The 139,983-nt window shown below is 49.4% G+C and overlaps 4 protein-coding genes across 23 annotated transcripts; 3 read left to right on the top strand and 1 right to left on the bottom strand.

Moving 5' to 3' along the window:
- Nucleotides 1-8,520: 8,520 nt before the first annotated feature.
- NFE2 (nuclear factor, erythroid 2) lies at nt 8,521-15,931 on the top strand. 2 transcript variants are annotated; one of them, XM_082636097.1, is made up of 3 exons: nt 8,521-8,715; nt 13,316-13,484; nt 14,631-15,930. In XM_082636097.1, exons 2-3 carry the CDS (start codon nt 13,371-13,373, stop codon nt 15,630-15,632), a joined length of 1,116 nt encoding a protein of 371 aa, XP_082492223.1. In that variant the 5' UTR covers nt 8,521-8,715; nt 13,316-13,370; the 3' UTR covers nt 15,633-15,930. The 2 variants fall into 2 exon arrangements, with proteins under 2 accessions (XP_082492223.1, XP_082492224.1); XM_082636098.1 differs by lacking the exon at nt 8,521-8,715 and adding an exon at nt 12,541-13,106 and having other exon boundaries at nt 14,631-15,931.
- A 2,480-nt stretch (nt 15,932-18,411) lies between these two features.
- Nucleotides 18,412-24,920, bottom strand: HNRNPA1 (heterogeneous nuclear ribonucleoprotein A1). 5 transcript variants are annotated; one of them, XR_014295351.1, is made up of 12 exons: nt 24,782-24,920; nt 24,104-24,220; nt 23,689-23,835; nt 23,332-23,542; nt 23,142-23,234; nt 22,963-23,055; nt 22,634-22,708; nt 22,277-22,426; nt 21,579-21,734; nt 21,249-21,314; nt 18,774-18,844; nt 18,412-18,554 (listed from the first exon to the last, which is right to left on the bottom strand). XR_014295351.1 is itself a non-coding variant. In XM_082636427.1 (11 exons), the coding sequence occupies exons 1-10, from the start codon at nt 24,794-24,796 to the stop codon at nt 21,259-21,261; spliced, it is 1,113 nt and encodes a 370-aa protein (XP_082492553.1). In that variant the 5' UTR covers nt 24,797-24,920; the 3' UTR covers nt 18,412-18,844; nt 21,249-21,258. The 5 variants fall into 5 exon arrangements, 4 of the variants coding, with proteins under 4 accessions (XP_082492553.1, XP_082492552.1, XP_082492555.1 ...); XM_082636427.1 differs by having other exon boundaries at nt 18,412-18,844; XM_082636426.1 differs by lacking the exons at nt 18,412-18,554; nt 18,774-18,844 and adding an exon at nt 20,678-21,014.
- A 361-nt stretch (nt 24,921-25,281) lies between these two features.
- CBX5 (chromobox 5) lies at nt 25,282-60,959 on the top strand. Of its 8 annotated transcripts, XM_082636209.1 has the most exons (7): nt 25,282-25,613; nt 29,347-29,457; nt 29,758-29,859; nt 42,607-42,785; nt 47,665-47,851; nt 50,887-50,987; nt 52,645-60,959. In XM_082636209.1, exons 4-7 carry the CDS (start codon nt 42,649-42,651, stop codon nt 52,793-52,795), a joined length of 576 nt encoding a protein of 191 aa, XP_082492335.1. In that variant the 5' UTR covers nt 25,282-25,613; nt 29,347-29,457; nt 29,758-29,859; nt 42,607-42,648; the 3' UTR covers nt 52,796-60,959. The 8 variants fall into 8 exon arrangements, with proteins under 8 accessions (XP_082492335.1, XP_082492333.1, XP_082492338.1 ...); XM_082636207.1 differs by lacking the exon at nt 29,347-29,457; XM_082636210.1 differs by lacking the exons at nt 25,282-25,613; nt 29,347-29,457; nt 29,758-29,859 and adding exons at nt 40,707-40,778; nt 40,919-41,019.
- Nucleotides 60,960-95,392: 34,433 nt separating this feature from the next.
- SMUG1 (single-strand-selective monofunctional uracil-DNA glycosylase 1) lies at nt 95,393-101,571 on the top strand. Of its 8 annotated transcripts, none has more exons than XM_082636199.1 (4): nt 95,393-95,433; nt 96,091-96,166; nt 98,787-99,085; nt 100,123-101,571. In XM_082636199.1, exons 2-4 carry the CDS (start codon nt 96,097-96,099, stop codon nt 100,648-100,650), a joined length of 897 nt encoding a protein of 298 aa, XP_082492325.1. In that variant the 5' UTR covers nt 95,393-95,433; nt 96,091-96,096; the 3' UTR covers nt 100,651-101,571. The 8 variants fall into 8 exon arrangements, with proteins under 8 accessions (XP_082492325.1, XP_082492331.1, XP_082492327.1 ...); XM_082636201.1 differs by having other exon boundaries at nt 95,415-95,433; nt 96,755-99,085; XM_082636202.1 differs by lacking the exon at nt 95,393-95,433 and adding an exon at nt 96,755-97,025 and having other exon boundaries at nt 95,444-96,166.
- Nucleotides 101,572-139,983: the final 38,412 nt, after the last annotated feature.

Raw genomic sequence — 139,983 nt, 5'->3', positions numbered from 1 at the left:
ATATAGCTGCTGTTTTCATCCAACGGAATGGGTGGGGAGTTCTACCTGGATAACTCTTAAGACTGGCACCTTGTGATTCAGCCGTACCTCTGAATTATTTTATCATTCTTCCTCATGACCGAATCCATGCAGTCGGCGGCACTTTGCCGTGGTGCAGAATTGAATGTTAGCTATGCACTCAGAGGAATCTAATTTCCTCAGCTCTTCACAGAGCTGAGAGGGTATGGCTTAGGAACAGGGATACTTCTTTCATCTTAATAAGGTAGAAGGTCAAGCATGTAGATGCAAGTAAGCTGGTAGATTTGGTATTGGAAAGATAGGGCAGTCTCATCTAATTGCATCTATTTTATCCATGAAATATGGGCAAGGTCATCTAATGAGAGGGAAGTAGAGGGGGTGTTGGAGATTTTAGAAGAGGGAAAGTGTGAAATAGTTATTGAGCAGAGTAGAAAAAAGAATCTACTAGGGAACTATAGAATTATTTGGCAATGTTGAGTTTGGGGGGCATAAATTTGAAGTATACTAGTCAGCAAGGTTCTGAGATTTCCTCCATCAATATTTAGCTGCCCAGGTATAGATGTGGAGAAGCTGAATTGTTGGACTTAACCAGAAATGTTTTGTTTTGTTTTGTTTTGCTTTCCAGGAAAGTTCAGTGGAGACGGAGGGGGCAAGGATGTTTACAGTGTCTACAAGTTTATAGTTCTGGATATGAAGGGGAGTGGATGGATTATTTTTAAAATAAAATTAAAAATAGTACAAATGGTTTAGAGGTCCTTGAGGCAGGAAGGTATTAGGTTGGGAGGAGGGTTGTTAGGGTATGAGAAGGAAAGGCAGATGGTAAACAGAGAATGGGTTTTTTTGGCCATGCCTCACAGCTTGCAGGATCTTAGTTCAAACCCAGACCCTGGCAGTGAAAGTGCCGAGTCCTAAACACTGGACCACAAGGGAATACGTACTTTCAGTTTCAGAGGATTTTATCTGGATTGAATTGCTCCAGCTCACTCTTCTTTTCCAACCCTTGGTTTTCCCTTCTTCCTTCTTTCCATCTCTCCCCCCACCAGAGAGAGAGAAGCAATGAAGTCTGCTTTTCATTTCCTGTCTGGACTACTGAGAGGCTGGCTCTCCACCAATCCTCAGACGGATCTCTCTTTTTCTCTCTCTCCATTCTGGAAAAGGGAAGCTGATATTTGGGGGATGATGCGGCCCAGGAGCCCTTGACCTCCCTCCCCTTGGGTGTCTCATTCTCTGGCAAATGATCTCTTTGGGGAAAACAAGGCCAGAGATAGCAGCAACCAGGCTAGGAACGTGGTTTCAGCTGCAACCAGAAAGAGCACAGACAAGAACCAGGGAGAGTGGGAGGACCTGGTGTGGAGACAGCCTTCAGGGGAAGAACTTTCAACACCAGAGAATTTGGGAAGTGACCCAGGGACACTGAGCAAATTAGACAACCTTCATCCTGGCTCTCCATCACCATACATGAGACTTGGGGAATCAAAGGGACCTGGGCTCACACAGTGAAGACAATCCCAGGATGCTCCCTTCTTGTTGGTTTGGCCCAGATGGTCACTCCAAGAGACTGAAAGCACCTCAGGAAAGCCCTCTGAGTCTTCCCAGGGGAGGCCAGACCAACCTGCCCCAGGGTCCTTGGAAGGAGAGGACTATCTGAGAACTTTGATAGGTAACTAGACTCCTGGCAGGGAGTGGGCCCTGAGCCTGGTCACCATGACATACCCTACTGTCCCAGGAAAGTGTGGGAAACTTGCCCTCCACCCAAACCTCCTTTTTTTTGTGTGTGTGTGGTACGCGGGCCTCTCACTGTTGTGGCCTCTCCCGTTGCGGAGCACAGGCTCCGGACGCGCAGGCTCAGCGGCCATGGCTCACGGGCCCAGCCGCTCTGCGGCATGTGGGATCTTCCCGGACCGGGGCACGAACCCGTGTCCCCTGCATTGGCAGGCGGACTCTCAACCACCGCGCCACCAGGGAAGCCCCACCCAAACCTCCTTTTATACCCCCTGGACTTCCAGACTCTGTAACTGATCAAACCTTTATAGACTTTTCCCCCACAGCTATGTATTTACACATATTGTTTCTTCTTCCCATAATTCTGTCCCCCATTTTTCTCCCTAGAAAATTCAGATTCTTCTTTTTTCAAGGCTAGTTGAAAGGTTACCTCCTCCCTGAGGCCTTCATTGAGAAAGTTAGTTGCTCCTTTTTTTCTGTTTCCCCGAATGTAACTTATCCATTCTCATATCACATCACATGTTTATACATGTGTCTGCCCAAAGGCAAGGCTCACTCTTTCTTTTTTCAATATTATTTATTTGAACCAATTTAGCACTTTATTCATTTTAGTTGGTGTGGCATTTATTTTACTTATTTATTTTCCCTATTATTGTTATTATTATTTGGCTGCGTCGGGTCTTAGTGGCGGCATACGGGATCTTTGTTGAGGCATGCGGGGTCTTTTCCTTACAGCAAGCGGTCCGCTCAGGTTTCTCCCGAGGTGTGGTGCGGGCTCCAAAGTGCACGGGCTCTGTATTTTGAACCGCGTGGGCCCTCTCGTTGAGGCACGCAAGCTCTGTAGTTGTGGCACGTGGGCTTAGCTGCTCCCGCCCCGGCGTGTGGGATCTTAGTTCCCCAACCAGGGATCGAACCCGTGTCCCTTGCATTGGAAGGCGGATTCTTAACCACTGGACCAGCAGGGAGTCCCAAAGCTCACTCTTTAGTCATCTCAGTATCCTCCAAATTTAGCAATCTGTTAAATACTCTATAAATATTTGTTGAGTGAGTGACAGTATATTGTACTCAGAACTAGACACCTTGAGGTATATATAAAAAAGACAAAACATAAAATGCAACCCCTCACAAGAAATTTACCTATTAGCTAACAATAAGTTAATTTAATATATTTAATATTTATTTGATAATAATAGATGTACCATATACGTGCCATTTAATAGTGCTTACTATATCCCAGACACTGAATCGCTAAATTAAACATACATACCCAGTTGTTAACTTCTCACAATAACATGTAAGGTAAGTATTGTTATTATCCCTAAATTACAGATGGGTAAAATTAGGCTCAGAGAGATTAAAGAATTTGCTTGAGATCTCAAAGTGACTGTCAGAGCCAAGATTTGAATGCAGGCATTTCTGATTCTAAAACTTGTGTTCTTCTCCATTAAACTATGATGCTCGTGATAAGTTTTGTATAATACTGTTTTGTCATCACTATTACAAGATGATGTAACAAAACACAAAATCATATGGTTCAATTGGAAAAGAAAAAATTTTTTTTATAAATTTATTTATACATTTTATTTTATTTATTTGGCTGCATTGGGTCTTCATTGCTGCGTGCAGGCTTTCTCTAGTTGCAGCGAGCGGGGGCCACTCTCCGTTATGGTGTGCAGGCTTCTCACTGAGGTGTCTTCTCCTGTTGCGGAGCATGGGCTCTAGGCGCGTGGGCTTCAGTAGTTGTGGCACGTGGGCTCAGTAGTTGTGGTTCATGGGCTCTAGAGCACAGGCTCAGTAGTTGTGGTGCACGGGCTTAGTTGCTCTGGGGCATGTGGGATCTTCCCAGACCAGGGATCGAACCCGTGTCCCCTGCATTGGCAGGCAGATTCTTAACCACTGTGCCACCAGGGAAGTCCCAGAAAAGAAAATATTTAAATGAGGTTATTAATTCTCTGGTACATATAATAATTGCAAAAGGAGTTAGACAAGAGAAATATGTGTAAGTGTTGAGGTAGCCAGAGAAAATGTTGTGGAGACAGAACTTGAACTGAGCTGTGTCTTGGAGAGTAGCTCAGAGGAAGGGATCCAACATTAATGTCCTTTGTGTATAAGCACTATATGTACATTGTCTCATCTGATCCCTAACAAGAAGCTCTGTTCTCCCCAGTTACCAAGGGGAAACCGAGGCTCAAGGAAGCTATATAATTTGCCCAAGTCCACACTGCTAAGTGTGAGCTGAGACTCAAACCCAGATCTCTTTTCCACTCTGTACTGACCCTGGTTGGTAAAAAGGGCCAAGGAGAGCATTCTGGTGCAGGGGAGCAGGAAGAGCAAAGACAGGAGGCTGGAATGAGCAGGATGCCTGTTTAAAGGAGGAAATAAATAGTCAGGCATCAAGCCTTCCACCCTCTAAGGAGCAGAGGGTGGGACTTCCTAGGCAGCTCCGCCCACTGCAGAGGATTGCAACAGGGTTGGGTGAGGGTGGGGGTTTTGGGGTTCCTGGAAGGTGACTGAAGCCCATAAGGCTGGCACTATGCCCATGGTGTGGCTACAACTGGCCCCGCCCAATAGTGCTGGGGTGGGAGAGCCATGGCCCCAGAGCTAGTTCCTGGAAGTGTACCACCCCTTCCCCCCAAACACTGCTGCATCCTGGTCCTGGTTCTCTCCCAGAACCAGGCTGCCTACTGGCTTCAGTTCTGGCTCAGGTATCTCTCCACCAGAGTCTGGCTTCCAGATAGACTGTTCTCAGTTCCCAAGCCCCTGAGGCACTCTGGCCTCCAGGTTTCTAAGCTTCTATCTCCTAATAATAACAGACTCACTTTCTTATTGATCTCTTTTTAGCTTCCCCAAAACTCCTTTTATCTTCTCTAAAACTCCATTATCTCCATTTTCCCCGGTGAGGAAGGAAAGCTCAGAAAGGTTGAGTTGCCCAAAGGCACGTAACCCGTGAATGCAGGGACTCAAGTCCAGGTTTTCAGGTTTTAAGGTTCAAGATCTGATCCTCCCTCGTTCTATTCTACACCATGCAACCTACTCCTCTCTCTAGATTTAGAATTAAGCTCCAGGGGTTATTTCTTCTGGACTATTCTGGACTCATTTATCAGCCTTCATCTGTTTTTTTTTTTTTTTTTTGCTGTACGCGGGCCTCTCACTGTTGTGGCCTCTCCTGTTGCGGAGCACAGGCTCCGGACGCACAGGCCCAGCGGCCATGGCTCACGGGCCCAGCCGCTCCGCGGCATATGGGATCCTCCCAGACCGGGGCACGAACCCGCATCCCCTGCATCGGCAGGCGGACTCTCAACCACTGTGCCACCAGGGAGGCCCCCTTCATCTGTTTTGGATTCAGTGCAGGGCTCTGCTAGCAGGGCATAACTCACAGTTGCCCAGGTCTGGGAACCTCAGTCCTACCCAACTATCTGGACCCTTTTGGCCTGAGAGTGGGGCTCAGTGTCCTCAACTCCTGAGTCAATCCTCTAAGAATTCTTATCTGTGGAAAGGAACCTCTTCAAAGACTTTTTTATCCTATCCTCACCCAAACCAGAACACAAGGAAAAACCAGTGGATGGCTTAGGAGATCTGTCTCCACCATCTGGGCTTCAGTTTATATCTCCCTTTTCTTACTTTAGTAAGAGGGGCCTCACTATTCCCTGGTCCCAGACCCCCTCCAACACCTCCCCCAGCCATCCGGGGTAACCGCCGGGCTCTGCAGCCTAGGATAACGCTCAGCCCTCCCTTGCACCCTGTGGCTGCCTCCCTTTCCGTCTGTTGAGAGAGGAAGCCAGGGGGTGGCGGGTGCAACCCTGCAGGGCACTGATAAAAGGGCCAGCCCTGCCCCCGCCCCCTGGGGCCACTGCGGTCAGCCCAGCAGGCAAGCAGGCCAGGCAGCCAGCTCCCTCTGGGACCTGGGGCCCTCGCCAGGTTCCACCTCTACCCACCCCGCCCTACTCGGGAAGCTGGTTGCATAACCCAGCGGGGTGTTTAGCAACACTGCGGCTTGCCCTGCTGCTGCTGGTGGTGTGTGCACACGCGCTGGGGTGAGGGTGGGGTGGATTGATGGGGGGCGACGACAAGTCAGCCTTTTGGGGGTGCGTGAGCAGCATAGATGGAGAATGGTATAACAGTAAAGATATGTGGTCACGTTTTTCTCCATATTGTGTCTCTGCCACATTTGCTGAAGCAGGAGAATCTTAGGTATCCCATCTTAGGGATAGGAAAATCTTAGGTATCCTGGCTTGCCCAGCCGCAGACACTATCCAACCCATTCAGGCTCCTAATCCCCTGTTCATCTTACATCAAGCGAAAGAGATTTAAGATAGAAGGAGGTTGACTCTGGACCTCAGGGATCTGAGAGGAGGGAGCTAAAGGAATCATCCGCACCCCTGAGGGCTATAAAGAGCGTTCTGGAGGCAGGACAGAGCCTGGGAACCGCAGTAACAGCCTCTTCCTATGGGAGGGGAGTGGAGTGAGGTGGGAGACACACCCGGGCCCGTCACCTAAATGAGGGCTGTCTGTTCACTTAGCTCAGCCTGCACGACCATGCCTGTCCCCGCAAACAAGTAAACTGCTTCAAACACATCTATGACCCGCGCATGGGATGAAATACAACCTCCCTAGTTTAACTTTCAAGACTTTACTATCTAGCCCCAGTCAAATTTCCCAGGCTTACCTTTTACTACTTCCTACCTCACACCCCATCCTAGGAAACCCCAAAATACTCCTCTGTGTTTGATGCCTCTATGTCTTCACACCTTTGTTTGGAATACCCTTCTCCCCTTCTTTTCCTGGTGAACCCTGAGTCATTCTCCACAGCCCAGCTCAATTGTCATCTCCTCGTGAAGCCGGCTCTGAATTTCACCAGCAGCAGTTCAGCTCCATAGCACTTTATATAGACCTTTACTACTGGAATTCCCTGCCTAGACTGTTAATGAAGACACAGACTATGTCTTATTCATCTTTGTGTTCCTGGAGTAGGAAACATGGTAGATACACAATAAATATTTGTTGAATGAATGAATGAATGAGTAGACACTCAGTAAATATCCATTCATTCATTGAACAACTTGTGTTATCCATAGTTGTATCTGCAATGCCACAAATAGCGTCCTGAACTGGTAGCTTTCATTCAGTAAATGTTTGTGGACTAGCTGTAACCCGATATCATTACTGAATCAGTCACAAGTGTGACTGTCTCCACCCCTCATCCCCTCTGAGGGGCCCAAATAAGTATATAAATGAGAAAGCTATCTGAATGCTCATGTATGTGACCCAGATTCATACCCAGGTCATCAAGAGATTCTGAACCCACTTGTAACATGCAATGAAGCCAGGGGTCACCTCCTGCCCTACACAGATCATACCTGTAGAATTATGATCTCCTGGGATGGGGATGGAATTCAAAACACTGAACCATGGGTTTGGCATGGGTGTTGATCAAACCCACACACACAAGCTGCAAGGAGGCTGCAAAGAGGCGGGTATCACATTGCCTCTTGAGTTGCTTGGTTGGGTTATTGGGTTGTGGGGGTGGTGCTGAGAGAGAACTGGGGCGGCCGACGTAGTGGTGGAATGGTGGGGACACTTGGAAGACTCCCAGAAGCTATTCTTCACCAACGGGGACAGAATATTTTCATTATTTTAATAGTGCACGCAACCCTATATGAGAATGCTGGCTGAATGCCTGCTCTGCCTTAGGGTGGCACCTGCCTGCCTCCCCAGTCTTTAACTGTTTCCAATTTAACTTGAACATCATAAGAAGAAAAAATAGAAAAAAAAGTGTAAGCTGCAGCTATAAGGAGTGAAGCTAGACATAGGAAGGACTTTTCTTAGATCTGAAAACCACTAAAAGCTAGGAGGAAGCAAGGCTTTTCTCCTAGTCTCTGCAGAGAGATCTGTTTGGCCTGGGACTTGGGTTGTGAGTTTGAGGCAAGTGGATGAATGAGTGACTTCTGGGGTGTACTTACTGGCCTGCCCCAGAGCTGCTGTGGGTGCTGGGGGATGGACCTGATATCCTACACACGTGTCCTGGTCTGCCCAGTGTATGTGGCTGCCATGTGGCTGGGGTGCCTTGCCTGGAAGAAAGGACAGAGGGCATCTAGGGTCCCCTTTAAGGGAGGTGAATAATGTCCCTGCCGGGAGCCTCCCCCACCCCCAACTCCCCTCACACACTGACAACAAACCTGTCCAAGAAAGAGGCCTTTGTCCTAGGACATCTGAGGCTGCAGGGGGAGGGGAGAAGGCTACAGGTGAAAGGACACATCAAAGCAGCCAGCCCCTCCTCCCCCCAAAAGCTCCCCTACCCCTTGCCCAGAACCCAGGCTTTCCTGAAATAAAAGCAGTGCCCTGAATGCCCACCTTCCTAACAGCTGGGATGCTAGACATCTGGTCCTTTTCTTCAGCTGCCCTCCACCTTGCCAGGACTCAGTTTCCCTGTCCCTGAGAGTCAAGGGGGCAAAGGGAAGGAGGTTACAACTTGTATAAAGTCTAGAGGTCACTCTGCCACGGATCATCAGGTTGGAATCCATCAGATGCAAGGGAGAAACGCAAAGCTGGCTGGACTCCTGGGCTCAAAAGGAGGGCTGGGAGAGGCTTGGAGCCATGTGTGCCCCCGCTGGCTGGGAGCAAGGTGGGGGTGGGGTGTGGGCAGAAACCACACCGGGCTCAAGTTTCCTCTCTTGGCCAGAAGGGGCAGGAGGAGAGGAGGGCCACGGGGAAAGGGGAGGGTTGGAGGAAGGACGGAGAACTCAGGCTGAGGGCTTCAGAGAGAAGGCTGGTGTGCCGGCCCCTGAGGTCCCCTCACTCGGGCCCGAGCCTACACACTGGGCGCTCAGCGATGGCCTGGGGGCAGGGCACGGCCCTCCCCGGTTCTCAGAGGTAGCAGGGATCCTCACCCAGAAGGTGTCAGCCCAGGCCCAGCCTCCCCAGAGACAGCACCCGGAGCCACATCTCTCTCCTCACCCTGCTTGGACCCTGCCACAGGTGCCTGAGGGGCAGGGTGGGAGGAGGATTCCAGGGGGATCCAGGGGCAAGCTGGGGAGGTGAAGGAGGCAGCGGGGGAAAATAAGCAACTTGCCGTGCATTCCTAGGAGATCTCAGACCTTTCCAGGCTGCCCCTGGTTTAGGAATTTGACATCTTTGGGAAGATGTCTTCTCTGGGAGAAGACCTAGATGGCTTTTTGAGCCCTCTGGGATTCTTGGGGTGAAAGGCTATGGATGGGGACCAGACAGTGGTCCCCTGAGGCACGCCTGAGGGGCTGGGGAGTGACACTGAGTAACCCTTCAGCAGGCTGGCTGCCCAGGGCAGCCAATAGATTCTCAGGTATATGGTACCATCCTTTTCCCTACTCCATTCTATCCCGCTGCCCTGTCCAGCCATCTGGGAGGTTTGGGGAAAGCTGAGAAATCCGAGACAGTGGATGCGTGGATTGCTGGGAAGGGTCGCTGCAGCAGGATGGGCTGCTAGGGGTAGGGGGTGCTGAGTTCTTACCTCCCTTTGCCCGTTCGCTTCTCTGGGCCTAGGGCAGTAGGGATCAGCTGGAACTGGAAGGGAGAGGAAGGCATCCCACCCCAGCATAGTTTCTTTTGACTGGAAATCTTGGCAGCTTGGGAGGTAGAGGGCTGGGAAACAGTGGAAGAGAAGAGGTCAAGTATCACATCTGCTGGGGCTGAGATTCTCTAGTCACTGGCCCCCAAAGGACTGGAGTTGGGGGTCTAGTGACCAAGTAACAGGATGGCAGAAACTTGTCCCTGTCTCCCTTGTTCCATGAACCTGTTTGAGTCATGTATGCCCCCAGGAGACTGAATCTTACTGTGATCAAAACTAGCCCCCCTACCCCGCTCACTCTCCCTCCCCACCTCTCTCCCCTTTTCCCTCCATGCTATTTCTTTCTCTCACTTCTGTGTGCCTCTCCCTCCTTGAGGATTCTTCCGAATCTTTCTAAATAGGCTGCTCATCTGCCACATCACACCCCAAGTTTTATTGATTCCTCCCCATCCTCTCCCTGCCTCTATTGACACCTGGAGAGGAGGGGTTGTCTAATAAGCCTCAGTACACGGTCCCAGACAAACAACAACAACAGTGTCCCAGAGGCAAGCCCTTTCTCTGTCTCTCCCCCTTGTCAAGGTGTTAGAGCCCTGGGCTGCAGATGAGGCCAAATATCTTCCTTTCCCCAGCATCCCTCCCCAAATGGTCCTCATTCTGTATACTGAAACATAAAGCTCCATGTCATTCTGTGTGTACTCAGGATTGTGATAAGATCTTTCTGGGTAATCCCATCAGGATGAGAGTAAAGAGGGTGGGTTATAGTCCCTGGAAATGATGTCCATCCTACCTGATGTGCAATGCTGGGGAGCAAGATGCCTGTGTGACCTCAAAGTGTGGGCTAAACTGGAAAGTGGGAACCATCTGTTGTAAAAGAAAAGGGACACAGGGAGGCATGTTCCACTTTCTCAGTACCTCTTCAGCTTCTGTACCCTCTGTGATGTTCTATCTGATCCAATTCCGACTATACCCTCCTTCCTGAGCTATACCTCTGGCTGCCTGCCCCCTGGCCCGTCTTCAGGAAGGTAGACTCCTAAGACCTGTTGAAGGTAGACTTCTTGACCTTGCTTGTTGTATAGACCACCACCCATCTCTGAGTGTCTAGGGAAAAACAGACTATGCCTTTTTTTGGCCTGGTGCAAACTTGCCACTGCACCAGAGAGCTGGTTGGATTTGATCCTTAGGTTCTCCTTAACTGCTTCTTTCCTAACCTCCCGCCTCCCCCAGCAGCCCTCTGGATTCTCATTTCCCTGTCCCAGGGTGAGGGGAAGATTAAATTTCTGGTCTTTATGAGGAGGGGCTGATATCTAGTCTCAGAGACTAGGGCAGCCTAGAACCCAGCCTTGCCTGGGTCAAGGGTGTGAAGCTAGGAGAAGTCTGGAGATTACTTGCCAGGCGCTCTTCTGGCTTTGCATTCTTTTAAGTCCATATGGTTGGACCAGTTCAGTAGTTTTCAAAGTAGAGTGGGCCTCTGGCATTAAAAACATCAGGCCACTTGTTAAAATGCTGATTGCTGGGTACCTGCGACTATGAATTCAATTCAATAGGTCCAGGGTGGCTTTCAGAATTCTGTATTTTCACAAGCACCCCAGGTGAATGCAGGCCACAATAAAGTTTGTGACTGCCTGAGCCAGATGCAATCTATTGTAAGGAGGTTCTCCAAGTCTGTCCCAATTTAATAAGAGAGTCTGAATAAGAAGCGATTTGCCCCAGATCATGCATCTGGAAGGCCAGAGAACCTGGTCTCCTGCCTCCTAGGGCAGGATCTTTGTACTGCACCTAAGAGTCAGATCCGGGAAACTATGAGGGGCAAAATGGGATGTGTGTGTGTGTGTGTGTGTGTGTGTGTGTGTGTGTGTGTGTGTGTGTGTGTGAAGGACTGTGAGGCAAGAGTCATTGTCCCTGCCCCCTAAACCCCTTCTCCATTCACTTTGTCTTTGGGCAATTTCCGCCAGAACCTGGGTGGGGGAAGGTGGGGTTCCGGTGTTGAAATGGCATCCTGGACAGACATAAACACCCCACCCTCTGCCCACTTGCCAAGGGCCTGTGCCTATACCAACTCCCAGCTCTGGGGATGGCAATATAACAAGGGTTAGGGTTAGGGTTAGGGGGCAGGGGCTAGGGGAGATCCTCCTTCGAAAGGACAATTTAAAGTTCTCACCAATTTTGTGGTGAGTCAAAGAGTGGATCCCATATTAAATAGCTGTGATAGGCCAACCTTGTGGTGATCTAAGGTCATCCAGTCCTATGCTCTGTCCTTCTATAAGTCTCCCTCACCCACCCAGCCTGCCTGCCTTCACTTACATGGCAAAGGTAAGGTGTGGTGTCTGGCCCTAAGAGATCAGGAGGTCCTTGCCACATCTACTTGAAGTCTCATGCCAAAGGCAGGGAGAACAGATGAGGGTGAGATGGGTGTCAGGGAATAGGGAGGTGGGATGAGGAGAGAGGTTGACAGAGAGGAGAAGATGAAGGTGGGATGAGGGGTTGCTGAGAATGTTGAGCTATCCAAGTAGAGAGGGACCTCCAGGATCAACTTGTCTCATTCCCTGGTTTTACAAATGAGGAAACAGAGGCTCAGAGAAATGTGATGGCTTGCCCAACATCATGCTGCTGCTCTGTGGCAGAGCTGCAGCTGGAGCCCAGATCCAAAGAAAAGGGGATGGAGGGAAGTGTGTATTCAAGCCTCTAAAGAACTATTCCTTAGAAGAGAAAAGAGATTGAGATTCAGGACTTCCCTGGTGGCGCAGTGGTTAAGAATCCACCTGCCAATGCAGGGGACGTGGGTTCGAGCCCTGGTCAGGGAAGATCCCACATGCTGCGGAGCAACTAAGCCCGTGAGCCACAGCTACTGAAGCCCGTGCGCCTAGAGCCCATGCTCTGCAACAAGAGAAGCCACTGCAGTGAGAAGCCCGTGCACTGCCAACGAAGAGTAGCCCCCGCTCGCCACAACTAAAGAAAGCGTGTGCGCAGCAACGAAGACCCAGTGCAGCCAAGAATAAATTAAAAAAAAAAAGAAGAGTCTGAGATTCCACAGAAAGAGTTGATTGATGTCGACCGCCAATAGAGTCTCATCTTATGGAGACATGGAAGCAGGATTGGGAAGGCGCCTGGAAGGTGGGATAGGCTAGTAGAGTCAGCAACTCTACGTACCAGACCTGACTCTGCTATTTATCAGCTTGAGTCTCAACTTCTGAATGGAACTTACAGGATCTTTGTGGAAATCAATCTCATAAACGAGTGCTTATAAACTACCAGCCCGGTTCTCGACAAATGCCAAATAAGTCTTTGCTGTGGTTATTCCATGACCTTAGGAGAGAAAAGACCCCTGGTTGTGTGGAGTGGGGTATAGCCAAGATGACCCTCTGGGACACAGGGCAGAGGTCCAGTGTCTCCAGAGACCATTCCTCCTCTGCTGCCTGCTGCTGATAAAACTCTTATCTGGCCCAGGCAGGGGAGCCCAGGGCCAGGATAGGAGGAGAGGGCAGGGCTGCTATCAGTCACCAGGCCTGGGCCATATCTTAGAGAAGGGGAGGGGCTGTCTGCTTGTCTCTTCCCACAACACACTCCTTGGGGATCCCCAAACACTCGCTCTCATCTTGGAAAGAAAAGACTGAGATCCTAAAAGTGAGGGCAGAGGAGGAGAGCAGGAGTGATCCCTGATGTTGCTGCAGGAAACAGGAAAAATAAAAAACACTGGATGATGTGACTTTTGCTCTGGCCAGTGATACAGTTTTGAGGAGTAAGAAGTAGGGGAAAGTGAAGGCATCTTGTCTGAAAAGAAGATAAAAACCTACTGTGCTCCCAAAGGAACTGCCTACAGCCATAGCAGGTGAGATAGAGACAACACGGCAGAAAAAGGCTTTCTAGCTTAAGGAGTTTGTCCGATGATGAGTACAGCATGAATGGGGGTAGGGTAGGGCGGGGAATGAGGCATCTCCTTCCCTCAGGTGAAGCTGGAGGGAGCCTCTCCATGGAGGAGGACAAAATTTCTGACCTGTGGCAGGAGAGGCCCTAACTCCTGTTTCTCCTTTGACACAGATTGCTGGGACCATTTGGGCTTTCGGGACCTTGGACCAGGCCCTGGCCCAGTAGGATGCCCCCGTGTCCTCCCCAGCAGAGCAGGAACAGGGTGACACAGTTGCCCACTCTGGAGCTGGGTGAGATGGAATTGACTTGGCAAGAGATCATGTCTATCACTGAGCTGCAGGTGAGTGGGGTTAGGGGGCAGGGCTGGGGGGAGGGAGAAGCAGAGAAACAGTGGGTCTGGCTGGGACTGAGGCCGGGGGCTGGAGCAAGCAGAGCCCAGGGTCTCAAGATGGAAATGTTCCAGGCACTGTAAAAGGAAGGGCTGGAGTCAGAGGGCGATCTGGATGGAAGATCAGAGCATTGAGGGGGAGGGAGTGTGGATGAGCAGGAGTTAGGAGTGGTGGGGAAGGAAGGATCTGATTGGGGGTGTAAGCTCTCTTGGCAGTCACTCTGCTTACGTCTCTCTGCCCCACCTCCTGTACCGCCTTCCCTTCCTCACCTTCTTCTGTTCTGACCTCCTCCAATCCTGCCCATCTTCTTCCCTCATTTCCTCCCCCTGCCCTAAGCAGCAGGGTGGGGGGTGGGGGGGCCTTTCCCTCAGGTAGCAGAGCTGTAGTTCTGACCTTGGGAAGGGGGGTCAGACTATGCCAGGGTCCTCTCCTCCTGCTAGTTGGACAAAGGGGTGTCTGTTGGCCTAACAATGATGCCTTTGTCCCCAGCTGGGCTGGAGCAGGGTGGCTCCCCGACGTGGGTTGGGGGCCCTTTTCCAGCACGTTCTCTCCTCCTCTCTGCACCTGGGCAGGGACGGAGGGACTGAAGGGGAGAGGGCAGAGCTTGTGCCGGCTCCCCAAGGTAACTCTCAGCCCCAGACCTGGCTCTGTGCCCACCCCCTTTTCTTCCCTGCCACCATGCCTGGGCCCTACAGCAGCTCCCTCTGCTGGGCACCCAGGGCATGGCCAGGGTCTGAACTTGACCCTTTGACCCTAGATAGGGGCAGCAGGAAGAGGGTTCGGAGGGTCATCATGGAGACACTCCTTGTCTTCCTGAAGGAAATAAAGGGACATGAGCCATTTCAATACAGTAAGAACTTCTCCTGAAGAGGAGGGGATTCCATAATTGTTGCGTGACTTCCCTTCTCGTTTAAGCCGCTTTCCTCGTGAACAAACTGTATCACAACTTTGCCAGAAGCTTTCAATGATACTCAGCACCATTCTCTTCCCTTGTGATTATCTCACTGGGTCTTTCAGCGGGACTCAGTTTGGTTCTGAGAGCTGGTTTCTTCTCTTCCTCAGCCTGTCTCCAAACCTTTTGGTGTCTTTTCTTGCAGGGCCTAAACGCTCCAAGTGAGCCATCCTTCGAGCCCCCGGCCCCATACCCTGGGCCCCCGCCACCTCCAAGTTACTGCCCCTGCTCAATCCACCCGGAGGCTGGCTTTCCCCTTTCTTCACCACCTTATGAGCTCCCAGCACCCACATCTCATGTCCCAGACCCCCCATACTCCTATGGCAACATGACCGTACCAGCCTCCAAGCCACTGACCCTCTCGGGCCTGCTCAGTGAGCCCCTCCCAGACCCCTTGGCTCTCCTGGACATTGGGTTGTCAGCGGGGCCATCCAAGCCCCAAGAAGACCCAGAATCCGACTCAGGATTATCCCTCAACTATAGTGACGCTGAATCTCTTGAGCTGGAGGGGACGGAGGCTGGTCGGCGTCGCAGCGAGTACGTAGAGATGTACCCAGTGGAGTACCCCTACTCACTAATGCCCAACTCCTTGGCCCACCCCAACTATGCCTTGCCACCTGCCGAGAACCCCTTAGCCTTAGAGCCCTCCTCGGGCCCCGTGCGGGCCAAGCCCACTGCACGGGGGGAGGCGGGGAGTCGGGACGAGCGTCGGGCCCTGGCCATGAAGATCCCCTTCCCTACGGACAAGATCGTCAACTTGCCAGTAGATGACTTCAACGAGCTGTTGGCACGGTACCCGCTGACGGAGAGCCAGCTGGCACTAGTCCGGGACATCCGAAGGCGGGGCAAGAACAAGGTGGCCGCCCAGAACTGTCGCAAGAGAAAGCTGGAGACCATCGTGCAGCTGGAGCGGGAACTGGAGCGGCTGGGCAGTGAGCGGGAGCGGCTCCTCCGGGCCCGAGGCGAGGCCGACCGGACCCTGGAGGTCATGCGCCAACAGCTGACGGAGCTGTATCGTGACATTTTCCAGCACCTGCGGGATGAGGCAGGCAACAGCTACTCCCCTGAAGAGTATGCATTGCACCAGGCTGCTGATGGGGCCATCTTCCTGGTGCCCCGGGGGACCAAGATGGAGGCCACAGACTGAGCTGGCCGGAGGGGTGGGACTGGTGATGGAGGTTTCCTTCATTCTCTTCTGATAAAGGTACTCCCCAACCGTGAGGCCCAGAAGGAGCTGAGTTCTGTAGACCAGGAGGGACCACAATGGGAAACCTGGCATTTGGAAGGTCCAAGGTGTGTTCAGTGAGGCTTGTCTGGAGGCGAGGATGTGAGGGGAGGGCTGGAATCTCTCTTCCGTGATTCAGTTTCCCAGGTCTCCAATCTCTTGTTTGAGCTTTGGTTTATAAAGCACTCTACAGAAATAGCTTTCCGCTGTGTCTTCCTTCTCGAGGGAGGGTGATGAAGGGGGTGCCCCTCAGAGCTTACTGCCTGTTGGTGGCAGGGAGGTAGTTCTGCTGAGCTTGCTTCTTTCTCCTACGGCTCTGTATGAGGACGGGACACATGTCGACACTTGGGCCTGAGCAGTGTGATATCTACCACCTTCACTCCCCTTCTCAGAGCCAGGGGCCATGGATGATTTGAGGAACCGCACCTTCTCGGGTGGCCCCCTATTTATAGAGCTGGGATTGCTGCCAGAGCCAGCCAGACCCTCTGTGAGAGGTCCCTGAGTGCTAGGCCACTCCTTTTTCAAAGTTGGGGGCACTGGAAATCCTAGAAAGCCCACAGGCCGTTTTCCCCTCCTCATGCCTGCTTCTACGGGACTCCTTCAGCCTGGGTCCTGGTATGCCAGAGCTCTCTCAGAAGACTGAGTGAGCTGCTCTTGATTGGAACGAATTTGATTGGACACCCAAGTTTCAGGGGATTTCACACCCAGGTCTGGGTACCAAGTCTGCTCCACAGTGGAGCACAGTATGCATTTCAGTGAAATCTTCCATCTCCCTGGTTACATTAGACAGATGTTACCCAATTCTTGTTTTGGTGCCTCCGCCCCCCTTTCTAGATCCATGAAGATCTAGGGCCTTTTCTTTTTTCGCGGGCCTCTCACTGTTGTGGCCTTTCCCGTTGCGGAGCACAGGCTCTGGACGCCCAGGCTCAGCGGCCATGGCTCACGGGCCTAGCCGCTCCGCGGCATGTGGGATCTTCCCGGACCGGGGCACGAACCCGTGTCCCCTGCATCAGCAGGCGGACTCTCAACCACTGCGCCACCAGGGAAACCCTAGGGCCTTTTATTAGTATATTTTTTCTTAGTTTCAGAATTCTTAGCCACACGGATCAAAGTCCAATCAAACCTCCTCCAAACACCTTCATCTCCTTGCTTGGAATTGGGGTGGTTCCCACTCTTCCCAACCACTAATTATATAAATTACCTCTGGCGTATTTTGCTTCTTTACACTTCTATTCAATTTTACTAGCTCCATTTCAATAGAGAAACCTCACTTCCAAGTTCTGATATTTATTACAGTTGTGAGACAAAAAAGCAGACGTAAGTGATCAAAGTGGAATCTTCATGCCTACAGATTCAGAAAAAAAGTGGTCTCTAGGGAATGAAAGCTTCCTATTTCTAATAGATCTGAAGACAGTCCAACCAGTCAACTTTCCAAAAACCTGAACATGTAGGATCAAGTAGTAATGAGATTAGTTGTGAAGTAGTGAGATTAGTTTAGTTGTTCCATTTGATTAGTTTGCTTAAAGGATTTCAGAATAAAGTTTTTCATTCTAACCAAACTCACAAAGATGGTTAATTCAGAGGCAAATTTAAACATTCATTCATTCAACCAATATTTACTAGGCACCCAATAAGCTTAGGTATCGTTCTAGGCATTGGAGATAGTGAACAGGAGACACTCCTCATGGAGTACACTGTAGCGGGGAAGACCCTCAGATACACATATTTGTAACAGTACCTAAGGCCAAAGACGCAAGGGTGGTTACAAGAATTTGAACAAGGTAATTATCTTCCTACAAGTTATTTCCTCATTTAAAAAACAGGGAATTTACTTTTTAGCAAACTAGTAGCCTCAGTTGTTCTATCCCTCCAAACCACTGTTGTATCAATCAGAGAAGCCTCATTCAGTAAATGGAGATTCTTACTTGTAATTCTGGTAGTAAAATAACTGACCTATGGTTTCACACACTTCATTCCCTTTCATCAAGGATGGAAATTGAGGCTAGATAATGACCTTTCCTAAGGATGGTAGAAAAAATATAAGCACTTCCTAGAGTTCAACTATTGCTTTAAAATATTTTTAGGTTCATTACCTTTGAGAACTTCCTTTACCTTCTTACCCTTGGCTCAATATTTTTGAAGCCTGAAATAGCTGACCAATTAAATATTTATTCACCAAAGATGAGATCCACTATGCCCCTCAGGAACGGAACAGATGAGACTCAAATTCAACAGCATCTGCCGGCCTTTACTACACCTTGATTTTCCCTTGCCAGGAGAGCTACAAAAAAGACCCACTCAAGTGGAGCAGTAGCGAACAGCTCACTCCTAACCGGGTCAAGATTTACTCCTGCAGCGAAAGAAAACCAGTTCCTCTGATTTCGCTAAACCATGGATGCTGATGGGACAAACTTTAATAAAAAATAGTAATACACAGTATTAGAATCACATAAAACCAACCCAGTACTTCCTCCATCTGAATTAACACGCGGCTGCTTAAAACATTTATAACGCAGTTTTCTTTCAACAGCTTACAGTGACTACAGGGAAAAACACTGGTAAGGAATGAGGGTAAAATTCTTCTGGTTTACCATTAACTCCTTGTACTTCCCGTTCTCAAACTTGGTCTAGTAAAAGAATATGCATTATCTCAAGTTATTTACCATAAACATCATGAAGACACAGAAAACAAGAATCAAAACCAAGTTAAACGCATTTTATTTTTAAAAAGTCCATTCACAAAATTGAATGATTAATTCAAGCTGCACAGCAGCTAATGACTACTGCATGGCAGTGAAAATGAAGTGCACAGTGGCTCAGATAAAGGTCCTCATAAGGATGGTCCTGCAAAAAAGAAGAAAGTATATACATAAGCAGGTGAAAGATTCTACAATTACATCCATTCTCTTTACTGAGAATCCAATTGCTTTAATAGCTTTTTGCTGGCTACAGTCTGTTAGATCAGATAATAGAACAAATTATGAGATCTTACTTTAAGTTCTGAGGCACAGCTTGGCATTTTACTTTAGGAATACTAAGCACTGTTACTTTATAAAAACCTACCTTTTAGCCATGAGCTTGAACTGGAATTTTGTTTTTTAAGAGTTGCTAAGCCTGTAGTAGCACACTCCTCCCTAGAAAAGTAAACAGCCTTTAGAACTAGCTTTTCTCAGAGACAAGTTCCATCTCAGGCTAAACCCTCCCACCCCCCCCACTAATGGTCCACCCACCCTCCCACCAGCATTCTGGGGAAGATTCTAATACATTACTTTGAGCCATTGTTTTAAGTTAATAGGTCAAAAGAAGATAGGAAATATAGAAATTAAAGGGTGAAAATGTATCACTGTAGAATTAATTAAAGTGCTTGCTTCCTTCAGTTGGGAGCCACCAAGAGCAGGGTGTCAACTTAAAGCAATTCATTTCCAGAAAAACCAAGTTCAGCTTAACTGGACTAGTTTTGGCTCAATATATTAAAGAAAATATAAGAGAAAGCTGGATTTTAGAGAGCTATATGGATGTAAGTAAAATCTGTTCTTACCTACCAGCATAGCAATAAAACCTTTTCTCCTGGTTCTGACTGCTAGTCCTAAGAGTCAGGTGTGCCTTACTCTTGTCTGCCTCCTTCCTTGCGATGGTCACTGAAACTTCACTCCCTCCTAGCTTTCATGGAGCGTGCCGTGGCCTGCCCCTGGCTTATCTGTACTCCACATACCACAAGTGTCTACTCTCAGCTGTAGAGTGTCTGACCTCGGAGCCATTCGCGCTATACTTGCTAGCAGTTCCTAGTAGCTGAACATCTCTCCTGGATCTTTAAAGGCATTGTCACGAATCCTGAGGTATCTGCAAACTCCCTCAATAGTTAAGGTTCCACCTGCCATTGCAAACTCAGCCAGTATCAAGCCCATGGAACTATTACCCACGCTTTCCCACCCACCTCCACCTCCCACCCAACCCCACCCAACCCCCTCCCCAAACTTCCAAGTAACACACCCATGGGATGGAATACAGTCCTAGTGATAAACAAATCTCTATTCTACTAAGTACAATGGCACTGAAATTGAGGGTACCAAAGGGAGGGCTCAAAGGAAGCTATGTACAAATAACAATGATTGGATATTAAGTAAACTGTTATAAAGGTTTAGAAATCATTTTCTATACAATCAGCATTTTAGAATGTTTGTGTCATCTTGTGCCGTATTTAAAGGAAAACTGCAGTTAGCATGAATTAAAGTAGATAATATGGCTCCTCACCATAACAAATTTTTATCTCCATACAGATAATTATTACTAGTGTTGTCAATCCATAAACCTATATAAAGACCCACCCAACCAGAACAAAAACTGCAGTTTTCCTTTAATGTAAACCTGTTTTTGTGTTAAGAGTAAATTCCTTACTGGTACTGGTCAGTTTAAAAAGGTCTCTCCAAAACTTCTAATTTGTGGATTTATGGGGTGGCATTAGCCAGCATCTGGTTTCTATTCTCTGGCAGAGTTTTGAACTTGAATTGTGATAGAAGCATTCAACATTATCAGGGGTAGCGGGTAGGGAAGGTCCAAAGCTCTGCCAGTCCCAAATCCATACAGTTGTCATTCCATTCAAGAGGGTATTAAATTGTTTATTTATTACACATGATAATGGATGATACACAAGCTTCATTCCCATCTATATCTGGTACCATAATCCAATTTAGATATATTGCATAGGATATGCCAACAATCATATATTAATAATCAAAAAACTCCATCACTTGGCTTGGGTGACCCTTTTCACGGTGAACTCCAGGTCACAACGCAGTAACTGTCAGTTCAACTACACCAAGGTTTCGGAAGACAGTAGCTTCTCCACCAAAGCAGGTTGTAAATAAATTTTGAATGGAACCTGGCATCACCCTGAAGGAACTCTAACTTCACACTGTTGGGGTAGTTTACCAAAATGGCTTCAGAGTAGACTAACTTTACACAGCACATTTAAAAAAAAGACACATTTATTCAGCGTCATGATCAGACTATTACATTTAGCAATCAACAGCATGGGTGCAAAAAAAAAAAAAAATCTACATTAAAACCCTTTTGTTGGAATGCTTTACACTTTCCACAGAACAGAAACTAAAATAACCTGTTATACAATTAGTCACAAATACAGTCCTCGAGTTTTGCCCATACACATGAGTATTGTCTAAAACATGTCTTCTTTGTAGCAGCTAGGCCCTGCCACCACTGTGCTTGGCTGAGTTCACAAATCTGTTGTAACCTGTAGCTTCCCTGTCACTTCTCTGGCTCTCCTCTCCTGCTAAGCTTTGTTTCCTGTTGAACAATATGGAATAAAGTTGTTAATCTAAACATATTAAGACTCAAGGCTACAATCCAATAGCAAGTTGTTTCCCACAAATTTTGCTGATCTGAATATTAACTTTATATCCACAATTTTACTGTAATTATAATGTTAACTATGTTTCACTGCTCAGCTACATTAGGGTTACTGTGTTCATTATCAATTACAAGAAAATTAAGTGAAAACCAAAAAAGGTGTTCACTTACCTGGCAGTAATCAAAACCTTCTGCCACTGCCATAGCTACTGCTGCTGCTGGAACCACCATAGCCACCTAAGAACAAATTTGTTCCCTTAGGCTTTAGAAGTATGAATAGTAACGGTAATGCTTTTATATGTGGGGCTTTCATATTTGTATTATATAAGTTCAAATTCACAAGTTTGGGCTCACATGATTTTCCTAACTGAACTACAAGTTACCAGTCACTTATCAAGATTTTAAACTGTCAGCTTTTTTCCTGCACCTGCATTGCCTAAAGGTCTAATATTTTCCTCAACGGTACTAGTTTAGCCCTCCCACACCACATATACACCATACCTTGGTTTCGGGGTTTGGCAAAGTATTGGCCTCCACCACCATAGGGGCCAGAACTTCTGCCTCCAAAGTTTCCTCCTTTCATGGGTCCAAAATTGGAAGATTGATTGTTGTAACTGCCAAAATCATTGTAGCTTCCACCACCTCCAAAATTGCTTCCTAAGAATGGAAAAGAAGGCCTTTATCTGTTACTCGGGGAAAATGATCAATTCTGGTGTTCTAAGTAAAAAAGTTGCTTGATCTGCCTTGCTCCCAAAACTGGTGGCTCCAATGTTTATCTTTGTATTTTATCCTTTCTGGGCAAGGCATTCAGTTGAATAATCCAATAATCTAAAGAAATTTACCCAACTCACCACCGTATAGCAAACAATATATTCTCTTGCCTTGAAGACCTTTACCCATCCAGGGGCACAGCAAACACATGCTGGATACATCAACTAAGTGCCTAAGACCCCAAGAGTTAAGACACTAAATCCTGCTAGAATCTAATCTAATTCCAACTGAAGACACCACTATCCACTTATCCATCTATCTATTTTGGGAGTGAGGCGGCCCCAGCTTAAAGCTAGGAGGAGGTAGCATTGCAAGCCCGTTAAGAAAGTACCATGCAGCGTAACACACAAGCATCAAGTCCCCATATGGATAAACTCTAAAAGGCTAATCTAGCTATTGCACCAGTACTTGGATCACTGGATACCTACCACTACCACCGCCAAAGCCGCCTCCGCCTCCTCCGTTGTTATAGCTGTCACTCCCGCCATAGCCACTGCCCTGGTTTCCATAACCCTGTCCACCACTTCCATAGCCTCTGCTTCCTCCAGAGTAACCAGGGCCGCCTCCTCCATAACCACCTACAAGAATACAATTCTTCTCAATAAGACAAAAGTATTCAACAGTCAAATTTTGTGCTAGCGTGACAGCTAAAGGCCTGCTCACAACATGCTATGAGGTCAGAATTGAGCTTATCATGCACTAGAGTTTTAGTCTATTAGCCTATTCTAAAGGTTGCCAAAACTTATATAATCTGTGGTTCCTTAAATGAAACAAACAAAACTTACCATCATTACCAAATCCATTATAGCCATCCCCACTGCCACCATATCCACCACCACCACGGCTGCCACCAAAGCCACCTGGAGAAAAGCAGAATTAAAACAAACAAACAAAAACCAGGTTTGAAGTATGTGGATCGCATACAAGTCACCCCCTTCTAAGTCTAAATTTTAGGAAGCATTAAATCAGTAAATTATTTCCGTATGCAAGACTAACTACCGGTTAGTGAGAAGCTAGAACTACATCTGGATTAAAATGTAACTTTGGATAAGACATCTGGGGGTAATTATAATTTTACCATTAACTCTCATTAGTAAACTATAACCACACAAACCTCGACCACTGAAGTTTCCTCCACGACCAAAGTTGTCATTCCCACCAAAACCACCTCCACGACCACCACCAAAGTTTCCAGAACCACTTCGACCTGAAGAGACAAGTTTTAAGTGTTAGGCTATACAAATTGGAATTACTCAAAATTATGTTTAAGGTTTAATTAAGTAACAAACTGACCTCTTTGGCTGGATGAGGCACTAGCCATCTCTTGCTTAGATAGGGCTTTCCTTACTTCACAGTTGTGGCCATTCACAGTGTGGTATTTCTGAACTGAAAAAATATGAAGATAAAGAAAACACCAACTCAGCATTTAGAATACAGCATGGATTTCAGAACCCTTAGCAAATGCCAGCTACCTGATACTTACTGACAATCTTGTCTACAGAGTCATGGTCATCAAAGGTTACGAAAGCAAAGCCTCTCTTTTTGCCACTGCCTCGATCAGTCATGATTTCAATCACTTCAATTTTCCCATACTGTTCAAAATAATCTCTTAGATGATGTTCTTCAGTGTCTTCTTTAATGCCACCAACAAAAATCTTTTTCACAGTTAAGTGGGCACCAGGTCTTTGAGAATCCTAACACGAAAAAAATTAGGTTAACTTATATTAACAAAACCTATCCCCAAGTTAAGAATTTTAAGTTTGCTACACCCCCAAATGTTAAGTCCCCCTAGTGGCACACTTCCAAATGACTAAAGGAAGGGGGGGGAAAGATCACTTACTTCTCTTGAGACGGCCCTCTTTGGTTCCACAACTCTTCCATCCACCTTGTGTGGCCTTGCATTCATGGCCGCATCCACCTCCTCCACAGTGGCATATGTGACAAACCCGAAGCCTCTGGAGCGTTTGGTGTTTGGATCCCTCATTACCTTTAATGTTTAATACGTGGTAAGACCCCAGAAGCTATTGTCTTTTCTACCTTAAGGCAACAGGAGACTTTATACCAACCCTTTGTCTGAAGCCCTTCAATTTCCCACTAACCATCTAAAGTTAATCTATTAATTGGGAATTTTTTAATCAGTTAAAGCCACACCTTACTTAAAACTATAATCCCATTAGCATTCAGACGGTAAGTACAGCAAGCTAAGCCAAAGAAATCAACGAGTTCTACGGTCCTTTGTCTCTTTCAAGTCTTACCACACAATCTGTGAGCGTTCCCCACTGCTCAAAATGGCTCCTCAGACTCTCATCGGTTGTTTCAAAGCTCAAACCTCCGATGAAGAGCTTCCGCAGCTGTTCGGGCTCTTTGGGTGACTATGAGTAGGGGGAAAAAAAGCGGTAAGTAGGGCTATAACGCAAAAACACCTTCCAGTTACAAGAACCAAAACTAAAACTAGATAGCAACGTACGAAACATTTATTGTTCCTTCTGGTCGCAGCAAGCCACGTGCTTCTCCGCACTGGGGGAGGCGGTATGTTGGGTGCTGGGTGGGCCGGGAGGCGCCGAGCGCATGCGTCCCTCACTCCCTTCGACGCACGCGCAACAAAAGGACTAGGAGGGAGGAGTACATCGCCAATATCGACTATAAATGCTCTTTAAGAAAGTCGCCCGCTGAGACAAGGTAAAAAAAACAGATTGAATGTGCTTAAGAGTTTTGCAAGGTGGACCGAGCCTGCGTGATAGCTAAGGGTTGCAGGACGGCAGCCTCATGGCGAAGAGGACAAAATGGCGACCTCAACTTAGGGAGGGGTAGGCCCTGGCAGCGACCGAAGAACTGCTGAACCGGCTGGGGCAAGCAGCCAAACCAGGCCGAACCCTACTGAACTAAGGAAGGCGCGAGAAAGAAAATTTAGCTGGAGAGAGCGTCCTACTCACCTCTGACTTAGACATGACGGCAGTGGAGGGGGGCGGGGGAGACGTTAACGATGCTTACTCGGCGGCGTCCACGAGCAGAAAGGAGTAATCCACCGAACGTATCTGCCAGCCTACCTTCGGCCTCGCTCTTTTATCCCGCCTCCTCGCTTTCAGCATTGGTAGACTCCGCCCCTGAGTAGCTCTGATTGGATATTTGAAATTGCTCCCCCTTACTATTGGTCTCTGATACTGCAGTGCGGTGTAACGTCATCCGTTTGGGCGTTCTACGCAGTCTCCACCCCTCGGGGGGGGTGTCTATGGGGTCCCGAGTAATATTATTCGTAAGTAGTCTGATTGGCTAGTCAGCCAATCATTCATGTTTGAATACACTTAGGGTATTTAGATAACTTTTTAATTCTCTACGCTACGAATTTTATCTTCAGCTCATCTGGCAAACCATGATTAATACTATGTATCAGAAACGTAGTTACCATGTAACAATTTTTTTTTTTGGCAGCGACTGCCTGCTGAGCGCATGTGTAGTAAAATGGCGAGTTTACGCAGGCGCGTTAAGAAGTTCCGCCTGGCGCTTGGAACACGTGAAATGGCGGGCAGGAGACAGCGGCGAACCTAAGGCGCCTGCGTAGTGGCGGGAGTTGGGCCCCTTTTTGCGCAGGCGTAATGGGCGGGGAAAGGGTCCAGTTCCAGGATTGGTCGCGCAGGCGCAGAGAAGGATCCGTTTTGGCGGGCGGTTGGCGTTGCGCAGAACGCGGCGGCAGCGGCGGCCTGTGGTCCGGCCTCACCACCGAGGAACAGGGGAGACGTTAGCGTGAGTGATCGGTCTCGATCCCGGGTAAGTGGCGGACAGTCTTGCCTATGCATACGAGGTCTTGAACCGACTCCAGTTGGCCCCGTTATTGTGTGAAATGAATGGACCGCGGGGTGGGGGCTAGTGAAGGGGGAGCGGTGGGTCCACCCAACCAATGGAAGAACAGGGGCGGGATGCTTTATCCCCGTAGTTTCTGTGGCGCTTTGCAGCCGAAGAGTTTGACTGGCGAGTGAATAGGCCAATTGGGTCCTCCTTTAGCTGCCGACTGACCGGTCCTTGGGCCATCGGTATGTAGGAGGCGGGCTTTCTCATCCTGAGCAGCGGCTCACTGAGCCAATGAGCACGAAGCGCGCGGTAGGTTGGGCTCCTCCAAGAGGCAGCGGTTTGACTCCAATGGGGGATGCGGCAGTCGGGCGGTTAAATGGATGGACCAAATCTGGAGCCAGTAGGCGGACAGCTTACGGAAAGCGCTCGGGCTGGCCGTCCAATCAGCGCTCCAAAAGAGGGAGGTCTTTGATTTGGGGATGCAAGGATGGGGAGTCACTGCCTGCGATGGCGCGAGGGGGTGGGTATTTTATTCACAATGACTTGAACGAATCCTTTGGGTCTCTAGGCCACACACTTCTCTGGTAGGGAACCTGTAAGTTCACTCCTGTATTTCTCGAGTTTGGCTTTATTTCCCTATGTAGGTACATCCCACCATCCTGCAATGTTTAGGTTTTGGGGGGTGCGGGCAACAAGGGAGGTCTTTTGACTTTGAGAACTCGCTTCTTAAGGAAGACGGACTTGAAATGTTAGAGCGAATAGGATAAATCTCTTTGTATTGTTGTGGAAAGGTACCCAAGAAAAATTAACATAATTGTAATAATGCATATTTTCACGGACAAAGAGATTTGTAAATCCATAGAAAAAGTTTGGAAAGCTACATACCAAAGCGTGTTACCTCTAGGGATACAGTGGGATGGAGACAGGTCCGATTTCAAATGTTTAAATCTTTTCAGGGATAATAATTTGTGATTCAAATTAAATTTAAAAGCCAATTGTTTTTGTGTTTTCAGTTATAAGCAAGTACTTCTCAACACCTCCTTACACCTCAAAAAAGTTCTATTTTTCCGTTAAGAACTAAGGTGATCCTCTGTTTAAAAATACAAATTTTAAAAAAGGAGCTTTTTTTGAGTATTTAGTATTGATACCTGCTAGGCATTATGCTAAATGCTTTGCAAGTATCATCCATGTCCCCAGTGCCTTTATCTTAGGCTCTTCTCTGTGGAACTTTTCTCTCCATATATATCTCTTTCTTTACACCATTACAGATCTCCTAAGCCCTTTCTGCTGTTCCATTGAGGATATCTGGATTTGGATAAAAAGGAAGTTGCTTAAGGAGGATGATACTTAGGGTGTTGGAGACAGGAGGACTCATCCATCACCTGGGTTTTTTTTTTGCCTTTTGATTATATTTCCCTTCAAAGTATTTTATATGCAGTTCATATCCCATTAGTAATGCCCATTCGTATCAGTCGAGTGTATTTTAGTAAAACAAATTTTCATTGCATATTGGCTGTATCAGAGTCTATACTGCTCTAATATTTACTGATTTATTTAGTGTCAAGGGGAAAATGTTTAAATACTGTAATAAGTTCAAATACATATGAAGTTCTCTTATGAGTAGAGACCTTCCTGACATTGTACAAAAGGAAGATGATTTTAGATGAGCTTATCATGAAGGAGAGATTTTCACGTTCTCTGGTACTTGCAAAAGGAAAACCTATTTTGTATTTGCTTCTAAACTATTCATAGGTATGCTAATAATGCAGCTACTTAGTTTATAAGAACTAAAGTGAAATAGATTAAGGGTATCTGTCCCTAATTTATTTAGGTTTGAAAGGAATACAATCTTGATCTACTACAGGGTTTCTCAAGCTCAGCACTATTGATATTTTGAGCCTGATAAATGCATTTCACCTCCCCCCATACCCCCACTTGTGACAATCAAAATGTCACCAAATGTCCTGGGAGGGAGAGGTGCAAAATCTCCACTTGAAAACCATTGACTGAAATGACAGATGGTAGAGTTGATTATCTTGTCAAAATCTTTTATTTTGCCAATTGGAATTTAGAGGGAGAAGATGGGTGAAGTGTTTAGGAAGTGTCCTTTAGTAAATGGATCACTAAATCCTCATGATTATCTCTTCAGATATAGCTGATCATTGTTTGATTGGATAAAAGGAAAATTTCATTAAGGTTTTTACCATTTCTTGCAATTTTTTTTTTTTTTTTTTGCGGTACGGTGGCCTCTCATTGTTGTGGCCTCTCCCCTTGCGGAGCACAGGCTCCGGACGCGCAGGCTCAGCGGCCATGGCTCACGGGCCCAGCCGCTCCGCGGCATGTGGGATCTTCCCGGACCGGGGCACGAACCCGTGTCCCCTGCATCGGCAGGCGGACTCGCAACCACTGCGCCACCAGAGAAGCCCCCATTTCTTGCAATTTGAACGTTGATTGCATCTTGTGTTTGTTTGGCTTCCTAAAATAATGGCAAATATGTTTTTGAAGAAGGTAGACTTTGCTTCAGATGCTTATTACATTCTCATTTGACTTAATCCTGTTTCCTTTAAAGTTTCATTATGCAAATAAATGTGCAAAGCACTCTGACATTTTCCTTTTTTAAAAATAAATTTATTTATTTAATTTATTTATTTGTGTCTGTGTGGGGTCTTTGTTGCTGCACGCGGGCTTTCTCTAGTTGCGGCGAGCGGAGGCTACTCTTCGTTGCGGTGCGTGGGCTTCTCATTGTGGTGGCTTTTCTTGTTGCGGATCACGGGCTCTAGGCACGCGGGCTTCAGTAGTTGTGGCACGCAGGCTCAGTAGTTGTGGCTCACGGGCTTTAGAGCACAGGCTCAGTAGTTGTGGCGCACAGGCTTAGTTGCTCTGGGCATGTGGAATCTTCCCGGACCAGGGATCGAACCCGTGTCCCCTGCATCGGCAGGCGGATTCTCAACCACTGCGCCACCAGGGAAGCCCCTCTCTGACATTTTCTCATCTATAGTACTCTATTTCATTTTCTTAGAAACACAGGTCGATTTCTGCTGATCTGATTTTTCAGCTGTACACTGGGGGAAAAGAAATACTGACTGAAAAATAGGTAACCAAATCATGCCACCCTAGATTACTCTTGAGTAGATTCATCTCATTTCCAGCGCCAGCTACTTGGCTGTAATTAGTGATCCCTTATTTGATGTTTTTAATGGTATATTATAATGGTATATTTTAATTTGAAGAATTTCAGGACTTGAAGCTAGACTTTTTTTGGTTTACTGTGGTGTGCAAATAAAAGTTGTTTGTTTTATTGTAAATTCTCTTACAGTGTCACAGTTAATAGATTTGATAAACATTTCTTTCTGGTGGGTAATTTTTCATTGAAATTCTGAGACTATCACATTGAAAATCCTAAGTTTAGACTTATTTCTTGCCTTTGGAGAACCTGGTTTGGCTGTTAATTTGTTCCTTTCTGTTAACAATATAAAATGCTGAGCCTTTGTTACAAAAACTAAATTTCAGGCACTTGCACTTAGAATTTAGAAGCATATTATTGCATCCAAACATGAAATGATTATTCACTAAAAGGGAAAATAACACATCTTCACTGGTCTGTCTGAAATACAGTAAGTAGAAGTCTGGGCAGGAGGTGAGCAAGATGATAACTGAGGAAAGAGAAAGAAAGAACATACCTCTGAAGTGACTGGATTTTTATATTATCTAGGGAAGTTCTGGTGATTTTCACTGACCTTGACAGTACCTCTGGGAAAAGAGAGAAAGGTATCAGGGTACAAAGGTTCCTGAGGAAGACTACTGTTTTTTTGCTTTTATCAAGGTATTTTATTTAACCACATAGCATGATTTATATATCTTATTGAAATAGCCCATTTAACATCTCCTGGTAAAGCATTTTTTCTTGTCCTTTTACTTGGTCTATTTTTATTTCCGTTTGCCTTACGTGAAATTGGGCCTGAATGCTCTGGATGTTGATTTAAAAAGCAATAAATTACAGTGTGAGATATCACAACTGACATAGTATGGCTGATATTTACACATTGTCATCTTTGGACTTGGACTCTGGGCAGTTGTCTTTTTTTCGCTGACATAAACTTTGATTTTCCTTCCCTCCTTGTAGAGGATGGCTTTAGCTGATCGTCGTACTAATGGGAAGGAGTCCAGGTCATCCTGAGAAGAGTTGGCTTGTGCAGAGTCCAGGACGCAGATTTGTTGGATTTCTGTAAGCCACTCGAAGCCACGTGTTCATTTCTGATGACAGCTTTACACTTGTGTTGGCAGAACACCCACAGTGACAACCGTTGCCCGTGTTTAGTCTGTTCGGGAGCTCTCCAGCTAGCATGTTTGGGGGAAGACCTACACTGTTCTTGTTAGAAGCTGTGTCAATAGTAGATCTTTCTGAATTTATCTTCTCAGATCTGCCATAATTTTAGATAAATTGCATCCTGTGATCGCCTCAACTTGCCCTTTGAAATGAAAGATGAAAGGGTTTAGGCATTCTTTGGGTCATTTAAAGCACAATTCTTTTTTGCATCAGTAATTGGTTTTACATATGTCCGGTTTATGATTTTTAAAATTTTATTTCCCCTGTGTCTCGGTTTCCTGTGGCTGCAATTACCACAAACCTGGTGGCTTCAAACAACAGGGATTTATTCTCTCACAATTCTGGAGGCCAGAAGTCTGCAATCAAGGTGTTGAGCCCATTCTGGAGGCCCTAGGGGAGAGTCCCTTTCTTGCCTTTCCAGCTTCTGGTGGTTGTCAGTTTTCCTTGGCTTATGGCCTCATCTCTCCCTGCTCTGTCTTCATGTTGCCTTCTCTGCGTGTCTGTCTCAGAACTCCTGCCGCTCTTAAAAAAATACATGTGATTGCACTTAAGGCCCACTGATAATCCAGGATAAATTTCTCCTTTCACATCTTTAAATCACATCTTTTGCCATGTAAAGTAATATTCACAGGTTTAAGGGATTAGGTCATGGATAACTTTTGGAGGGCCATCATTCAGACTGTTATACCCTGGTTCTCTAACCCCTATCCAAATAAATTTTACCTAATTCAAAAAAGGAAAGGTTATTTTTAAAAATGAGGGGCAGCTATGGGGCGGGGGAAGGCTCAGGAGACCCAAGTGAGCCATTTGCCCTCTTCAGTCCTTAGTTTCTTTTTTTTTTTTTTTTGGCTGTGTTGGGTCTTTGTTGCTGCACACGGGCTTTCTCTAGTTGTGGCGAGCGGGGGCTACTCTGTTGCGGTGCGTGGGCTTCTCATTGCGGTGGCTTCTCGTTCCAGTGCGCAGGTTTCAGTAGTTGTGGCGCATGGGCTTAGACGCTCTGTGGCATGTGGGATCTTCCCGGACCAGGGATCAAACCCGTGTCTCCTGCACTGGCAGGTGGATTCTTAACCACTGTGCGACCAGGGAAGTCCCAGTCCTTAGTTTCTTATATGGAAGAAATTGGATAGGTGAGAACTAATAGCCTTCTGGACCTAAGACTTTTATGAAGTGACTCCTAAATTGTCTTGGAGTTTATTTGTGAAGTTAATTTTAAATGCAAATCAATAACTCATTCTTATATTTTGGGCCAATGTAGTCCACTGGTGGTTTTGCCTAGGACTTGAGGGACAGAAGACTTTGTTGGCTGCTTGTCAACTTCTCAGGATGTTAACACAGGATAACAAACTGTACTTGTTAATTGTGTGTGATTTTCTAAAAAGAATGTAATGGACTAGCTGGGCCACTTTTCACTCATTCTAATGAGGCTGTGGACTGTGTAGTCTGGATTTCCTATCCAGTAAGAATAGTTCATCAAATTTAAACACTTATAATCAATTATACCTCAATTTAAAATTATTTTTAACGAGAGGGGAGTAAGCAGAATTTTAAGAAAAGAAAATAGCACTGACAGATTTTTCTAACTGAAAATAGGTCATGGACCTAGTTTTAAAATTTTTCACATGCAGTCTTTTTTTTTTTTTTTTAACCAACTGGCATGCCGGATCTTAGTTTCCTGACCAGGGAACGAACCCGTGCCCCCTGCAGTGGAAGTGCGGATTCTTAACCATTGGACCACCAGGGAAGTCCCAACATGCAGTCTTATTCTTCAGACTTACTAAGTGCCTGTTCCATTGTGTTTCATTGCTAGGAAGGACACCAGAAAGCATAGGATTGAGATGGTGTCATTGAAAGGACTACTTTAAGATCAAGTTTCATAGCACACTCATTATTTATTTCTTCCATGGAGAGGAGGAACCAGATTGAATTCAAGTATTTCTCTGATTGTAATCTACAATTCTTAGAATAAAGCAAGTTCATATCTGAGCCAGCAGGCATAATTATGTTGGAATAAAATGCCCTCTGCTAAAGAGGTCAGCCAATAGGCTGGGAAATCTATCTTAAGTTTGGTTTCTGAGGCAAATCCTTGAACTCCTTGTGCCTTGTTTCTCATCCCTAAATCAGTTAAGACTCACTTACTACCTCACAGGGAGTTGTGGAGGGTAATATACTGCTAATTTGTTCAGTATTTCACAACAATAAATTATATCTAGGAATCTGATGAAACATAGGCAAACCTCATATGTGTAGTTGGAGACAAGCATAGGTGAAACTTACAAATAGTTCAGCAAATTCATTAAAGTTATTTTTAACATCCAACATTTGACCTTCTGTTTCCTGTATATTCTCTAAAGTGTTTTCTTGTTCTTTTTCCGAAACAGACATGAGGTAGGTAAGGCAAGTAGCTAACACTAGGTTAGATGATAAAAGGATCAACTCATTAAGAGGATACAATAATTCTAAATTTTACACAACTAATAATAAGTGTCAAAGTACAAGAAAGAAAAAAACAATAGAACTAAATAATAGACATCTGCAATTATGCTGGAGACTTCAACACCCTCTTAATTAAAAAAAAACAATAGAACTGAAATAGTAGATATCTACAATTATATTGAAGATTTCAACACCCTTTTTCAGTAATTAATAGAACAAGTAGACAGAAAGTCAGTACGGAATAGACTTGAACAACACTATCAACCAGTCTGATGTAATTGACATTCATAGGATATTCCATCCAACAGTAGCAGAATTCACATTTTTTTCAAGTGCAGGGGAACATTTACCAAGACAGACCATCTTCTGTCATAAAACAAATCTCAAAATTAAAAGGATTTGATCATACAAAGTATGTTTTCTGGCCATAATGGAATTAAATTAGAAATCAGTAACTGAAAGGCCTCTGGAAGATCCCCAAATATTTGAAACTAAACACACTTCTAAGTAACCCATGGATCAAAGAAGAGATCACACACACAAAATTAGAAAATATTTTGAACTGAATAAAAATGATAACGTCAAAATTTGTGGGATATAGCCAAGGCAGTGCTTAGAGGAAAATTTATATTATTAAATGCTTTAATTAAAAAGGCAGAAAGATCTAGAGTCTGTTTCTATCTTAAGAACCTAGAAAAAGAAGGGATAAGAGTGATGGTGTTTAAGGGTACAGACTTGTAACAAGTAGTAAATAACCCTAAAGACCTAATGCATGGTATAGTGAATATGGACAATAATATTGTACTGCAATTATGTAACATAAATATCACTACATTGTCCACCATATTACAATACACAAATGTATCCAAGTAACACACTGTACACCTTAAACTTACAGTGTTACATGTCAAATTTATTCAATTAAAAAAAGAAAAAGCAAATTAAACCCAAAGTAAGCAGAAGAAATAGTGAAGGTAAAAGCAGTAAGTAGTTGATGAAGTATAAGACAAAACTAGTAGAGAAAAATCAATGAAACTGAAAGTTGGTTTTTTGAGATGATAAAATTAACGAGCAAGTCTGATCAGGGGGAAAATGTCACAAATTACTAATATCAGGAATAAGAGAAGGGCTATCACTACTGATCCTACAGACAGTGAAAGGGTAATAAGGGAGTATTATGAACAATTATGCCAATACATTCAATGTCTAAGGTAAAATGAATGGCTTCCTTGAAAGACAAACTACCAAAGCTCACTTCAGAAAAAATTCAGAACCTCACTAGCCCTATATGTATCAAGGATAAAGAAAACTCCAGGTCTAGATGGCTTCACAGGTGAATTTTCCCAACTTCTACGGAAGAAATAATATCAAATTCTACACAAACTGTTCCGGAAAATAGAAGAGGAGGAAACACCAACGTGTTCATTATTTTTAACTTCATCTACTATTAACTTCCCTGCTTTGTATATATGTATATATTAAAAATAATAAATTTATTTATTTATTTATGGCTGTGTTGGGTCTTCGTTGCTGCTCACGGGCTTTCTCTAGTTGTGGCGAGCAGGGGCTACTCTTCGTTGCGGTGCACGGGCTTCTCCCTGCGGTGGCTTCTCTTGTTGCGGAGCACGGGTTCTAGGGTGCACGGGTTCTAGGGTGCACGGGCTTCAGTAGTTGTGGCTCGCGGGCTCTAGAGCGCACGCTCAGTAGTTGTGGTTCATGGGCTTAGTTGCTCCGCAGCATGTGGGATCTTCCCGGAGCAGGGCTCGAACCTGTGTCCCCTGCATTGGTAGGCAGATTCTTAACCACTGCGCCACCAGGGAAGCCCCTGCTTTATATTTTAAAAAGTGTTTAGTTTTTTTACCCCCACAGCAGACCTATGAGATAAGTAGGGCAAATAGCTAACACCCTTAAGGTTAAGTGAACTGTCCAGTTCAACCTTTCAGTGATCTGGTTGGGATAGGACCCACATCTCCTTATTTCTAGTCCTGATATTGCCACTGTTAACTAGTTACCCCTTTAGTAGCTTTTTTGTAATAACCTTTGGGGATGGTGCTAACCAGTGCTGACTTAACTAAGGAGAATCTTAAAACCTTAGTCCTTAAGTTGACGACTGGGCTAGACTCACTGCTTATGCAATGCTTGACACCTACTTGGCCCTCAATAAATGTCCCATAACCAATTTTAGAGCAAGGATCAGTATAACTGTATCATCCTTTTGGCATAGGATCTGAATTGGGATGATGGTTGGAAGCTAGACAAAAAGAGAGTCAGGGCTTCCCTGGTGGCGCAGTGGTTGAGAGTCCGCCTGCCGATGCAGGGGACACGGGTTTGTGCCCTGGTCCGGGAAGATCCCACATGCCGCGGAGCGGCTGGGCCCGTGAGCCATGGCCGCTGAGCCTGCGCGTCCAGAGCCTGTGCTCCGCAACAGGAGAGGCCACAACAGTGAGAGGCCCGCGTACCGCAAAAAAAAAAAAAAAAAGAAAAAAGAAACATCTTATTTGGCATAAGCAATGTGTCAGAGTGCTCAGTGGAAGAGCTGGGTGGTCTGAGATTGGCCATCCCTTTAACTTTATCTGATGGCCTTTCTTTGCATTTAACTATCAAGATATCTGAAGTGTAGAGCACACTTTTATGATACTGTGGCATAGTAACTCACACTTAAATGTCAATAGAGACGCTTGCAGAGACGTACAAGGTTCAATAATTTCTGGTGTAGGTTTGTTTCTCCTGTCACCACCCATTATATATATATTTTTTACAGCTTTTAAATTGCCACAGAGAGAAATTGGTCAGGATCATAATAGATGGCCAAGGAGCTGCCAAGGATACCATTGTATGGGATGGGAAAAAGTTCAATACTGGCTTGATTTTATTTATCTAAATTGTAGGCTATGACTTCAATATAATTCATGTTGCTAATACACCAAGGTAATGGCAGAGCACAAAACTAAGCCGTATGTTGAAGGAATGCTCTCTTTTACTCCTGAAGTTTTACAGTCTGAGATATCTTTCTTATTCCAATTATATAAAAACTCCTTTTTTTGTCCGGATGTATTAATCAGGTTTTAGCATATTGATTTAAAGTCTAATACCATCTCAGCAGTTAGAGATTTTAGTTTGGTTATGCAGATTAGTTTTTATGACTCTTGAATGTCTTTGCCAAACTAAGACTATGTTAGAATGTAAATTGTTTGGCATAGTAGAAGCTCTTCCTTCAAATAGAGGATTTGTTGAAATGACCTGAAGGGGCCCGTGTAACCCTTAAGCTGCTGATGGCCAAAATCTGTACAAGCTAGATAAGCGTGAGTCTTAATTTTATGGCTGTTTAGAAACTGCTTTATGACCATAATTTTATTTGGTGGTGGATACTTCAGTTCTCTTTTAACCCCTCCATATTTTGTGAACATGAATTGCCAAAGTGGTATGTAAAAAGCTAAGATTCGTGGTGATCTACTCAAATGTTGCTCTTACTCATTTTTCTTAAGATTTGTGATGAACTTGCTAGGTTCTTCATGGAAGGTGACAAAACCTACTAGTTCATGCTTCACATTTAAGTAATAGAGAGGAGTGGGTGTGAGATGAACACTCACTAGAGACTGGGGGGCTTTGAGATGAATTCAGTACATTCCAAGGACAGAGTTGTTGGAAGCACCATCTGGAAGACATTTGCCCATAGTGATACAAATTCTACTTTCTCATGAATCTTGGAACAATTGACTATCTAACCTCTTGCCCAGCAATGGGTTTAGGTGTGCCCGAACTAAATTTAGAGAAGATGGACACTTGGGAGAAGAAATTCGGTAGATTTGAATAAAGGAAAAAGAAAAATCTCATGTAAAATTATTGTTTTGTGGAATTGTGATCTGGTAACGGGTTATCAACAATTTGTGTGTTAGTGGTAAATATACCAATGAACCAGACTTAACGCTTTGAGCAGTTCTGAGAATTGCTATAGTACACATTCATTTATATTTTTTAACGGCATTCAGAGCTTGGAGGACAGTACAGTCAAATGAAATTTATAAGGCACCCTTTATCTCCATTTATAATGTAGATGTTTTAATCTAAAAGAACAAAAGGCTCTTTACTCCCTTGCTCGCTGGAGCAGGCGGCTTAGATAATCAACAAATAGGATACTTTGCCCCCAGAATAATTCTGTGACTGGTTGAAGCAGTGCCTTGGCCTGATTTTTGAAGGATCATGAACTGGAGCTCGTGCTAGCCAAGGGAGAGAGCGTTTCCTCTTTCCACACTCCTGTCTATTAATAAAGTTTGTGTTCTCTGTATGTGGCTTGTTAATGACAGGGGTGTTAATGACCACAGTTAATCTTCCTCCTCAACTCTTTCCTAATCCAGTCTCTTAAATAGACATTTAGAAAGCTTTTAACTCCTCTTGAGTTGGGTGCTCATAGGCTTTTGGTGGAGGTGGAGTGATAGTTATCAGCCCATTTAACAAAACCTGAGACAGCCAGGACAGCTGTAATGTGCATCCCTATGCTGTGTTTTTGTTAAAATGTCACATGGCTTATACTTTGGAAATCATAAATCTAGTGGAAGAAAACATCTTTATAGAGGGTATTTTAGTTTTATGCTGTGTGTGTTACAAACCTGAAACCATTGGTACTTCTAGGTCTATAAAGAGGAAAGAACACAAACCAGATTAAAATGGTTCTGTAAATTTGGTTGCCTTTCATCTGTTTTATTTGCTGCAATAAGGCTATAAAGAGGATGCCTTGAAGACAGTGCTGTAGCTGACAGTTTAATCTTCACATAAGCCACCAGCTTTCCCCAAGGGACTTAGGGGAGAAATGGGAGTTTCTCAAGCCTAGACCAACTGAAGTCACCCATCAGTGGCATATTAATACATGTGATAGGGACCTTTGCATATGCCCTCGCCCTTTCCTACTCTTTAGAATGACTTGCTTCATAGAAGATTTTGCCTTTTTAGTGGGCTTATAAAATTTATATTGAAACTCTAAAATAAAGAGCTCATTGATTATGCATTTTGACATTTGGTTTGACTAATGTCAGTTTAGTAGGTAGTTCAGTGAGGCAGCTTGGCAGTTGGTTTCATTACTTTTTAAACAATACAAATAAAACTTAGAGAAAAACGTAGAATATATATAATACATATATATGCTTTTGCTCGTAAGTCGTGATGAAAATACAGTGTGCTACACCGAGATCTAAGAAAAGCCACCAGGACAGTTGACGTTGAAAAGTAGTGACTGGAGGGACTAGAGCAGAGCCTGAACTAGACAGAGCAGACACATACCAGAGATCTCATGTGGGTGGTTCTGTTTCCAGGATTGATTGGTTGATGCAAACAGCTAATCATTACATCTGTTGTTCTTCTGGATTGCTCCAGCTTTCAGTAATGCCCTCTCTGTAATTTCTGGGCACTGGCAGTTTTTACCTTTTTTTTTTTTCTTTTACCCGTATAATGTGTGGGGCTTTTTTTGTCCCTCTCTTTCTGCTTCACCTCCTCACCTCTTCCCCACCCCCCTTTTTTTTTCTGGAAGATTCATGTGTTAAAGAAGTTTCCTGTCATCGACTTGGAATGTGGGTTCTGACTGTGCCTGACCGCAGAGCTCTTTGATGTTTGTCCAAGGCTGAATTTTCACCAGATCCCTGGTTTAGGTGTTTTTCCCCCAGCACTCAGAGGCCTGTAAGGTGAATTTGCCTTGCATCGTTGATATGAAGGGTTGGTGGGCCTGCTCTTTCTCGTGATCTGATGGGCCATTAAATTGCTGGACTCTGTGGTTGTTGATGCCTTTACCAGAGAGTTCCTGTGTATGTTCAAGAAAAGGCTGAGTGAGAGCTGTTATGTCTGAAAGACTCTAGAAACTTGAGAAGCTCACCCCTTCCCGTGGAGATTTCCATAAGGATAATAAGGTTGTGCTCAGAGGCTCAGCCTCTCTTTCTCTGTCTTGGTATCGGGATTCTACCTTAATCAAGCCATCGTCCTGCCAGCCATGTCTCATTTCTCACACTGGAATGTGCTCCCTCCTTCCAAGCTCAGTGTGAACCACCAGTCTTGATGCTTTATCTGGTCCAGGCTCTAGCCCTTAAATTGTCCGTCTGACTCTGTGTTTCATTTGACCCTAATACACTGGGTCGCAGTGTCTAAAAGAGAATTACGTCCCCTCCAGTGTCTGAGTGCATTTCTCATTTACTGCTGCTCCTGAGCCGATCTGTAACTTCAAGGTTAAGATAAGACACATTCCATCAGAACTATGTCGTCATCCTTGCCAGCTTCTGATCTGTGACTTTCCAGAAGATTTACAAGACAATTGCATGCCATTCTTTACAGAATATTATGGTTGGACTCTGACTCCTGGCATAAGGCCCAATTTGATTTGTCAGCTGTTAAGAAACCCATTTCCCAAAGAGAAAGGGATCTTAGCCATGTGCCTTTTAGGCAGTTCTTAAGAGTGGGAAGGAGGGAATTGATCTGACCCTTTATTTCCTGATGTTTTAAGGAGAAGGATGGACACCTGAATGTTTTTGTCCCTTTCCTCCTCGAATTCCCTTGTTTCGCCTTAAAGGTTTCACTAAAATGTTAGCATTCCTGTCCTTTATCCCTTTACAGAATTGCTGTTAAGTCTTTTCATTCTGCCATCTCCAATGCTTTCCTGAATTTTAAAGAGTAAGAATTTTGCCCTTGAGAGAAAGGTTTATTAGTTTACCAGCACCTGGTTAACAAAGACACAGTTCCTCCTTTCTTGCTCTCTAACATGTTGAACTGCAGGAGTTACTGCATGTGATATGGTTTAATGGCTTAGGAATTTGGAAGGTCACATATTTCCTGCTGCTGTTGTATTAGGCCCTGTAATATTTTTACAAAAGCTTCTCGTTGGGGGACTTAACAGCCCTTTGGTTTCAACATAAACTCACTCTTTCCCTAGGTGGTAGGCAGTGGGGATTTATTTGGCCCACTTTAGTGATTCTGGGGTTAGAGCTAAAATTTATTTACTCAAGATCACACATGGCAAGTTAATCACAGAATCAAAACCCTGATCTAATTCCTTTGGCATTGTTTTCATATCCCTTAACTACAAAAAGTTTTAAAAAGTTAGGAAGAATCGAGAAAGGCAGTTTTTACTCAGATTTCCTGATGGGTCTATTCAAGGTTGAAGAAATCCTCGTAGTTGAAAACTGTCCACTTTGCCCTCATACCCTACAGTTTCTTCTGTTTGATAACCAAAATAATAACCAGTCTTGATGCTTTATCTGGTCCAGGCTCTAGCCCTTAAACTGTAAAAGAATCACCATTCTTTTTTTTCCTCGGTCGGGTTCTTTGCTTTCGATTGTCCCTTCTTCTTAATCTCTGACTGGCAGCAGCCTCTATCTCTAAAAGACCCATATCTGTAAAGCAGAGAGCAGAGTTTTGGAGCTCTCTAAAATGTTCTTAGGGCCAGGAGAAAGGAATTCATGGGACTGCAAGTCTTAATTCTCTTTTCTTTATTTATTTCAGTCTTCCTTTTCTCAAGTATTAGGGATTCTTAATATACAAAATTTTAAATTACTATACTGTATAATTAATGTTCCAGGTAGGTAATTATTTTAAAATTTGTTTTATAACATTACAAGAACAACTAATGAGAAGTGGTTTTAATAGTAATGGTTGTGACTGGACTGCTCCCTCCCTTCTCTTTTTTAAAACTACTTAAGAATTAAATTTTTTTTCTATCTATAATTTCAGCTGAAAGGTTCTTTGGTAGTGCTTCAAGTCCCTACATTCTGTTTCTGTATCCAGTGATTCCCCCCAAAGGGAAAGTTGTATAGCATCTTTGAAATCCTTCCCTTCCCCCTCTCCGGTTAGTCCCTGCACCCCACCCCCACCCCAGCAATCTTAATTAACTGTTCAGTGACAGATGGTAGAAAAGGCCTCGTCTAAAGTGCTTCTGGTGGGCTGGATTAGGGGGTGGGTAGTTTGTACTGATCTTGTAGAAGGCGCTAGCCTTTCCCCGCCCCCCGCCCCCCTCCAGTTGCGCTATAATCCTGTTAGATCTTAAAATGCTATTGATTAATTCCCAGTGCTCTTAGAGGAATAAGTACAAGTTTTGGGTTTAAAATCCAAGCGCCAATTCCCTAGAGCTCTGAATGCCTTAGCCTTGAGGCCAAGGGAGGTACCTTCCAACTTCTCCACCCAGTCTTCACTGAAAAGAAAAGTTAAGCCTTTTAACTTTTCCGTTTGCCTCTCCCCCCCTCCCTTAGTCTAGTAAGGCTGCCAGTTGCCATGGCAACGGACTGGGACAGCTGCGCAGTGGCGCCTAGGCAGCTGGGTGGGGGCGGGGGAGCTGCCAGCCCGCCAAGCCCCAGACCTGGGAGGGGAGGCCCCTTCTGTTAGCCCAGAGGGAAAGAAAGAACTGGGGCGATCCGGTAGGTAAAGGAGGGAACCCCCATTCATCTGCTGCCTCTGGGGCTCCTCTTCTGCGTGAAGGTGTAAAGGTAGATTTTCCTCTTTCCTCCCTCAAACTGAAGAGCACATATGTAAATCCTTGTTTTTCCTTGTGAGGCAGGGGAGGCCATAGCCACAATGCTTCACTGCATGCATCTAACCCGGGGCTGGTTTTAACCCTGGCGCTCTGACCTAAGCTGCTCAGCTCCCGGAAATTCCAAGGTGAGTGGGGGTGGGGGTGGGTTACTCTCCTTGGAATATGACATTTCCTGTCTCTGGTGAGGTTGGAGGCTGCTTTTATTTTAAATAAATCAGATTTTTTCCTTGAAGCTTAGGACTTTCCCCTGAATTCATGGAAAAATTATTTTGAAACCCCTCACCTACATTACCCCATCCTCCCACCCCCTCTTCCAAATAAAGTATGTTAATGAAGACATAGTTTTATTACGAGGCAGTAATGGGTACAAACAGTTTTTTGGGTGGGCAGACCTATTGCTAGTAAGTTCTGGAGGTATGGTTTCCAACTATATATTCTGGGAGTAATTCCCTAAAATTTGCTGATTTGAAGTAAATTGATAAATGCAACTTTTTATGCTACTCGAACAAAATTCCGAGATCAGTAGCGACCTTCCCTATTCCTGGGGTGGTCTTCCGATCAGGATGGAAATATTTTTAGTGCTGAAAAAAAGCTTTAAAGGTTACAGCAAAATAAAAATAGAGTTCAGCTAAGAAAACAATTCCTGCTACTCTGCAATCCAAACTCTAGGCACCATTTAACATGGTTAAGGAAGAATTCTTAAAAATGATTATGGTAACAGCAACGTGGGAATTTAAAAAACTAGATTCTCTGTTGAGTACCCCCGGTTGTGCATATTTCTGAGCTTAACTCAATTTCCATTTGTGTTGCCTTGCTTCAGCTTTCCTTGGGCCTATGAATGGTTCCTCTGTGTTTTGAGGCTTCATGTTGATGTGAGTCTGGGACCAGACTTCTTTTTCCTCCTCCTCTTCCTTTGGCCCAAAGTCAACTCCAGTTAAGAGGAGAGGTACCTCCTTAATAATTGGATGAGTTGAGCCTTAAGAATTATTGAACAACTCAATGACTAATTTTGATTTTTAGGACTAAAAAATCTTTTTCTCCTTCCTGCCTCCCTCCCATCCCCAAATGAAAGGGGAGGCTTAATGTGTTTGAGATGTCAGCCTTGCTTTTGTGAGCTGATGGATGCTCAGAAGGGACAAGCTCAGTTTGTTTAAGGGAAATGTACTGAGTCACTGAAAATGTGGCGAAAGATGCCTGAGCAGGACTTTTTTTGTGCTGCTAAAAGACTGTTCAGGATGCTCAGAGCAGAGGAAAGTTAGATTTTGGTGGCTTTTCTTATTACTTTTTTTTTTCCCCGTTTTTATAAAAAACCTTATTAACTTTGGAGGGAAATGTGTTAATTCTATCACGGTTCTTTTAACTGAAAGTTTTCCATACTTGTCTTTGAGTTTATGACTTGTTAACAGTTATAGAATTAGCTAGGAGTAAAATCCCACACATTACTTGTCTTATGGAATCTGAAATTAGAGGAGTTAGATAGTTGTGCCATCTAATAATTTTGATCTTGTTAGCTGAAGAGAAAGTTGTAATTGGGAAAGTGGGGATCTGCCCATTTTTGATTAAACTCTTTAGGACTCATCTGTAGGATGCTTTAAGACACAAGAAAAAGGTACATGGCAACTTTGTGTTATAGCCCCTGCATCCCATCAAGAAGAGACAGAGTTTTAACTGCTCACATGGATTCTGACCATTTTTGTCCTTCCCATTTGCAGGAACCCGGTGGCCTTAGTCCTTCAGGTGGAACAGCGTGAGACATGGGAAAGAAAACCAAGCGGACAGCTGACAGTTCTTCTTCAGAGGATGAGGAGGAGTACGTCGTGGAGAAGGTGCTAGACAGGCGTGTGGTTAAGGGGCAAGTGGAGTATCTACTGAAGTGGAAAGGCTTTTCCGAGTAAGTGCCTTCTCTCAGGCTTTGGGACTCTGTGCAGGTAGACGGAGACACAGACATTTCCCTGTGAACCATCACCATCTTTTTCTTTCACTACTTGCACTCCTTTCTAAGAGTCAGAAGACACAGCAATAAACTAAGCAAAACCTCCCCCTTCTTGGAGCTGATGTTCTAATGAGAATGCTTTTGAGAGGCAGTATAATGACCTGGTTAGGAGCATAGACTGGGGGCCAGATTGCCTGGGTCCAGATTCTTGCTCTACCACTTATGATACGAGCTGGGTGACCTTGGTGAAGTTCCTTAATCTTTTTTCTTCCTCAATAAAATAGGGATTAGAAATAGTATATATCATAGAGACATTGGGGAGATGTGTAGAGCCTGACACATAAGCTCAATGTAAGTGTAAACTGGTACTGTTACTATTCTTTTGGATGTAACTAAGCTAAAACACATACATGTAGGCAGAAGAAATTGTAGTTGATTCCATAGCCCATAGCTTTCGATAATGATCCTTGGACCTCAAGATTGTCCTCGGATGAAACACTCATCTTAATGAGAGACTTAAATCTGAGACCACATTTTACCCCCAATATTTATTTTTATTTATTTATTATTATTATTATTTTTTTGTGGTACGCGGGCCTCTCACTGCTGTGGCCTCTCCCGTTGCGAAGCACAGGCTCCGGACGCGTAGGCTCAGCAGCTGTGGCTTACGGGCCCAGCCACTCCGCGGCATGTGGGATCTTCCCGGACTGGGGCACAAACCCGTGTCCCCTGCATCAGCAGGCGGACTCTCAACCACAGTGCCACCAGGGCAGCCCCCGATATTTATTTTTTAAAATTTCAAATATACATACAGCTGAGGCAAAAGAAATTGAGTGAACACTCAGATACACACCACCGCATTTCTACAGTTAACATTTTAATATAATCTATCCCTTTATCTCTCAATTTATCTTTTATTACTATAAAACCCCTCTTTTTAGGTCAGTGAGCTTTAAGAATGGTACCGAAGTGTTGACCATTCAGAATTAGGCAGTAACTGACTTTGTGTTGAAGTGCTAAAGTAGGTTATTCTTTCCTTTGGAATAAGTAGAACTAGACACACAAGCACATAGGAGAGGTAGCTTGAAAAGTGAAATACATGAAGCTGTGTAATCATTAGGCATTTTGCCTCAATTTCTCATTCATTCTCTTCCCAGGATGCCTGATAACAAAGAATGGGTTTCTGTGAACCCCAGTGAGCTTTTAGGAACTGGTTTAGGCTCCTAGAGTGGTGCTGTCCAATAAAAATGTAACGCAAGCCACATATGTAATTTCAAATTTTACGGTGGCTACATTAAGGAAAAGTGGAATTGATTTTAATAATATATTTTATTAAGCACACTACATCAAAATGCTATCTCAAAATTAATACAAAAATTATTGATACAATTTTACATTATTTTTCATGCTTAAGAATTCAAAGTCGGATGTGTATTTTACATTTTGTAGCACGTCTCACTTCATAGTAGCCACATTTCACATGCTCATTAGCCACATGTGGCTAGTAGTTACCATACGGAACATGACAACTTTGAAGTGTGAGGCTTAAATATAATAAAAGATTGAGTGTTTTGCCAGTACCTTTGGACAAAGTTATGATCAGGGGCCTTCAGAGTATGTTCAAGGTTATCTCACTATGCGAATCAAGTGTCTCATCTGGAGCGCTGTTGCTGTTTTAGCTGGGGCAGTTTATGCACTGCACGATGCTTAGCATCCGTAGCGCGCACACACACCGCACTAAACGCGGGTAGCACAGCAAGCAGCATGTGCCCTCTGTACTTCTAAAGAGGAGTGCTATCACAACATCCAGAGGTGTGAACTATAAATTCGAGAGACCTAGAGCACCATGAGAAAGGAATTAAGATTCACCTAAAGACTTTGAGGGTGTTTATTTGGCCCATTGAATCACCACTGGAAATTGTTGGGCATTTTGAAGAATTTCAAACTATATAATTGAGCTACTGGTACCTTACATACATAAAAGAGGGAAAGGAAAGGTTTAGGGTAGATGGATTAAACCTTTTTTTTTTTAGTATTATTTTTTTTGGCTGCGTCAGGTCTTAGTTGTGGCACGCGGATCTTTCATTGGGGTGCGTGGGCTTCTCTGTAGCTGTGGCGCGCGGGCTCCAGAGCATGTGGGCTCTGTAGTTTGTGGCACGCGGGCTCTCTCGTTGAGGCGTGTGAGCTCAGTAGTTGTGGCGCATGGGCTTAGTTGCCCCGCAGCAGGTGGGATCTTAGTTCCCCGACCACACGGATCGAACGCGCGTCCCTGCATTGCAAGTCAGATTCTTTACCACTGGACCACCAAGGAAGTCCCAGATTAAACATTTATCCTTACTTTGCCAGAAATATCCAGAGTTTCTCATTAAAGACCGGAACAGATTGTGCCCCTTCAGCATTGTCTACAACTAGGTACCTACTGTTTACTAGGCAGTGGTCATATTCTACCTCATGTGTTCTCTTTAATTCTCATAACAGCCTTTAGAGGTATTTTCAATTTACATATGAGGAAATTAGTTGTTTGCCAAAGATAACAGAACTGGTACGTGCTGAAACAAGGACCCAGCATCAGATTTCTTTGGCACAAAAACCCAGGTTCTTTATAAACTATACCGTGCTATCTTTTGGGTGAAAATTGATTGATGTAGAAACAACAAGACCAATATGGTAGGAAAAGGGATAATCTCATTAGAAGACTGGCTTTCCTTGCTAGCAACAGAGATTCTCTCCTACCTCTGCATCTGCTTGCTTATTATGCTACATTGTTGGCACGTCTCTTGAATTTCGTGCCTTAATTTCTCCTGGGATAGTAAACTTACATACATATTCTGTGGATTTAGGAGAAAGTTATTGTATGAGGAAATTGTTTTGGTTTTTTTTTTTTTTTTTTTTGCTGAAAGAAGAGCTATGAGGAAGAGGCTTTTCCGGTTTTGGCTCAAATGATTTAGAAATAAATTTTGTTTCATTCTTAAGCTCTTTTTGCAGAAAGTTGAAGTCTAGAGTAAATATCTCAGATTTCCCCATCATTCTGCTACTTAGTTGAGTTATTATGGCATGTGTTGAAACCATTCCAATTTAAAGATACCTTATTCAAAAAACAAAAACAATGAAGGATCTAAAATGAATGGTGCATAAATGTAAAAAATTTTTCCTCAGTCAATGAATGGATTATAGAAATTGCTATGGTATATTTACAGATATATCTTAATGTAGCTAATTCTTACTATATAACCAAAAGAACCTCTGCCACGGGTCTTTTGGTTATAGGAGTGAAGAGGATACCTCGTCTAGTTTTTCCCGTGTAGGGAGATTTCTTGCTTTGATTCCGTAAACTGCGGATGGTAGTTGGTGGTTTGCTTTTCTAAAACCTATGCTGGGGATACAGAGAACAATTTTGTGAATACCAACTATTTGTTTTCCTCATAGTAGGACTCCCTTGATCCAAATTTAATTAGACACAATTTTTAAATTTGGATTGTTTTTGCTTACTAATATAAAAATGTATTTTGAAAAATGTATGCCTAGTAACCATAAGTTGAATCCAGAGCTTTGAATTAATGCACTCCAAATTCCAGTTTTGAGTCTTTTCCTTTTTATGGTTCGTCTGTATTCTAATGATTTAAGCCCTTACTGTCTCTTTTCTAATTATTTTAATCTTCCAATAACTTGTTGGCATTTCTTCAAAATATAAGTAACATACTTAAGACAGTATAAACTGGAGTGCATTTAGAATTAGGTTGTCTTCTCTTCAGCATTTGCATAGATGATTATATGTATGAAATCACATTATTTTGCCACTTACAAAGCAGAACTTATGTTTGAGTGTTTAACAGCTTTATTGAGGTATGTTACATACCATAGGATTTATTTATTGAAAGTATAAAATTCAGTGATTTGTAGTAAATTTACAGAGTATGCAACCATCAGCATGCTCCAGTTTTAGAACATTTCTGTAACCTCCCAGAATTCCCTTGAACCTAAATATTTGTATTTAATCCCAAGCCCTAGCCACAGGGAACCACTGTCCTGCTTTCTGTTTTTAAATTTGTCTTTTTCCTAGAGGTTTCATGTAAATGGAATCAGACAATGTATAGTCTTTTGCATCTGTTTTCTTTCACTTAGCATGTTCTTTTTATATATATATAAATTTATTTATTTTTGGCTGCATTGGATCTTCGCTGCTACGCGCGGGCTTTCTCTAGTTGAGGTGAGGGCGGGCTGCTCTTCCTTGTGGTGCGCAGGCCTCTCATTGCGGTGGCTTATCTTGTTGCGGAGCACAGGCTCTAGGCGTGCGGGCTTCAGTAGTTGTGGCACGCAGGCTCAGTAGTTGTGGCTCACGGGCTCTAGAGTGCGGGCTCAGTAGTTGTGGTGCACGGGCTTAGTTGCTCCACGGCGTGTGGGATCTTCCCAGACCAGGGCTTGAACCTGTGTCCTCTGCATTGGCAGGCATATTCCTAACCACTGCGCCACCAGGGAAGCCCACTTAGCATGTTCTTAAGGTTCTTCCATGCTGTAGCATATATTAATATTATGTTCCTTTTTGTTGCTAAATAGTATTCCGTTGTCTGGATATACCACATTTTGTTTATCTATTCACCAATTGAGTTGTTTTCTGTCTTTGGCTGTTAAAATGCTGCTATAAGTAATTGTGTGCAAGTTTTTTTTTGTGGATATATTTTTTCTCTTGGTTAGATTTCTAGGATCAAATTTGTTATCTTCTTTAAGCCAAAGTTCTTTCCTTTTTGCCTACTTGTCGTCTTTAAAATAAAGATGTTGGATTCCTGCTCCTCCCCACCACCCTCATTTCTTTCCTTTTTTCTCCATTCTTTTTGCCCAGGGAGCACAATACTTGGGAACCTGAGAAAAACTTGGATTGCCCTGAGCTAATTTCTGAGTTTATGAAAAAGTATAAGAAGATGAAGGAGGGTGAAAATAACAAACCCAGGGAGAAGTCAGAAGGTAACAAGAGGAAATCCAATTTCTCCAACAGTGCTGATGATATCAAATCCAAAAAAAAGAGAGAGGTAAGCTTTATTTCTCCTTCCCCCCCCAAACTATTATTCTGCCTCCCCCAATCCCCCTCCTTCCAAAGCAAGGGCATTATTTTGGTTATTTCTGTTCTAAGGATGGCCTGCAAGGTAAATTATTGAACAAAAGAGCTTCCAGGGAGACATGTTGATCGACCACAGCGCCCCCTCCTGGATGAGTGAGAAACGTAGTATGTGTTCGCTGAATTGCGTTAGGGTGGCAAAAATAAATCCCATAAAACATTCAGCTACTCTGTGCCTTATCCATGAATAAGTGGCTAATTATCTTAGAGAGGGAGTCTTTGGTGAATTTTTTTAAGGATAAAAAGGAGCTTTTAAAAAGCTTCACTTTTCTTTTGTTCCAAAGGTAGCACTTACTTTCAACCCTTTATATTCTTTCTTTTTTTAATTAAGGTGAAATCCACATAAAATACAATTAACCATTTTAAAGTGAACAGTTCAGTGGCATGTATATTCTCTTTTGATCCTATTATATTTTTACATACTCCAAATAAATTAATTTTCATCTTCCTTTTGAATCTTTTTATTGTTCGGTTTGGAAAAATGTGTTTATGAAATTTTGGTTTGATTCAGTTGCCTTAATTCTTCTGAATTTTAGCTCTCAAGTAACTAGCCATAAGCAGTTATTGCCTCTCTCCTTTTTTCGTCTATATCTTTTCCATCTGGGCACACATATACACATACCCCACCCATCAGCTTCCACTCCTTTCATTTATTTCAAGGTTGTGAAGCCTTTTGTGGTGAAGGATGTACTGTACCCTTAAAGTTTAATAAAATAAAAGCGTAAGTCTGCTTCTGAATCTTCTAGCATCACTGCCATAAGCATCCTTATTTATCTTCATTCTCCTTGGATACCCATCTTTCTAGAGCATCAGTTCTCAGCCCTGGCTGCACATTAGGATCATGGCAGGGGACTGGGGGGTTGCTTCAAAAACCTCCAGTGCCCAAGATGCACCCCAGACCAATTAAATTCAGATTTCTGTGGGTCAAACCTAGGCATCAGTATTTTCTAGAGGTTTAACACAAGTGATTCCTGGTCTCCCGAGGAAAGAAAATGGGAGACCAACTTTCCAAAAAGAATTGAAATAAGAGTGAAAGATTGGAGGCTGCCAGTGAAAGTGGACTCTAGGTTTTTGTTTGTCTCCTTATTTGTTTCCCTAGTTAATTTTATGTTTTACAATCTTATTTTCAAAACTGCCCTATTCTGGTGAGGTGTGTATATCATTGTGATACAGTGTACTGGTAAATAATTTGAGAATGCCTTCCCTTCTCTAAGGAGCTAAGACTTGTTTCTTTCTTTTTTCTTTTTTTTTTAGCCCTTTGTATTCTGGCTCTTGTCATTTGATTCATTTTCTAGCTAAGTAAAAAGACCAAAAAACAACACAGCATAAGACTTCTGTAGCTATTTGTGACATATAGTGTGTCCTGGCTCAACCTAAGGCTTCTGTCCTTTTCAAAAGAAGTGACCTGGCTTTGAGATGCTGGCCAGTGCAGAGAGTTTGTTCCTAGGCCAGGTTCTGATGCTGCTGACCTTGAGAACCACCTCTACGTGTCCCTTACATTGTAATGTTCATCTGGGGGCCCCACAGCATTCTCAGCAGTGCTGGCGGCTGTCAGGTAGGCAGCTGGGAAGATAGGTGATTGTGTATCTTAAAGGTGCAGGAGGGGATTTCGTTTCTTTCTTTAGACCACTGCAGAAGAACTTTGTTAGTCGGCATTATGCCTGATTTAAGATTACTGCCTGTGTAATGATTTTAGCATTTTCCTCACCTCGGCTCCTTTTCAGCAGCTTGAACGATTTTCTTCCCTTCCCTCCCTATGTGGCAAACTGTTTTCAGCCGCCAGCTATGATTTACGACTTAGTTTGTGCACCAGCATTCCAGCTGTGAGCAGCTGTGTGCACATCTGGGAACCTCCTCCCTTTCTGCACCCCCCAAAAGAGGCTATGCTTTTGAGTCTGTGTGTCCCCTGATTCATGCATGGAATTTCCTTCCCAGTGTGGGTTCTGGTATCTTTGGGGACCACCTGGATGCTGAATGTATCTCTCAGAAGAAAGCAAGGTGAATGTCAGATCAAAGAGATTTTATCATGAAAATCAGACAGAGATTTAGTTCACTTGGGCAGTCTTTCTAAATCTTTTTTTGCGTTGCCACTAGATAAGTGGCATTATCCTCCATAATGAGGTTTTTAAAATTACCTGCTTTGTATAAAATTTCACCATTTTGCTCTCACCAGTGCCGTCACACCTGAATCAGACCCTATGCGCCTTATCTAGATTGCAGTTTGGCCAAGTTTGGATAATCCCCTACGGAATTATCAGTTTGTTTTAAATCACTGTCCCGTTCTGCTCTCTAAAGCTAATGACCTATCTCCATCAGGAGGGGATAGGCACAGATCAGGGCCTCTTCCCCAAGTGTGTGGGTATTACAGTATGTGAGCTCTGAAAGAAATTTGCTATTTTATGGTAGTGCCTTGAATCATTCTTATCTCTGTTCTTTCATAAATATATAGATGACTGTGTGAAAAGAAGTATTAAAAATATTGGTCAGTGTTAGGTGAACTAAAAGTCTAGAAAATAAAGATTGAGGGGTGGTATATTTGAAGTTTATAAAATGAAAAAGGATTTAGTTGAGGGGGGCTTGTTTATCATCTCAGAAGCAACAGTTTAGGGGTAGTCCATTTATCATATCAAGATTAGATTAGGGGATTAGAGAAGTTCCTAGGTGATGACTCCAGAATATTTTAAGGGATATTACACAGTTTTAGGGACCACTCCTAATCCTTTGAAGGAATACTTAAAGGACAACTGCATCTTCCTGCAAAAATATGTCTTAGCATCATTGTCACTGGCTGACCCAGTATTGTGTTTAAGTTCTAAGAACTTTATGAATTGGGTGACAAAAATGGTATCCGGTGATATTAACTTAGGTTGTGCTTTGTTGAGCTGAGAAATGGGGAGGTTTTTTGCCCTTATCTCCAAGCTGTAACCTTTCTTCATCTTCTATTTATAGCAGAGCAATGATATCGCTCGGGGCTTTGAGAGAGGATTGGAACCAGAAAAGATCATTGGGGCGACAGATTCCTGTGGCGATTTAATGTTCCTAATGAAATGGTGAGAGAGATTGGGCCTCACTCTGCGACTGTGTTTCTTTACCAGTGGCTTGAATTCGTATGGAAGATAGGGAGGGAAGACTGAGTATTCCCCAACTAAGAATTTTGATCATCAGTGATCTAAATTGTTAACTGATACCAACTGTCAGTATTAAATGGGAAGTATGATTCAGAATGGATTTAAGACATTGTAAAGCTTTGGTATTAAGCCAAATTATATTAGCCCACATACCAGAGAATGGTAGACATGAGGTAGGAAGCATATATACGTGACCTAATCGTTTATTTACACAGTTCTGAATCATTTACCGTCACACCATGAGCCTGTGGCCATGGGATAGGAGTTGAGTGACGCTTTCTGCCATCGCTGAAGACCAAGACCACTGAATAATGTCTAAAAGAGAAAAATAATCTTTAAAAAAAGCATTAAGAATAACACTAGCCAAAGCACAAGTTATTTCATCCGGTAGAGGGAATGGCTCTTAAAGGAAAGTGTGGTTACTTCCCTTCAATTTGGTTTCTTAAAGATGAAGTGATTTATGGTGTGGCCCTCACTACTTCTCTGTTTCCAAGTGTTCTGGGCTTGTGATTTAAGTTTGGTCTCTAAATAGAGGGTTCATGCTACAGTGCCACAAAGGAAGCTAATTACATTAAAAGTTGTATAGTCAAGAGGTTTAATATTTTATCTGATCGAAATTTTGCTGGTAAATTACCCAAAAGTCTGTATTTGAAGAATCACTATACTCTGTCTGAAGTAAGGAGCTGTATTGACTGCTTTTCCCACTCAGCCATATATGGGACTTAGGACTTACATTCACATATTAACTAGCTTTTTCGACCACAGTCCAAATTTGGGTAGCCTCTCTGAGCTGTGTGTTTTCCCCCTCCTCTTCTCATCCATAATGCTCACCTCTATGAATTCAACATCTCTGTTTTCTAGAGAAGGAGTTAGTCGTCTTTGCTCACATCTCAGTGGAATTTTAATTTAAAATATTTTTTTTCTTGTTTTGGAATCCTGGTTAGTTAAGGAACTTGCTAGATTTTTTTGTTATACCGGATAGTAGAGCATGTGTAACTTGGGTACTTGAAATTTGCAACTAATTCCTACATTTCATTTTAGTGACTAGATTTTACATTCTTTGATGACTTAAATTTCTGTTTTCTTATTGTTCAATCCACAGTTCTGACCAAAAGGATGAGTGTTTAAAAAGGCCACAAGATGAGGAGGGTTAGGACCTTTTCATGATCCAGATGATCCAGAAACTGGATTGAGCAATTTATGCATAATCAATAGGGCTGAATGTAGGTTTGATTGTGTGTGCACTCACATGCTCATACACACAAATAAAAATTATGGGAGCAGAATTCATATAGTAGTTTAATTTTCAGCCTTTTGATTAAGCCTGCTGTTTTCGATCTATTCTAGCTGCAGACTTCTGTTTCTTTCTGATGTAGTGGTTAAATGATATTTACTAACAATTTGATTCATTTACTTAAATTTCTCCTTGAAAGTGTGGAACTGTTAGGATCCTTTTCCCTTTGAAATCAAGATGGAGAGGAAATCAAGTCAGCTAAATCATAATTTAATAACATAAATCTATGTTTGGACAGACTCTTGCTCTTCCTCTCGTTCTAAGTCTCATATTCTTTCTCTCCAGGAAGGACACAGATGAAGCAGACCTGGTTCTTGCAAAAGAAGCTAATGTTAAATGTCCACAAATTGTGATAGCATTTTATGAAGAGAGACTGACGTGGCATGCATATCCTGAGGATGCGGAAAACAAAGAGAAAGAAACAGCAAAGAGCTAAAGGAGGGGGTGGTCTCTGCCATTTCTCTTTGTACATAATACATTCACCTCCCTGCCTCCTCTCCCTCTACCCACCCCCTTCTATCCTAAACACATCCATAAAAAATGTGCTTATCACTGTGCTCCACAGGAGAGATGTTGGTATTGGTCCTCTTGTAACATAACTGATGGTCTGATTCATGATAAGTGTCTCTCTGTGAAGACCAGGCATTTACGTACTGTGTGTAATTCTCACCAGTTTTTCCTTTGCCCTGCTCTCTTCCTTCTGCTCCCCTGTGACCTCAAGATGAGTCTTAACTTTTTAATCACCTTAGAGTCTTGATCTTTTCAGGGTCGGTCGCTTTTTAGTGGGGGATTTTGCTATAATGATGATGAATTTTGGTTTCTTTCTTTGGCTCTTAGAACATGTTGATGACCAGCTAGGCTTTGTTTTGAGATGTTGGGTTGGAAAAGATGTTGCCCATCTTTTTAAAAAGCCAATAGCAACTGCCTACCTGTTGGGGCTTTCCCAACCTCATTCAGCTCTACCCAGGAGAATACAGGGTTCCTCGTGTGGTCTTCTGGGCCACCCTCTGTTGTTCATCCTCACCCATCCTCCCAGAATAGCTCCATCCTTTGGAGGGCTTGAAATTTTACATTCATGTTTGTCAAGGCACTCCTTTTAGCGCCAGGACTTTTGGCCTTGTTTCTTAGCAATCCCTGATTCTGCTTCTGCAAGTTGGTGTAGTCTGTCATAAAATGACAAGATTATTGACTCTGGAGGTTTGTAGCTATTAGTACATGAGGATGATGGGGTAGGATACAATTGTCTTTATTATCACATATGGCATATATGTATTATTTCCTTCCATCCCTCCCATTTGGATTATCTATTTATGTAGGTGTGAGTGACTGCCTGGTGCTTGCTTGTGCCAAGGTGCTAGGCACCCTCCAGCCCTGCCAACTTTTGTGGCCTCCCAAAGCATTCCTGTTACCAAAGAGGCTTCAAACCTGACCCTCACTTCTCAGTGGACCCAAGTTTCCCTCCATGCCATTATTTTCAGTAGGGGAGCCATTGGCCACAGTATCAATTTTAAATATTCATAGTGTTTATAATCATAAATTTCCTGCTTTGATGACTCCTGGATTTGCCACCAAGAGTCCCCAAAGTATTAATGCTCTTCCCTTTCTCCGCCCTCAAACTCTTAGTTGTATTTTATTTTTTTTTTTAATGCATTTCCATGGAAGACTATCAACCTCAGAGAGTGACAGGCCCCGGCAGTAGCATGTTGACACGACCTCTCCCTACTCAGCAAAATACTTCCCTTTTGGCTTCTTCCTGCTTTACCATTATATTGAGAGATTATTTTTCTGATTATATCCTCTGCCTTTGTTCCCCAAGAAACACCCTACTTCTCATTACCCTTTTTTTCTTGTAGTTGAAGGGGGCTAGAGAATCAAGACTAAAAGTAAAGAAATAGCAGGGTTTTGAGCATCCTTGTCCCAGCCCAAAGCTGAGGAGATAAGAATAAATGCTTGAAATAGCCTTAACTCTAGAGTTCACCAGCCATTGAGGTTTTTGTGGTTGCTTTTGAGTTTTAAAACAGATAGCTGTCTGGCCAGGAGCATTCAACCATTTCTAGATTATTCAGAGTAACGAGGGGAGTGCAGAGATTGCTCCAGTCCACAGATGAGCCAAGTAACATGCAAATCATACACCCATTCATAGCATTTGTTAACATTGCTTCCCCTGCCCAGCTGCTGATTGAATTCTGTGTGGTTGTATAAATTATGTCAAAAATTATACTGCACGGTTGAGAAGACAGCTGTTGCTGCAGTGACATGACAGACTGGAACAATGAAGCTTTTGGTTTCAGCCATCCAGGAAAATCCTTCTGAATGGCAGTGTGATTGGGGGGAGAACTCATAACCCATACCTCAAGTGGGTAGGGGTTTTATCTCCATCTCCCTTAACTCTCTGAAGGAATAAAAGGCCTAGATAAAGTGCTGGATAGTTGACAGTTGTTAGTACTTAATCTGATGGGCATCTGAAAGAAAGGATAGTCAGAAAAGAGATTTTTCATACAAGTAACTAAGGATATCAATTAGGGTATACTAGAATAGGACAGAAGTAGGCCAGAGCCACTGAGGAGGTGATCTGGGTCTCTGAGTTTGCAGGTGGAGAAAATGACAGCTTATCCATGTAGCCAGAGTGGGTCTCCCAGGAGCAGTGGGGATGTAAGCAAAGTACAGTGACCATAGTTTTAGAGCCCAGATCTAGCCTGTGGACAAAGAACACGACCAAATTATTTGGTACCAAGACTGGTCTTGAGAAACGTGGGACACATGGTTGCCAGGGTTATAGGTAATACGTAAGGCATTCATCAAAATCTGATTTCTTTTAACAAAAAAAACCCAGTATCATCTACTCATCACCTCTTCAGTACTTCAGTCTCTGCTCCATTCGTCTTTTTCTGTCCACAGTTTACTGAATCATGGTCTTGTACTGAGTGCTGCCCAAACAACCTGTTTTCTCCCTGCCTACCCACTGCTACTTCTATAGGAACGGAGGGAGCCAGAGGCCAATACTGATCTTAGCCCTCAGCAGAAAGGAGATGGGTGCCTGCCTGTTCCTCTGGCATTTGTTAGTGCTGAGTAGCTGTCCAGGCCTTTGGAGGATTGCAGCCTCAAAGAGAAACCTGCTTTCATGGGGCTTCCTCCTCTCAGAAGAGTTAGTGGCCCTGGGCTAAGCACTCTTAAACATCTAGGTCTCAGGTGCTCAAAGTATATTTTTCCTATGTTAAGTCCTCTTTCAAAACATCTTTCTAATGCTGAATTTTTTCTTGAAATCAGCATTCAAGGATTTCTCTTTCCAGAGAATGTAGCAGAGCTTTGACCAGCAGAGTCTATCAAGGTCAGCATAGCTGCTTTTCTGAGCCCTGGGCGGGGCAGATCCCCTCACATTAAGATCAGCTGTTAGAGAACGTCAACCCTGATGGTAGCGCCCATTTTTAACCTGGAGAGAGCCATATCATTTCTCCCCCTGCAGTCCAGTTTTCATCTGCTCAAGGGAGCATTTGGACCTGTGGTGTTCCTTAATGCTGGAAAGTCTGTGGTCCTTGGCTGGCCCCCAGCCGTATATCCATACTACTTTTTTTTGTTGAAGAAAAGTTGGTCTTGTTCGTGTAGTTCCTGCAGTTTTCTATTCTTCTTGACTCTTCTTACGTGTACTGTAGCCTCCCTGCAATCCAAGTTCCTTATCTTCAGGCCAAATCCTTTGGCCTCAGGGAAGGTGCCTGTGATTTTCATCTTGTGGTTTTGTCTGATCTGTGTGTAGCCCAGCTTACCTAAGGTACTGTAGGGGATCAGAGGGATCTGTGTTTGGGCTGGGGAGTGATTGTTTTTGCCTTTAGGGTTCAAATTTGAGGGCCTAAAATAAGTTTGCAGTGACCTGAGAACTTCAGGAAGGGTAATATCATTAGATTTGAAATGTGGAAATGGTTTCTCACAAATTAGGTCAAAGGAAAAGCTCATTTTGCACCCGTGACTCCATCCTTTTGGTTTAGGTTTTTAGAGTGTTGAGATCTGTACCTTTGTAATTAGACCACCAACCAAGCATACCTGTGTCAGGGCAGAGAGAGGAAAGGTCTGGACCCAGTGTATTTCAGTTTCATTTTGGCTTTACCACTAATCATAAAAGTTATGTTTTCAAAAATAGAGATGTTACCAGCCTTGCCCCCAAGAGCACATGCTCGGTATTGCCCGCCCCCCAATTAATCGTGGTGGATTTCTATTGAGCCATCCACATTCCAGCCACCTTAGTGTACATCAACATGCATTTCATTTAACGGACATTTTTTGGCCCTGGGGATACCAAGTTCAAAAAGATGCAGTCCCTGACCTCAAAGAATTTTCATACAGGTGTGGGATGAACTATTAATACTTCATTGTAATAAATGCTACAAATGGGCACACATTTTATATTTGAGGGCAGAGACAACTGACTGGTTGGTATAGTTTGTGGCCCTAAAGTAGGAGGGTGACAACTGGTTCGTGTGTAGAAAAGACATGACCTTGGGTGAATTGAACTAACTGACCATAGATGGACCACAACAACGGTTGTTTTATTCCAGAAAATAAAGATAACAGGTTTGGTTAGAAATGCTACTACAAGAGAAAGGTGAGTGGAGGTTGAGAACCCTGGCTTCAGTCCCTATTCGAGGCTCTTTGCCAAAGTATTTAAAGGTAGTTAATCCTTGCTTGTGGAAAGTATTACCTATGTTGCAGATCCAGTTACGTGTTGTTACTTTATTGTGGGTTCTGTAAAATGTATTCCTTATGGATATTTTGTCAGTGTTGCTCACACCTTTTTCATTTTCTCATTCCTTTTGAAGGAATTAACGTGAGGCTGGCTTGAAGCCTAAAACAGGGACATACTTTCCAATGACAGAAGATTTGCTAAGAAAAAAAAAAAAAAAAAGGCTTGGGGCACATCTGGTAACACCTGGGCATCTATTCTGGGCAGTGTAGTTTCATTTAACACCTCAAGATGGTGATTTCTAAGCAGAGACTTGTGTCAATTATGTTGAAACCTCTCCCAGAAACACACATGACCCAGAGTTTCGGATTTAATCAGTCTAGGGAGGTCCAGGGTGAGGCCTAGCCCTGTGAAGAAACAGTCTGACCTTAAGAAATGTCCTAGTTCTGACCACGTGACCACAGGAAAAATGCTACTTTTCTCTGCCTGCATAATTGAGAGTTGGATAATTGAAAGTTGACTAAAGTGTGAAGGTTCTTTGGATAGCTTCATAAAAATTCTAGTTTCTTTTTGCTTGCGCTGGATTTCTTGGATTTTAAACTACCTCATCTCATCTTTTTAGAGTTACTTCAGCTTGTCGTTGCCACTTTAACATCATGCTTGACTGTGGTGGTTTTCTAAGATGGAATGTTTCCTATTCGTTGAGAGCGTGTTTTCTTGCCTTTTATCCGGATCCTCTCATTTCACCTAACATCATCTCATTTTGTTCCCCTGTCAGAGAAATATTTTAAGATAGTTTAAAATCTTGGTTCATGGGAAGAAAGTGACCCTCCAATGCTATATTTGTCTCTGAGGTCAGTGAGAGAAGGAGTTAAAACAAGGTGGTGGGGGAAGGGACAGAACCTGCACTGGAGGCAGCCGACAGGGGACGAGCCATTAATTAAAACAATTTCAAAGTCAACTGATTGTGATCATTAATGTCACAATAGATCAAAACCTAATTATCACTGCCTAGGTAAGAGCCATCAGTATTAATCAGAAAATCTAATAGGAAACTATTATCAAGAAATTAGGCCAAATTGAATGCAATGAACTTCTTGCCATTCTCTCTCCTCTCCTTTTGTTCTTTTTTCTTTTTTTTAATTTGGCGATGTCCCCTGGCATTGGCAGGTGTGACCCTCACAGTTGACCCAGGCCCCAGTGGCCAGTTTGTCATGCTTTTTGAGAAATTCCAACACAGACTGAACCTGAACTGTCACTGCTGCTTTAATCAGTCTTGAACTTTCTCATCACCTGGTCTTACCCAATGTGATCAGCCATCAATGAAAAAAGGTTTATATTTAGGTCTTGGAACGGTTGGTCCTTCTTGGAACTAGAGCATCCCTGGTGAACATTATACTGTATGTATTGATAAATCATTCTTCGAGCTTCTGAGGTACGTAGGGTCCTGTTGCTCTGGCTACTGCAAGTAGGTATGGGGGAAAGGAGGGGCTTCCTGCCTGGAGATCCTTCCAGAACACCTTAGAAGATAGAGTTTCATCATGTTATGGCCCTTTTAAGGCTCGAGTCACTGTTTTGCAGTTTCCAGGAGCTTTAGGATTTGATTCTAAACCAGGACTGGCTGTGGTTTTAGTTTTTTTCCCCTTAGTTTTAGGGTAAGGGTCATAGTGATTTCTACCAGAATCCAGTGTAAATCCAAAGGAGGGGGGAACATGTTTTTTCTTTTGCCTTTCTTTTGTTAAAGATTTATGCCTCTGGCAGGAGGTAAGAATATTACAAGTGTCTTCTGACTAGTTATAGAGATCACTTTATACCCTCTCCCTGAATGGAAAAGTAAGTGTCACCATCTATATCCTTAACTGTTTTTGAAGATACTGCAACTCCTGAGGTTGAGCTGAGGCAGAAAGATTGGAAAGACGCTGGCCCTGCGTGTTGTGGGGAGGGACGAGTAGCGGCAGGGCGTGTCGGGTGGTGCTAGGGTTCCTCGCTGAGCCTGTAGAGAATGGCTGCTGCCACCGCAGTGGCTGGCCTTTCCCCACCAACCTTGGAGCTCAGAGCACTACCCAGACCACCACTGAGGAAGTTGTTCTTAGCTTTCTGCTTGAGTGTGGTCTTGCTTCACTCTGAATTTTAGGAATTTGGGTTACTCAGTATAGAACTTTGAGAAACTGGTGTGACTTAGTCCTTCACCTCTTAGGGTAAAGTGAGTATTTGTTTACAAAAGGATTCATGCCCTTAATGTTTAAACTGTAATTTTATTTTCAAGACACCCATGAACACATGACTTTCAGAAGCAGCTTGTTTCTACTCCAAGGTTCCTTGCCTTGTGCTAGATAAATAATGGGCTATCAGTTAATACTTGTGGGTTGATTGAGTTCATCTGGCTTGCAGGGTGAGGTGTGCTACCCGCTTCCTTTTGCTCCCAAGTGCAGTCTAAGATGTAAAATGCTCCGGGGATGGACAAGAATTGAGTGGATGCTGACTATGGTGCCAACCTCCTCAACTGATTCATAATGGCTGACCTTGGGCAAGTCACTCCTTTCAATGCCTCAGTTCCCCATCTGTCAAATGGGGATAATAATACTGACCTACCTCACAGGGGTGTTGTGAGGCATTGTAAATCAAAGTTGATAGAATACTTTAGGGTCCTCGACGGAGGATGCCCTGAGCTGAGGTCTAGGCCTGCCATAGGCTTTTGTCCTCACTGAGCTGTCCCAAGGTTGTAACTACTTAGTGACCTTGGCAAATTCTCTGCCCCCCACCCCTCATCAAAGCTGCTAGTTCAGATGTTGACAGTGTTTCCATGAATGTTGAAGTCTTAATAGTCCAGACTTAACTTAGGATGTTACGGGGGAAAGTGCTTAGTATATTTTATGTCTTGCATCCACAAAGAGAGGCCGTTTGAGACCCAAGAACATTGGATTAGGGAATCAGGGATGCTGCTGCTGGTTGGGGATTAAGGTCCCATACCCCATGGGCTTGGAACAGACTTGGGTTGTCTTGGGAGCAGGGCACACACAGTGGGTTTGGTTTATATCTTGGCTTTGCTGCTCCCTGAACTGATCCCAGGACGGCTGGCTCACTTCACCCCTTCGTGGTATCTGTACCCGAGCCTTTGCCTCCCCATAGGAACCAGCTGGTTCAATAAGCATAACCACTTCCTCCATCCCCCACCAAAAAAGAGCCACATCTTGGAAAATTTTTTTTCTAGAGATAAGCTTAACACTCAGAATTGGGCAGTGATGCTCCTGAAAGCTTCATCCAGTTCACTGTATTCAGCATCTGTCATCTCTTTCTCGGTGTCCACTGTCTGAACCTGACCTTGACCTTTCTTCCCTCTGGTTTGGGAAAGCTTTGGACACTTTGTATTTGCCCAGGTGTGGGCCCAAGAGCCTTGCTCTCTGTCTCAGTTCAGGGGCTCAGCTGGCTCCTCTTCCCAACAGGGCTCTTTCTCCTTTCCCTCTCCTTGGCCCTAGATGTGTAACCCCTGAAAAAGCACAAGGTCCTGGCCCCTTGCCGCGGTCACGTCCTGGTTCTCAGTGTTGAGTGGACTCTGCTCCTCTGTTCACGGCACTGGCGGCACCAGGCGGTTCTGTGGAGTCCTGGAGGATGGAGAGAGCACGGTCTGCCATCCTGCCAAGTAGCCAGGAGTTGATTTGCCCACGGCCACAGGCCTTCTCACCCCTTCCCACAGGATGGGATCTGAGAGACTCCAGAGGCTGGGTTTCTTTCAGCACTCGGTACCATCCTGAGTAGCAAAACAAATCACACTTTGTAGCCAGATTTCTGAATGGAAAAATGGGAAATTGAATTCTCTATGGACCTTTTTGGTTTGTGGGGGAGTTTTGGTTGTGTTTCTTGGTTTTATTTCAGCCAAACATGTCTGCTTTTGATTTTTTTTTTTTAGGATAAGTGATATATATATATATATATGTTCGCCTTTTAAATGTAAATGTTTAAAAGTAGGCAATTTATGTGTTTCCACAACTGACATCTGATGCAGACCTCATTCTCTCCCCCTCTTCCACTCCTCTTTTCCCTCTTTTCATACTCTTGTATTGGTTCTAATAAATGGTTGCTTTTCAAATACGGATCCTGAGTGGTGGTTTCCAAAATCTGGGTCTTACACTCTTTCGTTAATTTGGGCCCCAAATGTCATCCAGTGGCTGCGCATGCGTTTGTGAAAGAGCTGAGAGACTTGGAGAACAAGGGCTTTTTTCTAAGGATTGTCAGTCTCTGACTTTGTGCAGATAGCCACAGGGTGGCGCAAGCCTGAGGGAATAAGAGAACGTGTATCCTGTTCCCTGCTCCTTCCCTTAACCCCTTCAGACTGCATGCCTTCCTGGTCTTGGAGCTGGTGTCTCCTCGAAATGGCTCAGAGAATAAACATTAACCGTTAGGAACCCAGGGGACCCCTAGAAAAGTCAGCCCCTGGTTATTAGAATTTGTGGAAAACCACATGGACAAACAATCGGAATCAGGTTTGAAAATCCCAATACACGTGAATTATATTTATGAGCTGTTATGCTTTTGATTTTGATTTTGATTTCACAAATACCAAAGAAACTGAGGATCTAATGACTGTGGGTCATGGTGGGGGCAGTTGGAGGTTGGATTAGGAAGGAAAAAGTGTGTGGATAATCAAGCATTTATTGAGTGATACTAGCCTGATGCCGTTCTGAATCTAATGGATACGTGGGCAAAAACTCACAGAGGAGTGAGAAGTGAAGACGGAGGGATCCCAGAACCCAGACATCCTCCCGGGAGGCGCCTCCGCTCGTTTTCCACCATCTCTTATCTGCAATTCTCCCTCTTGTTTTCCCTTCTTGCTGCTGAGTTATAGGGTCTCCCCAGCCTTATCTCGTAAAGTCTTATGAAGACATCTGTAGGTTGGCTAGTTTAATGGTCCATGACCCCATAAACATGGGACAGGAGAGCCATTTGGTCCACTTCAGAGCCAGACCTTTCTGGACATTATTTATTTTCTAACTGAAGCCTGGGACTGCTCACCCCCTTCTCTTTCCATCTTTTTCTAGTTCTCTCACCATTTTGCCACTTTGCCTTGGGCTCATCAGAAAGCACGACTCGGGGGTTTTGACACCCACTCCCACTCCTAAGCAACTGTGTCTTGATTGTTGTTTCCCTCTGGCGTGTCGGGGGGTATGCCTGCCTGGCCGCCACTCAGGTGAGCTCCGCACCGCTCCTCGTCTCCCGGGAACCCTGCCTCTGGGTGCTGGGCCAGGCTCCCGCCGGCCAGTTGTGCCTTCCCTTTTGTCTCCGCTAAAGGGCCGCAGAGCTCATGGAAGTCCAGGCAGGCCCGACAGCCTGGGGAAAATGGAGGGCTGCAGTGTGGGAGTCTGCGCTTAGTTGGATGGCTGAGCGCATGGCTTGAAATCGCCCTGCTAGGAGGAAGCAGCACCCCAGGCAGCCTCCGCCCTTTGGAAGGAAGTGTGAGCTGGGGGCTGAGAGCCCCATTGTTGAGAGCGGCTACACAGAGCCTGTGGATATGCTGAGCTGATCCCCGAGCCTGGGGTGTGACCTGCGGGGTGGATGGGGGACAAACAAAGCAAAGCTGGGCCAACTGGTGTGCGAGCGTGCCACACGGGTACAGTGCCCTCTGTTACTCCAGCAGAGCGGGGGTGGGGGTAAAGGGTGAGTGAGAACCCTCATGGACTCCCCTGCTTAAAGTCGTGGACACGGTGAAGACACGTAAATGGAAGGGTCTGGTTCTCAGCTCCGTGGCCCCTCAGCCTTTGTTTTACCCTCCCCCTTGCTCTCCTGCTTCCCCCACCGCCTCTGCAGCTGTCACATCTTGCTTTCCAGGTGCCAGCTCCCTCCTCTCTCAGCTCCTATCTTTATTTGTGCGTCTGTGTTTTTTTTTACGGTTCCTCCCCTTTGTCTACTCCATCGTGTGTGTTTTTCTCTTTCTTTGTCTTTTTTTTCTTCTCATTTCTGCTCTCCACACCCCATGTTCTCTCCACCCCCTTCAAAGTCCATAAGCAGCCTCAATTTGGACATTTAATTTCAGCCCCATCAAATTATTATCTTTCTTGCAACAACCTGGGACTCTTTACGAGCTCTTTCTACCCCACACCGCCTCTGGAAACAGGTGCATCTCTTTCTCAGTATAATGTGATGCCCCCTCCCAGACTGGGGGAGGTGAGGCCGGCTCAGCGGCCTCCTGCCCCTTCTCAGCAGAGCCTTGTGCGATCATTTGGTTATGAGCCAAGGAGAGAGAAAGAGCTGCCGAGAATTGAGCTTGCTGGTAAATATGGGGGCTGCTGAGATGAAAAGGTTTGGGGTTATTATTGCGCCCTTTCCTCTCCCTCCCCCTTCCTGCTGCTGCTGTCTTCTGGGGAAGGAAGCTGATGGGGAGCCGAGGTATTGGCCACAGCTGCTGCAGCTTATGAAATTCTGCTTCTACATCTGCAGCAAGGGCGGGAGTGGGGGCAGGTGAGCTCTGCAGGGAAGGGGAGGAGGGCAGGGGCGCTAAACCCCTTGCCTGTGCTGTGTGGGAACGGCATGGACCCTTCCTTCCTGCTACTTCCAATACCATGCAGCACCTCTCTATGCAGCCTGTTTCCGCCATAACTTATCACCCCTGCTGTAACCCTCTGCTGCTTTCTGTTTCAGCTCTTCCGGTTAAAAGCCTGGAGAGCCAGCTCTGAGAGACCTGAGCCTGACTGTGCTCCTTTGTCCTCTGTCACGCACCCCCTTTCTCTAGTTCCTGCCTTACCACTCCAGTCCTGTCTGCAGGAGAAGCTGGGTGGTAGAGGGGATGGAGCTGCTGCTTTGAGCCCTGGGAGAGAGCAGGGCTCGGGCTACCTGTTCCTCAAAGGGGATGGGGAGGGTGCAGGCGCGTGGGCTCCTAGACCAGGACACAGGATGCTCTCTCCTTCCACGTGTTCTCTACCCTTCTCTCCTCTCCCCAACTACCTGCCTCTCTCTGACTTTTCCTCCTGTTCATCCTTTCTCTGTTCCTGTTTTTCCCTTTTTTTATCATCATTTCAGTTCCTTTTCCCTTTTTTCTGTTTTTAACTTCCATGTTACTAAGAGTAGAAGTAAGTAAGGGGGCTTGAGGAAAGGGGTTGAGAGGGAAAGGAAAGTACACAGGTTTTTTTTTCACTTCCCCTTTGGAGGTGTGGGGATGAGGAATATCGCCCATTTTTCTCTTTCTGGGGATTGAAGCATCTCTCCACCCTCAGCCCTTCTGATTTTCTCAGCAATGATGTCTAAAACAGGGATCCCTAACCTTGAAAAACAGTTTCTATTTTTATTTGTTTCTTTATGATTTTGTAGATGAGAGAAAACCTTGCCATCCCTACAAAGTCAGTTCACTGTGTGATATTTTTCCGTTAGAATGTTTAAGATGATCACTTTTGAGAATTTCATAACCCTCCTTGAGATGATTGGAGTCTGGGGTGTTGTAACAAGGCAGGAAATCACTGATTTTTAGTGTCCAGCTAAGCCAATTGGATCCTTATTTCTGTGTGAATTTGTTGCAGCCTTTCAGCATGGGAGTAAAAACTTTCTTCTTGGGGGACTCCCGTTGCCCCATTCCTCAGCCTAGGGGATCATGGGGCAGGTCAAACCCAGATTGGTTCCCTGATTCCCTTCCTTACCCTAAAAGGCCAGCCGAGTCTGCCTGTAGAGGGAGGTAAGGAACAGTGATCTGACCTCTCATCCCCTCCCTTTACTTCACCCCACGCTTCTTTCAGTCATTGAGAATTTGAGGGTTTGGATCAGAGAAGAAGGTTTCTGGTTTGGATTAAGGAGCTGGGCTAGGAGGCATGGTTGGGGGTGAAGTTGCAAGCTTGGATGGAGGAGGTGGGAGAGAGAGAGAGGGAGGGAGGCAGAGAAGCGGGTATAAGGCTGTCCTCGTGAAAAACTGGGAGACTGGAATGAAATGAGGAAAGATGGGAGATGAGAGGCTTGGAAAAACATGATGTGCAGGGGGCGCATGTGCCATGTGCCAGAACAGATGCGAGGAATGTGGATGCTCACAGAGGGGCCTGCAAGGCCCTCCGAAGCTGCATCTCCTGTGTCCAGCCATAATGTCTTCTTCACTCTGACGCAGCTGGCTGGAACTTCACTTCTGAAGAGCTCTGGGCAGTGAATCAAAGTAGTGTTTACCCTCATGTGTTCTGAGTCAGAATAGTCTTTGCTCTAGACTGGATGACCACCCTGAAAATCTAAGAAATGTTTTCAGTTACTTCAGAAGGCCCTTCTGCACCTTGAATGACTTCTGTTTCCACACTGGCATGGGAGGTGGAGTAACCGCAATCCTGATATTTCTCCCTTCAATCCCTGATCCTGCTTCAGGCGGTCCCAGGAAGGGTCTGAGAGGAGAGTGCGCTGGTGGGGGCGGGGGGTGGGTTGGCCATACAGGGGCCCCATTGGCTGCAGATAGGGGTGCACTAATGTTCATTAGAGATTCAGAACTGAATAGCTATTGCTATCATCTCCAAAGAAGGGATGGGGCAAACAGCTCCAATTTTGCCCCCAAGGAAATGGCAGGTTTGTGCGTGTATGAGAGTTGCAGGGATGTGTTAATTTGAGTATAACTCTCTGAATATATGTTTTTGCTCATCTGAAGTTGTTAAATTCCATGGCGTCCAACTTCAGTCACTCTAACTGTGGGGAAGCAATGGCCTAGGTAATTCCAGGCAGGAGATAACCCCCAAACCATTTATGAATATGATTGAAATGTGCTTTGGACTGTGCTAGGGACGGGCTTTAGAAGGTGCCTTGTGGGCCAAGAGGAGGAAGTCATTAATCACGGCAAAGGAGAGCTGCTCTTAGCTCTGCACCAGGACAGCCATACAGATCAGAGGCAGAAAATGGCAGGCACTGAGTCTGTTCCGGTGGAAAGGCAAGGAGGCCACAAAGGGCCTCAGGGGCAGCACGCTAGTGCAAGGCTAGTAAGCATGTGGGAAGGTCAAGGGCACAGAGAGTGGCAGGATGAAGTGTGGACTGAGAGAGGTTAGGAAGCAATAGAAGCTCACAACTGACCTTGCTCTGGAGCCAAAGCACCAGCCTAGGAACAGCCCGGGCACTGGAAAAAAATCATTAGGTGAGAGTTCTATCAGGCTTTGTCTTTCACAGGCTGTGTGATATTGGTTAAGTTAATTTTCCCTTCTGGGTGTCAGTTTCCTGAGAAGAGTCAGCTGAAATGTTGAATAATTATTTCATTTTTCACAAAATAGTTTATCTTTTCTTATAATCATAACAGAAAGTTGATAAAAGAAAAAAGTGGAAAAAGCATAATCCTATCACATTAATACAATACATATTTCTATGTTTGTGCACTTGATCAGATTTTTGTCCATAGGAGACAAATTCCTATTTTTACATTGTGTACTATTTTGTATGTTTTCACTTATCATAAAATAGTTCCATAGCACTATGTATTCTTTCTTTTTCTTTTTTGTTTTTGGTAGCCCAGGTGGGATGCAAATAGCACTATGTATTCTTTTTTTTTTTTTTTTTTTTGCGGTTCACGGGACTCTCACTGTTGTGGCCTCTCCCGTTGCGGAGCACAGGCTCCGGACGCGCAGGCTCAGCGGCCATGGCTCACGGGCCCAGCCGCTCCGCGGCATGTGGGATCTTCCTGGACCGGGGCACGCACCCGTGTCCCCTGCGTCGGCAGGCAGAATCTCAACCACTGCGCCACCAGGGAAGCCCAGCACTATATATTCTTAACAATTATCGTTTAAAATTATTATGAGAGGGCTTCCCTGGTGGCGCTGTGGTTGAGAATCTGCCTGCTAATGCAGGGGACGCAGGTTCGAGCCCTGGTCTGGGAGGATCCCACATACCACAGAGCAACTAGGCCCGTGAGCCACAACTACTGAGCCTGCGCGTCTGGAACCTGTGCTCCGCAACAAGAGAGGCCGCAATGGTGAGAGGCCCGCGCACCGTGATGAAGACTGGCCCCCGCTTGCCACAACTAGAGAAAGCCCTTGCACAGAAACGAAGACCCAACACAGCAAAAATAAATAAATAAATAAATAAATAAATAAATAAATAAACTCCTACCCCCAACATCTTCAAAAAAAGAAAAGAAAAATAAAAAATAAAAAATAAAAAAATAAAATTATTATGAGAGAAACTAAGCCCGTGCGCCACAACTTCTGAGCCTGTGAGCCACAACTACTGAATCCCGCGTGCCTAGAGTCCATGCTCTGCAACAAGAGAAACCACCGCAATGAGAAGTCCGCGCACCACAACAAAGAGCAGCCCCCACTCGCTGCAACTAGGGAAAGCCCGCATGCAGCAACGAAGACACAACTCAGCCAAGAATAAATAAATAAATAAATAAATAAATAAATAAATAAATAAAAGTAAAATGATGATGAATGTATTACATATGAATTCTATCAGGACCTGGGGTCTGGAAGGCCCCCTTCTGCCTCTCTGGCTGCTTCAACTCAGCTTCGTACCTTCGAACTAGTGGTGGTTCCAGTGTTCCACCCTCAACACTTGTTCTCATCTGTTTCCTCCTCCTGAGATAGCTCAAGCACTCTCATAATTTCAACCATTACTTATGATAAGGCTTGTGAACCCCAGACCTATAAGTCTGGGCCTCAACTGTTTCTCTGTCCCCTCTGTGTCCACGTGCCTTCTGCCTCCTCCTGAGTATCCTGGAGGCTTCTCAAAGCAAAGAGCTTTACGGATGGAGTGCGTGTCGTCCCTGCCTTCTGACTTCACAGTCCAGGACACAGCTGGTGCTGGAGGATGGTCATCACACACTGACTTTCTGAAAGATGGACAGTGAACAGGATGTGAACATAATTTAATGAATGACGTGATATGACATCGAGGTGGGTTGGATTTGTCTCCATCGTCACCAGCAAGTGTGAAACTCACCAAGAACACCAGCGTGGTTTGCAAGACCTTCACTGCCTGGACTGTCTGGCCCCAGCTCCAGTCCTCCTTCCTGCCCTGCTGCTTTCTGCATGGGACTGTCTCGGTCTCAATACCCTTATCAGTGAGGCTGTCCCAGCAGTGAGGTTGCACATTATGTCCCTTGAAGAACCAGAAGATGTTGGTTTCTGAGTTTAAGATCTCCAAAAATGGCTCATAAATCCTTAGTGCCCTGGTGGTGTCTCAGGCCTGGGAGGGAAGCACAGAGGACAGAGGTGGGTATTGGAGGGAGACGATGGAGAGCTCCCCTAGGAGAGCAGGGGAAACACTGGGATGGAGAGAGGATAGGCTTTCTAGAGGATGAGAGGATGGGAAGAAACTAAGTCGAAATTAAGTCCCAGAAGAAAGAGGAGAGAGGAAATAGAAAGGTGGGTGTATAAGAGGAGAGGAAAAGAAAAGAGTAAAAAGAAAGGTGAGAAGGATGAGGTATGGTGGAGAGCGAAGGAAAGGCGCCACAGGAGGGAAGGGCACACGAGTTGTGTCCAGCGCCTCCTGGACACCATCGCCATAAAAGAAAGTTGATGAGATTCTTGATGGGGACAACTTCACCAAATGTCCTGTCTGTGGAATGGGGCGGGGGAGGGGTATGTGTATCCAAGAAGATGTCAGAAAGATGATGGGTCTTGTCACCAGTTCAAGGAAGTTGAGACCAGACAGGAAATAGGGCTGGTATGAGGGAGGCTCTGGCCTGAGCAGGGGTAGGGTGAACCCTGGGCAGAGTCAGAGGGATCAATGTTGAACGAGATACCCACAGAGCAAAGTAGAGCTTTCCATGCAATGAATGCATTGACACCTCACAACCCTGAGAGGAGACCAAGCCCTTTGTGAATTGCCTGAGGTGTCGCAGTTGATTAGTGATAGAGTCAGGCCTGGAACCCAGGTCTGTCCTCCCCAGAACTTCATGCTGTGTTTTGTTCCCAGAGCTTTTAGTTGTGCCCTCCCCAATCCTGGGATGCCTACTTAGGGCAAGATTGGCCATGATCAAGGGGAGGCCGGGCAATGAGGGGGCCTGGGAGCCTGCTGTAAGTTGACCAAGAGAGCACGAAACCACCAGAAAAGACAGGAGGCACCGGGAGATGGGGTGGGGGAGACAGGACGGACAGGACACCAAGACTTGCCTGGGAGGGGATGGTAAGAACAGACACGAGAGTCAGGGACCAGGACTCAGTTCTGAGGATGGCCCAGGAGGGTACTTGCCTCTAGCAGTCAGGCAGCCTGAGGTGATTTGGGGGTTTGTGCTGCCCCCTGGTAGCCATTAGGGGAACAGCAGTGAGGACGGCCCTCATCAGACAGTCTGGTATGACCTCCACCCTACTTCGCTGAATGTCTTGCTGTCCCAAACGGTCCTGCAGAATGCACACTGGTGAAATCAGAGGCTCTGGAAACCTCAATCCCTTAAGCTTCTTGGCTTGGATTGTTAGTGGAGGTGCTCTCTTCCCCAGGGAAGGGACAAGATGGATCCTCGTGTCATCTGCCTGGAATATCAAAGGATCCAACACTTTTTAACACAGAGTAAGCATTTCATGAACTACTTCATTCAATCATTATGAAGTCTCTATTAAGTAGTCAATATTATTCCTATTATTCCCAGTTAAGGAAACAGCCTCAGTGGGAGGAAGTTACTTTGTTGAGGTCTTGCAGCCCTAGAGTTTGACCCTGGGCCCCATGACTCTTGAGTCCACTGCTCTTTCACTGCACTGGCTTTCACTGCACTGGCTCTTTCACTGAACTGGCTCTCCTCTCATAATCCTGGTTTCTCACTCCCCACGATCTTTCTGTTGCTTGGAGAGGTGCTTGGACCAAACGGGAATGGGGTGGGAGCAGGAACTCTCTCCTGTGGGCTCACAGATGTCATGTAAAGGATGCTTGGGACCAGCACAGTGTCTCAGCTGTGTCCTACTCCGAGTGCCTGGGGGAATTGCAGCTTCATACATTCATTCATTCATTCATTCAGTATTTCTGAACATCTCCTGGGCAGTAGGGCCAGGAACTTGGGAACTGGGACACAGCGACGAACATAGTCCCTGTCTTAGCAATCTGGTGGGTGCAACTGACCAAACGTTTATACTGTAAGTGTTAGATATCATTACAAATTGCCAAAGGTGAGAGAAATTAGGGAGGGAACTAATTTCTCCCAGAGGAGGGAACGTTTTAGCACCGATTTAAGGATGTGTTAGTCAAGCAGACAAGAGGGAGGGGCAGTCTAGGTGGAAACGAGGAGCAGGTAAAAGCCAGGCAGAGGAGGAGAGCTCCTGATGAGTTTAATGACTCTCCTGCAGTTTTGTGTAACTGAAGCACACGCTGTTGTGTGCCTGGGTCTGGCTATGATGCAGGAGACAAGGAGACAAGGTAAAGAAGAGAGATGCGGTAGGATATGAGGGGCTTTCCTTGGTGAGAGTAAACCATATAAGCTTTATTCTGCAAGCCTAGGGAGTCCACAGAGTTTTAAGCAGCTGACCATGATTAGACCTGTTTTTTAGCAAGGTGCCTCAGGAGGCCGGATTACCACCTAGGAGGCTACAACTAGTCCTGGCAGGAAAATCCGCCCAGAAGCCCCTGGCCCGAGGCATCAGAGCAACGTGAATTCGTTGCTTGACCGGGTCGCGTCCCAGAGAGACGGAGAACAGGGATCTGGGGTTTTAGGCCTGGCCTGCGGCTGGCGGAGGCAGACAGATGCCCGGAAGGTGGCGCGAACTGGGGGAGGTGGCTCAAGGAGGCGTGAGAACCCGCTAGCGCCCGAGGCGTGAACAGGCACGGCCGAGATGCAAGGAGAGAGCGCCCGCCCAGCGTGGGGCCCGCTCGCCCGGAGCCACCCGCCACGAATTTATGGCCCCAAACCGGATGCAGCTGTGCGCAGCTGGGTATGCAAATGTATGCAAATTCACACTGCCCGGACCCAGGTTTGGTCGCCCGCAGCGTCCGTGGGGGGAGGGGCGCAGCCTTGTGAGTGCTCTTCCGCTCTCCAAAGGAATTCAGAGAGGGTGTGTGCGGGGTGCAGCTTCCCTGCCCTGACGGTTCCCGCTCAGGACCGTGACAATCTATGGTGACGAACGTGGAGTCCCCTCCCTGTCCCCGACGACCTTGTGCACCCCCCTACCCCTAGGGTGTGGGCAGAGGGACCGTCCCCGGCGGCGACGCTACCAGAGCATCCCTGCTGGAGAGAGCTTCCTTAGTGCGGAAGCAGCCGCGGGGCAGGGGCTGATAATTCCACACCCGCCCCAGCCTCCTAAATGTTTCTGTCCTCACCGCCTGGGAAGGGGAGGGTCGGAAGGCATGTTTCCTTTCATCCTTTCATTGCGATGTCCTCCCAACCGCTTCTAGAGAAGTCCTTCCAGAAGTCTAACCACGGTCACACGTGCTAGTGTTTCTATCTTATCTTTCCTGTGATTTGGTAAGAAGACTATTCCCGAAGTCCCAGTTGTTGAGTTTTTAGGGTGTGGAAATGGGATGAAGGATTGCTGGGAACAGCTGCTCTTCCCACAGCAGCCACATGGGGTCTTCCTTGCGCTAAGAATGGGAAATCCAGCGCAAGGCCAGAGGGCTGGGAGGCTAGGGCGCCTGGCACAGTGTCTTCTCTGCGGCCCCGGAGCACTCAGGCCCGCAGGCGTCCGACCAGCCCTGCCCTACCCCGGTGGCTTCACTCGGCAGCAGATAACCTTCAGCTCTCTCACCTCGAGCTCCAGACTGGAGATGGGCACTCCTGGATCTGCCGCTCCTTCCTCTAAGCCTAGGGAGCAGCGGAGGGCTGCAAGTGAGTCGAGGCGAGGAACTCGGGCCGGACACAGAGTAGGCGCTCAATAACTGTTTTCGAGATGAATGAAAGAACGTGGCGGTGTCCTGTTCAGAAGCTGGGGGAGGGCCCCTCACAAAACAGGAGGGCGCCACAGAGGCAGCGCAACTCCCTACCGGGGAAACTGAGGCCATCTGTGGACCCTGGCGAGTGGGACTTGGATATCAGTACAGCTGGGGAGGTCCTGTACTGAGAGGGGATATGGAAAGGAGGGGGCAACCAATCAGAAAACACCTTGGATTACTTTGACCACGAAAGGCAGGAGAAACGAAGATCGCGACGACAGCTAAAGGGAGGCCTTGTCAAGATGGGGAAATAGGATGTGGAAAAGGGGCTGGAGGCTTGGATTGTTTAGCTAAAAGAAGGAAAGTTAAAGCACCCATTTTAACTTGTTAGGTTTAGCTGCAGCAGGAGGAATGGTGGTCAGACACCAGGAGGGACTTCCCCGTTGGAGTCAGACCTGCACTGTATGGTGTAAGGGGATGATGATACCCCGTACCCAGGGGCTGGAGGCGAGTTACCCGAAATCATGGAAGCCCGTCAGGGGTAGTTGGCATGCGAGAGGTGATACAGTTTAAGAGACACAGTTGGCAGAAGCCTAGGTGGAGGCGGCCAACCTTCCCCGACGGAAGAGGCTGCAGGACCCGAAGGGTAGGCGGTGTCCGACCAGGTGCTCTCACTCTGACCGCCCACTGGGACAGACTCAGGGTGGTCCTGCGACCCGCCCCCACCTGGGGCTTGCTGGGGGCCCATCCCCAGCCGGATGCGGCGAGCTGTGTCTGGATGAGCTCAGGTTTCGAGTCTCGGACCGCACGCTGGCCGCACAGATCTCCACGAAGGTCTGCACACTGGCTCCCGCTGCACCTCGGCCCCCCGCGCCCCCTCCTTTGGCGCGTTCAGAGCACTTCCTTAAATGTCCTCTCTGTACCCTTGGAAAGGGCTCCTTCGGGAAGCTTGCCCTGCTAGCGCCAGCCGGGCCGGTATTCCTCTTGGCACTCTAGTTTGTTTGCCTTGTGACCCTTCATCTGCGAACAGTGACCACACCTTGATAAGCACATAGTAGGGACATCAAATATAGCCTTGGAGTGGAGGCCTGGTTTTAAAATCTTGTACTTACTAACTGTGTGACCTCGGTTTGAAGCCTCCATTTCCCCATCTGTGAAATGGCGATGTACCCCGTCTTGTTCACTTTCCAGGCGGTTGGAAAGAAGAATGGATGAGAAAGTATTATTTTACGTAAATGTGAACTATGGGAGTTCAAGCCAGAACTGGCTGTCTCAGATCTAGGATCCAATATTCTAGGGCAGGACCCCAGTTCCCTGAAGGATTCTGGGTGTAACCCAGCGGGCGCGGCCCCAGAAACCAGAGATGGGAGACCCCACTGTGGGAGCCGCGAGTCCGGGCCTCCGGGACCGGCCCCCAGCAGAGGGCGCCCCGGCCCGCGCGGCCACCTCAATACTGTCTTCTCCAGATCCGGCCTGCCTCCCGCGCGCCCTCTGCTGGCGACGGGGGGCACCGCCGCGCGGCCCCTCCCCTGTGCCCACCCATTGGGCGGGTTTCTGCTTATCTCTGTTCTCATGGCCACGCCCCCTGGTGAAGCCGGACTGAACTCAGAGAAGTCCGACGCTCCAGCCAGGCCTGGCGCTAAATCCCCCTGTTCTCCAGCCCTGTGGAGGAGGGTCCGGCGCATCCCCACCCCTCAGCCCAGGTTTCCTGCCCATCTCCGCTCCCACGCTGGTCCGATGGCTGTGGGTGGTGAGGAAAATCGCCGCAGCTCGAGGCTTAAGAGTATCTATATCCAGACTCATGGAGGCTTGAAATCTAACCTGCCTGCTCCCAGCTCCCAGGCCGTCCTAACCGGCCAGACCTTCGGGATCTCTCAGCCGGGACATGCTTCAGCCTTCCAACTGTACCCCGCTGCCTACCATCTCTCCCCTGCACCTTCCATTTTCTCTTTCCAAAACACAAATCAGGGCAGGTCACTCTCCTAAACTCTAGTAGCTCCCCACTGTCTGCAAGAAAACGTCCAGACTCCTGCTCAAGCCACCTCCATCCTTGATGATCTGGCCTCAAGTCTTATCAGGTTGCCTCCTTGCCTCCCTACATAACTCTCCAAGCACATATTGGTCTTCCATGTCTTTGCACATACTTTCCATCTACACTTGGCAAATTCCTACTCATTCCTCAAGGCCCAGTTCAAATGTCCCGTCTTTGGATTGTTTTTCTCTGATACCCCCAGGCAGGAAGCTTCTGTGCTCCTGTGGATTTTATATACACCTCTTTTTTATGGCACTTATCGGGGGAATTATCTATTTACAAGCCTGTTTTCCCCCCAACAGGAACTTGAGCTCCTCTAGGGCAAGGTTTGGTTATTTGTCCTTGCACATACTAGCAGTCTAATATAGGTCTGAACTTACAGTGAATGGCTGACCCGTAGCTCAGCCCCAGACATGGAGAATCCGTATCTTGTGTCTGCCCCTCTGCCTGAATGTAGCAGAGATACCCCGCCTGTTTAAAGACTGGCTGGATATGCCAATCATCTCCCTCCCTCAGCCCTGGGGCTGGATTCTGCCTCCCTTCCCAGTCCCTAGGAGACCAGCGGTCCCCCTTTTGTCTCTCTTATTTGCTCCCCTCCCTATTGGGAGGGGGGTGGTCCAGGCCCTGTAGGTTCTAGAAACTCAATTTTAAGTCCTGTGCAGAGATTTATTTCTCAAGAGCCCAGAAACAGATGATAGGGGGAGGCTTCTCCCCTCTGCAGAGTCCTGGAGACACCCCACTGATTCTTGGACCCCACCCCAAGTCAGCCCCCTTCCCACCCCAGGCCTCACCTGGTCCTTGGTTGTTTAGCCTGGGACTTGGGGGCAAAATCATAAATTTGGGAGACAAGAGGTGAGATAAAGATCATTTGTTGAAAATGGTGTCATCAGTCATGTGCTGGAGAGAACACATCCAAGATTTCCCCAAACCTGGGTGTTCAGCTACCCACCCCCAATTCCTGGTTATGGTTTCCTCTCCTCCCCGCAAAAAAATGTGCTCCCCCACCCCCACCCCCCCATCAGCTCCTTCCAGGGCTTGAAGTTGCCTGGTCAGTTTGTTTCAGCCCTTCCCATCTGCGTTCTCAGAAAGCCCTCAGGCTCTCTTCTACCTTGGGAGGGTCTCAGGAGGGAGATGTCCCATCCCCCATCCTCCCTTACTCACATTAATGATCACATTTCTGAAAGAGCCTGGAGGGGAGATTCCCAAACTCCTAGTTGCAGAGTTTCAGGTTGAGGATGAACAGATAAATAATGGCTTGCCAAATTAATTAATTATTTTATTAGCCTGAGTAATTATTAATCAGGTCATTAATCACCCAGCTGTGCACTATGAATAGTAATTGTGCGGTGGTGGTGGGAGCAGCAGTGGAGCAGGTTATGGCTCTGAGGTCTGGCAGTGTCTGGACCTTCTACTGGTCCTAGGAAGATTTGGGAAGGGTTATAAGGCCCCATCATTCCCCCCACCCTCAGACGCATGCTTAGAGATTAGGAACCGAATGGGGTCTACCTGGATTCCTTTCCAAGGGTGGGTACCAACTTCATCCTTTTCTTCCTGATTTCCATAGTTCAGATGGATGCAGGACTTGGCAGCTGGGGATATGCACACAGAGGTGAAGGGAAAATGAAGACACCTTGCACTTATGAGTGTGTGTGTGTGTGTGTGTGTGTGTGTGTGTGTGTGTGTGTGTGTGGAGGGGGGACAGAGTGAAAAGAGAGAGGGACCTGTTGTGGAGAGACAGAGGCAAGTCCTAAATGTGCCAGATGTCCCCACAATCTCAGTCTGACTGGTCAGTTGATAGAGAAGAACGATGCTGGGATGGACTCAGAGTTTTGCCTTTGAACCTGATGCTTTGGAACGGGGTGGATGCCACCGGAGAGGAGAAGTAGAGGAGGTAGAGACCAGAGGAGGGAGGAAGGGAAGGTGAGACAGTCAGGAGAAGGGAGGAGGGAGGAAGGGAGGATGAAGGGCTGGTTCTTTACCTTTGGCTTTGGAACTCTGCTGGCTCCAGTAGTCCGTGTTTTGTTCTTGCTGGGGTGTCTCATGATTCCTTTTGTACCTTCTTTTCCATACCACCCACCCTACTCAGGACCTTCACTCTCCTGAGGTTTGGAGTAGGCCTCAGCTTCTGAATCTTTCCCCTTGGCTATTTCCTGGGACTCTGCCCACTGCCCTGTGGGGTTGGAGGGAGGGGAGATGTGAGGACAAACAGAAAAGGTGAAGTGGTGGCAGATGACTCTTGCCCTTGACACCAGGAAATCATTCTGTAAGTCTCACCTCCATCCTTGTTCCATCATCTCACATCCTTGTGTGGTACCCCGTCAGGTAGCAGTAAGCTCTTGTCCGTCAAGCTGTCCCTTCTCTGGGCCTCCTTCTCCCTGGGCCAGGTGCTCCCGGGTCCCCTTCCCTTCAGGGCTCACTTGGGAAGGGGTCAGTGATCATGTTTTTAACTACCCCAGGCCCCTTTGTCATAGTCCATTTCACCTTCTGTTTATGGTGAATTTCACTTTTTTTTTTTTTTTTTTTTTTTTTGCAGTAAGCGGGCCTCTCACTGTTGTGGCCTCTCTCGTTGCGGAGCACAGGCTCCGGACGCGCAGGCTCAGCAGCCATGGCCCACGGGCCCAGCCGCTCCACGGCATGTGGGATCTTCCCGGACCGGGGCATGAACCTGTGTCCCCTGCATCGGCAAGCAGACTCTCAACCACTGCGCCACCAGGGAAGCCCCAGAATTTCACTTTTTATTTGCCATAGTCCTGCTTTGTTTATGACCTGCTTCGGGTCAGTTTCGGTTCTGTATCTCCAGTTTCTCTCCCATGCACTGTGTTTATTCCTGTTCCTGACGCCCTCTTTGTAGGCGCTTCCTCAAGACCCTCCTCTGAAAGGGGCCGGGTGGGGGCTCTCGCAGGCCCAGCTCCACCTGTTTGGGGCTCAGGCTGCTGTGAGGATATGAACCCCACACTCTTGAGGCCCCGGCCTGGGGAGGGCCTGCCTGCGGGGCATCCCTGTTCAGTGTATCCTCTTAGCAGAGCCGTGGGGGCAGGGCAGAAGGTCAGGCACAGGGGCAGCTTCTGACAAGACAAAGCCTGTCCTGAGATAAACACAAACACAGGGCCTGGAACCCAGTCTCTTGTTTGGAATTCTTGACAGCTGGGATGGTGGTGGGGTGGGGAGGGGCTAGTTGGCGGGAAAGGAATTGGAGGGGGGAGAGCAGACCTCCTGGAGGGTCTGGGGATGCAGACAAAAGGGACTGCGGCCCTGCAGCCCTTGACATTGCTCAAGGATTCCTTGCTGATGACTTTGAGGAAAGGTCTAGCACCTAGAGTCCCCGAAGGTTGACCTCCCTTCTTATGAAATTGCCCAGTGGTGGGCACGGGTGGGTGAGCAGAGGATGGGGAGATCCGTGGATTCGCAGTGCCTGGGGGCCAGGAAGGGAAATGCACCGCAATCTCAGCAGAGGTTCCAAGATTTTCCTCTTGTCCAACTTCCTCGCTTCCCTCGGTAAGGGACTGGGGGCGGGCGAGGGGGGAGGGAGAGTGGAGGAGGCCAAGTTCCTGGCTCTTCTCTCCCAACCCTCCCTGGGAGTTGTTCCTCTTCAGCCAGGTTCTGAGCGTTATCTGAAAGACACTCCAGGGAACCAGCTTCAGCTCTGCCGGTGTCTTTATCTTGTCTGCAGACAGACTCAATTAACCTCTTCCCATCCTTGGAGAGTGTGCGAGGGCGTCCTCCTCCCAACCCTAGAGACCCCCTTTCCGAGCGTCTCTGGGGGCACCATACATCCCTCCCAATCCATGTCCCCCGCCCCCCGGCCCTGTCTTTGCCAGGTGGGCACGTCGCTGGAAAGGAGCTGTCTTACATTTTCTCTCATTCCCTTCCCCTAAACTCTTTCTCCCTGCATCACTGGGAAGCCCTTCTAGAAGGCTTTCCTTCATCCCTCCTCCTCCATTCAGTTTCATCTGCCCAGACTTTTCCCTAAAACACAGACGTTCTAGCCCTTGACTCCTACTGCGAGACCTCTGTGAGCCCTATTGCTCTTGGTCCTTTTCTGGGTTCCACAGAGGTTCTCCCTGATACCTGGAGCACTGGGGAAAACCTCTCCACCTCCCTGGCTCTTCTTTCCTTCCTAAGCCTCAGGTTTCTAGGCCAGAGGGGAGAGGAGGCTGCAGTTCTGCCCACTGCCAGCAGAGGGCAAGGGCAACACACCCAAGCCCGGGCAGAGGGTGTGGAGTCTGAAGGGTCTGGGGTGGGGCCCACTGCGGTGAGAGGTGGGACAGAGGCAGCTTGTAGCATAGGGACTGGCTTGAGGGTAGAATTAGCGGAAAATTTCTAGGACCACTAAATGGGCTGGGACTCTCTAGTTCTTTGCCTTATTTACAAATTCTGTAATAGCTAATCATAGCTACAATTTGGGGCAGACACTTTATATATAATATGTCAAATTCTCAAAATAACCATGAGGTACTATTATTTTCATTTTACATAATGGTAAACTGAGGCTGGGGAAGGTTAAATCACGTGCCCAAGGTCACACAGGGAGGAACTGGCAGAGCTGGGATTCAGTCCCTGTGGGGTGGCCCATGCCTGGGAGTCTGCATCCTTCCCCCAGACACTCAGTAAGGAGCTTGGAAGGGCCTGGAAGGGGCCCTCGTGGCGCCCACCCAGTCCCCTCCTTCCGGCGCCCAGCAGGGTTCAAAGGAGGGGTTGGGAGGCTGGGCGGTGGGGGGGGGACCCCTGCCCCCACGAGCCTCCCTCAGCCTGGCCAGATGCCTTTGGGGCCTGGAGACAAGGGCTGGAGAATGGGGCTGCCATAAACAGTGTCGGGCAGCACCACAAGGCTGTAAAACCAGCCGCAGAGGCTGGAATGTGGAGGGATCCAGGAAGGATTTTCCGGCCTGGTCTGACCTGATAGCATCTTTGGGGCCCTGGGGTCAAAGGGGAGCCCGCCTCCCTCCCCTCCCTCTCCCAGCCATCCTGCTGCTCTTTCCTTTCCCCTCCCCGCCCCTTCCTCTCCTACGTTTCTGTAGCTGTGTCCATGTGTCTTTACCTCGGCTTGCTCCTTCTCAGCTCCTTCCTCTGAGGGGTGGATCAACCTCTATGTGAGCCTGTTGGCTGTGTAACCATGTGACTTCTTTGCCTTGATCCCCCATCTGTAAAATGGGGAATCACGCTAGTGCCTAACTCAGAAACTAGATGAGGTAATATTTGTAAAGCACTTAGGACAGTGCCTGGCTCATATGAAGTGTTATCTAATTGTCTGTTAATATAATAAATATTAGTGTATCTGGTATTTATTTCTGTTTCCTATTTCTATTCCCTGCCGAGGGATCCGAATTAGCCAGTGGGTTTTCTTGTCCTCATCTTTTCTCACAGCCTTCACCTGGATCCTGGAATGGAAGCAACTGAGGGGGAGTTGACTCTAAAGAAAGGGTGCCTGCTGGACCTTCTATCTCCCCTTCCTGCAGGCCCCCAGGGCGGCTCTGCGGGCCAGGCAGCCATGCCTTCTCTAGCCAGCAGGGGGCAGCAGACGCTTGACGGTGCTGCCTGGGAAGGGGTGTGCCCAGCTCACCTGGCCCTGCTGAGGGCAGGGGCCAAGGAGGGCCATGAGGAGAGCCCAGAGGTTGTGTGTCTGTGGCACCGCCAGGCTGATTCCAGAGTGCCTCCTTCGTGCCCCTGGTCCTCTGTGTGTGTGAGAGAGTGAGGTGGGGAGGGCAGTGTCCTGCTCTGTGGTTACCCATGTTGTGACATTGCACGGGGGCAGGTGTGTGTTTTTCAATGTATCAGAACCACCGAATCAGAATGTTACAATCAAATGGGGCTTCCCTGGTGGCGCAGTGGTTGGGAGTCCGCCTGCCGATGCAGGGGACATGGGTTTGTGCCCTGGTCCGGGAAGATCCCACATGCTGCGGAGCGGCTGGGCCCGTGAGCCATGGCCGCTGAGCCTGTGCGTCCGGAGCCTGTGCTCCGCAACGGGAGAGGCCACAACAGTGAGAGGCCCGCGTACCGCCAAAAAAAAAAAAAAAAAAAAAGGGACTCAGATTGTGTAATGGTCCAATGCTCTTCTTCAGATGAGGAGGCTTAAGGCACAGAGAGAGCAAGCTGCTTGTTAAGGCTCGTGCAGCAAGTTTGCGGCAGAGCTTTCAGACTCTTACCCCATTGCTATTACTAGTGGGTGTACCAGCGTGATCTAGGTACACATACAGTCTCATTCAGAAATGGGGCTTCAGAACAAGTGCCTGCTCGGTCCCCAGGCACAGTGGCTGCTTGCTGGAAGTGGTCCTGTCCTCCCCTTCCTGGCTCCCCTTCTAAGAGGTTCTGCCCCAGCCTCTTCCTCATGACCCAGCTGAGTGAAGAAAGCTAGGTTTCTGGACATCAGAGCTCTCGCAATAATAACAGTAAAAATATGTCAAGGGACTTTCCTAGTGGTCCAGTGGTTAAGACATTGCTCTCTCAATGCAGGGGCCACGGGTTCGATTCCTGGTTGGGGAACTAAGATCCTGCATGCCATACGGTGGCCAAAAAAAAAATTGTCGAATAAGAAAATGAAAAAAAATTGTCGAGTAGTTATTGCCACATGCATCAGATCATTCAATTACTTAATCCTTCAATAACTTTACAAGGGAAGCACTCTGACTGCTTTCAATCTACACGTGAGGCAACGGAGGCACAGAAAGGTTGAGTGCCTTGCCTGAGATGACACAGCCAGCAGGTAACCAGGCTGTCCCAAGGAAGCTCCAAGCGCTAAGGATAATGTATCGTATGATGGTGCGAGCCCAAGTTCCAGTAACCTGACTGCTTACTGAGGGCTCACCATGGGCCAAGCGCTGTGCCAAACGCTTCTCATTCCAAGTGGGCTCTGGTCCTCATGATGACCCTGCGAAGTAGGTTTTATTATCACTTTGCAGAGGAGGGAATGGAAGCTCAGTCAGTAAGCAGAGGAGCCAGGCCTGTGTGGCTCCATATGAAACCCATGCACTTGGCCATCTGCTGGTGCAGTGCTCTCAAACTTTATATCACCTGGGGATCTTGTTAAAATGCAGATTCTCGGGAATTCCCTAGCGGTCCAGTGGTTAGGACTCCACGCTTTCACTGCCGAGGGCCCAGGTTCAATCCCTGGTCGGGGAACTAAAGATTCCACAAGCCACTCAGCGTGGCCAAAAAAAAAAAGATGCAGATTCTGGTCCAGTCGGTCTGGGGCCAGGCCTGAGATGCTGCAAGTCTATGAGCTCTTTACAGTGGTGCACAGATCATACGTCGATCACTAAGGGTCTATGGCTAGGCCTGGTCCTGGCATGATGGACTTTCTCTGGGCCTCAGTGTCCCCATCTGAGAAGAAGAGGCTTGTATGAATCTGTATTCTCAGTTCAGGCCCTTTCTCTCCCTCACCACTGCCTTATACCATCTCTAAGCACTTGGCATCACCGTCTCTTGGAGTCGCAGTGGAGGTGATCTTAAAGACCTCCTGGTGTGCCCGCTATTTTTTTTTAAATCAGTCTTTTAAAAAAAAAATAATTAATTAATTAATTTAGTTACTTTGGGCTGCGTTGGGTCTTTGTTGATGTGCACGGGTTTTCTCTAGTTGTGGCGAGTGGGGGCCACTCTTCGTTGCTGTGCACGGGCTTCTCATTGCAGTGGCTTCTCTTGTTGGGGAGCATGGGCTCTAGGCACACAGGCTTCAGTAGTTGTAGCACGTGGGCTCAGTAGTTGTGGCGCATGGGCTCAGTTGCTCCGCGGCATGTGGGATCTTCCCGGACCAGGGCTCAAACCCGTGTCCCCTGCATTGGCAGGTGGATTCTTAACCACCGCACCACCAGGGAAGCCCAGTCTTTTTTTAAAAAATATTTATTTATTTATTTATTTATTTATTTTTGGGTGCATAGGGTCTTCTTTGCTGCGCACAGGCTTTCTCTAGTTGCATTGAGCGGGGCCTACTCTTCGTTGTGGTGCGTGGGCTTCTCACTGCGGTGGCTTCTCTTGTTGCCGAGCACAGGCTCTAGGCACGCGGGCTTCTGTAGTTGTGGCGCCCGGGCTCAGTAGCTGTGGCTCGCGGGCTCTAGAGCGCAGGCTCGGTAGTTGTGGCACATGGGCTTAGTTGCTCCACAGCATGTGGGATCTTCCTGGACCAGGGCTCGAACCCGTGTCCCCTGCATTGGCAAGCAGATTCTTAACCACTGCGTCACCAGGGAAGTTCCTCTCTGTTTTTTAACAGCTGGGAAAACTAAGGCCCTTGTGGGGGTGGGTTCTTTCTCAAAGTCACAAGGCACATTCATGGCAGATCCTGAACTAGAACCCATATTCCTGCCTCTGTCAGGTGGCCTGTACTCTTCCTGGAAAGGGTCTTGGGTGCTCTAGGAATCCACAGGGAGGCCCAGCCACTGGACACTGGCAGGGCTGGGGGGTCCCTTGCAAGGTTGTGTGATGAGTCCTTGTTATGGGTAATGGCGTCAAAGGGGAAACTGAGGCAGCTGGAAGCAGATTGCCCTCCTTGCATTGGTGCCGTCATGTCTGTTTTGCTTTTTCTCTCCTTCTCTCTCCCCTTCTCTGTCCCTTGCTGTTTTTGCTATTGCTAAGCCCTGGGTGTCCCTAAGCTCACCCTATCTCTAGTTGACTCTCTCCCGCCTGTTCCCAGCCTGCCAGCACGTGGTTACAGGGGTGATTGTGAATGGCTCTGACCAATTCGTCTGGACTGCCCCACTCTCTGTTTCTCCTGCTCAGTCGGATCTTCCCAGGGTCTGTGCCCGCCTGGCCTTCTGCAGCAGGAGACTTTTGGGGTGGAAAGACCCCCTGAGGTTGACAGTGCGGGACCTGCCTATCTGAGGGGGGGGGCTAGAACAAGAAGGTGGTCCCCTCCTGGCTGCGGGTGGACCTCCTGCAGAAGCTGGCTGGACAGGGCCCCCGGAACCTCACCCCTGCACCGATGTGCTCTCACCACCCACTCCAACCTCCCTCACCTTCTCAGGATGGGAGCAACGGAGAGTCTGCAGGAGCTGCCTCTCAGGAGATCTGTGTGTGTGTGTCGTTACATCTGTAACATCTGGAGCCAGGGGTGTGCATGGCTGTGCGTGGATGTGTGTGCATGCCTGGATGTCCCCCTGTGGTTTTGCATCAGCCCTTGCCCCAGAGCTGTGGAGACCCTTTGGTCTCTGTCCCCATCTTGTCCCTGGGGTTAGCTGGTGGGTGTGATGAGCTCAGGGCTGCAGATTGGGCCTCTCTCCAAAGGTGGGGCACTGGGGGCTGCTTCCCTGGATAAGGGCTCCGGGGTCTCCAACCCCGCCCTCCTTTGGGGCAGCGGGAGGCAGAGCTGCCTGTCCTGCCTGCATGTGGCCACAAGGGGGCTCTGGGACCAAGTTTTCCTCCTCTCCTTTGGAGCTGCAGCGATTCCCAGCAGGGCAGGCACCCTGAGCTTTTCTGGGAGTGCAGGCCATCCTCCTGCAGCTGCCACTAAAGGGTCTCTGCCAGGCTGGGAGGCCACTGGAGGGGGACACTGCCTTTGCCTTCATAATCCTATTCTGTCAGGAAGTCTTCAGCTGTCTAGCCTCCATTTCTATTGCTACTAGGGGGAAGAGATGGGGCTGAGTGAGCTACCCTTCCCCTTCTCCTTCTCCTTTTTTTTTTTGCATTACCACTCTTCCCTTTGCCAGGCTTAAAGTAAAGAACTTATTTTCTTCCACACGCCCTGACCATTAGAGTGCAGATTCTGCGCTGTCACAGCCAAGGACAGGATAGGCAGCAGCAGGAAAGACGTAAGCTAGACATCAGGGGGGACTTCCTGACCAAGAGGGACATGAGCCACTGGGCTTGGTATCTGAGGGAGACTAAACACAGGGACGTTGCCTGTTGATCTGGGGTGAGGCTCTGGTTCTGTGGGGCTGGGGAGAATCCTCTGTGATCCAACATTCCCACCTCTACTTCCCTAGTGTGGGTTAGAGAGGAGCGCTGGGTACAGTTGCTTGCCCCTGGGTATCTCTGAGCCTCAGAGAACCATGGATGTTGCCGGATCCTTGGGCTTTGGGGATGGGAAGAGACCTGTGAGGGGTCATTCAAAGGAAAACACCTGACTCACTCCTTCCACTGGCTGGTGGTCACTGGTAGAGGGAAGGATAAAATGACAGAGCAGATTGAATGTCATCAACCTACTAGGCAAAGACTCCATTGATGCGGGGTTGGGGGGCCCTTCCTGGAGTGGGAGATGGCCCGCACTTCACACTCCTCCGTGGGGTGTGGAGGTGACTGGTACCCTTCTGTCCTCAGCACCTCGACTTTCCAAATGGGGTGTGAAATGTCATCTGCCCCTCTTTCTTTCTGATTTTTATGAAATTTATTTATTTATTTTTGGCTGCGTTGGGTCTTTGTTGTTACGCGGGCTTTCTCTAGTTGCGGCGAGTGGGGGATACTCTTTGTTGTGGTGCGCAGGCTTCTCACTGCGGTGGCTTCTCTTGCTGCGGAGCACGGGCTCTAGGCGCACAGGCTTCAACAGTTGCGGCACGCGGGCTCAGTAGTTGTAGCTCACGGGCTCCAGAGCACGGGCTTAGTTGCTCTGCAGCATGTGGGATCTTCCCGGACCAGGGATCGAACCTGTGTTCCCTGTATTGGCAGGCGGACTCTCAACCACTGTGCCACCAGAGAAGCCCTGCCCCTCTTTCTTGTGTGTCTTCAATGCCAAGAGGGCCCTGGGGTTGTGGGGGAAGCAGAGTTTTGGAGTCTGACCCCACAGCATGGAGGCAAATGGCATACCTCTCTGCCTCAGTGCCTCCATCTGTAGGGTGGGAATAAGCACTCCTGCATCGCAGGAGAGATTTGTGACTGTGTGTGAAGGGCCTCAGGGCTCACAGCACAGCAGGTGCTTCTATCCCCCACCCCCACCCCCACTCCAGGCTCACTTGTTCTTGGAGAAGGAGAGAAGTGCCCGGATGGGAGAAAGGGACCCAAAATGATACTAGGGCCCAAAGCTCGGGGTCTCTGCTGGATGTGCCTGAGGCTCAAAGGCTTGGTCTCCCTGCTTCTCCTCCCCACTTTCCTCACTGCCCTTCTCTGACCCTTCTTCCCTCTGTCCCTTGCCCCACCTCTTTTCTTCCTGTTCCCCCTTTTCCCCTCAGCTCTATTCCTCTGTTCTTCCAACTTCATCTCTCCATGCAGCATTAAATTAGGTGACAGGGATTATTTAGAAAACCAAGAAGTGCACATCCTGTGCCCCGGACCATCTCCTGGGACTTCTCTTGCATATGGTTCCGACTTCTTGGGCTTTTTTCTTGACCTCCCCAAGAGGTTGATGCTTCTGTTCATGGGCTGGGCTGGGGAAGGAAGGTGGTAATGAAATCTGGTCCAGTTAAACAATGTGTGCTCTGGGGAAAGAGCTGAGCAGGATGTGGTGATACCTGCCCTTGAAGGATTCTCAGTTAAGGAGTGAGGCTGGGGCGTCAGCAGCAGGTGACAAGTGCTTCCTCGAAGGCTTAAATTGGTGCTGGGGAGCCATGGAGGAAAATCAGGGAAGGCTTCACCGAGGAGGTGATAGTTGAGCTGGGTTTTGAGGGATGAGCTGGAGTCTTCCTGCTCCATAAGGGGGTGGGAAGAAAGACAGACCTTTCAGAGGGATCCACCATAGGCAAAGACATGTTGCTAGGAAGGGGAAAGGAGAATTCAGGGAACTGCTGTAGTAGCTCTCAGGGAGCTTTTGGGAGACTAAAATCCCAATCCAGGAGAAGTTAAGCAACAAGATCTAATGGTTTGTTCACTGGCCAGACAAGAGGGTTCCAGAACAGGGCATTGCTCCCTGACAAATGAATGACAAGGAGAGGGTAGAACAAGGGACATTGAGAAGAGTGTCCTGGGCTTGAACTTCCTCCCTACTTGCTGCCTATACTACCCTGGGGAAATTACTTAACTGATTCTGGGCCTCAGTTGCCTCATCTATAAAATGGGGATAGTGATGCATCATCTACTTGAAGACGGGTAAGACAAACGGGTAAGTGGGGTTTCTTGAGGTGCCTTCCAGTACTGAGAACTGTAGTATTATGATCACTCTGGGCTGTGTGACCAGGGAGATCTTCATGGAAGAGGAGGGCTTAGTGCCTGGCCTTAAAGATGCTAATATTGAGCTAAACAGACAGGGGTGGGAAGGCTGGGGGAAATGTGGGGACAAAGGTCAGAGGCAGGCCAGTGAAAGTCATGTCTGGAAGACAATGTGTGGCTGGTGAATGGGGTTGAGAGGCTGGCTCTAAGGTAGGGGGGAAGTTGCCTGTTGGCAGGGCAGGAATGTGACTTGTGCTGGCAGGGGGTGTCGGAGAAAGACTCACGGGCACCAGCGTGTGAGCCCCACCCTCACTCCTGCCCACACTCTCTCTGCCCCCAACCCTCCTAGGGACCAGACTGAGCTGGAGACTGCCTTGAATTGGAGAGACAGGGTCTGTGGGATGACTGGGAGTCAGGGACACGCAAATGCAATGCAAACAGCATGTAAATCAGCCACTCTCCCCTAGACCCACTGCCTGAGGTCTGTTTGGTCTGAGGTTGAGTCACGGGAGGAGGTGGGGGCGGAGGGTCTTTTCACCTTCCCTGCCAGGGCTCCTCCTGCCTCATTGGCTAAGCCTGGCCAGACATGGGGACACATGCTATGCTGTTCTTTCCCTTCTGCAGGCCTGGGAGCTGTCCCCTGCCAAGCTGGAGCCCTTGCCCATCCTGTCCATCCCTGGAGGATTGGCCTGGTTCCTGTGGGAGCCTCCCAAAGCCCACAGGAAGTGTCTGAATCTCTCTGAGAGGGCGAGTGAAGGGCAGGTTAGAGAGATGACCTGGGACAGAAGGAGCGACAGGGATGGGGCACGGCTGGGGAGACTGAAGGGTAAGGGACAGGGCGTGGAGAGGCCTGAGGAGAACACACATTCCCAGGAAAATGGATAGATGCGGACCCAGTGGACGAAAAGCCCCAGAGACCCTGACTGACAGAGACAGACGGAGAGAGGCCTTCTCATGTGTCCAGCCTGGGACACGCTGCACCAGTGCCTCTGTTGGCTTCCTCTCACCTGTCTGCCTGTCCCAGGCTGATGGTCCCTTTGTCTGTTTAGCTCTTTGTTTGTTTGTCTCTTTGTTTACCTGTCTCTCTCCCAACTCCTCCTTTTTTCCCCTCTGCTGTCTGTCTGTTGGTCCAGACCTCTCTATCTGTTGCTGCCTTCTGCCTTGTCCATCTCTCTATGGCGAGAAAACTGCTCACTGGAAATGTGGGACCCCTGGGTCCTTGCCTTCTGGTCTCAGACAGGTTCTCGCCTTTCCTCTTCTTGAATTTGGGTTTCAGTTTCCTCCTTTCTAGGGTGACCCCACCCTGTGCCTCTTATTGTGCTTATAAGACTCAGAGGTGTGGGCCAGTGACTGTATTTATGATTGCTCGGGCATTGGAACAAAAGGTTTAATTCCCTTGAGACATAATACTGCTTTTCAAACTTCTAAGGACAAAGCAAGAAGAAAATAATGATTGCAGCATGAGGCACAGTGGTTAGACATTCAGAGGGACTTCCCAATCGACAGTTATGGGAAATATTATGACAGGTCAGCTAAAAGAGATTAAACAACCACCTTCATAATCTCCTGTGGAGGAGCCCCATGGGAGGGGGGTGTTGGGCAACATGGCCTTCCCTAGTCTGTGCAGTCTAAGAAAAGGTCTTTTGCTGTTGTGACGTAGCAGGGACTCACATGAGGAGGCTAGGGTACCAACTTACCCTAGGGTCCCACCTGCGCAACTTCCCAGGTGGCCGGGGGAGAGGGCCTGAGGGGAAAGTGGCGTAGAGGAAGTGCTATCTATCTATCTCCCCACCTCTACCCTGTTTCCCCACCATCTTCCCAAGCTCAGGACCACCCCGCCCCCCCACCCCACCCGACAATCCATGAGAGATGGCTGCTGGGGACGGAGTGATGTATGTAATGCAGATAAAATGTCAGCAATTCTAAATGGGTCCGGAGATGCAGCCATGGGGTGGGGGGGGGGGGCGGGGAGGGAGAGAGGGCGGAGCAGGGGGGAGAGAGGAAGGGAAAATGAGATGTGGGTCTTCACCAGGATGGCGGCAGGGGCAGACACCCCCTCCTCCCAGCAAAGGCCAGAGGAGGGGTGGGCCCAGGCAGCAGGAGCCCAAATGAGATTTTGAAGAGGGAGCTGGAGGGTGGGGGGTGGAGGAGAGGAGGAGGCGGGTGGGGGCAGCGGGGCCGGAGCTGCTGATGTATAGCGGTTTCATAACTTCCTCAGTATTAAAGGCAGGTTCATGGGGAGGGCAGCACCATTAATCACGAGGCTGAATGGGGCTGGGATTTGCTGAGAGGCGCGCTTGCTGTCTGCTGTGCCCGCCCGGCTCAGGGCGGGAGGGGACAGGCAGGGATGCCCCTCCTGAACTGAGGGATAAGACCCTAGGAATCTATTTTGGGTGTTGGGCAAGTGGGTCCTTGAGGGTAAAGGTGGGGGAGCCGGGGATCCTGGTAGGAAGGAGGAAAAAGATGGAGAGGGTTGTGGTAGGGGCCAGGGGAAGAGGGCCAGGGGCTGGGGGGAATGATGGGGGCAGCGGCTGAGGGGACCCTTGGGGGGAAAACTGGGGAGGGAGGGTTGCGCATTTGAACATGAAATTGATCACATGTAAATACAATGCAAATGACATGCAAATGAGCACAGGATTTCTCTGAGTCCATAGCTCAGGCATTCTCTTCCTTGGACTGAGAATTGGTGCCAATTTGCATCCAGTTCCATGCCCAGTGCCTTGTTTCTTTATTATTAATATTTTCAGAGGGAGAACACAAGGTCTCACTTGCTAAGCTGGAGAGGGAGCCAAGGTGAGGCTGGTCCCTCTGGGCTCCCTGGGAAAGGACGAGACCACCCCCTCTCCCCGCTGGGAATGGTAGCATCAGAAAAATCGACACGCCTGAGTGACAGTGAGGGAGCTGAGTGGTAGGACTCCTGGGCTATGCACCTGAATTGATGGGAGTCTGAGAGGCAGAGGCTCAGCAGTGAGGCAGAAAGGTGGAAAGAGACAGATCCCCACAGCTCAGAGACAGATACGCGGATAAGATGAGGATGCCTCACGTGTCCTGCGGGGTAAGGCATTGTCATCCTCTCTTCCAGGTGAAGAACGAAATGGCCGGCCCAAGGTTCAGAGAGGTGATGAACTTCCTGAGGTCACACTGCTGGTAAGTGCCAGACCCTCAACTTTCCTTGAAAGCTTAGTGATGCTTTCAACCCACCCTAAGTGCATCTCTGAATGAGATAAAAATAGAGAACAGATATTCATCTTTTCAGCAGGTATTTACTGAGTACTTACTTGGTACAAGGCAGTGGGCCTGTGCTCAGAAGAGAGAAGACTAAGGACTGATCTCTCAAAATATACAGTCTCGCAAGGTTCATAAGCATTTTAGCAATAAGTGAAACTGAACAGTTGGTGACAAGGGTCACCAGGGAGGTACAAGCAAAGGGAGGATCAGGGAATGCTTGCAGGGGGACGTGGCATTTGATGTGAGCCTTGGGGAGTGGGTAGGATGTATTCAGTGACAGAGATGGGGAGGGAAGAATGTTCCAGGTGAGGGGGGCAAGATGGGCCATGGCGCAAAGGCAGGAGAGGATGAGGGAGTCAGGCTCTCTGATGTGTGGGAGCACAGGATGTGTGGAGAGGTGTGAGGGAGGTTAAGCTGCGATGGTGAGGGAAGGGGGGGTCAGGACACAAGAGAGCTGGGAGGCCACTCCCGGGATGTGGATGTTACCCGGCTGAAGGTCAGCAGGAAGTAGAGGAGAGAGTCAATCATTCATTCAATCATGAATTCAGTAAATAGAAATTTATTGGACATGAACCACATGCCAGGGCTGCCCTGGTAGCTTGGGATGCCAGGCTCAGGTGAGGTCCCTCCTTTAGGAAGTTGGGTCAGCGGCAGTGTCCTCATCAGTACATGCAGATACGAGAGCATGTCCCTCACAGTGTAAGTGTGAAGATTAGATGGGTGAATCCACATAAAGTTCTGAGGGTGCCGTCTCATCTAGAAGGAGCACTCAGTAAAGGCTGGTCTTGTTATCATCCTCATCACTACTCTGAAAGGTATGGGATGGAGGACAGAGGCAGGGAGAGGGGTCAGCTGTCGATTGCAAAACGTGGGGAGAGATGGAGTGTGGCAGGAGGTTGGGAAGGAGGGGCAGGTAGAAGGCTGCAGGGACCAGAGAAGACAGGTGACAGAGCCAGAGGCAGGGGCAGGGAAAGTGTGGTCTGGAAACACTGTAGGGAAAGGAGCTGGGCTGGGAAGACTCAGCCTTGGTCAGGTCCCTGCTCTGTGGCTGGTTTGCTGGCAGAGCAGGGCAGGGAAGGGGAGGGCCTGGGTGGTGGGTAGGCTGGAAGCTGGGGTTCTTGGTTCCTCTTCCCACTTGGCTACTTGGACCCTCTTCCAGACTCATCTTGACTTCTCAGTTGCTTAATTTGGCTCAATCCGTGGGAGATGCACCTCCCACTCTGCCCGAAGTGTAACTTTCATCCTCCTGCTGCGGGACCTAGCGATCAGATGAGCCCGCTTGGCTGTCTGTCTGTCTGATATCTGTGTGGTCCCTTCAGGATAATTGCTCTGGACAACTCTAACACCACTCAGACAGATTGTCCAGCCTCCTGGCCCCGACATCTCCCACCACTGCATCAAGCCAAATTACTCAGCCCCCCCAAGCCCCAGGCTCTGGTGAAATCCGATTAGTGAGGAGAGCGCTTCGCTGAGCTGACAGCTCCTCCGATAATTGCTTCCCAAGCAAGCGATGCAAATCAGCCCATCCAGCCAGTCTCCGCTCCTCTCCTGGGGACCCAGGCGTCCAGGCCCCAGGAGCGGAAGAACACCTGAGTTGGAGAGACTTTGGAAGCTGTCCCCTGCCTCCAGCTAAGTAAAGGCCACCAATCCATAAAGCTGGTCTGTGCTGCCTCTGGGCTGAGGAGGGGGCAGCGGGGTGGTAAGACTGGGACGGGGGCCCCGCTGGCTCTGCATTTCTGCCTTAACTGAAAAGGCATCATTCTGCACCTCACTCTCGCCCCTTGGAGAAGAATCCTATGTACCCATTTCCCGGTAAGGTAGATGAAGGCAGAGATACAGAAGGCAGAGACAGGGAGATGCCTGAACCTGTTAAGAAATAAATGGAATGGGGCTTCCCTGGTGGCGCAGTGGTTGAGAATCCACCTGCCAATGCAGGGAACACGGGTTCAAGCCCTGGTCAGAGAAGATCCCACATGCTGCGGAGCAACTAAGCCCATGCGCCACAACTACTGAGCCTGTGCTCTGGAGCCCACGAGCCACAACTACTGAGCCCACATGCCACAACAACTGAAGCCCGCACGCCTAGAGCCCGTGCTCCACAACAAGAGAAGCCACCGCAGTGGGAAACCCACGCACCGCAACAAAGAGTAGCCGCCGCTTGCCACAACTAGAGAAAAGCCCACGCGCAGTAACGAAGACCCAATGCAGCCAAAAATAGATAAATAAATAAATAAATTTATTTTTTTAAAAAAGGAACAAATGGATGAATTCACAGCCTACCTCCCCTGGTTCTCCAGCTATAGGAAGGAGGTGGGAGCGGGACCTGCAGGACCTACAGATAGCTTTCTCCATTTATGAATCCCCTCCCCACCGGCCTGGGGGAGAGACATCGAGGGTTAAGTCCCCATGGAGCTCTGGGCTGTGGCTGTGATATGACGTATCTTTGGAGGCATGGGGAGCCTGATCAAATCCTGAGACTTCTGAGACTTTACCAAGGAGGACATGTCTTTGGGATGCAGTGGTTCTTGCTTGCCCCATGCATCAGGGACTCCTCGCCACTTCCCTAATTCAAGGTCCTTTTAAGGGCTTGTTAATGCCTCTTCCTAATGCCCTTCCTTCCTACAGCTTCCCCTCATCCCATCTCCTGCTGATCTTGGAGGCCTGAAACCACTTTCCTTGCAATCCTGAGCTTCCAGCCCCCAAACCTAGCTCATATGGGTCACTGTTTTTGTGGAAATCTCCAGGGACGAGTTGCCCAGTCTTGTCCTCGTGCTTGTGTGTCTGATGTGGCTCTATGGCCTGGATCTGGGGTCCTCAGACTAGCATCTGCCTGCGACCCTGGCACATGGCCATAACAGCGACACAATTAGCCTTTATGGAGGACCAATCCTGTGCTACCCACTGTACTAAGCACCTTACGTAATTAAGTCACTTAATTATCACAAAAGAAGACTTGGTTACAATGATTATCCCATTTTACAGTTGAGTTAACTGAGGCGCAGAGAAGTTAAATAACTTGCCTCAGGTCACCACTAGTAACTGGCAGAGCTGGGATTCAAATGCAGGTGGTCAGAGTCCAGAGATCACACTCTAAAGGCCTCTGCTACATCGCCTCTCCTTTCCAATGCTCTTTTTTTTTTTTTTTTTGTGATACGCGGGCCTCTCACTGTTGTGGCCTCTCCCGTTGCGGCGCACAGGCTCCGGACGCGCAGGCTCAGCGGCCATGGCTCACGGGCCCAGCCGCTCCGTGGCATGTGGGATCTTCCCGGACCGGGGCACGAACCCGCGTCCCCTGCCTCGGCAGGTGGACTCCCAACCACTGCGCCACCAGGGAAGCCCTCCAATGCTCTTTGAATGTTTATTGGGCTGACTGAGAGAGGACAAGTGAGACAGCGCCCACTGTAGTGGGGCAGAGGGATACGGCTACACTGACAGACAAACACCTGAAGCCCTTTGGGGTTCCCAAGGATGCAGGTGGCAGGAGCCAACAGGGTGATACCTGTTACTTGGGGAGTGGGAAACATGGCCCTCACCTTCTCCAATCCCCATATCTATTTTCTGCACTGGAGCCCTGTGCTAGACAGCTCCCCTTCCCTCCCCTAGGAGCCTGGAGGCAGGGCAAGGGCTAAAGATCAGCCTAGAAGCCCAAGTGATCTGGGAGTCTGAGCTAGGACCTCCAGAGGCCGATAGATGGCGCTCGTGGCCCAATACAGCCCAGGCAGCCCAAGGAAACCAAAGGAAAACAAGCCAGCAGGTTAACCCCTTCCCGCCTGGGCTCCAGCCCCAGAAGCAGGCTGGTGGGCAGCTGACGGTGCTGCCCCAGGCCTGGCTGGCCCCTAGGGAGTGACCCAACTCTCTAGGCTCTGTCCAGGCCACAGCCTGGGTCTGCTTCTGCTGCTTCCCCACAAGCTTTATCTGTAAATCCCAGTCAGCCAGCCCCATGGAGACTTCCCAGAGGGCTAGGAGACTAAGACATGGACAAGGCAGGCTGGGAGGCTCCACCCCAGCCAAAGTTTCATCTCTCAGGCTCCATCTCTTGAAAGTCTATGGATCTCTTTCTAATCACCTCCAGCTCGGGAGAGCTCCTCACCTCCATCTTCCCTGAGAGGGACTCACCAAGTGGGGAGGAGTAGCATGGACTAGAGACAGAGAAGGCCCCCAGGCCCCTGTGGGGTCAGCTACAGGCACTCACTGGGGGTTGCCCAAGATTCAGTTTCTTCCATGTTGGGACTCCCTATCTCTGGGGTCCCTGTCTTACAGGGACAGAAACAGTTATCCAACACTTCCAGGAAGTTGGAATTGGGGGTGGGGGTCCTGGGGATCTCTGCTTGCCTGTCACTCACCTGACTCATTACTGTCCTGTAAACAGACTTGGAGTGTGGAGGGGCTGCCATGATGATAACCTGATAGTGCTTGGCAGCAATGGACAAAGGCTAGGGTGGCGGGAGGGTTGTCAAAGGGTTGGTGAGGTTCCTAGAATTTTTTTTTTTTTTTTTGGCTGCACCACGCAGCTTGAGGGATCTTAGTTCCCTGACCAGGAATTGAACCTGGGACCACAGCAATGAAAGCGCCAAGTCCTAACCACTGGACTACCAGGGAATTCCCTCCTAGAATTCCTAAGCAATGAGATAACACCACCGGTGTCGTTCCCCTTCCCTCCTAATTTTTGTTTAGAAATACACAAATGCATAGATCTATGGAGATAGAGGAGGCTGAGCAGGGACCTGTCTAGAAGTTCAGGATATTCTTTTTTTTTTTTTTTCTGCGTTGGGTCTTCATTGCTGCGTGCGTGCTTTCTCTCGTTGCGGCGAGTGAGCGGGGGCTACTCTTTGTTGCAGTGCGCGGGCTTCTCATTGTGGTGGCTTCTCGTTGCAGAGCATGGGCTCTAGGCACGCGGGCTTCAGTAGTTGCAGCACGCGGGCTCAGGAGTTGCAGCGCGGGGGCTCTAGAGCGCAGGCTTCAGTAGTTGTGGCGCATGGGCTTGGCTGCTCTGAGGTATGTGGGATCTTCCCAGACCAGGGATCAAACCTGTGTCCCCTGCATTGGCAGGCAGATTCTTAACCACTGCGCACCCAGGCAAGTCCCCAGGATATTCTTATTTCACTCATTCCAGAGAAAAAAGCAGAGATAGGGAGGTAGATGTACACAGAGGGAGAGAGAGACACACAGATACACAGCTATACAAGAGACTAGGGACAGAGATACGTTTACATAGGCAGAGAGTCAAAGACACAGAGAGAATCTGGCACAAATGAAAGCTCAGGAAATAATGGAATCTGTTGAGGTGGATGATTAATTCAGTTTCCAAAGTCTTGCAAGGGTAGGGGTGGTTTGTCACCTGTGGTTCAGAGGGTCACTGCTCACAGTTCCCTGAAGCTCCTCCTGCATCCTTTAAGTTTTTGTCTGCTGGTAAGAGAGCAGGGGAGGCTAGGGAAGGGGATAGCATCCTTGTTCTCTCACCTCTTCCTGTTCTGGGATTCATTGGTCTCCACCTGCAGGGAGACTGCTTTCCCTGGTCTCAGTCATGGCTGTGCTGGAGTATTCAGGGCAGGGGGATGGCAGGAATCTACAAGATAACAGGCCTTATGGTGTTTACAGTCTAATGAAAATATTATAGTCAAGACACAGAAACAGATCCAGAGACAGGACAAGAACAAAGCTAGGAGTGGGACAGCTTTGGATATTAGTATTGGGTTGGGGAGGTGGGAGGGAATGAACTGTTAGATGAGGCCATGATATTGGTCTAGGAAGGTGTGCTGGACAGAGTATTTGAGGGGGAGGATTGGGAAGGATGGGAGGTCGTAGAGCTGGGTAGACAGCAGAGCAGAGTAGGGAGAGAACTGAGATGGTAAAGCCATGGAGACAGGGGCTTGGACAGTAATGGGGGATGCAAGAGTCTCAAAGTCATTACTAAGGAGTTGTTAGAGATGCCAGAAGTGCCTCTGTGGATGTTCTATATACAGTCCTTGGAGAGCTGCAAAGGAGAGGTCTCTTATACCTGGGGCAGAAGGAGGGCTAGAAATGGTCTGTAGCCATTGTTAATACCCTCAGGTGAGTTGAGAGACTGCGGATAGTTGAAGCTCCTTGATTGACAATCCCTTTGGGAAAAGTGTTGTGGATGAACTTTTGGAAAGGTGATGCCCTCTACGGCTAGAATCCAGGATCTCCAAGATCCTTACAGAGCTTGGCTTCTCACTTCTCAAGTCTTCAGGATTTAGCCCCGCTGTAAAGAATAAACTACAATCCCCAGCGTCACTTAGGGCTAATTTAGCACACCTTCCGGGAATTTGAGTATTTCCGGCGGAAGTGGCCGCAGTTACGCCAATCGCCTTCCCTAAACAAAGTAGACTACAATTCCCACAACCCTCCGCGCCCAGGGGCGGGGAAAAGGAACCGGAAACCGGGTGGGGCGCTGGACCAGGTAAGGAAGTGGGAGTCTGGCAACTTGGGGCGCTGGGGGCGGGCTGGGAGCTCCCTGGGCTCCCCGTGGGTGGCAGGCGGGGAGTCGGGATGTCTGTGTTTCGGGGCCCCTCGCTCCGTCAGGGGCTCGCCCGGCGCAGGGAGAGCCGAGCCCATGGAGCCGCCCGGGGGGCCTGCGGAGACGAGGCTTTCCCGTCGGGCGGAGCCCGCGGGCGGAGGTCGAGATTTCTTGTGGAGCTTAGCCGTCAGCCCCCTCGGAAGTAGGAGGAGAGATGAAATGTTTCTGGGTCCATGCTCCATTATTATTATTGTTATCATTATTGGTTTAAGGATTTGCTGATTGTCCCTGTGGATTCCTGGAGTGCCCCCAAGGGACAGGGGAGTGGATAGTGTCTTGGATTCCTTCTGCACTTGCTGGGTTTAGTGTCAGAGAGCCTGGGTGGCCAGACGTATCAGTGGGTCACCCTCCATTTCCTTCGCACTTAATGTAATATGACACTGTCATTTAGAAAGTATCTGCCTTTCTTAAGTCTGTGGCCCTGGGTGACTTTAGATAGAACATCCAAGTTTCTCCTTTGGTGGGCTTTCATGGTGTTTTGTTCAGGACATTAAAGCTGGAATCACAGTGTATAACAATTGTTTATCTGTCTTGTCACAGTCATTTATGAACCTGGCTTACATTTTATTCATTTTGGACTTCTTCCCCACCGGGAGACTACCACAGTGCCTATCATGTAAGAGACTCATAAATATTGAAAAGTATAAATGAGTTAACAGCTGGTGGTAGGTTGGATGGAATTTGTGATATTTATTTCATAGAGAAGAGAGGTAAATGACTTAAGATAACTTAGAGATAAAACCAGAATTAGAATTTGAGTCAGTTGACACATAGCCTGCAGCTCTTGCCATCCGGTCAGGCTTTGAAATTCTGGAACACTGAAAATAAGACCTTGTCACTCTTTTGTGTACCCCCAGCCTTGCTGTCTTCAGCATGGGTCCCTAAAGATCAAAGGTAGGCTCAACTTAAGGCCTGAGAGAGGTCCCAGACTTGGAGCAGCCAATCTACTAATGTTGGCACTGTGTGGGGAGATGCAAAGCAAGGGCCCCTGAGACAATTGAGTTCTCCGCAGCTCCCTTCTCAGCTTTTGTTTGAGTTCAATTGGCCATGGGTAGCCACCCAGACAGATCAGTTAAAGACTTCTGAGATCAGTCTAGGGAAGGATTTCCTAAGTTTGGCCCTGATTTTTTTTTAATTTTTATTTTATATTGGGGTATAGTTGACTTAAGATTTTTTTTTTCTCTCTCTCTCCCACTTCCCCTAGGCTAGGTCAGAGAACAGGTTGATGGATCAAGCTGTTGTGTCAACCTTGAGGTCCCATCTCGGGGAAGAGGTTACTCTTGACCTGGGCAAGGGGTTGAGAGGGAGAAGAACCATGGTCCCTGCCCTGTGGGAGGCCCAGATGTGATGGAAACATGCCAGAGCCTGGCAAGCCCTCAGAAGCAAGCAGAGGGCAAAGCAGGCAGTTGAGCCTTGAGTGGACTCAGGATGTAGAAGTGGAGAGGAGTCCATCAGGAAAGGCTTCTTGGTAGAAGGTACTTTTATTTATTTTTTAATTTATTTTGGCCGTGTTGCACAGCTTGCAGGAGCTCAGTTCCCCAGTCAGGGATTGAACCTGGTCCATGGCAATGAAAGCCCGGAATTCTAACCACTAGGCCACCAGGGAACTCCCAGAAGGTAGTTTTAAACAGGATTGAGAAAAGATGGTATGGATACAGCTGAGCAGGTGTTTGTTGACTGCCTAATAAAAGCTAGGACCTTGGAGCTATGGAGGAAAATTAAACAGGGTCTCCTCTCTGATCTGCCTCAGTCTAGCCCGGGAGGCCAGGTGTGAATTCATGAAGAAGCAACTAACCATGGTGATGTGCAGTGGTTCTCAGCCGTCACCAACAATCAGCATCACTTGAAGAAGCCTGTTTAAAATACAGATTCCCAGGCCTCACGCCAGCCATACTTGGGTTGGGCGAGGCTGGGAAGGTACAGCAAATGGTGCAGCGTCCCGAAGAGGGACGGCTTTACCAAAGGGATAGTTGAGCTGCATCTGGAAGGGGAGGTATGATTTGGTTGTGTGGAGGGGTAGGGGACTCACAGTCCTGCTTCACTGAAGGAGTCTGTGAAAAATTGGGTTTGTAGAAATAGTACGTGCAAGGTTTGGGGAGTTGAGGTAGGAAGGGCGTTTTGAAAGTGTGAATGGAAAGGTCAGTTTGGACCACTGGGTTTGCATGGCAGTGATTAGAAGGAAGATTGGAAGGAATGGCCTCTGTGGGTTACAGAGCTCGCTGGGGTGCTCCCTCTTCCTCCTTCCCCCCTTCCCTCTTTCTCATCCTCTTCCCTTCCCCTTTTACCTTCCCCGGGCCACCATTTACACACAATATCTCATTCCATTTCTTATATCAATATTTTTAAGTGGATATTGTTTTTGTTAGTATTTGGGTGAGGAGACCTGAGGCTCTGGCCATGGTTACCTAGCTTGTAGGAGTCTAATGTGAGTGTGGTAATCGTCTCACTCACCACTGAAGATTCTTGAACGCGGGCAAGAAGCTGGGCTGGGGTTGGGGGGTTGTAGAATTAGCAGGGTGGCCGATGGAACCGTCTAAGGTAAGATGGGTGTGGATGGTGATGCGCACAGCCTTGAGTCAGATGGTTTGGGTTCAAATCCCAGCTTCATTATTTGCTAAGTGCGTGACCCTGGGCAAGTTGCTTGATCTTGCTAAGCCTCAGTTCTCTCACCTGTAACGCGGGAACAGTAACACCCACCTCGTGGGGTTGCTGTGCACATCAGTGAGGGGTACCTGGCACAGAGCAGTTGCTCACCACCTGGAAGCTCTTGTAATCTGGAAGCTCTTGTAATCAGCTCCGTAATTAGTCTCTGGGCTGTGGCTGTGCACCTGCATCCCATCCTTCAGCACGCTGGTTTCCAGGACACAGCCCCTCCTGGCTGGGCTTGTTTTAGGTGCTGAAAGTTTGCCACGTAAATATTTATTGAAAACCTAGGCATGGCCTAGGAACCAGTGACTCAAAACCTGTCCCTGATGGAAAGGAGGTTTGGAGTGGGGGATGATTGGTGGTTATGGGTTGTGCTCACCAGGTAATATATGAAGAGGGAGGATACTTGAATCCAGAAGAGGAAGGGCCCTTCGTTACCAGGAGCTGAGATGAGTGAGGGCTTGCCTGGAGGTTGGGGGTGACTGACAGTCTCTTCTGAGCCCAGGAAGTGGTAGTAGGGGCCCTGGCCAGCCTGGACCCTCCCACGCTATGACTGGGGCTGTTGGGGCCCCTGTCCATCTCTTTTCCAGGTGACAGTGGCATGGCTGTGCCCCAGCCTTTCCCGCCGGGGCCCCTCCACGAGGGGGGTGCCCTGGTGGAGCCCCAGCCCTCCCCTCGAAGCTCGGCCGAGGGCTTCTTGGAGGAGGAGCTCCGGCTTAACGCTGAGCTGAAGCAGCTGCAGTTTTCTGAGCCTGTGGGCATCATCTACAATCCTGTGGAGTATGCGTGGGAGCCGCATCGCAGCTACGTGACCCGCTACTGCCAGGGGCCCAAGCAAGTGCTCTTCTTGGGCATGAACCCAGGACCCTTTGGCATGGCCCAGACTGGGGTAAAGAGGTCGGCTTCCCCTGTTGGGTGGAGGGGGAGGCTTCAGGGTGGATGCTGGGCCGCGCGTGCTGTGGGGAGCCTGTGCACGGCTGTGGACGTGTGTGGGCCCCCCCGCCCCACACACTGGCTCCTGTGGTCTCAGACACTCTCCCGGCCTCGCGGCCCCTAGTTAACCAAGCGCATTAATGGTAGTTCCGCTTCCCCTGTGAGCTGTCCACTAATTGCCTCTGAGAGCCCTTCCTTCCGCCATCCCCATCCTTTCCTTACCCTGCCGGATCTCCCCTCTCCCTAGAGCGTGCTTGGGGTCAGGAGAGGGACCAGGACTTATGGGGTCCGTGGGGAGACTGGTTGACCGGGGTGGGTAGGGAAGAGATGCAGGACTTTCCGGCAACCCGGGTTCTGCTTCTTAGCTTGAGGAGAGCTTCGGAACAGAGCAGACTCCAGGGCCTGCCTCCTTCCCTTTCAGACCTCCGGATGAGTGACTGCCCCTCAGTGGGGGGTGCTCGGCAGGTGGGGGAGGGGAAGAGGCTTCGGGGCAGGAGGCTCAATCGCTTTTATTGATCCCAACTCGGGGCTGAAAGGTGATCCATGATGATCGATGGAAACGACAGCTTGAGGCCTGGGGCCGAGAGGGCGCCCAGAGAGCAGTGGTCAGCCCTGTCCCTGGGCCTCCTCTAGCTCTGGCCGCCTTTCTGTCTCGGGCCATCTCTCTGTCCTGCCCTGCTACCCGTCACGCCCTGTGTGGGACCACATATCCCCCATGCGTTTCCTGTACCTGGTCCCAAAGGCTCGTGGGGTAGAGGCAAACAAATAGATCCTCCTGGACCGCAAGCCACGTGAACGATAGGAGAAAGAGGGACAGGCTCAAACCGAGGGCCAGGAAACCTTGTCTCAGGCCCTTGGGTGAAGGTGGTTGGAGTGGTGGGGTGAGTGGGGCGCAGCTAGATCCTCTTGGAGGGTGGAGAGGGGCTGGTTGGTTCAGAGCCCAGGCGTCAGGTCTCCAGTCTGAAGCCCTGGTGTGTCTCTCCTTCCCCACAGGTACCCTTTGGGGAAGTGAGTGTAGTCCGGGACTGGTTGGGCATTGGGGGGCCTGTGCAGACCCCTCCCCAAGAGCACCCCAAGCGACCAGTGCTGGGACTGGCGTGCCCTCAGTCCGAGGTGAGCGGTGCCCGGTTCTGGGGCTTTTTCCGCACCCTCTGTGGACAGCCCGAGGTCTTCTTCCGTCACTGTTTCGTCCACAACCTGTGTCCTCTGCTCCTCCTGGCTCCCAGCGGCCGCAACCTCACCCCCGCCGAGCTGCCGGCCAAGCAGCGAGAACAGCTCCTTGGGGTCTGTGACGCGGCCCTGTGCCGGCAGGTGCAGCTGCTAGGGGTGAGGCTGGTGGTGGGCGTGGGCCGCCTGGCCGAGCAGCGGGCGCGGCGAGCTCTGGCCGGCCTGATGCCCGAGGTCCAGGTGGAGGGGCTCCTGCACCCCTCCCCTCGCAGCCCTCAGGCCAACAAGGGCTGGGAGGTGGTGGCCAAGGAGAGACTGAACGAGCTGGGGCTGCTACCGCTGTTAACGAAGTGAGCGCCCCTGCGGCCGGCACAGGACGTGTTCAAGGTCCCCTGGGTCCTTCGGGGCAAGCAGATGGCCGCGCGCCTCCTGGACTGGAGCGACGAGGTCCCCCTCGGCTCCCTGGTTGCTGGGACCTGCCGCGGCAGTTTGGACACTACTCCTGCTTGCCCTCCCGATTCCTGCCCGCCTCACCTTCCTTTGAGCGTTGCTGCTTTGGTCTGTGGTACCCAGCTCCACAGAGAGCCAGCACCTGCAAACTGCCCCACCTCAGTGTTTCCCTGGAGCCTCTTCGGCGGAGAGTGACCTGAACTGTGACTTCCGAGGTCATTTTGGCTGTTTTAGAGGAAAGATCCTGCCAGGATCCCCACCCGTCCTCCTAGAATGGCTTCCTTCAACTCACCCCTTGCCTCACAGGGACCAGGACAAAGCGTGGGTCGTGGCTGCTGAGAGTGAGCTTCTGATGGGAGACTGAGGCTGCATGAGAGAGAGACAATTCAGTGTGGCAGCGTGGGAATGGCCAGAAGACCTGGATTTCCGTGCCAGCTTTGAGACTTGTGCACTTTATGACTTTGGACAAGTTGCTTGACCTCTCCAAGCCTCAGGATCCTCGTCTATAAAATGGGGTCCCTGCCTCATGGGGCTGGTGTGGGGATTAACTGAGGTAACCCTTAAAAGTGCCTTGCGTACTGCCTGGCACGTGGGTGCTCATTACACCTTTTCTAGCTTTCTTGCCCCCAGGTTGGGGAGGCGCTGCACTACACTACACAGGAAGCCCCTCTGACCCAAAAACCCGGGTTGGGGTAGGGGTCTGGGCCTCCGCCTGTAGCCTGAGTGACGGGCAGATTCTTGCCCCACCAGAGATGGACTAATGACTTTATGACAAACCCAGCCTGTGATGTTTCCATCTAAGCATTAAAAGCTCCTAAACCCTTTTGTGTTGGCTCTTTTTCCCTCCTGCATGTCAGGGGTAGAAGGTGGTAGTTTATATTTTCCCATTTCTTACCTCTTCCTGTTTGCAAAGGGTTCTCTTGGGTAGCCGGAGGTGGTATGAACAGTCTCTAATTGCCTTACCAAAGCTGCAGGGTCTCTGTTAGGGGCCTGTCCAGTGGTTTGTCTGCTACTTGGGGCACTGTGATGGGTGGATGGGAGCCTGGTATCTCCAGCTGACTCATTTCTTACGTCTGCTGAATGGCTGCCCCTTTAGTAAGGGCTGGGAGAGTGAATTCAGTTGGGGGCAGAGACCAGCTTAATAAGGAACACATGGTTGGACTCTAGCTCCTAGGACAGGTCATCTCCAGCTCTCAAAATGAATAAGATTTTTTTTTTTTTTTTTTTTTGCGGTACGCGGGCCTCTCACTGTTGTGGCCTCTCCCGTTGCGGAGCACAGGCTCCGGACGTGCAGGCTCAGCGGCCATGGCTCACGGGCCCAGCTGCTCCGCAGCATGTGGGATCTTCCCGGACCGGGGCACGAACCCGTGTCCCCTGCAGCGGCAGGCGGACTCTCAACCACTGTGCCACCAGGGAAGCCCTCAAAATAAATAAGATTTTTAATATATGTCCCCCCCATTGTATAATAAATAATTTGAGTAGCCTCCATTTTTGGTTCTTGGGAGGGAGCCTCTAGATCCTCAGAATTTCCCAAGTGCTGGGAGTTTGTCATCCATGGTGGGACCCTCAGACCACACTTGAGGTTATGCTGAAATTTGACTCAGGAGGGCTGACCATGCCCGAAAGACCAACAGTGTGATTAGAGGGCTGGGGCTTCAAGCCAGGTGATATCAGCCTGCCCTCCAGAGAGGGGAGGTGGGGCTGGAGGCTGAGCTCAGCCACGTGGTCAATGATTTCAATCACTTATGCCCGCATAATGAAACCCTAATAAAGACTCTGGACATGGAAGCTTCGGTGAGCTTCCTGGTTGGTGAACACATGGATGTGTCAGGAGGGTGATGTGTCCTGACTCTGGGGGAAAGGACGTGGAAACTGGGAGCCTGCCAGATCTTGCATTATGTGTCTCTTCATTTGGCTGGTCCTGATTTGTATCCTTTATAATAAAACCGTAATTGTAAGTGGAGTGCTTTCCTGAGTTCTGTGTCATTCTAGCAAGTTATTGAGCCTGAGGAGGGTGTGGGAACCCTTGAATTTGTAGCCAGTTAGTCAGCAGTGCAGGTGGCCTGGGGACCTCCAAACTTGAAGTTGGCATCTACAGTGAGGGCAGTCTTGTTGGGGGCTCTGCCCTTAAACCTGAGGGGTCTGTGCTAACTCTGGGTGGTTGGCATCCGAATTACATTACAGTTTTGCACCCCCATGTTCCTTAGACTCCTTTCCTCTCTTTCTAAGTAGTTATTGCCCCAGTTAGAGCACTAGAACTGGGCACTGGAATAATTGCACAGAGATAGGAGCCATTGTTCTCTTATTTAGCTAAGGTAGTCAGGGAGAGCTTTCTGGAGGAGGTGGCATTTCAGGTGGCTTTAGAGACTGGGAAGGTTTTGGAGAGCTTAGAGAAGAGCATTGTTCAAGGGCTGGCGAGTAGATTAATGTTGACTTGGCCCAGTTGGGAGAACAAGGTGGATAGCTAAGTTGGGGCCAGCTTGTGAAAGGTCTTGAATGCTAGACTAATCTTTGAGAATTTGAAGTCCAGTGAAGGAAGTGAGATGCACAGAACATGCACTTAAAACACCCAACAGATGGGGGATGGAGGGGCAAGCCATATAGGAGGCAGTGTAGGTGCAGTGGGGTCAGGAATGGGAAGGGAGGGGATTAGTGTGTAGGGAAGATGTCTCAGGGGGATAGAGTTGGTTGGGGTGAAAGCCTAGCATTGGGGTGAGAATCATGAGGTCGTGGAGGTAGGGTTGGGCAGTGCGTAGAGGTTCTTGAATAGTAGTGACCAAGATGATGACTTGAAGACTTAGATGTGGCAGAGTCACTGCTGGATCTGGCTTCTAGAGGGTTGTTGCCCTCAATTCTTGGGGTGCATCTTTTCAGGGAGAGGCTGAATAGGGTCCTGGGCCTGCTTTTTCCCAAGGGCACCATGTTAGTCTGCTAGGGCTTCCATAACAAAATGCCACAGACTGGGGGGCTTGAACAATTTATTTTCTCACAGTGCTGGAGGCTGGAAGTCCAAGATGCAGATGTCAGCAGGTTTGGTTTCCCCTGAGGCCTCTCTCCTGGGTGTGCAGGTGGCTGCCTTCTCACTGTGTCCTCCCATGGCCTTTTCTCTGTGTGCACCTCCCTGGTATCTCTCTTCTTAGAAGGACACCAGTCATATTGGATTAAGGTGCCACCCACCCTTATGACCTCGTTTAACTTGGCTTCAATAGGAATTTGGGGGGGGGGTCACAATTAGTCCATAACAGGCACCTAAAATCATGTCACCGCTTTTTCTTCCCTGACCAATGTCAACCTCTAACAAATGGGTACTCCGTGCCTTTCCTCCAGTCTGGTCATGGGGGCTGGTGTGGTGGCTTCGCTGGCTAATAGGCCTTAAAATACCAGACTGGCCCCTACCCCCAAATCCATTTTAGAACAGTTTCTTCAGTACAAATGAGAGTGTCCTTAAGGAGGGAAAGCTCATTGTTTTCTCCTGGGCCAAAGGGAATGGTGATGTCAGCTGCTACAAAACAATATTGGAAGGGAATTCCCCGGCAGACCAGTGGTTAGGACTCAGGTGCTTTCACTGCCCGGGCCGGGGTTTGATCCCTTGTCAGGGAACTAAGATCCTGCAAGCCGCACGGCGTGGCAACCCCCACCCCCACCCCCCACCACACACACACAATGTTGTGAAAAGTATTTTAAAGCCAAATTGAAGTGATTTGGGATAGTCAAGAGTTTTGCAGTCTGATATGTTGGCCACTAGCCATATGTGACTGTTTAATTAAAATTAAGCAAAATTAAAAATTCAACTCTTGAGTCACTTGCCATATTTCAAGTGCTCGGCTAGTGGCTACTGATTGGATGATGCAGATACAGAACATTCCATCCTCTTGGAAGGTTCTGTTGGATATAATGTGAATCAATTCACCTGTAGAGGTTTTAAAAAAGGCAAGTGTCCCAGCTCCACTTTAAGAGATGTTGATTAGGGAGGTCTGAAGTATAGCCTCACATCTATTTTTCTCTTTGTGCTGTGGATATGCAGCCAAGGTGAAGACAGGATTGCACTGGATGCCCTGAAGGCAAGGAGAGGGCCTCATATTCCTTTCCCCGTATGTAACCCCACACCTGGCACAAAGTAGGTGTCCAGGACGAAGGCACATCTGGGTGCTCACATCTGGGTTTGGAGATCTACCCCAGGGTGCCCATCCAGTAACATGAGCATCTCCAGAGTTTGTTGTGTTTGCCCAGTGATGGTGACGCGAATTCTGGTTCAGAGGAGTGATGGGGTCTTCAAGGTCCCACTCCAACATGTATGCATGCACACACACACGCACACAATTACACTCAACTTGATAGAAACCAAGCTGTGCTTGGGGTGGGAGTGCTTCTGAGACTGCAGGATGGAGTGTGTTGGGGAGGAAAGGGGCTCTTCCTGTTTTTTTTCCTTACTGAAACAGGATGGCCTAAAGCAAGATTGAGTCTTTTTTTTAAAATTAATTAATTAATTAATTAATTAATTAATTAATTTATGGCTGCGTTGGGTCTTCATTGCTGCACGCGGGCTTTCTCTAGTTGTGGCGAGCGGAGGCTACTCTTCTTTGTGGTGCACGGGCTTCTCATTGCGGTGGCTTCTCTTGTTGCGGAGCACGGGCTCTAGGCGTGTGGGCTTCAGTAGTTGTGGCTCGTGGGCTCTAGAGCACAGGCTCAGTAGTTGTGGCACACGGGTTTAGTTGCTCGGCGGCATGTGGGATCTTCCCGGACTAGGGATTAGAACCCATGTCCCCTGCACTGGCAGGCGGATTCTCAACCACTGAGCCACCAGCGAAGACCCAAGATTGAGTCTTGAGTTTGACCACTGTGTGGTCCTTGACTTTCCTTTCCCAGTTTGACAAACACTTATTGATGTCTGCTATGTGCCATGCCCCACGCTAGACACTGTAGTGAGTGACAGAGGTGAATTAGATGATTCTTTGCCCTCATGTTGCTCACTGTCTGGTGCTGGGAGATACAAGCATATAATTATAGTATAAATCAAATGGAAAACATGCTGTGAGCAAGTTCTAAACACAGTGCTCTGGGCACACTGACTGAGGAAGGGATTAGCCCTCAGTGTGGATAGGAGGCTGTGTGCCACTGAAAGAGGGCAATGATTGGAAAGTTCTTCTCTCATCACTTGCTCAATCTTGCCACCTCCATGGCATGGGTGTTCGGAAAAGAACACCCAGTGGTGTCAGATTGCCCCAAGAATTTCTCAGCCCCAACTGCAAGGTTGGGGGGGGGCTCAGGGGCCAGGATTGGCTGGAACCAGGTGTTGGGCATGGCTCTATGGGAGATGGGAAATGGGGCTTCCTTTTTTTTTTTTTTTTTTTGCGGTATGCGGGCCTCTCACTGCTGTGGCCTCTCCCGTTGCGGAGCACAGGCTCCGGATGCGCAGGCTCAGCGGCCATGGCTCACGGGCCCAGCCGCTCCGCGGCATATGGGATCCTCCCGGACCAGGGCACGAACCCGTATCCCCTGCATCGGCAGGCGGACTCTCAACCACTGCACCACCAGGGAGGCCCTTCCTTTTTGATCTCTTGTTCTGTGAACCTCTGGGATGGAAAACAGCAATACGTGTGTCACGGGGTGTCCAGGTGCTGAAGCAAAAAAGGCCAGAAACTCAGCCTGGGCATTGCCGGGCAGAGAAGATGAGTGGAATGGAGGGAGGGAATAGAGATTGTGGCCCAGCCCAGACTAGGCCTCAATTCTCCAAATATTCCTGTTTGGGAAGATGTAGGCCAGCTGTTTTCTATTTTTTCCTAATGCCCGAAAGAAGGAAATAATTTCAGTTGGAGCATAAGACATTGAGGTTAGACACATGGATAAACGTCCCAGCTATGACCATCAGGTGATACAGAAATAAATTGCTTTGGGGGAGGCTGAATTGCTTTCTTCTTCAGAGGTCTTTATGCCAGCCTGGCCCCAGCCCAAGCTTACCAGTCAAGGTTGAATTATGTATTTGGGGAAACTTTCTCTCCCTTTTTCTTTTCTCTCTCCTTGTTTTGGCCTTCATTCTGTCAAAAACAAAACAAACAAAACAACTGCAATAGAATTTTCCTGCACATCTTCTTGCCTGTTCTTCTGCCCCTAACTCCTCCTCAAGGATCTCAGCCTGATGTCAGTCTCTACGCCCAGCTCACAGAGGGGGTGGCCGAGAGCCCAGAACAGTCCTCCATGGTGGCCTGCGCCAAGCTGGGTTGCCATTTCCATTTTCATTAATTGAAGCATCTTGACCCTGATCATTTCAGGCCAGCAATTTCCTGTCGACTGGTTGGGAGTGTGTGGGGGACATGCCTCAGCAGGTCATTTTGTCCTTCCATCTACCTTGATGGTGCTGACTCCTGGTCCAGGCTGCAGAAATGGGTCTGTCATTGCAGTTGATAGGGGAGAAGCCCAGTCTCACCCCTTGGGATCTCAAACTTTGTCTTCTGAGGAGGGCCTTCCCGGTGTTTACCCTCAAGCCTACCTGTTGTGATTTTGGCTCAGTTTTGTTTCTTTGTTCGGTTTTAAGAAACTTGATGACTGATGCAGTTGCCTCTCAGAACCTCATCCGATGATGCTTTCTGCTGTGCACTGGGAGAGGAACAAGTCTTTGAAGAAAGGGTTTGCCTTCCAACCGTGGAAAGGCACCGCAGTGGAGCGATTGGGGTGTGATGGTGGCTCTGAGTGTGAGAGTGAATGTGCGTTTTACTCCTTACCTAGCTTTAGGAAGGTCTATGAAAGTCACTGAGTTAGCAAGATCTTGCCCCCCTGTGTGGTCGTGTCACTTCGTAAGAACCATTCCAAGGGGAACGGTGATGTGTTCCCTACAGAGCGCGGGTCTCCAGTGTATTACATGCATTTGTGTACTTTTGTGATCCCTGGGGATCTTCTTTGTCTCTGCATTTTGAAAAATCTCCCAGATGGACACTCGTGTAATTCAGTGTGACCCATTTTTGCTGCCATTGGGTCTCTGTGCGTCTGGAGTCTTTTTGTGTAGCCCCTGCCTTTTCACGCATCTTCTGGGGACTTGTGTCTTTCTGAGTGTCCTCTGGCTCCGTTTGGGAGGGGGGAACAGAAGAAGGGCCCCAAACGCGGAGGGGAGCCGTCGGGCTTGGGGAGGAGGTAGGGAGGGGGTGCGCTGCAATCTGTGACTCGGAAAACAGATTTGTGGTGGAGGCAGCAGCCCCTGCGCGCGGCGTGTGCGGGGCGGGGGCGGGGGCCGCTCTGGCCCCCAGCTCCTCCGCAATCCAATTAAATAACATTTAAATGCATAACCAGCCCGCGCGGCGATGAGGCTGGAGATTGGAGCGGGTGCGGCGGCGGGCCGCGTGGGCAGCATTTTGTGGAGCTCAGCGATTCTGGCGGCAATTTCCCCGCTCGGCGCGGCTTTTACGAGCCGGCTCCCGGCGCCCGCGCCCGCTCCGCTGCGCCCGCCCCGCGCCCGCCGCTTCCCGCCACTCCCGCCTCCGCTCTTTCTTCTCTCTCGCCTTCCTTGCAGCCTTCTGGTCTGTCCGTGCATCTCTCCATCTCTTTGGGTAGCCTCTGCCGCCGTCCCTCCCCGCCTATAGCGGTCTTGCTCCTGCGTCTCTGTCTCTTTCCTCTGGTCTGTCTCTGTCCATCTGTCTCTGGGGGTCAGACTCTCTGTCGCACCCCCTGTCTCCAGCTCCTGACGTCTGTCGGCTCTTGCTTCTCTCCCCATTTCTGCTTCTGAGTGTGACCCCCATTTTTTGGCCGATGCCCTCTCGGCATCCCTCTAGATCACCATCTCATTACAGCTTCTGATTCTCTTTGCTTGTTTCCTTGTCTCTCTGGCCTCTGCAGCCTCCCACCCCCAAAGCCTGCCCCACAAGTCTACTGGCCTTCCCCCACGACTTGGAGGCCCGTGGCCGGGCTGTTCTGGCCTCATCACAGCAGCCTTCACGCCTCAGCCTGCCTCCAGTGTGTGCTAATGGGGCCCTGATGATTGGGAGTAGCAAGGCAGGGCCGAGGAGGGAAAGTAAGCAGAGGTTAAGAAGAGGCGGGGAGCGGTGATGGACTTGATGGGCTCAGGCCCAGCAGGACGGTGGTGGAGATAAGTGTGTCTGCGTGAATGATTGGATGAGACCGTTCTTCCCCACATCCCCTGGGAGCAGAGCAGAGAGGGTTGTCCCGTTCAGCGTCAGGGGAGTGAGGTGTTTCCTTTTCAGGAGGTCCACGAGTCCTGGAGGGCTGTGATGCCATTGGAGCTTGAGGCTGTCCTGAGGGTGGGATGCAGAGTGGGGTGCTTACTGAGGGACCAGGGTGGAGCAAGTTCCCTATAAGGAGGAAGACAGAGAAAGCAAGATGAACCATTTTGTTTCTTGTGTGGGACCAGACTCCATTATCATCTCCTCTTCCTCCTCATTCCCTTTCTTATCCCTGCTCAGGCCCCCAGCATATGGAGCCTGCCATTTACCAGATGCTATGGGCCCATGCAGATTTCTGGGGGAAGAGCATTCCTGACAAAGAGAACAGCAAGGGCAAAGGCCCTGATGCGAGCGTGTCTACTGTTGGAGAACAGTGATGAGGCTGATACAGCTGGAGCAGAGAGAATCAGGGAGAGAGTGAATGGTGGGACTGAGAGGTAATGGGAACCAGATCACGTGGGGACTAATAACCCCCATGAGGCTTTAGCTTTAGCTCTGAGTAAGATGGAGTCACTGGAAGGTTTGGAGCAGGGCAGAAGGTTTGACATGATCTGCCTTGTATTTGTATAGAAAATTCTTACTGTTCTGTTGAGACTCGATTGAGAAAACAAGGGCGGTGGGGGAGGGGGACCAGGCAGGAGCCTATTGCAGTACCAGGTAAGAGATGATGGTGGCCTGGACCAGGGAGGTGGCAGTGAAGGCAGTGACGAGTGGTCAAATTCTGGATGTACTTTTCAGAGAGCCCAGTGATTTGCTGATGGGCTAGATGGAGGGTGTGAGAGAAAGAGGGGAATCAGCATGAGACCAAGGGATTTAGCCTGAGTGACCAGAACCATGGAGATTTGGGGAATACTGCAGGAGGAGCTGGTCTGGGGGGAGTCAGTTTGGACATGTTAGGTTTGAGATGCCTGTTAAGCAACCAAGTGGAGGCGTCTGGTAGGCAGAGGGATGTACAGGTCTGGGTTTCCTGGTGAAGTCCAGGCTGGACATATAAATTTGGGGTCATCAGTGTCATTGAATGAGATCCCCTAAGGAGTGAGAACAGATAGAAAATAAAGGGCATCCAATGACTGAGTCCAAGCATTTCAATATTTAGAAGTTATGGAGTTGCAAAAACTCCCCCAAAATGCTGAGATATCTCAGCAAGGAAAATTTGAGCATGGCATGTGTGGGGCTCTTGGCTTGATCATTTTTCTTCATTCCCAGCTACCCTGGTGGGTGAACTCTCGTTGACCCATATCTAGATGGTTCCGACCCACTCTCTGGGTCTTGGCTTCATTCCCCTCCAGACTGCCCACCTCATGCCACCTCTGCTCAACGAGAGAGCCTCTACAGTGGCTCCCGAAGCTCAACATTCTGGTCTTAGAGCCAAGGAAAGAGGATTGGGGTGAGAAAGGACTGAAGATCTGAGACCCTGAGAGACAGTGACTTGCCCAGGGTCCCTCTGCCAGTAGGTGGTCAGGGCTCCCAAGACACAGTTGAGTGCTCTTTATACCACCCTACCCTGCCTTTTCAGTCACTTCTCAACAATCAACAAATGTTTACTGAGTACCTGATTAAACCCACCATGTGCAGAGTATCAATGGAAGACCCTAAGGGATCCAGTGGAAACAGATGATGCAATTCTTGCCCTCGAGAAGCTTGAACTAAGGACCCCTGAATAGTTGTTCCCTTCTTTTCCCATCTCTTCACTCTCATTCCTTATGACTTCCCAACATGGACTCTCTTCTTCCCCACTCTATGCCCTAGGTCTTTCCTTCCCTCCAAACCTTGCCCCAACCCTTTCTTCTGGAGCCCTTCCCAGATCACCTTGGATTACCCTAATCTGACAGGTAGCTCAGGCCCATCTTCGTTAACTCTCCTTCCCTCGCTTCTCATACTGAATCCATATGCAAGTTCTATCAGCCTTATCATCCAAGGAGATCCCAGATCTGACCACATCTCACAATCTCCACTTGTACAATTCTAGCCAAGACACCGGCTTGCCTGCACTGCTGAGCACAGGGACCCCTGATGGGCCTCCCTAGAGTTCACTCTCCACACCGCAGTCCCTTTCACCTGGAGCCCCACCCCGTCTCCTGAGTCTGTGTGCTTCTTACTATCCCTATGCCCTTCCAAACAGTCCCCCTGCCGTGGACACTTCTCCTCCGGGTGTGACCTATCTTCTCCCCTCTCAGCCCCTGGGGTGGAGGGTGCTGGAGGGCTGGGGCTGTCCTTCGTTCATGGACCACTGAGGACCCCTGTTGTGGGAGGCCATCTGTCTGGAGTTGGGATGGGGCACGTCCTGGAGGGGGCACTCAACAGGGAGCTTGGGAAGTAAGACCGAGTGTGTCTCTGCAGTGGCCGGCAGGGGTGGTTCAGAGAGGCTGTTGTAGACTCACGTTTCCTCATTTCCATCCTCCGTTTCTTCCCACTCAGCATTCTCCCTCGTTCTCATCACTCTTTCCCTTCCATCTCACTGACTGATTCTCTGTCTTTATATTGGGAAGTGGCAGGGATCCCTCCCACCAGCCTCAGGGTCTTGAGAGAGTCTCCAGTGGAATGCACCCCTGTTCCTGATCTAAGCCCTCCAACCCTGCGGAGCTGGGACAACCAGCTGGGGAACACTGATCTCACCCCCTCCAGCCTGTGCACCCGGGGCTGAATCATTCGCCATTTCCTCCCCAATGCCTAGCACCGCACTTTGCACCCAGTAGGTGCTTATTAAGTATTTATTGGAAGGATAAATGAATGAACAGCTGAAGCATTCAGCTTCCCTGTTGGGCCCTGGGCCTAGCTTTTCTGGTTCTTTTTTTTTTTTTTAAATTAATTTATTTATTTTTGCTGTGTTGGTTCTTCGTTTCTGTGCAAGGGCTTTCTCCAGTTGTGGCAAGTGGGGGCCACTCTTCATCGCGGTGCGCGGGACTCTCACTATCGCGACCTCTCTTGTTGCGGAGTACAGGCTCCAGACGCGCAGGCTCAGTAGCTGTGGCTCACGGGCCCAGTTGCTCCGCGGCATGTGGGATCTTCCCAGACCAGGGCTCGAACCCGTGTCCCCTGCATTAGCAGGCAGATTCTCAACCACTGCGCCACCAGGGAAGCCCTTTTCTGGTTCTTTAAATGAGTTCTTTCAAACTTTAATGTACACACAAACCACCTGGGAATCTTGCTGAACTGAAGGATTGGATTGACCAGTCTGGGCTGGGGCCGGAGAGTTGGCATTTCTAGTGCATTTTCAGCGATGATGTTGCTGCTGGTTCTCAGATCACATTCTGAGTAGCAAAGCTCTAAGGGGAGGTGTCTCTCAGGCAGAAGGAAGCCCCCGTCTAATTGAAAGAGAGAATGATGACGATTGCAAGGGACTGAGAGAGAGTGACAGAGAGAGGAGCCAGAGGAAGAAAGGAAACCCTCCACTGCTGGTCTAACGGCCCCTAGAGCCCCTCAGCAGTGCCCATCCCAATGGTCTCAGGAAGCCTAGAAGCACCTGTAACGTCTCCCGCAGCAGCCTCCGTCTCCCCAGGGTCCTACCCTGACTTGGGGCAATGGGGCTCTAGAGACATCTGCCACCTCTGCGTCCCTGATTGGCCTCGTTATTTCTGAGACCACTGTGAGTCCCAGGAAAGAAAGCTCAGCTGGGAACAGGTTTGGAGTTTTCACTCAATTCCACGAACATTCCCCAGACTGCCTCTCAGTACCAGGCACACGGGTGAACAAGAGCCAGGAGGCCCGTCTAGTGGGCAGGGAGACAGCTTGCATGAGTGAAAGAAGGTGGGGTTTGCATTTGCCCTGGAGGAGGATGGGGAGAGCTTTGATGAGCCGATGGGAGCTCCAGGAAGTGGTGGAGAGGGCATTCCAGGCAACATGGGCTGGAAGCAGGATGGTTCAGGGCATGGTCCTTGAAGCACATGGGGATCAGTAGCTGGAGAGAGGGGAGGTGATGGAGGAAGGAGAAACTGTAGGAGCTCAGTATGGGTCTGTATTAAGGAGGGCTCTAAATGTTGGTCTGAGGAATCAGCGCTGTGGCATGAAGTCAGGTTTATTCTGCATGCATTAGAGAGCCATGGAAGGCAGGTCTGTGTATTGGAAGAGGTGCTTGGAGGAAAGGCTTTGCCATCTCTTGGTTTACCTGGCCTACCAGGGAGGAACTGTGCTCTGTGAGTTGTCTTGTTCATCTCTGGAGGCTTGGTCAGGCTCTGAAGGTGACAGTGGTGCCTGGTTTGGGAGGAGCTGGGGGTGGTGGTGTTTTTTTTCCCCCACTGTGGGAAAGAGCTAATTTTGTTCTGTGGGAAGTTTAATGATCTTCTGTCCTAACTCCAGGTTCTTTTACCCAGGAGTCCCTGATGAGGACAAACTATGCTTCAGGAAAGGGAGCGGGAGGGGAAAAAGGAGGCCAGTTTTCCATGGTGGCTGAGCAGGTGAAGCGTGCGTGCTCCGAGCTGGTGAATGCTCGGACCCACCTACCTGCCCAGGACTGTGCTTCAGTCTTAAGCCACACCAGCCATTCACAACCCCTCGAAGCATTTTAAGACATTGGAGTGGGCGTATCACCAGTGCCATATACTTAGGTACCTCCAGCGCTGGCCAGGCCAGGTGTCAGCCTTCCTAAGAACCAGCTTTTCAGTTTAACACGTATGTATGTCATCCACAGACACGTGTGGGTGTAGGCCCTGTTTTGCTGGCTGCTGGGGAAGGGGTGGCATCTTTGTGATTGTGGAAGGGTACCCCCCCCTCGCACAGATCTGGGGTTTTCCCTGACAGGGGTCCATGTCTTTCCTCCCTGCATGCCCCTGCCCTCTGTCACTCTCACCTATGCTCACCTTTCCCGCAGGCTGGAAATTGTGCCAACACGGAGGGCAGATTTTGTTTCTGTGGGAGAGCATGGAATATTATTTTCATCTGATTTATTTTCATTCCTGATGATCCCCACGCTGATGTGCTAACAAGGAGAAGCAGCCAGGAGCAGCCGTCATCAGCATGGTGTGCAAGGTGGACGGATTCACGGGCCGGCAGGGGCCTCATCCCAAATAGGCCGCTCCGGAAAGGGCTCAGGGGCAGGAAACCAAGGGCTGCCACTGACACACCCCAGCCTCGGTTTCTCAGTTCTGGGACAACGTTGTGTGGGCCCTTCCTCTCCCTGTGTCCCACGGCCTCTGACCTTTGCAGTCCTCACTGCTCTCCACCTCATTCAGCCCAGAGTCCTGTCAGTTCTTCTACACCAGTTGCACCCAGCGCGTCTCAGGTAAAACCTCCTTGAACTTACAGAGTGAAAAGCCCATGTCCTTGGTGTTGATCACGTCTTTGATCTGTGGCACACAGTGGGTGCTGAGTTCATGACCAATGAACAGGTGAAGGGATTCTGGTGGAGGCGAGGAGGATTTTAGCTACTCCCTGGTTTCATTTATTTTCAGTGTTCAAGAGCTGAGGGCTAAGTTTTTGTTTCCTCGGTGGTAATTCTCCAACCTTAGGTTTCCTTTTTGGGGGACATTCTCTCACCCCGACTTGTTGATCTTGTCTTACTCTTTCATGTGTTTTTTTTAAAACAGTTTTTAAAATTTTATTTTATTTATTTTATTTTTGGCTGCGTTGGGTCTTTGTTGCTGCACGGACTTTCTCTAGTTGTGGCGAGTGGAGGCTACTCTTCATTGCGGTGCATGGGCTTCTCATTGAGGTGGCTTCTCTTGTTGCGGAGCATGGGCTCTAGGCACGCAGGCTTCAGTCGTTGTGGCACATGGGCTCAGTCGTTGTGCCTCGCGGGCTTCAGTAGTTGTGGCTCACGGGCTCTAGAGCGCAGGCTCAGTAGTTGTGGCTCACAGGCTTAGTTGCTCCGCGGCATGTGGGATCTTCCTGGACCAGGGCTTGAATCCGTGTCCCCTGCACTGGCAGGCGGATTCTTAACCACTGCGCCACCAGGGAAGCCCTTTCATGTGTGTTTTAATGGTTCTGTTTTATGTGTCTTACATGCTAGATCGTCTCAGGTCTTTTGGAGAAGAATGTGGGGAAAAAACAGCATCTCTGAAGACATTGTCATTGTTCACTTCCACTGCCATGTGATTTCTTTTTTGTCCCTCCCTGTCAGGTGGCCCCTCCCAGTGAAGGGGCTGCCAGTCATCTGTAATCACACCAGTTCCTGCAGGTCACTGTGAGGGGGGAAGTGCCTGGAGAGTGAACAAAATGCCAAGTTGAAGTTTAATGAGGCAGCATGATTGGAAGAGGGGAATCAAGGGAGGACAAGAGGAGATGAGAGAATAGAAAAGAGGGTTGAGCAAAGCCGGGAGAGATCAGAGATGAGGCAAAGGGGTAGGGGCATAGAATCTAGGCCCCAGCTTGTCAACTGTAAAATGGGGATAATAGAGTTGTCAGGAGTAAGAGAATGTAGTGCTTAGCAGGTTGTAAGCATTATAGAAACCTTGATGACAATGATAGTAATACATGGGGGTGATATTGCCTACATCACAAGGGGTGCTGGGAGACTCAGGGCTTGTAAAACACTTTGTAAACTGCAGACTGCTAATGCTTTAGCTGCTATTATTATTATTCCATTCTTGCATTTCTTTCGGCCACTGTCTTGTATTTATGCTGATGAAGGGGGAAGCTGCCAGAAGGCGGGGAGGACCCCCAGGTTCTGTTCTGCTTTGGGGACTGTTTCCTTCCTCTCCTCCTTACACCCTGGGGAGCAGAGCCCAAGCCCCTCACCCTTCTGCTGCCACATCTGCCCCTGGGCGAGGTGCTGAGAAGGTAGAGGCTGGCAGGAGGATGCAGGAGGGAGGCCAGGGGGAAGCCAAGCTGAAAATGAAAGCCGAGGAGGGGGCAGCTGAGCGGTGCCTGGAATCACGTTTGCGTAATGAGCTGCACCAGCTTGGCTTGCTGTTTCTCCAGATACTGCTCTTCCTCCTTTGTCTCTCGGCCTGTACTCCCATTGCTTTTCTTCTTTCTTCTCTCCTCACTTCCCTTGCCCCTCAATACTCCCCACAGGCCTCTTCTCCCCCTCCCACTTCCCCGACCCCTGCTCTGAGGCCCCGTCCATTTGTCCCCTTGATCTGGACAAGCCCCCCACCCCCAGGGTTCTCCTCTCTTTCCCTCCAACTCCCCCCCATCTCTCCTTGTCCTTCATCTCTGTGCCATTCCCTTTTCTCTTTCCGCCTCCAAGTCTCGCATCTTTACCTGCCTGCTTTTATCTTCCCTTTCCATTGTCTGGCTCCTTTTCTCCTTACTGACCCCTCTGCCCCCACCCCCAGCCTTCACCCCCTCTCCTCCTTTCTCTCCCTGTCGGCTTCACTGCTTGGGTTTAGGATCCACTGTGTAGCCATCATTCCCTTGATGAAATAACAGTAATAACAAAACAAAAATTTACTGAGCACTTACTATGGACAATGCCCCACTAAACACGTCAATTATGTCTGATCTCATGTAATCCTCTCAATAACCCTGTGAGGTGAGTGGTATTATCAGCCTCATTTTACAGGTGGGGACAGTCAGGTACAGAGAAGTGAAATATCTTGCTGAAGTTCTCATAGTTAATAGGTGTCGAAACTCGAAGGCCAGCCTGTGTGACCCAGGAGCCTGTGCCCCTACCTACAGGAATCCACTGGGAGAAGCTGTTCTCACTTTCTCCCTGGGGTTAAGAGAGCCCTTTTTCTTTAAACATCATCTTGGCACCCCCAGATTCTTCCAAAGGTCATTTGGTCCCTTCTCCTTTCTCTGCACAAGACCAGATCTAACCCACCCTGGACAGCTTGTTCTGTGTGACGGTACAACTAACACTACACTGTCAGGCACTGCTCCAAGCACTGTATGCCTGTCATCTCATTTAATCAGCCCCATTTTACAGATGGAAAAACTGAGGCACAAGGAAGTGAGTAACTTGCCCATTTCACACAGGTAATCAGTGGCAGAGCCAGGATTTGAGCCCAGGCAATTGGGCTTTAGAGAACCTGCCCTCCTAGGTGGTGACACTGCTCCACTCAGCTCCTGGGAAACCCGGTTTTGGTTTCCCAACCACTGTTACTCAGCTGCTCTGAGAAGTCCTTGTGGCCCAGCCCTGGGCTGCAGCCTATGTCTGTGGGCACTGCCTGCAGTGGTGTAATCTCTGCCACCAGCACTGACAGCCCTCAAGATCTGGTCAGGCCGCCAGCCCTAATCGGTGCCTGAGGGGATTTATTGGCTGCCGCCCCCAGGGAGCAGGGACAAGTGTTTTCCTCTCCATCCCAGGGACAAGTGTTTTCCTCTCCAGCCCTGCTGTGCCTCCTCCCAGCCCGACAGCTCCCGCGTTCCGGCCCATCGCAGCAGCTGATTTACCTCTGTGGCTGGGGGATTAAGCTGCTGTCCTGGCTCCTACTATAAATTCACGGGCAAATAACGGAGCTCTGCGTCAAAGCGGCCAACAGGGGAGCAAGCGGGAGCAGATGGCCGCTTTGGCCATGGGGTGCGGAGGACAGGGGCAGGCAGGCAATGCTCTGAGGCTTTATCATCCACCCCTGGCCACAAGGCCAGGCTGTGCCATCCTCAGGCTCATGGGTCCCCCTTAACTTTCAGAGGCATCTCCCAACCCCCAGCACCTGCAGGTTCTGGTTGATGTCTAATCTTGGCCCTCTTGCCCCATCTGAAGTCTATTTGCCTGTTCGCTTGGGAAGGAGAGAGCTGACTACCATTCCTGGGTTTGATTAGGCTTCAAAGAGTCAGGCATTGCTTGGTTTTCTGGGGCACCATATGGCACATATTGGACTTATGTTCTGCCCTCCAGAAGGAGGCTCAAACTGAAGCAGGAAGTGGTAAGAACTTTCCAGTGGGAAGGGGTGAAAGACTCTAGGAGGTAGGTGACCTAGAGCAGGGGCTGAGGGAGACCTCCCCAAAGTAAGTCCGAGTCAAGTTGGGTGAGCCCCAAAGGGTAGAGGCACTTCCTAAAAGTGAAGGAGGGAGGCTTGTGGTAGCCACGGTCAGGACCCTGAAACCTTTCACACGGTGGCTGCCCGGGATCCGCGCTGGAACTGGGGCTGGCTGGGCCTGGACGGGGTCAACCCTCTATCAATGCCTCTATCAGTGCCCCTTGTTTTTCTGGCTTCCTCTGACCCCTCTTTCTCTGGTTTCTGCAAAACCTCCCGGCCACCCCTGCCCGCTCCCCTCTGCTCCTGTCCGTTTGCCTTATCTTTCCCGTGGTGCCGTCTCTCGTACCAGAAAACACTTCTTTCGCCCCACTGGACCAGCCGGTGGTGGTGGGGTTGGTCTGAAGCTCGGGGCTCTGGTTCCGCTCCCCAGAACCTCCCTCAGCCTGGAGCCCGTCCCTGGTGTCCATGCCATTTTGTTCGTCTACTCCTCATCCATCTTCCCCGTCCCCCCTCCTTGCCCCCCTGCCATGGCCGCCTCCGCCTGGGAGATTACAGACACTGAATCAGCAGCCAGCTCCAGCGTTCTGCTGACAGGGGACTTTCTGCCTCTGAGGGCTCTGTGGTGGGAACAGGGCCCCTCCCGGGGCCTGGGAATTCGGGATGGGGGGAAGAAAGGGCTGGGGTGGAGAACAAGTGGATGGAGAGGGAGAGGTGAAGGGCAGAAGGTAAAGAGAGAGGAAGGAGGATGGATAGAGGAGAGGTGGGAAAGAGGAGAGACTAGAAGAAGAAAACACTGGAAAGATGAAAGAACAGTGAGGGAAGTGGAGAGAGAAGCAGAGGGCAGGGGGATGGGAAAGAGGGAGAGAGGGAGAGAGGGAGGGTGTGGAAATTAGGTGGAGGTGAGCCTGTTCGCCAGCCTGCAAGCCCAGGCCCCAGCTCCGCTCTCCCCTCCCCGAGTGCCCCCCCCCCCCGGGCAGGCCCCTTGGAGGCCCAAGTTCATGGGGACCAGGCTGAGGGGTGCGGCCCGGGGCCCACGGCCCTGGGTCTGGGGCCCTGCCTCGTGCCTCCCTCTCTCCCTCTCACGTGGTGGTTGGCACTTCATCTTGTTTGCGGGGCGGCTGGGCCCGCTCTCGGGGTTTAATGATCTGTGCCATTATTTATAGCTTTGAGCGCCGAGAAACACACTGAATTTATCGCTTGCTTCTATAAATAACCCTGGCAAATGGGTGCCCAGCGAGGAGGGCAGGAGGGGGAGGGAGAAGCAAGGAAAGGAGAGGTGGGGGGTAGGGCCTGGGATGTCTCTGTGGACTCTGTCCCCAAGGTGGGGTGACGCGTGTGCTCAAGGACGGCGGAGGCTGGGTGTGGGTGTTGTCTGAGGGCAAGTTCACCTAAGTCACACAGCGTGTGCCCCTGGGATGAGGGTGACTGCACGTTTCCGAGGGCATGTGTGAGCTGACTGTGTTTGTGTTTGTCTCTGGTGCCACGCTGGTGGCAGTGAGGTGAATAAGCACAAGACAGCCCTGAAGAGTGGCTAGTCTATAAACGGATGTGCAATGAATGGGGCTGGGAGGCGGCAGCTCTGGACTAGAATCAGGCTCCTTTCCCTATGGTTGGGTGACAGAAAAAGATGACAAGGAGACTGTTCTCTCCAGGGTTCAATGGCACAGGGGGCAAGAAGTGAGGCCTAGGAAGCAGGCTGAGCGTAAGTCAGGCTGCGCCGGTAGGAGGGAGGAGGCAGGAGGCGCCTGGTGTCCTAGAGCAGGAGCCAGGGTCACCTGCTCCCAGACCTAGAGGGACCCTGGCTTTGGGGCTTTTGGCTACTGCCCTCCTCAGAGGACCCTGCTGGCAAGTCCTGGCTCCGGGTGGGGGTAGGGGACCAGGCAGTGCCAAGTGCCAGAGCTGTGCTTTCTGATACTGCTCTGCCTGCCCCTCCCACAGGCTCCCCCCGCGCTCCCAGGACTGCCCAGGACTGCCCAGGACCAGGCTTGTGGAATGAGAGCCTTGGCCCTGCTCATCCAGAGGGCAGTGGTCCTGCCCCTCCTCCTCTCCCCCAGCCGTAGTCCCCTGTTCAGCACTTCCACACAGAAATGGCTGCAGCAGCCATTAGCTCAGGGAAGCGCTCTGCATCTCTAATGAGGACATTTGCATATATAACGAAGAACCTTCACACGTGTTGGGGAAGCTGCCCCTCCTCTCTTTCCCTTTCTTCTCTCCCACCAGCTGCCACCCTGACCTGTAGCTCTGGGGGTAGGCGTGAGGGTCCCTACCCACTTGGCTGGGGGATGTACTGAGGGGTCCCAGGCACAGGCAAATTGCAGGGGGTTCCCCTCTCGGGGTCAGAAACAGGCAAGGTGAGAGCCCGTTGTGGCAGTGTGCTCGAAGGGACCCAGCTACTTGTGAACACGTGTGAACAGGGGCCTGGGCACATGCACAGAGAGAAGGTCAAGGTCAACCCGCCCATCGCTGCCCAAGTGCACTGCAGCACACGGTAAGGTAGCCGGCTCAGCACAAGTATGCAAGACACGTCCCAGGCTGCACCCACGCGATGCGCCTGCACACTCACGCCCTGGCACCAACACAGGCAATTGGAGAAAAATGCACCTGTACCAAAACTTCCTCCATCCAAGCAGGGGCCCCTCTCTCCTTTCCTTGCCCCCTTCAAACCCTATCCACAGTGCTTCTCATAGAGTCACCAGCCCCTGTTCAGGCCAGAAAACTACCCCCTCCCACTCCCACATACTTTCTCAGATCTGTTAAGCACACAAGAGGCCATTTTCCTTAAAAAAAAAAAAAAAAAAAAGAGAGTAAGAGGGGCCCTTGCACCCTAGATAGGTGGTACTGAAGGAGAGAAAATGCCAGGGCAAGGGCAGCTGGGAGGGCTGCAGGTTAGGAACTGGGGGAAGGTGGGGGTGTCTAGGGAGGAGCAGAGATTGGGAGCTAAAGTCCCCACAAGGTCATTCTCAGGTTATCCCCGACAGCCCTGACTCCCTCGCTGCAGACCAGCCAATCCCTGGCCCCCACGGCCTCCCCCGCCCTCCTGTTGGTCCTGCTGAGCCACGTGACCCTCCCCTTCTCTGGCAGCTGCCCCCGATGATGGATGCAGCTGCTCAGCTGTACCTGTTGGGGGACAGGGACTGCACAGCTCCTAATTACCTCCTTCTTGAGCCTGGGCTGGGGGCAGGGCTGGGCTGTACGAGGGCTCCCCGCTCGCTCGCTCCTCTGGGGCTGGGGCTGACCTCCTGAGCTAGAGCCAGGCCTGGGGGCAGGCAGTCCCTGAGCTGCTCTGGGGTGATGGGCGTGCGGGGGGCACTGGGTGGGGGTGTGGAGTGGCGGGAAGCTTCTGGAAGGCTGATAGAGGGAACGAAAGCACATCACAGCTATAACATTGGTGACCTGGGAAGCTGGGATATTTTGAATAAATGACCTTTCTCCAAGTCTGTCCCACTGAGAGCAAGGTTCAAGTTAAATATCGAGGAGAACTTTCTGGCAGTCAGGGACAAAAAACACTTGCACAAAAGTCGGAAATGTGGAGGCAGAGGTTTGGAAGACTTCTTAGAAAGCGAATGAGATCATCCTTTTTCTGCCCGGCGGGAGGCTCACAGCAAACAGCTGCAGGAGAAGGAGGCTGGAGTTAGAGTAGCGGGGCTGGAGGTATAATTTGGAAGGGCTTCTCGGAGGGGTGGGATTGGGTGACCCTGGACTTGGCAGTTGAGGAGCTTATCATAGATCAGTGTGGGAGGCTCTATGTCTGGGCCTGCTTGGGGAGGCATGGGGAAGACCTCAGGATTGTAAAGATGGCAGAGCTCCATCAGGCTTCTCCACAGCTGCACCAAGGTCTTAGGGGGCAGATGCACATTTTAACAGATCGCCAGTGCGGGGGATGCCTGGCGGGCTCGAGCGCCTGGACTAGAGGTGGGCAAACAGGTGGTTACAGAGGGAATGGGACCTCTCCAAGATTTGTCCTGACTCCGAGATCCTATGAATCCCCAAATAAGGATTCTCCATGGGATTCAAGAAGGGAAACCTGGGAAGGGTGAGCAGAGCTGGTGAATAGCACCAGGAATCCTGGCTACCAGCCCCCTCCCCTTGGGGGCAGTGGCTGTGATCATCACTGATCACAATTAATGGATACTGCAGGTCTCAGTAATGACAGCCCCACTGGGGTTCATTAGTCACAGTCCCCACACCATTGGGGGTCTCTCAGCTAAGGGAACAGGGGGAAGAGGTAGCCTGAGCCGCTGGCGCACTGGGTCCCAGAGGAGGACAAAATAGAACAGCTGTCCTGGTGAGACATCTCTTCCTCTTACTTCAGCCAGTGCCTGCAGTGACCCCTCTTCTGAGGGGTCTCTACTTCTCTCTCTCCAGAGCATTTCCCCTCCTCTCTGTGTTTACATGGGTCCCTGTTGGCTGAACTGTCCCCCACCGCTTGACCCTCCCTGCCCTTCTGAGCTCACGGGCTGCTGAATGGTCAGCCCTCGCCCTCCCCTGCCCTTTCCTAGTGTCCTGGGTGTCCTTCGCTACTGTTGTGAGATTTGGGGGAAGTCTCAGGCGAGGAGATGCTTACTCTGTTCCTGGGTGTGTGTCTGCTTCTCAGAGGGTTTCTTCCTGGGCCTGATGGGTGCAGGCTCGAGGAGTGTCTGGAGGAGGTGGCGAGGCTTCTGCCCATTCAGGGCGGCTTACGAGGGAGACGGAAGGGGCGGGGAGCTGGTGTTCCATCATCTCCCCAAAAGCAGACCAGGGCGGTTTTTGAAACTAGGTTTCCCTGATCTTAGCATCACACTAACATGTGCACACATGCGCACACACACTCATCCCAAGAGACAACACACAGATACACTGACACATTTTCTCCGGCAGTCTGCCCTGTGAGCTGCTTCCAGGGTAAATTCACTAAGAAACTCCTTCGCATGGGTCCCCCCCTCCTAACCCGGGTGAAAACCTTCCATGACTCCCCGGTGCCCATGGGTGAGGCTCAGACTCTCTGTCCTAGCATTCAAGGTCTTCTCTGATCTGGTCCCAACCTGACTTCCCAGCCCAGTCTCCCATAATCCTCCAACAGGAGTATCTTCCGAAAGAAAGGCCGTATGCACTTACATTTCCTCCAGGATCACCGGGGGACGTGCCCTCTTCCCACTCACATCTCTGCTGGGGTAGATCCACCTCCTCCAGGAGGCCTTCTTGACTCAAGGCCTCAGCTTACAGCAACTTCTTCCTTAGCATGTCCTTGACATTTGGAGGATAAGTCTTTCTACAGGCTCGGGGGAGGGCCCTTTCTCCCCACTTCTGAGCCTCTCCAGGCAGGGCCTGTATTTATTCACCTTTATTTCCCTGGTGCCAACATGGTACCTGGAATCTGTATGCATAAACAGCTGAGAACCTGGCTCCGGGGAAGAGCATCCATCCAAATTGGATCAAGCTCCTGCTTTGGCTCTTCCTGACTTTGTGACCCTGAGCAAGCAGCTTATCCTCTCTGGGCATCAGTTTCCCAATTGTACCACGAGGAGGTTAGACCTCCCTACTCTAAGATTCTGTATTTCTGTTGTGGTGAGGATGGAGACAAACATCCTCAGGTAGATGCACATATAGCCCTTTTCAGTATAGAGGGTAAGGAGGCTGAGGGTGGTAACCAACTCAATGGCAATTAAACTCAAGGGTCCAGAGAGTTCCTGACCCAGGGAGAAACCAGGTTGTTGTCAGGTCTAGACAGATCCACGTGATTTTGGACTACTTCCTCTACCTCTTGCACCCTCAATTTATTTATATGAAAAATAAGATTGATGTTTCAGACTTCTTTTGGGCATTAGAGAAGATTAAGTATGTGGAAGCTTAAGTCATGCACACAGTACATCTAGGGACTCAGTTATCTTGGGAGTGGTGTGTCTGGGTCCTCTTCCCTTCTCAGGTCCTCTCGTGAGGGTTCTGCTCTGTTTCTTCTCTCCTTGATTATTGCCTGGGAGAACCCATGCTCACCTCTCCTGCAATCAGCTGGGGGTGCTTGGCAACAGGCTTTAGTTGGGTCCCTGCTGGGTGGTCTGTGCTGCAGAATGCTGGGTGAGCTTCTAGTTAGCTCCTCAGGGGAGTCTCCTATGCAAATGCCGCTATGCAGGGATGGCAGGATTTCCCACACCCCAGGCTCCCATAGTCTCCAGGCCATCCTGCCCCCCATCTGACCTGACCTCTCGGATCTCTCCCAGCCTGAGATACGTCCCTGTTGCCTCATCACACTTCCCTGGGAATACTGAGGCTGGAGTTGTCTACAGTGGCCAGGAAAATTCCTCAGAAGTGTGAAGAAGGGGGAGGGGTCTTGAGTGAGGAGAGACCCCTGTCCTACATTATGGCCTCTGTCTCCCCTTCGCTTCCCATGTCACCCCTGGGAGAGGGTTGGATGAAGGCCCCAGAGTTCGCCCCCCAAACCCCCGTGCCCCAGCCTCTACCAGACCTTAGAGGCAGGAAACTTTCTTCACAGGGAGCTGAAGGGGACCTGGAGTATGTTCAAGGGACCCCAGGGTCCAGCTTCCCAGCCCCTCCCCACTCTGTGATCTCCAAGGACCTCCGTGCCTCCAGACCCAGGAGCAGCTGCTCTGTTTATGATGTGGGAGGTTTATTCCTACTGACGCCTCTCAGCTCAGGGCTCTTGAGGGAAGAGGGGACGGACTGTGGGAAAATTGAGGAAGAGGAACCAAGTCCAGTTTTGGGAGGAGTTGGGTTAGTGACTTTTCCCCTCCTTGGAGCAGCTGGGAGGATCTAGTAAAATCTAGCACTTTCTCCTTGGGAAAAAGGACCTAGAAAACCAGTGGGGGATTGGGACCAAGAGGGGGACCCTGAGGACAGAGTAGGGTCAGCAGTGTGTGGGGCTGAAGTTTCTGGGAGTGAGAGCTGGCGAGAGCCCGAAGCAGAAATGCCAATCAGGTCTCAGCGAGATTGGTTTGGTTGTGAATCGAGTATCCAGGTCATTATGAATAAGGGTGTGAGGGCCCTCGAGGTATGGGCTGAGTCACAGTGTTTCATTTCTATAAACAGGACTGGCCTATGATTGTGGGAGGCCCAGAGAGGGCAGAGGGCTGGGCAAAGTCACACAGCACTCGCCTCCGATCAGCAGCTGTCCTGGCCTGGCTTTCTCTTGCTCTTAGTTTCCCAGCCACTCTTTTTTTTTTTTTTTTTTTTTTTTTGGCTGCTTTGGGTCTTTGTTGCTGCACATGGGCTTTCTCTAGTTGCAGTGAGCGGGGGCTACTCTTGTTGCCGAGCACGGGCTCCAGTGGTTGCAGCACGCGGGCTCAGTAGTTGTGGCACGTGGGCCCTAGAGCATGCGGGCTTCAGTAGTTGTGACGTGCCGGCTCAGTAGTTTTGGCACATGGGCTTGGTTGCTCCGCAGCATGTGAGATCTTCCCGGACCATGGCTCAAACCCGTGCATTGGCAGGCGGATTCTTAACCACTGCGCCACCGGGGAAGTCCCTCCCAGCCACACTTGATCTGATTTTAAAAATATATATTCTCCACTCTTCACAATTTCCCATGCTCTCTCCAACCCCTTTTCCCCCTAAATAGTTATGTATGAACTTTGACCCCAGGAAGCCGCTTGGGGGGACCATTTTGGGAAAACATGATAGAGCCTCGTAAAGAATTCCAACAGCTTGCAAACAGCCTGTGCTAAATTGCCCCTTCAAGTGAAAATTAAAGCAAATGTCTGTTTTATGACCATGTTTTCTTGGGCTGCAGCTATTGTGGGAGTGCGGGCAGCTCAGAGCTGGGAGGTGTGGAGAGGGTGGAGGTACTCGGCGTGGTGTATACCTGGGTCTCTGGTCCACTCCCCGCATCCCTCCCTCCCTCCATGCTTTTTCTCTGCAGAGGTGATGTAGAAACAACCTTATCACCACAATCTCTTTTCAGGCCCATCTTCTCCTCCCAGTGGGGCTTTAAAGGGTTCTTGCTCTTTCTGGGGCACCAGCCTCCCAGAGTGCCAGTGGCAGAAGCCCTAAGGTCATCCAGCCAGGGGCTTGACCTGGGGTCTGTGACCCCCTGTTTCTCTGGCGGGCCTCTGGGGCTGCTGCTAGGGCAGAAGGAGGGACCACTGCTCAGGTTCCAGACTACCTCCTGCTCTTGGACTATTTTCTCCAGACCTAGTCCACCTTTGAATATGAGGCATAGTGTTTGAAAAGTGGTTCTAAGGCAATAATAATAATAGTGATAATATAATAATAATAAATAATTGTAAAAGAAGGCAACTGCTGGTCTACTCTAATACCTTCATTACATAAACGAAGACACTGAGGCCCAGAGAGGACATTTTGTGGAAGATCCTTGGACTGGGGAAGAGGAAATCTGGGTTCTGATTCTGACCCAAATCACTTCCCCTCTCTGGGCCTCGGTTTCCTCATCTGTAAAACTCAATGATCAGGGCTTCCCTGGTGGTGCAGTGGTTGGGAGTCTGCCTGCCAATGCAGGGGACATGGGTTCGAGCCCTGGTCTGGGAGGATCCCACATGCCGCGGAGCAGCTGGCCCCGTGAGCCACAATTACTGAGCCTGCGCGTCTGGAGCCTGTGCTCCGCAACAAGAGAGGCCGCGATAATGAGAGGCCCACGCACCGTGATGAGGAGTGGCCCCCACTTGCCGCAACTAGAGAAAGCCCTCGCACAGAAACGAAGACCCAACACAGCCATAAATAAATAAATAAAATTAAAAAAAAAAAAAACCTCAATGATCAGATTCTATGAACTCCAAGGTCCTTTTCAGGCCTGTGAAGCCCTAGATAAATAAATACATAATAATGTACTAGGATGTGCCAGGTCCTAAATGCTGTGTGTTTTTCATGGGTCATCCCATTTAAGATCCAATAATTTTATGAGATGTCATCATTCCCGTGAGATCACTAAGGGACAGTGAGGTTAAATAACTTGGCCGAGGTCCTGCAATGCCAAAGTCAGACTGGACCGCTGGCAGTCCCTCTCCAGGGCCTGGGCACTCAGTCACTGCTCCCATGAGGACTGGATCCAGATCAGTCAGCTGGGGAGTGGGAGCCCAGCCTCACTGACCCCTGGGCTGGTGTTCGTTCTGCTGGACCAGGCCACCTGTTTAGCCAGGGTGGTGAGAGCCTCACACTGTCTGGAGGCCGCTGGTGTCTGCTGTACTCAGGCTGTCAGTGTAACGCTCAGTGCACGCCTCAGAGAAGGGGGCTTCGGGGCAGAACAGGGCTTCTTGAATGAGGCTTTGAAAAGGTGAGAGGAGCTTTTAGATTTGTTACGAGGGACTGCAGGAAGCTATGAGGGTTCTTTTTTATTTTAATTGAAGTATAGTTGATTTACAATATTGTGTTAGTTTCAGGTGCACAGCATTGTGATTCAGTTATACATATATATGTGTACATATCTATATTCTTTTTAAAAATTCTTTTCCATTAGAGTTTATTATAAGATACTGAATATAGTTCCCTGTGCTATACAGTAAATCCTTTTTGTTGCTATGAGGGTTCTTGATCAGGGCAGCAGCTGTATAATATTATAGAACATCCCCTCCTTGCCCCTCACCCAGTGGCCTGCCCACCTAGGAGATCCTGCAATAGGGAGCCCAACCGGCCCAGCCTGCAAAGCCACTCAGTGACCCATGCCCCCTCCCCATAACTAGCGTCCCTTCCACCCTAGTTATTCCAGCCTCTTCTCAGAGGCTTCACTGCTAGAACTGGATGTTGGATCTGGCTTCCTCCTTGGAAGACAATTTATGGTTGCGTGTCGGAGACTCTGTTTTAATGAAGTTGCAAAAGTAGGTTAATGGGCTGTGGGTGTTTTTCATTCCCCTCCCCCTGCCCCATCTCCGCCCCTGGGCGGATGAATGATGCCTCTCCTAGTGCAATGCAGAGTTGACCTGAGGATCTCAGGCCCCGTTCCTTGGCCTCCCGCTCGGCTCCTCAGATCTCCTCCTCCCTGCTGCTTGGGAAGGTGCTTAGAATGTCTAACCCCATTTCCTCCTGCTGTCACTGTGGCCCAGAAGACGCTCCAAAGTCTGCCCAGACTGGCATATTTGAGTGGCAGGGACTATGGCAAGGGCTGGGGCAGGGGTGGGACCCTGAGGAAGAAGGAAGCTAGAATTATGGATAATAGACATCTTTAGGGTTAGAGAGGCATGGAGGTAGAAGCTTAGCTAGCATAGACCTGGAGAACTCGGCAAGGTTGAGGGGAGGAACCAAGCTTCTGGGAACCTCTCCAGTTGCTGCCCCTGTCTCCCTAATTCATCTCTGTGTGTCCTGGTGCCATGCCTGAATGGTTGCTGTGTGAATGATGGACACAGAGTGATGGCTCTTCTCTCCCCTCCCTATGTCTCTGGGGCTAGAACTCCCCCTCATCCTTGCTCTCCTCTGAAATGGCCCTCCGCCTGTTCCTGCTTGGGACCCCTTCCCTTCCCACCTCTCTGCCCAATCCTCACCCCACACCCCCATCTCTCAGAAAGTTTCCCATTGTTAAGCTGCAAGGACAATTCTCCATTTATTTGCCTGGGTCCAAGCTGAAGGCCTGTCAGCCCTGGAAAACTGGGGTCTCCAGGGAGAAAGGTCTATATCTTTTTCCTCCAAATTTCCCCCTGCCTCAGCAACACCCAAGCGTGGCTCTCAGATTGAGGTGGGGTCCAAGATCCTGGGTGATGTAAGGGACACACAACCAGGAAGACCATCCTGCTGCCTAGGCCCCTCTCCCTGGTCCTTCCTCCCTACAAAAAGCCAGGAGCATGCCTAGTCTCTGGCCAGCAATCACTCCCAGGCCCTCTCTGTCAATAAATGAGGCTGTTGGCCAGGGTTTGGGAGCTGAACGCCAAGATGGGGTGGAGCAGAGCCTCGATGCCTGCAACCTCAGATTAGCCCCCTCTTCTGGAAACCTAGGCGACCTCACCCCCTGCTTCTTTTACGGCCTTGACTCTCTCCCCTGTCCAGGCCCAGGAAGAAGCCCGGGCTCTTGGTCTTTTAGATTAACCCTACAGAAATCCCAGAGAAACCCTACCAGAAGACCCAGGAAACCCACCGTTATCTCCATTAATACCCTAAACCTTACACCAGCATCCAGAATCTAAACTAACATCCCAAAACCTATGGTAACGCCCAGGACGACCCAGCCCAGGCAGTGCTACAGTGCCACGCCAAGCATGGCACAGGAACCCCAACCCAGGCTCTCTGCAGGGGCACCTAAGCCTCCCAAGCTGGTGTTCTTGCTCCCCTGCACATGTGTTCTTTCCTGACCTAGACAGGACACTCTTCCTGAAGACTCCAAAGCCCTCACTGACCTTGATCCCACTCAATTTCGCTGTGGCAGAGGGAAGTGTGGGTGCACAGGGCATGGATGTGGGTTGGGTGGTGCCTGCAGGATGTCAGGGCCCGGGAGAGGGACCTGGTCATCTGCCAACTTGTCAGGATATCCAAGGAGCTCAAGCAGGAGGCCTAGAGGTTAGACGTTGGGAGGACCTGCCTGAATCGGTTGGGCCCAGGTTTACTCAGAGATGGGTACGCAGAATGAGGATGTGACAGGTGTGGCTTCTCTTTTCCTTGGTCTCAGCTCAAGGACCCTCCTCCCTTGAGATTCGGGGGAAGAGGGGGGTCTGGGAGGACAGCAGACTGGATGGCCCCATAGGATCAGGGAAGCCCAGAAGCCATGATAGTTTACACCTGATGTGGGCATCCTGGGGCTTCTGTGGAAATGTCCACTGATATAAAAGGAGACAGGATTGCTGGGTTCCCCGGACACACATCTGTACACATGTCTACCGTACAGATGTTTTGGGCGTGGATCAAGGGGGTGGGTATGGGAGGGGAAGATGATGGGAGGGTTGGAAAATGGCAGTTCAGAGGGAGGACACACAGGCCCAGTCAGTTAGTCTGATGAGAGAAGAGACTCACATCTAGGACCTGATTTAGGAATAGCTGGAAGGGGTTGTTCAGTGCAGGGAGAAACAGAGGAGAACCAAGGGTTTCAAATCAGGAGGGCTTCGTGGAGGAGGAGGGTGGGCAGTGGGATGGAAAAGAAGGGAGGGGCAGAGTTGAGGAGGGCTCTGGGCAGGCTCTGCGGCTCTGACTGTGGGGGAGACATTTCCTGGCCAGGCTGAGAGTCCAACCTGCAGAGTCACCAGAAGTTAGAATCTCTGGGGGTAAACTTCTGAGGATGAGCGTGGAGGTGGAGGCAGGAGGTTTGGGGACTCCAGGCTCTGCCCTTAACCTTCAGCCTTGAGCAGTTCACACACACTAATAGTGTCTTCTTTCCCTAATCATAGGGGATGAAGCAAGCATTCTTGATTTTTAAAAAGCTTCTATGGTGGGTGAGAACACCACTTGGGAGGGGGATATTTGGGCCCCAATTTAATAGATTTCAGCAGTGTCAGCCCCTCCTGGTGTGTGGGAAGGCAAGTTCTGAGGGGCTAGGACAGCTCTGCCACAGGCCAGTCCCTTGAACAGCCTGAGTTTCCCTAAAACGAGGGGAGCTGCACTGGCTGGTCACTCGGGGCCCCTTCCTCCGTCTGATATTTGTTTAATAATTTTCAAGTCCCTTACAAGAATCAAATGAGATCATGCATGCTGAGAAGCTTTGACAAAATATAAAGCATGCTCTCATTGTGAGGGGTTCAGGGGCTGCCTGGGGCCGGGGAAAAGGCGCTTAGAGGCGGGCCATGGGCTGGGACCCCTGGAAGGGAAAGGCAGGCCCCTGCTGGGTTTATGCCCCTCCCTTGCCACTGCCTTGCCCCTTACCAGCTCAGCCCCAGGCTCGGGACTGAGCCCGGCTCAGGATGGGGGTGGGGCTCCCAGGGGCAGGGGCAGAGGGATGGAAGCCTCCCCTTCAAGTGGCTCCGAGCTGGAGCACAGCAATTACGCAGGAGGATTTATGTCCTTTTGCCTTTAATCGGAAACTCTGTGTCAAGAAGAAAAATCTGCACTGTCCTCCGGCCCGGCTTCCTGCTTTATCATTATTATTGGAGGAAGGTTGATCTGGAAACTTAAGGAAAAGTGGGGTTGGGGGTGGGAGCCACCAGGGAAGGGGAGGTGTGGGGCAGAAGGTTGCCTTCCTACTGTTTGTCCTGCTTCATCACAAGAAGGGGACAAAGGGCAGGCCGGGGGTTGAGGGTCCTGGAGGGCAGGTGAGAAGAGACAGAGGCTCACTAGGGGAAGGGTAGGGGCTGGGGATCATGGGAGGAAGGGGCATCCGGGGAGCAAGGGAGACACCAGGAGGGAGGGAAAGGATGGGTGAGCACAGGGAGCAACCAGGAGTTAAAGGGACTTAGGAAAGAGGACGAAGAGAACTAGGGCTCATGGTGGAGGGAAGGGGTGGCCAGGTGCTGGAGGGACACTGGGGTGGGGGGTGGAGGGGGTGGAATAACCGGAACGGGGAACAGTGGCTCTAAGGGGATGCTGTGGGAGAGGGAGAGTGTAGGGTAACCAGAGGGGACACGATGGAGGGCAGAGGAGGGCTCGGAGTCATGGAGAAAAGAGGCAGCCAGGGCCTGGGATGCGCAGGGGCTGGGGCTGATGGGGGGCTGGGCCAGGGACTCCGGGACTGTGGCCGTCTCCATCTGTACCTGCTGACCTGCCCCCAAGAAGGCCATTCCTCCCCTGGCTCACCCAGGACCCGTGTCTCCTGGTCTCCTGGGTGGAGGGCGCTGGCCTCCCACAAAGCCCCAGTTTTCCCCTTCCACTTTGGGAGCAATTTCTCCAGGAGATGGGGTATAGTGCTTGGGAATACGCTGCAGGAATCCTTGGGCCCTGGGAGACTGGACTAGAAGTGTTGGAGGGCGAAAGGCCTGCACCCTGGGGAAGGGGAGGGACCCAGGAGAAAAGGCCTCCTAACACCCGCAACGTCCTTGTTTGGAAGTCCCCCTAGTGTCTTAGCTGTTATCCCTCCTGTTGCCGGGTTTCATTCTCATGTGTGGAAAGGGCACCAGCCCTGGAATCGGTTCCTGGGAACTGACTCCCTGTGTGCACTTCTGTGAATCTCAGGGTTCACACCCACAGCGTGCAATATCTACGCGCAGGCCGTGGTCAGGATTAGAGGTGATTAAAGCATCCAGCATGTGGTAGGCCTTCTAAAGACACCGTAGCCACCTGGGGGGTAATGCCCAATATATGCAACCTCCTTCGTTTACAAAGGACAGATCAATTCTCTGTGAGTTTCCTCAACGAGCCTGGGTGGGTATCATTATCCTCCTAGAGATGGGAACCATGGCACAGAGCCGCTGAGTGACGTGCCCAAGGCCACACAGCACATCACTGGAGCAGCCAGGTGAGACGGCCCCATAATACCTCCTGAGGGCCTTGAAGATCTTCCTCTGGGTCTCCTCCCTCCCTCCTTCCCCTGAGGGCCTCACACTTGGCCCCTCGGCCCTGGGATCTGGGGTCCTTTGGGATGCTCAGCAGAGTTTCTTGACTTCCGATCCTCCTGCAGTCTGGGCCATGCCCACCCTCGCTCGCCTCCACCCCGGCTCAACTGAGACGTTTTATAGCCGTTTACGAGCAATTTCTGTCCATATATCACTGGAGATATATAGCCAGGCAAATATTAGGGACCCAAGCAGAGGTTTTAAGAGGTGAGTTTTACTGCCGCTGAAAGAAGGCGTGATAGGCAGCCTGTGGAGACCCACCTCCCTCTCGCTTACTTGGCGGCGGCCGGGCGGTGGCAGCATGGACTAGGGTTCAGCCAGGAAAACTGTCTGTGAGCACCCAGGGGTGCCAGCCTGAGGGGAGTGATCAAAGAGTGGGGCTCTGATCCTCAGCTGTGTGAGTGGGAGGAGGCGGGGTCACAAAGCAGACCAGAGGTCACAGGCTGGCTTGTACAGAACACCCGCTCCAAACCCGAGCAAGAAGACACTGAGCTCCCGTAGATTCGCTCCACAGAAACACAGATTGAAGTGAGACACCAGGAAAGCACTGCCCAACACGGGCCACCGGAAGAGGCTGCCGTGTTGCCTTTTGTGGGAAGTCCTTAAAATCTGCATCTGAACGAGGAAACCGCTGGCCAGAGGCAGAGGGCTGGACACATGGCCTCTTACCCTCTTGGACCCTGCGCAGGTGATGCTGGAGGAAGGCCTGCAGGAGGCCGGCCTTGACCTCATCTGCGCTGGGCCCAGTCCTGTGTGGGCCGCTGGGTTTGGGTGAGCGCAGAGGGGTGAGGAGAGCCTTCTTGGCTTGTGGCATATGGTGAGAAGATGTCCCCGGGAATCCTCGCTGCTGATTTAAGCAGCTCCGACAGCTTTATGGCGCCTCCTCGAGTGAGCCCCCAACGTTGGCCGTTTAACTTTTTAGCGTTGTTTAACGCTTAGGCTCCGGCGGACAGGCAGGCCCCTCGGCCCCAGAGGCGGCAGCACTAAATCAGGACCCTCTGAGGCCCCGATAAATAATTTGTACAGGGCACGCAGCCCATAGATCACCAGTGGGGGTGGGGGGAGAGCGGCTGTGATATTTCAACCAATTGTCATAGATGACTACCCTGTGCTCTGATCCAGGTCATGCACATGGCAGCCAGCTTCATAACCAAAGTCAGCTCCAGGGCCCTCCAACCGGGGCACAGGCGGGGCTGCGGGAGATGGTGGCTCCAATTACCCCACAGCCAGCGGATGACCTGCGGACTCATCATCTGCTCAACCTGCCCTAGTGTGCCGAGCGTGGGCCCCCATCCGAGCTGCCTCTGGCACTGGGAGAAGGAAGGGCTGAGGGCCGGGTGGGAAGAGAAGAAGAGAAAGAACTTTCTGTAGCCAAAAAGTCACTTTTCAGACCACCTTCCTGGTTCCCCCATCCGACTCCAAACCTGAGGGTCCCAGGAGAGAGCAGGCAGCGTGCCTGCAGCAGAGGGAGGGTAGAGCTAAGGGCTGGAGGGAACAGGAACTGTGTGTCAGCTGCACGCCATTCACACCTCTAGTGAAAGAGGCGGGTGGGGAGTACAAGGAGAGGCACGAACAGTGCGGAGGAAGAAGGCCAGGGAAGGATAGGGACAGAAAAATGAAGATGAAAAGACACATGAAGACTCAGAGAGAAAGTGAGAGAGACAGAGGCAAGGGGAGACAGACAGAAACTCACCCAGAGAAGATGCTCCAACGGGCAGGGACTTTTCCTAAAGCCGGGTACAAAGCCAGAGAGACGGTGGTGTGAACAGACCTGGGGAGGACGGCGTCTGTGCCAGGTGGGCCCGCCCGTGCCCTGGGAGGGCACCTCCAGCTGGCTCTGGGCCTGTTTCCCAGAGCCAACTCCACGCTGCTCCCTCCTCCCCCTCCCCCCCAGTGCCCTTGCCCTGTCCCCTCATCTGTAAGATCCTGGGATTTGCAGGGACACTTAATCCATATGGAGCTGATTCATTCCCATCTAAATCATCTCCATGAGCTTCCCTAAGAGCCCTCTGATGTGCCAGCCGCCATCCCTCTCCCCCGGCGATGGCGGGCTGGGGGCTGCCAGTAAACAAACCTCAGCAGCCATCCATCCATCCTGGCGTCATCCGTCAGTCCAGCCAAGACCATTCATCTCTCCAACCCTGCTCCCCACCCCCGCTTCGCTCCTCCAGTCCCTCCTTCTGTCTGTCTGTCCCTCTGTGTGTCCCCTCCTCCTCATGCCCCTCAACTAGAACCTCCACCTCTCTGCCTTGTCCTGGGTAGGATCTTGAGGGGTCATGTCGGCCATGCCCCTGCCTGCAGACAGGAGCCTTACCTCACCCCTGGCGCAGCAAGACAGGGGCTCTCCTGGTTCACCGCCTTCCAAGAGGAAAGGTCTTCTGATGATTTTACTGTACAACGTTGACAACCCATGCTCAAGGAAGTTCTTTCTTCTGTCTAGCTCGCGTGTCTGAGGTCCACATATGATCACATGTCTGAGCGGGGGTGAAGGTAAGATTATGGGGTTCTGTACAAACATGAGGGTCTCCAGGATTTGTAATATGTACTTCTCTGGGTCTCTAGAAGCAAGAGTCAGGCCCATGCCAAGCACATAGTGGATGCTCCGTGTCAGTTGCTTACTGGCCATGATCTTACCTGTCAGCTCCAGTGAGTCCAGGGGCCTCACATATACCCCAGGGAGGTTTTCAGTGAACTGATCCAGTGGGTTTGATACAGGGCCCAGATCGTGGCACCTCTAGCCTGGCAGGGTTAGCAGGAAACATGAAGGAAGCGTCTCTCACTTCTGCCCTCCCACCCAAACTCCTTAGCCCTGTCCTGGGGGTGGCACTTGCCCAGACAACTCTGTCTTGGCAATGATGGGCTGAAGAGGAGAAGAGTGAGCAAGCAGGTGCTGGGTATCTTCCATGGCACCAAAGCAGAACCCTCACATTTGGGGAAAGCCCTTAGGTTTACACGGACTAATAAGGAGAGAGCGGGGGGAATTGCTGCCCCTGGCCCCGGTCTTAGACATGGTGGCCCTTCCCCCAGGTTCTTCGTGTCAGCCTGGGAAGGGTAATTCTGGGAACGGGCTGGGGCTCTGCTAGCCTCTCATGAGAGGAGACGAGAGCATTTCTTCTGGTCCCATCTCAGTTTCTCCATCCACAGCAGCAGTGGGAGTGGGGGAACAGGGCTGTCTCTGGAGTAGAGTTTGGGTCAGACTCTAGCAGCCCTGCAGGGGGATGATTTGGGCATGGGTGAAAGGGTTTAGGGTGGTGGAAGAGGAGCCACAGGGAGGGATGAGGGCAGCATTTGTGGATCCCACAGTAACAGTGAGTGGAAGAGGCAGAGGAGAAGGAGGTGGGGAGGCCGAGTCTTCGGATGGCCTGAGGGGGCTGGTGCTCCAGCACCTCCCTGAGACCCAGGACACCTTGCTGAGCATCTGACCTCCCCCTCAGGCCAGACCAGACCAGGTAGAGAGTCTCACCGCATGGGTGCCCCCTCCTGCACTCTATTTCGCAGCGCCTTTCCCCTTGTCATTGGTCCCCGCCAGGGAGCCACTGTGAGTGCACAGAACAGGTGGGGCTCTGCCAGCTGCTATCCAGCTGTGAAGAACCCTGACCATACCCCTCCCACCCCCCTGCAGGAGAGAAGGTTCTAATTCTAGCCGGAAAGATGAGAAGGATGGTACGGGGAGAGGGTCCAGAGGGGCGCGTGGAAGCTAACCACTTGCCCCAGTTGTGTGAACATATGTGTGGGAGGGGAGGGGAGGGGCCTGCAGGTGGCAAGGCCCAGCTTAAGAATGATGGAGTGTTTCTTAGTTCTCTGAGCTAGAGACATATGGGCTATATAAGAGCAAGCACAACGAGAAATTATTGCTTAAGAGAGAGAGGACATGGGGGGATAAGAAAAAATTCAAGCCAGGGAGACCCAATGCCACTTGCCCCCTCACCATCATGACCTGATCCATCTGTGCTTGACTGGATCAAAGTCCAAGGGGAGGGAGAGGTCTGAGAACTGACCCTCAGGGCCTCCGGCAGGGGAAAAGCTGATCCTCCGAACGTGCATTTCCCCATGTTACACAGAGCACGGGGAGCTGGGAACAGCCGCCCAAATTCTCCAGGTGGGACAGTGGGTGGAGCTTTCTCCATCTTCCTCCGTCCTTCTTGTGCCCGCCTCTCTCTCCATCCCTCCCCTCTCTCTAGTCCAATGGGGAACCAGTTCTCTCTTCTCCCGCTGGCCTGTCTCTCACGGTTCTCCCCAGCACTGAGCCCTCCTCATTCATTCAGTGGCTCCCACCCTCTCTTGTCTCCTCTGAATCTCCCCTTCCTGCACCAAGCCTCCTAGGCTTTGTCTGTCCCCACGTAGGCCCCTCCCCCTAAATCAAGTTCACTTACCCAACATTGTGGCTGATGCAATTCCTTTAGGGTCCACTGTGGTCTGGTGCCTTGGTCCAGCTCCAGGGTTGGAGTTTCTCTGGTCCGTCTGGCCTCTATCACTCACCATCCACATGTCTGGTTTAGACTGTGACCTCCACCGGGCTGGCAAGGATCCAAGTGTTTCTGTGGTCACCAGCACAGCTCCGGGGGCAACCTGATTTTTGATAGAGTTGACAGCTTTTCTTTTGATTCCATGAGGCAGAAGTAGCTAGAAGGATGCTGAGAGGTCTTAGAGGACCACTGAGTGTGACTAAGCCACTTCCTCCAGGGAAGCCACCTCCTACTACAACAAGCAGTGACTGAGGCTGGACAGCAAGAACTTCTGAAGACTCTTAAGGTGGAAGGAAATATTTCCAGGGTTTCTGTGAAGACGTTGGGGAGGGATGGCCTTAACCTTTTTTTTTTTTTTTTTTTTGTGGTGCGCGAGCCTCTCACTGTTGTGGCCTCTCCCGTTGCGGAGCACAGGCTCCGGACGCGCAGGCTCAGCGGCCATGGCTCATGGGCCCAGCCGCTCCGCGGCATGTGGGATCTTCCCGGACCGGAGCATGAACCCCTGTCCCCTGCATCGGCAGGTGGACTCTCAACCACTGCGCCACCAGGGAAGCCCGGCCTTAACCTTTTCAAGCTCGGAGGGAGCAGAGGGGTCTGTGAATCGGGAGAGGTTTACTTCCACCCTTGTAGGATTGATCCAAAAGAGGGACGGCCACTTCCTCTTGAGGAGCCCTGACTCATCATTCTCAGTGCAATCCCATTCACAATTTCTTTGATAATTGTTTGTTCCTTGGCCAGAAATCTGGTTCTTGAATTCCCTCTCCTGTTCTTTCCATGATCTGGGAACCATCTTTGGGAACCAACTAACTCCATCTCCATTTTATGGAGCCAGAAGAACAGAGAGGTAGAGCCATGTCTAGGCAGTGACACAGCAAGCCTACAAGGAGCTGGGAATGCCTCCTTATGTGAATGCCCTCTTCTTGTCTTTGGATGCGAAGGGAAAGGATGTGATCCCTGAGGGAAAGGGCAGGGCTGTCCAGAGCAGGGTGTGTTATCAGCTAGAAGAGTACCCGCACCAAGCTACCTCGATCTAAATGTGCACACAATGGAAATATCTTCACAGCCAAGGGCCCCTCCCTCCCAAAGAGAAAACCCCACAAGTGGGGAACATCTGGATCAAACCGCAACCATGAAAGCACAACATCAAACGAGGGTTTCAGAGGGACCCTCCCCACAGGCCCTGCTCCAAGAGAAATTGCAGATCTTCCTGCTTGAAGCTTTTAAGTGTCACAGAACCACTCAAGTTTGGGATCTCTCCTTATTCACCAGAGACAGATGTCCCCAAGTGAGTACGGTTGGGTTTGATTACCCCCAGCGGGAGAGGATGTGTGTGACCTGATCCTGGCCACGTTGGGGGGTAGCCTGGGATTTAAAGCTGTGATGAGGGGCTCCAGCAGTTCAGGCTGGGGGCTGGGGAGAGAGAGGGGACAGGTGGGCCTTTTAAAACGTGCCTACATCAAAGGTCTGAGTAGGCTCCCTTCCCAGCTTTGGCGCCTCAGGGCAGGAAAGCAGTGATTTCACCACATAACTGCACGTAGGAGTAGGACGGATCTCAGTCTGAGAACTTCTGGGGAATGTGGAGAGGGGAGGGAGGGTGTTCCCCAGAGGGGAGGACAGGGCAAGGGGGTTTTCTCATTTCCAAAATAGTCTGCCCAGGCCAAGGAGAATGGGGCCATATGCTGCCTCCCTCCCACCCTCCCCCTGTGGAGGGATGTGGGGGAGGGGGCATTCTTCCAGCGGGGAGAGGAGGGAGCAGCTGCAGCCGTGGGAGGTGGGGGCTGGATCCGGATGGAGAATGAAGGGGAAGCAGGGGCATCTTCCCCAAAGGCACGAAGGAGGAAGGCTGCAGAGCATGTAATTCTAGGAGACGATAGGCTCTTCCTTCCCGGGTCCTGGGAATCAGAGAGCACCTGGCCATGAGGCTGGCAGGCTGGGATGGACGGTGGGGAAGATGGGATAGGGAGGTGCCCCAGATATGGCTGGAATCCCAGCTCGTGTTTGAATACTCTGCCCAGAGGGCAGGTGGGTGAGAGAGTGCTGGGATGTTGACAGCCCGCTGTGACCTTGGTTGAAGAAGCCAATGGTTTCTTCTTGAGGTGAAAGGTGACCTTCAGTTGGGAAGGGTGTGGGGAGAAGAAGGGTACCACTCGCTTATAGTTTACATTAGCCTCCCTTTCAGGATGCCTTCCCTGCCCCCTTCCTCTCCCCTTTCCCCTGAGAGGTTTATGTGTGGGTGTGGTACCCCACGATGCCTGGGAGGTGTATCACCAGTGGAGGTCCACCCTTCACTGCCTTATAAAGATCTGCTTACGGTTTATTTTCCCATCTAGACTGTCAGCTTTGAAGGCATGGACTCCCTCACTGTAACTGGGTTCCTAGTGCCCCGCGCAGTGCCTGGCAGAGAGTAGCTGCTCGGTGATGAAGCCCTGCTCCAGCTCCCAGCTGGAGCCCGTTCTCCCGCCGCCAGCGTTCTGGGAAACAAAACAACCCACGCGATGATTCCTCCGCAGCCTCGAGGCCTCTGAGGGGCTACAAGGGCAGCTCCTATCTGACATCCTCTGGGAGTCTTCTGGGGGGACCCTAGTTGACAGCACTCTCTCCCATCTCTGAAATGTATTGTCCACAAGATTCACCCGGGATTTTCCTGCTGGTGCAGTGGTTAAGGCTTTGCAATTTCAGTGCCTCCTCTTCAGGGGGAACGGGTTCGATCCCTGGTCGGGGAACTAACATCCCCCATGCGGTGCATGGGGGCAGCCAAAACAAACAAACAAATGAAAGCAAACAAAAAAAAGTCTCACTACACCTTCATGGTGAGGGTTATTATTGTTATTTATTAATCTGGGGTGGATGTGTCTTTTTTGGTTGCGTGAGACCCGATGCTCTTTGGGACCAGACTCTTTTACTCCTACTCTTCATGCGGCCCGCAGTGCCCAGCATGGAGTCTCCTCAGGACAGGCTGGCTGTTGACTAGCTGACGCCTCCAAGTCCTAGTGTCTAAGCTTTTGATGTGGAGGCTCCTCTAGGGCTCTGATGGCTGAGCGTCGGGAACTGCTGAATCAGGATGTTTGGCGTAATCGGGTGAATTGGACACACACACACACACACACACACACACACACACGAAGGAGCCCGGTCCCAGGAAGTGAGGCCTGAATGACCCTGCAGGTCGAGAGAATGCTTGAGCGGGGATGTTGTGAAAATGACCAAGGCCAGTGGGCTTTATTCAGAAAAACGCTTTGGGCAAGGAATGTGTGAAAGAGGTTGGAAGGAGAGAAGGGCAGGGCTGGCAGAGGATGCAGGAGGATATCCAGGTGGGATAGACTTGGCAGTGGGTGAGGAGGCTAAAGCGGCTCTGCCTGCAGGTGAGGGCTCAGGAGGGAGGGGCTTTGGCAATTGTAAACATTCACTCTACACCGTGAGGACCATGACCACCTCTCCACAGCCCGCTGCCATCCCTCCCCAAACT

Source organism: Mesoplodon mirus, assembly GCF_964341445.2.
Source record: "Mesoplodon mirus genome assembly, chromosome: 11".
NCBI lineage: Eukaryota > Metazoa > Chordata > Mammalia > Artiodactyla > Ziphiidae > Mesoplodon > Mesoplodon mirus.
The sequence above is the reverse complement of the archived record's forward strand: the minus strand, read 5'-3'. Positions and strand labels throughout refer to the sequence as shown.

Excerpts from the sequence above, each read along its gene's own strand:
- NFE2 (XM_082636098.1), top strand. The coding sequence starts at position 13,371 with ATGCCCCCGTGTCCTCCCCAGCAGAGCAGGAACAGGGTGACACAGTTG. Across the intron at positions 13,485-14,630 it reads TGTCTATCACTGAGCTGCAG|GGCCTAAACGCTCCAAGTGA; the intron begins GTGAGTGGGGTT and ends CTTTTCTTGCAG.
- HNRNPA1 (XM_082636427.1), bottom strand. Across the intron at positions 23,836-24,103 it reads GAACGCTCACAGATTGTGTG|GTAATGAGGGATCCAAACAC; the intron begins GTAAGACTTGAA and ends TAAACATTAAAG. Across the intron at positions 22,709-22,962 it reads AGGAAACTTCAGTGGTCGAG|GTGGCTTTGGTGGCAGCCGT; the intron begins GTTTGTGTGGTT and ends GCTTTTCTCCAG.
- CBX5 (XM_082636212.1), top strand. The coding sequence starts at position 42,649 with ATGGGAAAGAAAACCAAGCGGACAGCTGACAGTTCTTCTTCAGAGGAT. Across the intron at positions 42,786-47,664 it reads AAGTGGAAAGGCTTTTCCGA|GGAGCACAATACTTGGGAAC; the intron begins GTAAGTGCCTTC and ends CTTTTTGCCCAG. Across the intron at positions 50,988-52,644 it reads TTAATGTTCCTAATGAAATG|GAAGGACACAGATGAAGCAG; the intron begins GTGAGAGAGATT and ends CTTTCTCTCCAG.
- SMUG1 (XM_082636199.1), top strand. The coding sequence starts at position 96,097 with ATGAACCTGGCTTACATTTTATTCATTTTGGACTTCTTCCCCACCGGG. Across the intron at positions 96,167-98,786 it reads ACTACCACAGTGCCTATCAT|GTGACAGTGGCATGGCTGTG; the intron begins GTAAGAGACTCA and ends TCTCTTTTCCAG. Across the intron at positions 99,086-100,122 it reads TTGGCATGGCCCAGACTGGG|GTACCCTTTGGGGAAGTGAG; the intron begins GTAAAGAGGTCG and ends CCTTCCCCACAG.